Source organism: Engystomops pustulosus, chromosome 3 (assembly GCF_040894005.1).
Source record: "Engystomops pustulosus chromosome 3, aEngPut4.maternal, whole genome shotgun sequence".
NCBI classification, from domain to species: Eukaryota; Metazoa; Chordata; class Amphibia; order Anura; family Leptodactylidae; genus Engystomops; species Engystomops pustulosus.
The window spans coordinates 189,386,370-189,518,279 of NC_092413.1; the positions used below are offsets into that span (position 1 = coordinate 189,386,370).

The window sequence follows — 131,910 nt, forward strand, 5'->3', positions numbered from 1 at the left end:
CTGGGGGTAATACTAAGACTGGTGTGCAAAATGCCAATTTTAATAAATCCCCCTCTTTCCCTTGTATGTACAAGCTGCTGAGTGTGTCCCTTTAAGAAAGGACATTTTACAAGCATTGGGGCGATTTGCTGACTAGTAATATAAAGTATGTAAGGGACTAAACCCGTTTCTACCGAGACAAAAAGCAAATTTTATTTATTTTTTCTTTTATTTCACAACATATTAAAAAAATATATTTGGATAATTCTTTGTTATTTCATTAGAAGACTGAGCCTGTTAAATACAACAATACATACGGATTGTACCGGGGGTGACAGATACCACCTCCCCTTGCAATGGGATATGCTGCATCACACCCACCGCCAAAGTCATGTATGTGTATAGAGAGAGTAGAGCAGACGGGGCTCTGCAATCTATAGATGCCCCAGGGCCCCACATGACATGCAAGTCAAACACCACCACTGCTACTACTGGACTACAAAGATAGTGGGGACCAATAAACAGAACGGAACAGGAGAAGGGCAGCTCCGTTATACATGTAGTGTCTGGACTGTGTAACTACAGCTCAGACCTTATTTAAAGGGCACCTACCACCACGAATCTACCTATAAAGGTAGATCGGGTGGTAGGTGGATGTATGGGACGTGAGGATAGCCCTTTTTAGAGCTAATCCTCACGTCCCTGCTAGCCTAGCATAAACTTTATTGACCGAATATGTTAATTTAATTAAGCGGCTACCGGGGCGTGGAGTAGCCGGACACGAGGCTACACGGCGCGGCTACTCCACGCCCCAGTAGCTGCTTTCCCCCGCCTACCCTGTGATCTTCGGCGCGCAGCTCCTGGCAGCTGCGCGCCCTCGTCCGAGAAGCCGGAGTTCTGCGCATGCGCAGTAACTCCGGCCTCGTTCCCGAGATCGCGCATCCCATGTGACTTTGTGCTCTTGTACAGCTCCTCCCTCTCCCAATGATGTCAGCTCTCCAGGCTGTGAACTCTGAAGGAGGAGGGGGGAGCTGTACAGGAGCACAGATGTGAGGGATGAGAACTGAGGAGTCTGCAGCACAGACAAGACCAAATCCCAACCCCTGGGACTACACAGAGGATTCTGCCAAGGTACAAGGCACACCCAATTATATTGCAATGTAAATGCTTAGAAAAGGAAGCTTTACAATACAGGTGTAATGGGCTTCTGTAACCTGTCTTTAGTGAAAATGAGATCCCTGGTGACAGGTTCCCTTTAAAGGTAGGAATAAATAAGAAATGAAAAAGAAAAACGCAGTTCCTACAAAAAAAAGGGGGAGGTACAGCTGGAAAACACAAATACACTGCTGTATGGATGAGGGTTGGAGGGTTTTCGGGTCACATACGCTTTTACTTTTTTTTTAGTTTGGTTCATTGGCGTCTTCTGCTCTCAGGATGGATTCTGGGTCGGTGACAGATCAGGAATGTGAGCGAAGGCTTGCCTGTTACTGAGCAAAGATCAATAGGATAATCCCATCCAGGATTTTCTTATATCCAAGATGTGTTCTGTATTTGGGCTGACACAGGTAAACACAGCAATGCGTTATGAACATCCCCCGTAGATAATAAGATAACTGAATAAGGCTACATTCACACAAGCGTATGATTTCCCCAGTCCCGTATTTACGGGCCGTATATACGTGACGTTTTTCATCTGTATGCAGCATGTATGTAACCCGTATTTTATACATCCCCATAGACTTCTAGGGCATACGGCCCTGAAATACGGGAGAAAATAGGACATGCTCTATATTTTTATACGGCTAGTATACGTACGGTACGCTACAGTGTCAAAAACGGCAATATAAATGGTTGGACGTATTGTCCATTGAAATGAATGTGGCCGTATGTAACCCGTAAAAAAAAGGTATGGATACGGACGTTTTATACATCCGTGTGAATGTAGCCTCAGGAATTACTTTATGCAGTAAGGATCATCTACTACTAGTGCTGGATCCAAATACTATGATCTAAATTTTATTCTTGGGTTTTTACTGAGCCTAAGCCTGGTCTACACTTTAGTTCTTGGGACTGAACACTAACCTAACTTATCAGGATCGTCCCGCGCAGGACACGGGAACAGAGGAGGAGGACGAGGAGGAGCGGTATTGCATGTGCAGCTATAGTCCTAATGCTTGCAACTTATCTGTTAATTTGTAGATATGTGACAGGGTACTCTAGCTGGATGACCCCATTTAGGTAATGATTCTTGGCAGCACACCCATGATTTTGGGGAGGGCAGTATTGGAATGTAACATTGCACGAAATGATTTCAGATCTGTTTGTCATTTCCATTGTGTCTCATTAAAATAGGTTTTGGTAAAATTGCATTCTGATGGACTAGTCACAGTATATTATATCGTGGAGGAAGGGGCTGGCCCCAGGCCCCCAGACCAATCTGCTGTTTGGAGACAAAGATGTAACATTGTGCCCCTCTCCGGGAGCAGTCACTGCTTCTATTTTGGAGTCTCCATTAATATAAATATTTGGTCAACCCTAAATAATCCCAATTAATAAGGTGAACCCCATAAAATTCTGTATAAAGTCAGACCTTTGCCCCAGTACACAGAAACATGTGTTCATGTAGCCAAAAATATTTTGCCCCCCACCCCCTCTTCCATAATAACCTTGTGCACAGCAACGCAGTTTTCTTGGATCGGTGTGGAAGAAGAAGAAAACAGCTTGTCCTACTCCAACCCTTGTTTATGGACTGGGCCATCCCATAGAAGTCTATGTGTATGTACAAAATATGGATGGCACCCGGGTGGCACCTGTGCGCCATCCAAAATCTAGGGATTAGTTTCTATGCAACACAATCTTGTTAGGACAAACTAGTGACATTATTTGCCAGCCATAGGTCTGTTTTTGAGGATCCACAAAAATAAATGATGTACTGATGACACACAGAGCGTTTTTTGTTTTTTTTATGGCCTGGCAATAGATCACACGATCATACAACACATCTCTATGGTGTTTTAAAAAAAAAATATATATATATCTGCTTATTTCCAAAAACAGCGGCACACCTATACATGGTTTATACCGGAATAACAACTCAACTGCATGGAGATGAGTGGAGCCGAGTTGCAATACCGGCACAAACCATGGTCAGGGGTGGCGCTGTTTTTGGAAAAAAAGCAGACATTGTTTTTCAACTTTCAGCCAAGCCCCTTTAATCTGCATTAGCCAATGGTCACCCTCCTGTAGCATGACTGTGATTATGGCTGACCCATGGATCCGTCTGCTTAGTCTTTGCGTATACTCGTGATCATAGCATACATATAAAACACCTAGCACTATAGCTGGTTGAATACCTGTGAACAATACATACAAGTGACTGTAGGGTAAAAATTTTTTTAAAAAAGGAAAAATGTACAAGTGTACCGTAAAACTTCTGCAGTGAAAACGTTGTAGAAAAGAGTTATCCTTTATATACAAAGTGATCGGATGCATCAAAGTCACCATGCGCATACAGGAGGAGGCACCGTCTAGTGTTATAACTTATCTTTTCACCCTTTTACAAAGGAACAAAGCATCTTAAAGACGTCCAAACACATAACAATTATTAAAAAATAAAATAAAAAAGGTCCTATATATTAAAAAAAAAAAAGAACAAAAGGGGAGAGGGGGTTAAAATAAAATAAAAACGTCCAATATTTATAAAATACAAAAATGTCTTCATGGCATCGAGCGTCCTCCGTAGAAACAGAAAATATCTTGCAATGGAGAGCGGGTGGAGTTGTGTTCTTCGCTGTGGTGCTCAATCCACCGGCAGGAAAAAAAACCCCACGATCTAATAACTATAAAATACTTGATACAAAAGTATTTTACAAAAAAAAAAAGTTTAAAAAAAATGAAGATTAAACATAGTTATCCTAAGGCACTGTGCTGTGAGAGCGCTATACAGTCCATGCAGTGATATTCCGGATGAGGAATAGTTTCGGATCACACGTACGCCCCGAGTGCAGAGTGGAATTCGGTCAGACATTGTACCAATTGCTGGAACTTGGGCCTTTCCTCGGGGTCCAGAGCCCAGCAGCATGCCATGACTGCAAACCTGAAGAGAGCGGGAGGGAAACAAAGCCAAATTTATTACCCCTGATATAGGATCACAAGCAAAAAACATCTACTGTATATAAGGAGAACTGATATGCCTGGGATAGCTTGGGGGAGCGTTCACAATCACCAACGCCTCTTTATCATTTATTGGCTCTGTGATGGAGCTTCTGACGAATGGTGCTAGCTCAAACAGTTTGTGTGCCTCATATTCCAATTAGGTGCACAGTCATGTTGGCAGTTACTGACTGCGCACCTAATATATAAAGTAGCAAAATTAAAAGTATTGCTTCACTGAAATGGTCGGATGTAAAGAGTGTAGGTATGTAGGTATAAAGCCAGACAATGAAATAAATTTTATGTTTGGGTGGACAAGGGATGCCATATACCCCCACTCCCCCCCCCCCCAAAAAAAAAAGCCTTCCTCCAAAATATAAACATGCTAATATATGGGTTTAGGATATAACCAAAGAACTAAACATGTATTGGTGATACCTATTGTGTCAATATACATTTCTCTATATATGCTAGACTGGATATTTGGTATAACAGGCCTCGTGACCGTTCTATAGATACTTACAGCTCATCGGGGCAGTTGATCGGCTGAGCTATTCGGTAGCCATCCTTTAGGTAAGCAGCCATCTCAAATGGGTCAATATCAACATAAGGAGTCTGTCCTAAAGTCATCAGTTCCCATAGAGTTACTCCAAATGCCCACTGAAAGCAAGAACAATGAGACACTTGGTAAGTCACCACAAACCTTTACCAACCATCTCACCATTTGCAGTGGCCTGCAGCACAAATCATCACATAGAGAGAGGTATAAAGCTGTAACCTCATGAGAAGTACCAAGCACAGCTGCCCCTGCATACATATCTGTTAATGGACCAACTATATAAACAGGTGATGGTCAAAAGTAATGACAAAATGGATTACACAATGGGCGCTGACATAGTAGATCCCATCGGTATTACAATAGTCTATGCCCAGAGGTGGTCCCTGCCCACCAAGCAATTGTCCCGGATAACAATGTATAGAAGTCCACAGGGACCTGGTCATAGAAAAAGCCACAATGATAAATAATGGCGACCCCGCGTGCCCGGTCATTTCTACACTCTCGCTCTTCAATAGAAGGAAGTCTACGGCTGATATTCTGGGGACATTTCTCAGGTCTCGGATGTTGGTTTTCATATTTGATATAATGGAGTCAGATTAGTTAGAGAATACAACAATGCAACAATCCATATAAAATAGTGACAGAAATGAAAAGGACTATTGTGAGGGGGCCGGTGACGTCAGTGCACATTGATGGTGGACATGGCACTTCACAATCCTGGCCATGAAGCTGCAGAGCGTTACGCAAGGGAGATGACTTATCCCTGAGCCGCTCGGTGTAGGTGGAGGATGAAACCAGTAGCATCCAGTGAGTAACCCCGAGTAATAGTGGGACACATCTCCTAGAAATATCGGCTTCCAGATCATATCAGGTGAGACGAGGAAGTGGAAATGGGGAAGGGTGTGGACAGAAAACCCACAAAATTAGCAAAATAATTATCATTAACAATAATTAATGTTAATGGTGAGGCAGTCTACTATTGTGACATGTAGTTTCTCCCCATTAACCTCTTCCTGATCATCACAGACACGGTGGAGGCACATTTGCAGTGCAGTTTTCCTCTCCGGCTCCGCGTCTGAACATTAAACACACTTAATCTTGCCCTCGTTCCACCTTCTTCCTTTGAACAATGGTCGGAGGTGAATGAAACGTTGTCTACACACAGAAGCCTTTGTTCCCATCCCAAACAAGTGTCCTGCTTCCATCAAATAAACACTTACTAGAGCGTGGAAAAAGTGACTAGCCTCGAGATACACCCATAGGACTCGTGATGGATGGGTCTGCCCTCTCTTTACATACACGTCCATTGGCGGCAGCGAGATTATTCCATCTCACGTACATGTCCATGTTAGGATGTAAGAGCCTGCAAGCCTCTACGTATGGAATTACCTAATACATATATATTCTTCCAGTTCACGCTACGGATAAAACATTAAAAGATTCTGTACAAGGAGAAAACCCATGCATAGATGTATAGGGCACTCTGCCAAGATCTGTCCAGACATAAGTGCCACAACAGGACTGAAGATCTATGGCAGCCCTCGGCCCACCGAGGATCCATACGAAGTGTGATCACCATCAGAAGAGACTTGTTCTCCTTCTGTAAGCAAATGTCTGTGTGTTTCATATATATTATATAGGCTTTGGTTAGCACCTACAATACAGTATGTGAAGTATCAGGCAGGGGCCTAGTCTGTGAGGTCCTTAAAAGTACATATATAAGGACATATGAAGGACATTACCACCAGATTACCTAATTTGACTGCTCGACTCCGTCTAGGGGATTGGGGGGAGAGGGTGGTATAGGACTGTTTTTTTTTTTAAACACATTTTCTGGCTTCTTTAGACTTCCCTGGCTTTTAATTTTCCCCTACTTCCGCGACGGGGAAAGTTAATAAAGATGCCAGAAAACTTGTAAAAAAAAAAAAAAAAAGTCCCCCCATCCCCTAGACGGAACTAGCAGTCCAATTAGGACACTACCACCAGCAATCTGGTGTCCTTTAGCTTCCTATGCCACTCTTTAAAAGGGAACCGGTCATGGGAAATCAAGTCCAAAGTCACGACCAACCAGGATGGTGATAGTCTAAGGGAAATTGACAGTGTAATGAGCCTAAGGACTGTGTCGGAAAATTTGTAGCCTGTTCCGACTTTGTGGGAGGCGTGAGCACTCCTCAACCCTACAACAGAACAGCACAAATCAGGCAGAAATAGAATGTGCTCTATGCCACCCAGCTTGGTCATGGTTTGGTGAGACAAAGTGTACTCGACTCCATTGTACTATAAATACTAAGAAACAAATTTTCTGAAGATACCTACCACATCGCCAGCACTGGAGAACTCTTTGTTGACCAGACTCTCGAGAGACATCCAGCGTACCGGTCGGTTCTCATTGTCACCGAGACAATGGTAGTCCATAGGGAAAAGGTCTCGTGATAGAGCATTATCTGTAATCTTTACCTGGAGGGACTCGTCAATCCTAAAATACAAAAAACCCAACACGAGTATAAAAGGTTTGTCATTGGTTAATATGATAAACGTTCTCTAAAGATTTCCATTGGCTGAGAAGATCAGATTACAGTTTGCAAAATATGTGTGTGAAGAGGAGATGAACATACAATGCTGTAGGGTACGCTACACAATGTACACCATTTTAACAATCCCATAACGTCATCCCACTGGTTTGGAAAACAAGAGTGTATAACCAATGAAGTCATTTCTGAGAAGCGAAACACTTACACGCAGTTCCTAGCAGCAAGGTCTTTATGGATAACTTCTCGTCTGGCCAAGTAACTCATCCCGCAGGCTATCTGAATCGCCATGTGTACAAGGTCTTGCTGGGAGATGGCCTAAGGGAGAACATAAAAGCGGAATGTTGAAGACACCAGGATCTGACCATAAGAGAAGGAAGGCAAAGACAATCTCCTGACAGCACTAAGAATTACAGTACGATTGTGGACCAGCACAAGCCAGGTTCACACTCCAACCTGTAGCGTGTTGACTGGTTCGTCCAACCATGACGCTAGCCTAAAATATTATTATGTAATAAGGCATGATCCTGGCCTACACAAGGACCTCCAGAAAAGAAAACAGGTCTCCTCTCATCTGTTCCATCTTTGACCAACTAGAGCAATTGTGCTCAACCATAGTCTGGTCTACAATGCAGACAGCTTGTGCGAAGGCAGAACATGTCTACATACATATTTATATCTACCGTATCTTAATTTTAATGTAAGAGAAAACAGGATCCATAAAATAGTAAAGGGGGGGGGATCAATTTCAGTAACACATATCCTGCCTGTGCAGATCTATCCAGGGATGAGGTGAAGGTGCGTCATTCGGGTGTAGGGAGATTTTCTTACTCGCTCATGAAACGACAAATGTTCTCAGAGTTGTGGTGTGGAATCTGAGTGCACACTTCATAGGCCATGCACATACGACAGCCAAGGAAATAGACACCAACTTGTCCGCACTAGTAGGAATGTTTCCACGGGAGTGAACATGGAGAATAGTTGACATTGTTATTTTAGAGTAAGAGGTATCCAAATCCAAGAACTGCACAGCTAAACGGATCAGGAGGCGAGGCCAATGTTGTGATCGCTCTGCCTTCTTATAATACATGGCGAGATTATCCACGAGCTACAGTCCAATGTTATTTTAAGTACTTGCATCCGCTTTCAAAATGCTGCTGCCCCTCTTCAAACCTCCTTGGCCTCGGGGGTCTACCATCATGGCCACACCGGACAAAGGTGATAGGAGGAGACCGGAGGTCCCATCAGTCATATTTTTACTTATGATACATCGTAAGGCCTCATTTTTATTTTGTTTAAACGTTTTTTGCAGTACAATCTCTCCTTAGAAAACTTAAAAAAATAAAAAATAAAATAAAAAGCCTATACAGAGCATTGTCCACAGTAGATGGTAGTCTAGGTAAACAGCCAAAAATGTGCCAAGTCACATGGTGTCAGCCAACTATCGTTTTTGGCTAATACGGGTACTTTATGGATTTATATGGGTAAAACATGAGGCACATGACCCATTTGGGCAGTCAGAAAACGCCCACAAAATACACACGGCGTTGTGCACAAGGCCTATAGCCCTTGGTGTGGCGCTATGCCACCATCCACTCCATAGGTCTTTATGCTGTGACTGGCTGTAAGATAACAAGTCAGCTGTTGTGTCCTGTCTGCAGAAAGACTAAAGCGATTGGTAATTTAAACCCCATTTTAACAAGCCCTGCCCTCCCTCGTTTGGTCTCCAGCCAAATATGAAGACTGTAATTGGCGGAGATTGATAGCGTTTTTTCTCGCTGCAGGAGGTCTACAAGACCGCTCAAGTCAGGATCATGCAAGTTCAACGCTTACTAAGATAGGATCGCGTGAAGTTACAGGCCCAACGCCAAACTCCTATGACGAAACCAAATTTATTTTACCATCAGGTGCAGTGTAAATCGCCTTTGCCAACAACTTCTGCTTTATAAGGAGGATAAAAGTCGTTTAAGGAGCTCTCTGCCAAAATCTTTGCTTTCAAGTCTTCACGTGCATTAATGCACCCACATAATCTAATGCGTAGCATCCCGTAGTAACACATCAGGGGACACACTTCTCCGTGTCAGTCATTGTGATTGACTTGTCAAACAGGAATACTCTTCTCACCTAGGGTGACTCGAAAAGAAGCTAAAAAGTTACGTGGTGAACTTACAAGGAGTTCAAATTCTCATATGGGAAAATAGAGAGCCATGCCCTGTAGTGTGGGAAACAGCCTGGCACAATGCAACCATCGTACCCACCGGTAAACACACAATAGGTAATCTGTAGGGTAAATCGCTTCCTTCTACAATGGTGGATGGAGGGCAATGGGAACGATATCCGCCGTCCCGAATGAGCCAGACTTAGCGAGACGTCGCTACATAACATTATCCTAATGAAAACACACACACATTCCTCTGGTATCTCCCGAGACTGGAGCTCATATCCTCATTTTCACGTTTTCCTCTGTAAGCTGGCAACTTCACAGCTTTTCAAGATAACCGAGGGTCACGTTTGGGGTTCCTCCCTGTTTTTGGCCAGAACGGGACACTGGAAGCGTGTAGACATAATCTACAATGGGTGAAATCTAACACTCGAGCCTCAGCTCGTCATCACCGATGAAGTGTTACCCATAAAACCTATAAACCAGCAGTAACACAACTTGTACCCATTCTCCGATTATCCCTCCCGTGTTATTGTAAGGTCGTCTGGGTATATGCACCTCATGGTTTACATTCTTCAGCTTAATGTTAACAGAGCTGATGTAAAGATAACTGGATATGCATTAGTCACGGAGCGGAGATGAACGTTCTCCAGATCTTGGATCAGTTTTAAGAAATGGTCTAAAAAAAAATAAATAAATAAAAATCATCTCATCTCCAGAGGTATGCAAGAATGTGCAGAGAAAATGGAGAACACGAGACGGCTACACTGTACCCTCTCCTCTAATCTTATATGGAACATCAAGGCTACGCGTCTCATCAAAACCCCCACACGTGTGCGTGCTATACACCAACAGAGGCCGCCCTGACCGCTGTGCCCACCGATACCAAGCACATACCCTCCTCCATCACCACTGATTATAGGCCAGATCGGTCATCTGCCCCAAAACATTTGTTGTGGTGTACACGGCGTCCTAGGTCAGTTGGAGATAGAGAAGTGCTCGACGTGTCTCCAACTTTGTAAACCATTGTAAGAGGTCTGTAACTAAAGAGAAGCATTCTGAAAACTTTGCGGGCACAAAGGGCCTGCACTGCCCAAAGTTACTTAGTCACCTCTTAAAGGGGTTGGACATTGGAGAATCTACAATGAATCCTCGATATTTTACAAGAATGTTTCCTGCCACCACATTCATCACATTATCACCCTTTACAGTAAAGTGTGGGCAGAATGATTTGTCAACCCTGTCTTCATCTTCATTCAGTGTAATCAGCCCCCTGACATGCTGTGTAAGGGGTTAATCTGCGGGAATGGTGCCGTGACGTTTACACTTGCATAATCTGGGAAATCTGTCATACAAATAAAAGTGAAGGCCCACAGGGAGAAAACCTGTTCGGCTTTCCGGAGAGAGAGATCCATAGACTATAAATTCCTGCTCGGGCACGTACTGAACTTACTAATACACGAGCAAAGCTGCTGCTATCCAGCGTGCAGCATCATAACCTGACGGCTTCCTCACCGGAGCAGCGACTCACAAAGAGCCTCCACAACATGGCGTCCTATTAGTCTTTAATACCAATATTCATCACCGTTTAGCAGACCGAGCATAAAATCTTGCATATATTCCAGTCATTACAGAGCAGTCACAATTGCAAAACGTACTAAAATTTTTTATCTAACTCACCAACTCTGCAGTGTAGACTGAGGCAGAATGAGCAGAGGCGTCATTTGTTTAATGATATTGGAACAAGAAGCCAGGCGCACAAAATTTTTTTTTATTTTCTCAGAAATCAAAGGTGCGCCTTATATATGAACCATACTTACAGACAACAGCTGCCTTGAGCTGTGCACAGGTCTGCCACCTGCTGGTCATTCATCCTTATAATCAGGTGCGCCTTATATATGAACCGAGAGGTTTTAGCAGGCATTTATTTATTGATTGTGCGCCTTATAATCCGGTGCGCATTATAGTCCGAAAAATACTGTACTCTGTACTCCAACGCATACCCTGTCAAGTTATCAATTCCATGAAGACTCATGGCATCACATGGGCCCTAGAGACTGTAAAATTGCTGACTGCAGGAGGACACCGAAAAAAAACACTTCCTGTAAGATTTTGCTGTAATAAAGGTAATCGTTTTCAACTTGCTTTTATTAGTCCTTCGAGAGCTGGAGAAACATGATTAATAAAAAGTTTTACAACAGACAAAAGCCTTGAATTTAGGCTGGTCATAGAACCGGAGAGAATATAATCATGACGACAACAGGGGGGGGGACCAATTCTGTGTCCAGATGGAAAAGAACCTTACAGCGCACTATTAATCAAACATTTGAATATGGGATGTGTAGGTCACATGAAAAACAAATCAAAAGCACAATCAAATATATAAAAGCCATTAAAAAAAACCACTACAAATATACATACAAATGAACAAAAACGGACAGGCAATAAATTATATTGACGATAATAACTACGGTACATGTGGTATCACAATATATTAGCAACTCAGTACCTTCTTATGTGGTATAACTCTCTATACTCTTTATTTCTCGTTTCCAATGCCAGCGCTAGTCTACTATATGCAATATATTTAACACAGTTTTTATTTATTTACTACTTAGCCTGGTTTGATTGTGTTATACCACATGTAGTTATTCTCTCCAATGTATTATACATACACAGTACATTTGTAGAGCCCCTAGGGGGGGGGGGGGTGTTTATTGGCTTTTATATATGTGAGTTCGATAAGTGTGTTTTACATGCGATATACACATCCCACTTTCTTTTTGTTCACTTCTTTATTTGGATGAATTTTCTATCACAAACTAGACAACATTATTAATCAAACATTTATGATATATTGTAACTGCTCCATATGATGATGTGGGTGGTGAGGCACATGGTACGCAGGTCCAGTACATAAAAAAACATAAAAGACAAAAACAGTCAAGGGATAGAAGGGAAAGCGCCCGGGGAGTATTGGAGGAGAATCCAGTCACCTCTTACTCTCCTCTGTAGAGCAAACAGAAATATTCTATTGGTACCCTATGTATCCCTGGGTGAGCATGGCTATCGGGCATCAGAGAGGGAGGAGCGCCATGGCCCCAAATTTTTTTTCTAGTTTGTCAGTGGTGCCATCTAGCAGACTACTCAGACGATCGTTAATCATAATCCATGTGAGCTTCGTCGTCAGATACCCCATTGGTATGGTTGGATATTTCCACGCTGTAGCTGTCACTATCCCTGCCACCAAAAAAGCATATTGAATACATTTACATTTAACTTATGGCATTTCTGGAACAGTGTAGTTCAATAACGCTTAAAAGGTTCCCTAGGTGGGGTAACCCCTGTTATTTTGTGGACCCAGACTGTTAACAGAAGGTGGGCATGTTTTTGACAAGTCCACCACGTATGGAAGAATGTGCCATCCTGTCCACAGCCTCGGGAGCACGTGCCATCAGTACCACAACACATCTGTCGGAGTCTAGTCGGGACCATATACCTGCGTATGAGCACTTATGAATACCTCCATTTAGGAAATTCCAAATCCATCCCTAGGTCCTGCTCCCAACGCAGCATATAGGCTAATTTACCCAGGGGTGTTGTAAGATGAGAATATAGAAAGGAAATCTTCCCCTCTGTTGGTGTGCGACACATATACAGGCAGTCCCAGGGTTACGTACAAGATTGGTTCTGGAGGTTTGTTCTTAAGTTGAATTTGTATGCAAGTCAGAACTGTATATTTTATCATTGTAACCAGAGACAAATTTTTTTTGGTCTCTGTGACAACTGGATTTTAAAAATGTTGTGTTGTCATAAGAACCGGGATTAGCAATAAAGCTTCATTGCAGACGCCTGTGATAACTGTTATAGCTGTTTATTGTAGCCTAAGGCTAAATTACAATAAATTACCAACATCCAGAGGTCCGTTTGTAACTAGGGGTTGTATGCAAGTCGGGTGTTCTTATGTAGGGGACTGCCTGTATTCCAATGGGGTTAGTGCTGAGGTGTCCAAAGGTTTGGTCTTTGGAACACTCATTCCCTTCTACCCTCTGAGGAATACCATTATTCCTCTGTCCTCAATTTAAAAGTCCCTCATACCCAAATCCTTTATTCAGCCACATTATAACTCAGATTTTCACAACCCCGGAGAAAAGTTTGGGTTGCAGCAAGTGATAGAGGTGCTTGTGGCATATAATTTCAGGAGAGTATCCCCCTTAGACCGTGATGGCGAACCTTTTGGAGCTCGAGTGCCCAAACTTTAACCAAAAGCCACTTATTTATTGCAAAGTTCCAGCACAGCAATTTAAGCAGTAATTTATTTTCTCCTTGTTCTTTGACAACTTTCAACTGTTCAGCCTCCTAGGGACACCTTTCATTGTAGGAAGATTCTGTAGGAAGATTCTTTGAGTCCTGTCTGGTGAACTTCATGCTGGGGCGATGGCCTGGGTGCCCACAGAGAGGGCTCCGAGTGCCGCCTCTGGCACCTGTGCCATAGGTTTGCCACTACTGCCCTAGGGCCATCATTATTTGTAATAGTTTATTATGTATATAGTCAGGGAGGCTGGCCTATCAACTTCTTCATTTTAACTGTGTGACAGGAGCCTGTGAAACAGTCAGCAGCGATTCATTGGAGTGTGTCCTCCCGCTGTGGGGAGGACTTCATATGGGAAGCCTGACGGGTGGTCACCATGAGGTTACACAGAAGTCCAATGTGATGAAGTTATTAAACACACAGTGACTTCTGATACAAGGGACATGAACAAGCCAGGTGGATACAGCCATACTGCACAATAATACGGTACATTCCCTTTCATATATGGGATACTACAGTGAATTCCTTTCTGACTAGAAGATCCAGACCCTCAGGCAGGTTGATTTACAGTGAGCACAGGAAGCTCTCCATTTCCTGCACTTCTTGGTGGTGTTTACCTACATGGACCCCATAGCACTGGTGGACAATGCTCAGGAAACACGCTGTTTGTTTGTGCGCTGTATTGGGCATATAACATTCCCTTCTCAGAGCTTCACAGGACGGCGCTGTGACAGAATAACACTACAGCGCTTCCTAGAACTGAACATGACATAGCAAATAGCCCAAGCGCATTTATACCAGGCGCAGATTTCACAGTGTTATAAACAAGGTGCACAGGATAGGGACAATACAAGCAAAGGGGAGGGTCCAACTGCTGCCACGAAAACAGAACCACCGGCAATCTGAGGAACAAGGGTTCAAGGGCAGGCTGAGCATTTTTCAGCTCAGTTTATTAGTACGGGAGCGTTGGATGTTGCTTATTACAGCAGTCACCCTCTCCTATGCGAGTGCTGGAGATAGCTGAGCGCTCCCGACACTCCCACACTAATGAATGGGGAAGCAGCTTGTATGCTTGACCAGTTGCTCCACCGGTTACCTGGACTGCTGGGGGTCTTAGCAATAGGATCTTTACCAATTGTCCTATTTCTCCCTACCCTATGTCTAATTTGATGTAACTTGTTACTTCCACTGTAATAGGAGGGAGGTCTCTACTGGCTGAATAAAGCAGCTCTGCATGAGATGTCGCCACATTACTAGGATCTGAAATCCATTTATGATAGGAGAAGGGGTGTCCTCTGGGACCACCATGCTATTGAGAAGGAAGAGGCAGCAGAGAGGATTTGGTTCCCCCTGGCCAGAAGTGCAACATCATTGGCAGCATATTGTTTGTAGCATAATGATAACTAGGAAGACCAGGTGGTGCTATTAGCGTCAGTGGTTACCTGCGGGTTGTTGGCCTCCACCAGCTTACACTGCCGCAGGAACAGCTTCAGATTGCCCCAGTTCATAAAAGGCAGCAGCACCATTGGTTTTTCCCCCTCCTCTATGCAGACATGTCCGATGGGGAGGAGGTTCCTGAAAGAAAAACAGAAGTTGGCAATGTTAATAATCAGATATTTTAAAAGACGTCTTCCTAGTTAGCAAACCAATAACCCCTATTAAGAGTGGAAGGGGGTGTAACAGGGGCGCTCCATCCATATCCCTTGGGGCTGCATTCATCTGGTTGTATAGTATAATAATAGCACAATACACTACAATGGACATTCTGTTGTACGTCATATTATGCCTCTACGATGTTGTAGTCTTCCCATAGGAGGTTTATGTTGGGAGATCTTCCTGCAATCACTCAGAGGGTCACCTCCGCAGAGCATCGCACCGGTCCACCTACAACCCGTGGAGGCCGAGCAGGATGCTTACAACATCTGCAGCTGTGCGCAGCATTGCAACATGTCCTCTCCAGCCGGGGAAGAGAAATTGGCGTTCTTTCAAAATTGAAGGCAGGAACGCTGACATGAAACCTCTCCCCGCAGGGCACGAGTGAGTAAAACAATCAGATCACTATTAAATATCTCCTCGCTACACAGAAATGATTTTGAAATATGTGCCGACGTAGCGAAGTCGCCCGCGGCCACTAAAAGGATACAGCGCGTGCCTGAAAAACACAAGGACGGGGAAATAATGAACTGGAAGTGTCCAAGTGTATAACGCAAAGAAAACTGAGAACCATACAGGGACAAGCAGCAGACACGTGCTCCCTACTACCGCCATCTGTATCTCATTACACTACTGGTATCCGAGCTGCAGCAGGAGGAGAATCTGCCACTACTACACTTTCATCACAGAAGAGGATGCCAAGGCAGCAAGGCCATGTTCAGACCTTGTTTTTTGGACACGATAAGAGTATTCGCCAGCAAGCTCTTGTCATACATGCTAAACCTGTCCTTAAGCTTATACTGGCAGGTGGAGGCCTCTGAGGTCTGTTCAGTGTATGTCACATCTAGCAGGGAAGACTGGATAAAAATAAAGGCGACTTCATCACTGAATCCTGCTCAGCGGAGGCCATTAGAGGCTTTGGGGGACGGATGCCATTGCAAGGCAACCAACCCCGGCCTCCGCTGTGGGCGTTTCCCTGTTGATAGAACCATCTAAATATGGAAATCTACTTCACGCAGGAGACAACCAAACATAAGCCAGACCATCACTGGCTACGGATGTTCACTCCTCCAGCTTTACAAACTGCATGGCATATCTCAATGTATGAGTGCAATACACTGCTGCCCTCCTGCGGAAAAAAATGAGGTCTAAATTCAGCCTAAAGTGCACAATACCGTATAAATTTCCAATGTGCAGGTATTTCCCATGAATTTGATGCAGCTACATTGCAAGAGGCAACTGCATATTTTTTTCTGCTGTGTGTGGGTGCAATTTCACGTACTTTATTGCATCTAAACACTGCATAATATATGCTGATTATCACTAATGATAATAGCTCTTGCAATGAAGCCGGGTGACATTCAGGCAGCACATTAGAAGGCAAATTCATCTTTGGAAAGTCTGTGATACACGTGGGTCCCCATCTTATTTTGTTACCTCTCCTATGCATCCTGGGGACAGAGTGATGTGCATAGAAAATGCAACAGTCCAAAGAGCATCCATTCTATATAGACTGTAAAAGATGGATATAGGCCATGTGACATCTGTATTTTCTTCCTCTTTGTGACCTCACTGCTTGTGGTTGGTTATTGCACGTCCACGATTTACACTGTGGATTATCATCAATCCCAGCATTAACCACATAATAATTTCCATGACCTCACTTCTGTTTACTGCGGGTTGGGTTAGAAGTTCACAATAAACTACACTAAATGAAGGTAAACCTAGTAACCAGAATGACGATAGGTCTGCTCCTGGAAGGAATCGCTACACGTAGCTGGACCGCATGGAGGGAGATGACTATGTATACAATCTGTTCAGGTCTTCAGTTCTTAATCCTCCCGCTATTCCAGAAGTCTATGATCCGAGCAGATCCAAACATGCTGGAGCTCAGGCATCTTCACAGGGGAGATTATACCCGTGTATTATTCTTTGTAAAGTAGACTCACCTGGACTCAGCGGAGCAGCACATATGTGCACCTCTACCATAAGAGGAATTCATCATTTGTCCATCTACAAACATACCATGTTCTTTCACCATGAGCAGAGAAATAACCCTGTAGTCCCTGTACATTTGTAAAGTGTCTGGAAAAAGGTTTGTGGTTAACCCTGAGTGTGAATATCATCCAAATTTCTAAAAAAAAAATTGGACCTCAACACCCAAAGAGCTGCCCTGACAATCCATCTGGAAACAGCACAACCAGATTGTCATCAGTTCAGCCGAAATCCTGACTTACTGGGAAGCGTGACAGTTCCCAACCTCATAATCCTGCACAATTCCTAGGCTGTACCACAAAGCACATGAGCAGTTCTGAAATCAATGAGGCATGCAGAATTATGAATGCAGCTCTGGGTTATATTACAGGTTAGGATAGTATAGGTGTATATGTGCGAGGTATGGGTGCCCTATAACACTATATTCAAGGAAAACGCCACAAATGTGAAAGAACCCCAAGTATTCAAACAATTAGAAAACATCCGTGAGGCCGGAAACTCCCCACAATAAAGCTGATTTCTCTGAAATGGTAACAGGAGAACCATGGGTGTGAACTTCAAGGAATAAGGATGGTCGGCTACACACAGGACATGTATTATCTGCAGTGTAATGACTGAGACCTCGGATCCGGTTACACAACACATGAGTCACAGTAGTGCGAGGTGCCGGTACACACTACAGATCTGACAATATAACAAGTGTCATTATCCTGGACCAAGGCGACTAGGGAAACGGAGCTGTCACTTCAGTGACTTTCACACATGGGCTTTTCCAAAACTTAAGGACATGGGTGCTGACTTTGTAGAACAATCTCCACATAGTCGCATGGTAACTAGAACATCCTGTTCTATATCCAAATATCCTTTCTAGCAATATCCTCTCTGGTGTTACAACTTGCCCATTGACCTACAATAAATAGCCTCCAAAGTAATATGCAAATGAGTTGGAGAGAGTCAATTTAGCCCAAGACGAGTCGTGCTGATATTTTATACACTACCTGAGGAGGATGTTTGTTTAGCTGTGTAGAAGCTGCTGAGCGTCTCTACTGCATATGCTTGAGTAAAAGACAAATTTTCCAGTACAATTTTTGTACTGAAAAATCCCCGGTCAGCTTATAGTACAGTATTGGCTTCCTTTTCATGCAGCCCATGGAATCGGCCAGTATCTTGTCCAGATCCCACAAAGTGCACACAGTGCAGTGGATGAGAGTCCTTGTATTATATAGAAATATATCATGAACGGACATCCCGTCTGATGAACAGCAATTAGTATGTAAAGGGGCAGAGTTCAAAGATCTGACTATTATTATAGGGAATGCAGGTACGTGTTGCTGGCTACACATGACGGTGAGAGGGTAGAGGAGCGCTGGAGGGCAAGTATACAAGTTTATTTTTTTTATGAGGGTGGCTGCAGCACGGGGCATTTCATTAGTTGGGGGGTGGGGGTGAGCAATGCATTTACGACCCTAGACTTGTACTAGAGTCAATATGTTTTATACACTACCTGAGGGGGATAAACCAGGGACATTACTCATAGATCCAGGCACTGTGACTGTTGTAATCTTCTTATATTTGTTATCCATGGCCTCCTTCCTTCCTAAAATCAACTTTTAAAATTAAGCTAATTAAGCTATGCGCATTTGCATAATTATAAAAAGTTGATTTTTAGAAGGAAGGAGGCCATGGATAACAAACATAAGAAGATTATCACAGTCATGGGGCCTGGATCTATGAGAGTCTCTAGTTTATCATGCTTGATATTGATGGTAGAGGCCTGCCCTTATGATATGCCATCAATACCATAAATAAATATTTGCTGTAGGTATTTCGATTATAGACACTTACCTGTGATGCAAGCCCCTCAGCTTGCAGCTCTCTGTCAGCATCATTGTAATCTGAGATTCAGACGCTTGATCTAAAAAGCAAGAAATAGAAAGATCAGTTTAACAAGGCCAGGAGATTGTATCTCATCAAGTGTCTTTACTATGTGTATAGTAATGCAACCAGGAGGGCACAGGTAGCATGCCCACCCATCAAGCATGCTCCACCCAATAGTGAGAACAAGTCCCCTCCTCTCCAGATTGGTGGGGTTCTGTTCCCATCATCAGTGGGACCCTAGCATATGGACCCTCACCTATCTTTTGAACCTCCAAACTTTGCTGGGATCACTGGAAGTTAAAGGGGTTTGAACAGACTCTGCACTTGGTTGAAAAATATGTTTTAAACACAACTTTTTAACCCCTTATGACCACCAATACACCTCACTATTGCACATGTGTGACGTGAAGATTGTAATGAGCACAGTCCTTCATTACCCCCCAATCACCGGAAATTACCAATCAACATAAACCGAAACCAATGCAACAGCCAAAATATGGATGATTTTGGAGCAAGAGAAGGTGTCCGATATGTAGATTTGCTCATCCCCCTTTGATCCGCTCTGCAGGTGGTTCTTCACCTGGTAATGACTGAGCACAGAGCATAATGACAATGTCACCGTGATTCCCAATGTCACATGAAGGCTTAAAAAGACAAATATTTGGCGGACAGAAGTTTCCCTTTGATCTAATCTTGAAAGGAGAAGTACAAGACTGAGCAAGCAAGACCGCGGAGTCACTTCAGTAAGTCTCAAGTGAGCGTAGAAAGGGGACGTGACCGACTTTGTACCCAGGAAAGTTTACTTAAAGCCGGGATAGGGATCCTCAATACCTACATGAAAGTGGAGGAGCAGCCTCATTCCTTTTGGTAGACCGCACCCAAGATCCTCACTTATCCAAGTAGTGTGACTACAGACTAAATGACAGTACCGAGCATACCCACAGTGCAATGCAGGGAGCTCTGCTCAGTACAGAACGCAGTTTTGCTGGTTAGACTAAAGCAATCCAATGCTGATCACCGATCCCAAGCAAAAATGAAATTCTGGACCATCCCTTTAAGTATATGGAGATTTGAAGGGACAGAAGGTCTGCGTTGTAGCTTATACCAATGTATTATTCTACAGTGTAATATGGTCATGAGAGGTCATGACTCCTAGTTAGGCCCAGCATTGCATTGCAGTTTATGGTTAGTTTACGATTCTCACAAAGGAAATCTACCATCAATTTTAAGCATGATAAACCAGGGGGACTCATAGATCCAGGCACCATGACTGCGGCAATCTTCTTCCTTTTAAAATCATCTCTTACAATTATGATAATGAGCCAGAAGGGCTGTGGAGAGTGTTACCAGAGCCCCTCAATGGTGTAGCATCACAGGTTGTTACACGTTTCCCTCTCCAACTGTGTGAGCTTACATCAGTCAGAGGGAAGTGATGATGGAATAGGGGGAATGTCAGACCATCTAGTGTGAGCCTGTGAAGCTACAGCATGGAGAGGCTCTGGTAACACCCCCCTGCAGCCCCTCAACACATCAGCACAATTTTAAAGGGCGATTTTAGAAGGAAGGAGGCCATGGATACAGGCAGTCCCCGGGTTAAGTACAAGATGGGTTCTTTGAGTTTGTTCTTAAATTTGAATTTGTATGCAAGTCAGAACTGGCAGATTTTACAATTGTCACTCTCAAAAAATAATAATTTTGTTCCTGTGACAATTTGATATTCAAAGTTTTGTCATGCCATGTGAACAAGGATTATCAATAAAACTTAATTACAGACACCTTACATCTGATCATTGCAGCCTGGGACTGAAGTAACATCCAGAGGTCACAACGAGCAGAAAGGTCCTGCTGTAAGTGCCTCTGGTTTATCCATTTTATTATTCTCCAATTCCTTATAGACTCCAAGGGTTGTGCAGGTTTATTCTATATTCAGGCACAATGTGTAATGTTCCAGCAGAAGGGGGACAGGGGAGCGGAAAAAGTTTTATTTACCCTCCTGCCGCCTCCCTGGATTTCAGTCTGCTGCCTTCCTTCCACTGAAACATTATTGATAAGCAACAAAAAATCTGTCACCTCCAACACTTTGCCTTCCCATTGTTTCCTCGCAGTCAGTAGTGAAACGGCGAGATTTATTTTTGTTGGATTACGGAGCGGTGGATTGACATTCTGCGAGATTGTGTGAGGAAACACAAATCTTATCAGAGTGTACAGTCCCAGCATCCGTATTGTAAGCTCTTATCAATATTATTTCCTTCTTATTCTCCAGGCAGGCACAATGCGATATAACTCACTGCTCGGAGCAACTCTCGAAAATAAAGAAGTGTTCAGAGTATGAGAACACAACTACACAAGGACGGATATGTAAAAAAAAAATTATTATGCAATGAAGTTCTCATATTGAGACAAAGGGTCCTTATAGAACAAATAAAAAACCCTGCAAATCTCAATGTCTTATCTGCTGATCTAGAACACAGTCCTATGCGATACTGCGCAACAAAAGAACGGAAAGACCATCCTCAAAGGGGTGAAAATCAAAGGACACCATGCCCAGAACTGAAGCACTATGACGCGAATGGGAAAGCAGCAAAAGTTTTTAGGAGTAAGACTCATTGACTCTTTGAAAAGTTTAAGCCCAGGGTAAGAAGTGTTGTCATAGGGGCGGAGAAGAACTGTGTTTTATTCGTAAGCTTTCATTGTAGGGTCAAATGCCAGACAACTCCAACTCAATTTACACAAACAATATTTTTTATTTTTAAGAAAAGGTAACAAAATTGTGAAGTGTAAAGCCTACATTACCTGCCAGGACAGTCCTGTAAGATTTGATGTAAGGAAGATGTGAAATTTATGCCAAGAGGCTACTGGGCGAGCCTGGGTATGGATGTACTGATAATGTATGTATGTATGCATATTTACATACAGGTATCCATATAAATGAAATAGGGGAGAGAGATATGATGAGTGGATAGAAAATAAACAGGCCGCTATTAAGTCACATACCAGAAACATCAAGAGGGATCTACTCTCAAAAATCGAAGATTCGGAGATTATCCACAACATTTTCAGTTGTAAAATGTGTTGGCACATATAAAAGCATTTACCAGGGTAAGCAGAATACCCCAATAGGGTTACCAATGCTATTCTTATTCTGGGCAACATTCCCTTTCTTCCCAGAGGAGCTGTGGGTCACCTCTGTAGGACACAGTCTGTATCAAAACTGGATGACAGACTTCCAGGGAATGGGGGGTGCTCATTACTGTATGCCAGTGATGGCGAACCTTTTACAGACAGAGTGCCCAAACTACATCCAAAATCCACTTATTTACCTTGAAGTGCCAGCATGAAATTTTATACAGTAACTTAATGCTACCTGTTCTTCCACATCTTTCAATTGTATCGACCGTCTGAGGCTACCAATATAGTTGACAGAAGGAAGGCAAATTCAGACTATCATTGTAGCTTCTTTCCAGGGTCACTTTGTACATGAAGAAATGGTGGGTCCAGCAAGATGACCTCCAAAGATAATGCAGTTCTATCAACACCTTCTTACTTTCCACGCAGTTCCAAACAGCCAATAAAGTGTCACTTTAAAATAGCGCTGAGAGCAGCATCTCTTAAGTTCAGTGTTTGGTGAACTCTGTCCTTGGAGCCCTTTTTGCTGGCACTCAGGCCATTGTCCGAGTGCCACCTCTGGCACCCGTGCCATAGGTTCACCACCACTGCTGTATGCAATCCCCCTCTATGAACACCAATCCCAGGTCACTGATCAGATAACTTTGGTAGACCGCTTCAAATTAGTGACATGGAAGTGTTGTCCACAGAGCGGGCATGCATATACCTACAAGGGCATAACCCTTGACCCTTGGAGATCTACAAGACATGGGACGTCACATGAAGTTCCGAAAAAGTCTGCTGGTGACTCACACCTGCTCTGTGCATAAAGAAAAGTACAATGTGTTTTATTACTTTTATTATTAAAAGCACTTTATTTAATGTGGCCAACCCCTCTAAAGAAAATCTACCATCAAAATAATGCATGATAAACCAGGGACACTTACGGTGCCTGGATCTAGGAATAAGTGTCCCTGGTTTATCATGCATTATTTTGATGGTAGATTACACAGTCACGGTGCCTGGATCTATGAGTGACTGTGTTATCTTATATTTGTTATCCATGGCATCCTTTGTTCTAAAACTACATTTTTATTATGTTAATGAGACTGCCATACGGAGGGGCTCTTGTAATACCACCTGCAGTTTCACAGGCTGTTACACTCCAGCACCCGCTCTGCTCCCTCATCCCTTTGCCCCTCCCTCATGAAATCTCACTGCAGCAGAGGAAGTTTCAACACACAGTGGAAGAGGGAAGCGCTCCTGCACAGTGTAACATTCTGTGAATCTGCAACACAGAAGTGCTCTGGTTATGCTTGCCTCTCAGGGGGTTTCAGGCTCATTAGCATAGTTGAAAAAGTTGATCTTAGAAGGATGGAGGCCATGGATAACAAATATAAAATGATTACTACTGCCATGTGTAAGGGTCCTCGATTCACCCATGCTCGATTTTGATGGTAGATTTACTTTAATGAATCTCTGTCGATCATCCATCCTTTTGATGGATCGGGGGTTTAGTACACTCTCCTGCCAGCCATTTGAAGCGTTTGCAGAACTGTAGTGACTTTTGGGGAAATGGATTTACCTTTCTAAACCCCAAGAGCACTCAGCATGTGGTCTGTGGTGTCCGATTCTTTCCCCATCTATAACTACGTGTGATTTACTTGTATGTGAAGAATAAAGATTTATAACCCAGATATGAAAATCTTAACTCTGCACAATAAAAACCTCTGGAAAAACTAAATCTGATGTCCCTTTGGTTATTCCTGCTGAGCTCTGTAGTGGCCTATGCCAAGCAGATCCATGTCATGCTGACACGTCCCAGGCCCAGGACCTTCGGCTCTTCATAGTCTCTGCAATGAAAACATTGGCTCCGTCCCCGCTGCCAAAACAAGCGTAGAGTATTCTTCTTCTCAGTAATTCATTCAAAGTGAAGAAACCAAGAAAAGTAAATATGTCAGGACAAAACCATTGCCTCGGGCTTGTTTTCAAGTAAATTCTCTGTTTACAGAGGTTGGATTAGCCTCGTGCACTCAGCAGGCTTTTCAAGACAGGAGTTGTACAAAGTCTCGCTCCCCTCCCCCCCCCCCGAACATATTGGCCTAAACTTCTAACCAGAATGTCCACAGAAAAACTAATGTCCAAAGGCATGAGAGCCGCGTGATAAATGGCTGCATGTAACACAATCTTCTACTGTTTGTAACCATAGACACACATAGATCTTCTGTGTAGCCCAGACTACAAACCAAGAGTGTCCTGCTCTCAGGCTGCAAGCACCAAGCACAGGGTCTGTATGTGGCCGTGTGTTAACCGCAAGATCCCTGTGTACTGCAATCTTAAAGGGATTCTGCAGACATGATACCTGATCAGTCCATCAGGTATGGGGAAACAGAACAGCATGCTGGGTAACCCAGACAGAATGCCGATTCCTCGGACGGATCTAAAGGAAATCTACCATCAGAATCCATCATGATAAACCAGGGACACTTGCTTATAGATCCAGGCACCATGACTGTGGTGATCTTCTTATATTTCTTATCCATGCAGCCTCCCTTTGAAAATCAACTTTTAAAATGTTAATCAGCCTGAACAGCTGATCGGGTGTTAGAGCCCTTCTGTGTTGCAAATTCACCGGCTGTTAGACTATGCAGGAGCACCTCCCCTCCCACGGTGTGAGATTACATTAGGCAGAGGGGATTGGGGGGGGGGGGGGGGGGTTATGATAAAGGATAACAACCTGTGAATCTGCAGCACAGAGGGGCTCTGGTAAAACCTGTTGAGCCCTTCTAGCTCAGAGGGAGGGGTCAGAACATCTAACAGCCTTTGAAGTTACACTACAGGATGGGCTCTGGCAACACCCCTCAGGCTGATTAGCACAATTTTAAAAGTCGATTTTAAAAGGAAAGAGGCTGTGGATAAAATAAATATAAGAGGATTACCACAGGTGCCTGGAGCTGTGAGTAAGTGCCCAAGTTTTATCGCGATTGAATTTGAGGTCATATTTCAGTGCTGATTTAGGGAAGAAAAAAAAAAAAAACAGAAAACAAAAAGGTTTCAGGATACACAAAATCCACATTCCTACGCCTTGTAGATACAACTCACCTTTCACGGTTTTTACAAACATCGGCTTCTCTTTGCTTGGATCTTTGTCATCCAGCAAAATTCCATGGAATATTCGACCAAACGTCCCTGAGGGGTTAAAGAATTGAGAAAAAAAAAAAAAAAAAACAAATATTGAGAGTACTGCAATGTAAAAGGCTTTAAAGGACATCTACCACCATGATGAAGGATTGTAAACCAAGCACACTGGCATACTGATGTGCGCCCCCTTTGGCAGGATCTGCTCTTCTTTAAGCTTCATATGACCTTGTTTTAAAGAAAATAAAAAGGCTTTAAAATTATGCAAATGAACCTTAGGGGCTTTAGGCTCCAATATCACCTATAGAACCTGGAAACCATCAAGCTCATTTGCATAACTTAAAGCCTTTTTCTGTGAAAACCAGAGCATAAAAAGTCTAGAGCAGATCCTGCCAGAGGGAGCGCACACCATGGTATGGTTGGGTGATCTTACCTTACCAGGAATCTACAATGTGCCATTACTGTAATTATTCTGGGTAAAACATAATTACCAGGATGTTGATTTTCCCTTATCAGCAGGGTGGGTCCTGACCCATGAGCATTAAATTCTTATGAATTTAGTCAATGCTTTTCCAATAGTAAAAACAGAGGAAAAAGGATAATGCAGAGGAAATACCCTTAAGGTTTATAACAATTTAGTGTTCTGAGTGTAGTAGTGCCCAAGAAGAGATCATTTTTTCAAAAAGCAAATTTCATCTAAATTCCACTGTGAAAAAAAAAAGTAGTCAGCTCTGTGCAACAAATAACACAGCTGAGAAGACGAGGCTGACACTCACCTGCGTCAGCAGGCTACCTGAGAACAAGCCGAGACTCGGCCTCGCTTCATCACAGTTGTTAAGCGGTGTATGGTAATAGTAAAGAGCGCAGTATTACATGCATGCCGTGCATACTACACACAGGCCACGGGATCACAACACACGTCAGTCTACAGAACATAACACCGCTGCTAATGTGAATGGGGGGAGGGAGGGGAAACTGCCAGAAAAGGTCACTAAAAAGTTAAAAGGGGTTGTACCAACTTTACAAGCTGTTCCCCATCAATAAGGGGTCACTAATGTAGCAGCAGGATGCAATAGTCAATAACCTGCACTGCACATGGCCATCTCCAGCGCTACCATTAACAGACTATGTGAGCGCTGGAGATACCTCAACACTGTACTCAGCAATTTCCAAATGAATGGAGCTACAGGATGCATGCTCTACCTGCCTCACCATCCATCAGCAAGAAAGGAGCTCACATGTTATGTATCAGATTATTAGCCTCTATCCTGTGCACGCAAACTAGGTACAACCCCTGTAAAGGTGCTAAATGTGACACAACGAGGAGAATGGAGACCAAGCACCACTAGAAAACGCTAACAGATTTAGCACAAAGATCCTTCCAAAATTAACCAATTTATCAGCATGTAAAAGTGGCGTCTGCCCAGAAAACATTTCTCCAAGAGCCTGGCCGATCACAATATTATACATACTATACATGGAAAGGCGTCCTCCTCCTTCCTATCCCGCTGTCTGATCATAACCAGGGATGCGTTGTGTATTGTGGGGGATTAAGACAAAAATTATGATTTGATAAGGATCTGTGACTTGCCCACCCAGTAGTCGAGATGTTCTTTACACCAGTCAGTGTAATAAATTTGTACAAGGAGAAACCTAAAATTTGTGGAAATTTCATGATGGATAAGTCAGAATAGAGGAAACACATTCTAATTAAGTGAGAAGACTCCAGTCTAGATTACAAGTGGGTAAGCTGCTCAGTAGTGCCCTCTATAGGGATTCCTTGTCCGATCATGAAAGACGGTTAATGATACGGTCTAGGCGTCACCCCCTCCATGTTTAGAAGTGAGGGTCTAGAGGATAATACACAGCTGAAGGTAGTCTTCCCCTTAGATGTGGGTCACCACATGATCAGCCCTTGATGTATGTGTATATAACAAGTCCTTATGCCGACTTTACATACGGGAAAACAAAAATAGAGGACGTAATATTGTTGCCAAGTGAGCTGGGTTATCTTGCAGGCAATCCACACCGCCGTCAGAAAGACTGGAGCTTGACAAGTAACAATGGGAGAAGCATAGAAGTCACAGCCAAGCTTTGTAAGATAGTAGTTATACAGAGATAGCAGCCAGGAGAGATATCTGGAAAATGTGACTCTAGGACAATATTAGCCAGGGATAACAAATTTGATATTATACATTAGTAGACGGATACTATATAAGTGACCAAATATTTGGATATGTCTAATTGAGGACAAAGGAGGGCGCCCTGTAAAAGATCAGAAGGATACCTGATCACTTACTGATCATCTATACTAACCACAATCACCAGAAACTAAACTGGGTTTCTGAAAAATTGCTAATAAATCTTATTCATTGCACTGACCTCGTATTGATCTGAATACAAGGGTTTGTAGAACAATGGAAAGGTCTCTTTAATATTCTAAGCAGGAGACTGTACAATCCACGGCTGCCAAGTAAAACCTTCCTCTAATATGACTAATTATACGGAGGAAGTAAATCTTATCAGATCTCCATGTGTTATATGAATGTGTCTCCCGCTGCACGCGGAGCAGGACCCATGGCGGTCATTAATTTGTAGTAATTGTTATTATACCTCATTCCATGACCCACAAGCACAGAAAGGGGGAAACTGCAGAATACACAATGTGCAGTGGTATCAGGAAATTAGACAAAGGTAAAGGTAGACAAAGGTGAAGAGAAGAGACCTTCTGCCCAAAAGAAACTTGAAGCATCAGGCACAAGTCTGAGGCCGACTAGAGCGAAGTCCAGAAAAGAAGCATCAGTAAAAATGGGATTTAAACAGAAGCCAGTAGCCCAGGGGTTAATCTTTTTCAGTGGCGGAGGATTTCTGTAACCGAAAAAACTGTCTTTTTCCAGGTGGTACGTGGCGCAGGCATTTCTGCAGTGGATATTTCGCTGTACGTATAAGGATCATTACAATTATTTGTGGCCCATTGATTTGTGAGCCAATGACAAGGCAAAGGACTGCCCGAGCCACAAACATGGGTGAGGAATAAGCTCTGAGTAAAGCAGCAATGCCAGTCAGCTCTTACACAGAAGCCGTAGCGCAATAGACTGACCACACAGAAATTCTATATTCCTCCGCAGGATATGGCTCTTATCTCACCTTCCTGCAGGACGTCCTTCAGGGTCACCCTTTCTCTGGAGATGGCGATATCTTTAACCTTTGCCTTAGCCTCTTGTAAGGTGACACTTTTCAGGTCGTTCTTCTCAATCCGCAACGTTGGATAACCTGAGGAGCCAATGGAGCCAAACAAAAGCAATATGAATACCCTGGTAGTGATGATGGAAACAAGTACAGAAAATCACATGGATACATAGACGCTACAGATCCGAGAGGTCAGGTCAGGCCTGCACCATCACTGAACGGGGGAATATAAATTAATGCATATCACATAGATCAGAATATCTTGAAATATTAGATTTCATTTGTTAATAATGAATAATCTGACAGCTGTAACTGTCTTTAGGTTGCTACAATGTGTAACTTCTCCGCTACTCGCTAGTATCACACAGGTTTTCTAGAAACTCTCAGAAACGGCTTATCAGAATCTTCTCATAAGTGGCATCTGAAGAACATGGTGTCCTCATGTTAGCCTCCTATCACAGAGGTATGGCTGCAATGTAGAGTGCTGGCCGTCGTAATGGGCACGAAACCTGATAAGGCATATGAGTGACGTTACATCAGCCAAAGCCAGGAGGGTTTACTCAGCACTTAGTAGCTAAGAACCGTCCTGCAAGACTCTTGGTCTTTGCCTATAACTGCAGATAGACGTCTATGGAGTTTGTGCTTCCACCTTCTGAAGAGACCATTATATATCAGCACTCTACACACTTGGGGTGCAGGACAGGTATTGCACTACGTGTAGATAGACCATGGAGAAGCGATGTTATAGTAGTTATCTAGTAGTATGTTTTCATTAATAATCCTCACCTCAGCTCTCTGCATCACATACAATGGCTTGCAGTCTAGTCTTTTCAGAAAATTATAATATCATAATTTCTAATGAGGGCAACTCGCTATAAATTGGTTGGCATATTTTTGAGAGAGGTCTGTTTTGTTTGCTTTTTGCCAAAAATCCAATAATTGTGATCAATATGGGGGGGGGGGGGGGGAGAAGAAAAATTTGCTCAAAGCAATTGCCCCTGAACATCTTCAATAACCATGTCTAATGTTGTGCAATATGTTCAGCTGCATGTGAGTTGCGTTTAGGAACGCAATAAAAGCGCAGGAGTAAGGGGCTGCTCCTGATCGCAAGCTTATAAAGATATCTGATCGGGAATGGGAAGCAAGTGTTTTAGTGGTAGACAATGCAAAGCACTTGCTGCTGGTTTTCAGTCACACGCGTTTAGGTATAACCATATCTGCGATCAGGTGAAACTCCACCCCACTGTGCGTTTTTAAGTGCGTGTGACGCAGCCTCGAGTTGCAATCTGAAATTGTGTTCAACTGTTAATGAAGACTGCCACCTGCTGGTGAAAATAAATCACATAAAGCAGCATCTAGCTGCGTCAAAACAAGATTATAGTAACACATGCTGGGAATGTCTTATAAGCTATGACACAGAACTATGCAGCTAATTTAAGTGCTACAGTAATCATGTCTACGGGAGGTGAATACCTAATTTACATAGGATATAATTTCTTCTAAAAATAATTTAGTTTCCACAAATACACAGGAAATAGAAATAAAACACTGCATAACTGGTTTTCAAGATGGCGACCAATAGTAAAAAATAACAGAATGTGATATACTTACCGTTTAGATTCCGCGTCGTTCCTGCGCCGCTGGTACCGTGTTCTCCCGTTGCGTCTAGACCACCAGGGACAAAAATGTATTAACCTCCGAGCTACCGCAGCCCACAAGGGAAATCATTTACCCATTAGCCACATTCCCCATCGCCCCAGATTAACATCACTCAGTATGAGCAAACCTCAGCTACTGAACTACTTACTACGGTGTGAAACTGTTAAACAACAAACTAAGTTTTGAAGAGGACAAGTCTGATTTGTGGATAAACCCTTTTAAGCCCAGGATTACCAATTGGTAAGCAGGTTAAGCAGTTAAGCAGGCTCTCAGGCTATACTATGTGCACTGCTCACGCTGAACACAAGATTGTTAAATGAACTCTTACTGGTGACTGGGGTGGCGTTGTTCGGGGTGTCCGCTCGTAGATACTGCGTTGTCTGGGTTGAGGGCTGAGACAGTCCCTGGGAGCTGCCGCTGTCGCTCATACTGCAAGGAGAAAAACAAGCCAGTTACTTAGGAATAAAGTAAACTTTCACAACAAAAATGGTGCTCCAGTCTGAAATAGTGGGACAAACATTATCAAGTATGTATGTACTTATGTATGCATGCATAAATGACTACCCTCAATGGGGTTTCCAGTTCTAGGACACGAGCCAAGGGTCGGGGGCAGCGGGACTCGAGAGCGATATCCCATGTCTTGCTGGATTCTAGTGGATGGAGGGGACTGCAGGCAGATCTATGGGAGTGGACATGAATGAAAACATGGCCCCCTTAATACGACAATCCTATAGGATGTCACAGAAAGTCCCATATCCTGCTACCTGGGGGGGGGGGGGGGGGGGGGAGTTAATTGACCCACAGCTTCTGGCAGCAAACAATAACCAGATAAGTATTATATGGGTGACCAGCCGCTTTAAGGGATACTGTCAAGGCTGATGTTAGTGGGAGTTTTTAAAGTTTGATGACCTAATAAAGTTTAATGATTAACCTGCAATCACAAATTTACTTTACCAAAATCATTCCATTTCTATTCTTTTTAACAGATTTTAGCATAAGCCAGTGCTGCCACCTAGAGGACACAGTCTATAGCTTCCTGCGGAGGAACGTGCCCAATCTGAGCTGGGCAAAAAGGTCAGAATTATATCAGACTGACATCCGTTTTTCAAAGATTCTCTCAAAAAACAAAACACAGTCTGTGAGATACCCATGAAAAGGAACAGTGGGCAGTGAGCAATTCATAGTATCCAGTGCCCCATGTGCCGTGAGTGCAGAGTACATCTGCCCTTACCTGTCATCCAGTTCTACTCTCTTCATGCTGTGAAGATGCAGCACGGCCAGGATAATCGCCACCAGGAAAATCACTGCACAGCAGACCCCGACACTGATGTAGAAGACACGGGTGGAGGTGGTGGGGGCTACATTTACAGGGTCAACTGAAAGGAGCAAAAAAAAAAAATTATCTATAAGTCAAGAGGAAGGTAGAAAATATCCACATATGCAACGAATCCACATAACTCAGATACTCCAGCAGTCATTACAGGTGGTAACTTACAATGGATTCTTGTGCTGTTTCTGTCTAAAGATATCGGCGGTTTCACTTCTTGCTCAATCTCTGTGGGGAGAAGGAGGGACATTACTACAACATTATGAAAAAGTGTGAGTGATAGCTGCAATGCCCACCCCTACCGAATACAGACCCCAAATATGAGAGTGCAAGAATTAACCGTGTGCCCTTCTAAGCAATTTCCAACGCCCCTTACACTGAATGAGGTAACAGGACGCCTGGACCCATTAGTGAGAAGAGGACCCTCATTCTCTGGATTCTCAGTTTTATTTTTTTATCTCCAATCCCTCCCCCCCCCCCATCCATTGACTATCACATCTAGGAGTCAATGCCTTCTTTGTGCTGCCCTATTGAAGAAGAGGATATGATGACAGATTAAGTATAGCCGTGTTGGTTTTTTAAAGGACACCTGTCATCAGGTCTCTGTCACTTGTCCTGTCACCTCTACCTGTTGGAGCAGCTCACAAGGATCCCATCCCAGCCTTTATCTAGTTATTTCATACATTATTCATTGTCACCCCTGTTCCCCCTCCCCTCTCCTCCCCCTGCTCATGTCTGTGTGTAATGTACAGTAAAGCATTGCTAGTGTGTGTGCTGCATCTGCTGACATGCTGCATCCTCCTAATAAACAGGCGAGAGACACAGACATCAGCTACACATGAATCTGACATGTTCTGCTGTAACATGGAGCTGCTGTATCTCTCCTAAACACACACACATGCACACACAGGCTGCAGGGGGCGTGGCCACCAGCACCAGGAAGCACATCATTATACAGCCTGTCAGTCATGCACTGGGGGTGTGGCTGTGCCTCCCACTCATGAATAGAGTGGACAGCTTGAATATGCTAATGCTTCATTGGACATTTCACAGGTCATTTGCATACAGCTTTAGGACCTCATTGCTTAGGTCTACAGGCATGTAGAGGGACAATGAAGGGATAGAGGCAATGCTCTCTAATGGCAGTTTATGAAAATATATTTAGTTTAGGGGGGTTATTTTGCATGACGGGTTCTCTTTAAGTTTATGGTTTATTATGATTGAAGCAGGATTTCTGGGTAAAGATGAAAAAAAAAAAAAAAAAAGGCTTTTGAGAAAAGATGTCCTATATAAGCGCACACAATGACTGGTCAATGTGTATGTCAGGAGCAACCAGACTCTCACTACATGTCTTAAAGGGCATCTACCACCAGGATGAAGGAATGTATGCAAAAGAGCCATAGGTGTTAATGGAGCCTGGAGCCGCTCATTTGCATAATTCTTTCATTGGGGTGTTAAATGTCCTTTAAGAGTCCTGTCACATGCTTTTTATTTAAGAAATCCTGTGACTAATCCGGGTTTTACTAAATACAAATCATGACAAGAGACATAACCTGCTATTTCATCAAGTCTAAAAATAACATTTCCCATATCACCCTCTATGTGTCCATAGCCGTGGTGCCTGGAGCCCCACAGAGCCCCCCCATAGGAGGACACTTACTTCTGTAGCACATTTTCCTCCGCTTGAAATTCAGGACTGTGATGTTTTTGGCAGAGCTGATGGTTATGTTGAGCTGCATGATGAGTGTGACCTCCATGTCCATTTTCCCAGAGCAGAAAAGATCAACTCTGAAGACTGCCAAGAAAAATACAAGCGGAGACTGTGAATGTCAGGAGCGAAGGTCCCGTGCAGCGGGGCTCATGTACATGTGGAGAGAACAACACTGCAAACGCTTTACGATACCAAACCTGGCAACGCCTGGAGGGCCCACAGTGCAGCTCACTGCCACCTAAGAGACTGCATCTTACAATAGAAGAAAATATACTGCAGTACTATATATATATATATAGAGACTAGTAACACAGAAATCACATATATTCAAGACAACAGGATGAAAGCTCCTCACCCCTCCCCACTCCACTGAAAGCCAAGCAGACATGCCACAAATTTGCTAGAATAAAGGATATGTCCGATATTTTGCGGCTCAGTGAGACGCCATGTGGCTGGGTGCCATTGACTATATTGGCTGCGATTGGGCCGCATCATTTGTGCAGCTCACGGCCACAATTCTGGCTGTGTGAATAAGGCCTTAAAGTGAGATGAGCTGTATCCAGGGTGACGGATTGACATCATCCCGCTATGTAAGTGCAATTGATGTTATGTTGTTATTTGTGTACCACTATAAAAGTAATATGTTTTGGACTTAAACCCATATCAGAGGGTGTAAGAAATTGCGATTATTTCAGCGCTTCTATGCCAAAAACTGTCATGGAAGTGCTGATAAATCTCCCCCCAAATGTTTGCTCCTCTATCCCACTACATAAGTATAACATAGCATTGTTCAAGCCTTACAACAGATTGAACGAGATGGAAATGTCCTCTTTCTAAAAAAAGCTAGTTATGAATATGCAGCTGGTCTCAAATGTGTAATGTATTATGGGGTCTATTAGTACTGATCATCAAAATGTGCCACACAGCTGTTCTTATGAAGATCCCATGTTTAGAAGTAGTGGACTTTCTTCTACATAGGACTATTTACCTTAGAGATTCTGCTCAATGCAGGCTATTGATCAGTGTTCTGCTTTACCCACAGATCCCATAAGGTATTTTCGGATTGCACCAATATACCAAAGGCTTTTGAAGCAAAACTGGGAGTGGGGCGATCAATGCGAAACAAGTAGACTTGAATAAAAGGCCAAACAATCCATTTTTAGCATTTCTTTTTTGTTTAGATAATGTACATGGATTTTTATAATTTTACATTTAATATCAAACATTTACCCCCACAAATTGCTAAATTTAATGTAGAGGGGTGCTCATGACAAGCAGAGCATCGCAGGAACCACCACGTGCGGCCACAAGGGGATTAATATCATTTGGGTGCTTTGACAAAACTAATGCCATTCTAACCATCACAATTGTGTGTTATGTTACCTGGATATATAGCAATATGTGGCCACTCCATGTAATATTCTGTACATGATCATGTCAAACTCTGGTATAGGAATAGCGAGTAGGATTACTTTAGTCAGAGAATAATTCAGTAGTGTAATGATACATCCTCACCAGCAGGTGGTGCTGTGGTCCAGTACAAGCAGCAGAGGCTCCTTATACCCAGGACATGTGGATCCCATTATGAAGCACAATTTCCAGTCCCTGTCATTTCATTGTTAGCAGGGATTTTATAACACTGGTCATAGCGGGCAGGAAAAAAAGCTTTAAAGAGCAACCTACCTGACAAGGAAAGCGGGACATCCCCCTGCAATGAAATATTGGTCTGTGGTACGTCCATGGCCAGAGGATTGTCCACATTAAAGCCCAGTTTGTACTCAACCTGACAAAAAAAAAAAAAATGAAATAAAGTGTGAAGAATCAACATGCAACCTTTGTCCTAAGGAATACATTAACAGACTGGGGTAGGAGCTGTTTTACTCAGTTTTTGCCCGAATAAAACTCCCCAAGAGGGAGAGAGGGTGCGCCGGACCCATGGCCACACCTTCAGTGCGCCGGACCCATGGCCACACCTTCAGTGCGCCGGACCCATGGCCACACCTTCAGTGCGCCGGACCCATGGCCACACCTTCAGTGCGCCGGACCCATGGCCACACCTTCAGTGCGCCGGACCCATGGCCACACCTTCAGTGCGCCGGACCCATGGCCACACCTTCAGTGCGCCGGACCCATGGCCACACCTTCAGTGCGCCGGACCCATGGCCACACCTTCAGTGCGCCGGACCCATGGCCACACCTTCAGTGCGCCGGACCCATGGCCACACCTTCAGTGCGCCGGACCCATGGCCACACCTTCAGTGCGCCGGACCCATGGCCACACCTTCAGTGCGCCGGACCCATGGCCACACCTTCAGTGCGCCGGACCCATGGCCACACCTTCAGTGCGCCGGACCCATGGCCACACCTTCAGTGCGCCGGACCCATGGCCACACCTTCAGTGCGCCGGACCCATGGCCACACCTTCAGTGCGCCGGACCCATGGCCACACCTTCAGTGCGCCGGACCCATGGCCACACCTTCAGTGCGCCGGACCCATGGCCACACCTTCAGTGCGCCGGACCCATGGCCACACCTTCAGTGCGCCGGACCCATGGCCACACCTTCAGTGCGCCGGACCCATGGCCACACCTTCAGTGCGCCGGACCCATGGCCACACCTTCAGTGCGCCGGACCCATGGCCACACCTTCAGTGCGCCGGACCCATGGCCACACCTTCAGTGCGCCGGACCCATGGCCACACCTTCAGTGCGCCGGACCCATGGCCACACCTTCAGTGCGCCGGACCCATGGCCACACCTTCAGTGCGCCGGACCCATGGCCACACCTTCAGTGCGCCGGACCCATGGCCACACCTTCAGTGCGCCGGACCCATGGCCACACCTTCAGTGCGCCGGACCCATGGCCACACCTTCAGTGCGCCGGACCCATGGCCACACCTTCAGTGCGCCGGACCCATGGCCACACCTTCAGTGCGCCGGACCCATGGCCACACCTTCAGTGCGCCGGACCCATGGCCACACCTTCAGTGCGCCGGACCCATGGCCACACCTTCAGTGCGCCGGACCCATGGCCACACCTTCAGTGCGCCGGACCCATGGCCACACCTTCAGTGCGCCGGACCCATGGCCACACCTTCAGTGCGCCGGACCCATGGCCACACCTTCAGTGCGCCGGACCCATGGCCACACCTTCAGTGCGCCGGACCCATGGCCACACCTTCAGTGCGCCGGACCCATGGCCACACCTTCAGTGCGCCGGACCCATGGCCACACCTTCAGTGCGCCGGACCCATGGCCACACCTTCAGTGCGCCGGACCCATGGCCACACCTTCAGTGCGCCGGACCCATGGCCACACCTTCAGTGCGCCGGACCCATGGCCACACCTTCAGTGCGCCGGACCCATGGCCACACCTTCAGTGCGCCGGACCCATGGCCACACCTTCAGTGCGCCGGACCCATGGCCACACCTTCAGTGCGCCGGACCCATGGCCACACCTTCAGTGCGCCGGACCCATGGCCACACCTTCAGTGCGCCGGACCCATGGCCACACCTTCAGTGCGCCGGACCCATGGCCACACCTTCAGTGCGCCGGACCCATGGCCACACCTTCAGTGCGCCGGACCCATGGCCACACCTTCAGTGCGCCGGACCCATGGCCACACCTTCAGTGCGCCGGACCCATGGCCACACCTTCAGTGCGCCGGACCCATGGCCACACCTTCAGTGCGCCGGACCCATGGCCACACCTTCAGTGCGCCGGACCCATGGCCACACCTTCAGTGCGCCGGACCCATGGCCACACCTTCAGTGCGCCGGACCCATGGCCACACCTTCAGTGCGCCGGACCCATGGCCACACCTTCAGTGCGCCGGACCCATGGCCACACCTTCAGTGCGCCGGACCCATGGCCACACCTTCAGTGCGCCGGACCCATGGCCACACCTTCAGTGCGCCGGACCCATGGCCACACCTTCAGTGCGCCGGACCCATGGCCACACCTTCAGTGCGCCGGACCCATGGCCACACCTTCAGTGCGCCGGACCCATGGCCACACCTTCAGTGCGCCGGACCCATGGCCACACCTTCAGTGCGCCGGACCCATGGCCACACCTTCAGTGCGCCGGACCCATGGCCACACCTTCAGTGCGCCGGACCCATGGCCACACCTTCAGTGCGCCGGACCCATGGCCACACCTTCAGTGCGCCGGACCCATGGCCACACCTTCAGTGCGCCGGACCCATGGCCACACCTTCAGTGCGCCGGACCCATGGCCACACCTTCAGTGCGCCGGACCCATGGCCACACCTTCAGTGCGCCGGACCCATGGCCACACCTTCAGTGCGCCGGACCCATGGCCACACCTTCAGTGCGCCGGACCCATGGCCACACCTTCAGTGCGCCGGACCCATGGCCACACCTTCAGTGCGCCGGACCCATGGCCACACCTTCAGTGCGCCGGACCCATGGCCACACCTTCAGTGCGCCGGACCCATGGCCACACCTTCAGTGCGCCGGACCCATGGCCACACCTTCAGTGCGCCGGACCCATGGCCACACCTTCAGTGCGCCGGACCCATGGCCACACCTTCAGTGCGCCGGACCCATGGCCACACCTTCAGTGCGCCGGACCCATGGCCACACCTTCAGTGCGCCGGACCCATGGCCACACCTTCAGTGCGCCGGACCCATGGCCACACCTTCAGTGCGCCGGACCCATGGCCACACCTTCAGTGCGCCGGACCCATGGCCACACCTTCAGTGCGCCGGACCCATGGCCACACCTTCAGTGCGCCGGACCCATGGCCACACCTTCAGTGCGCCGGACCCATGGCCACACCTTCAGTGCGCCGGACCCATGGCCACACCTTCAGTGCGCCGGACCCATGGCCACACCTTCAGTGCGCCGGACCCATGGCCACACCTTCAGTGCGCCGGACCCATGGCCACACCTTCAGTGCGCCGGACCCATGGCCACACCTTCAGTGCGCCGGACCCATGGCCACACCTTCAGTGCGCCGGACCCATGGCCACACCTTCAGTGCGCCGGACCCATGGCCACACCTTCAGTGCGCCGGACCCATGGCCACACCTTCAGTGCGCCGGACCCATGGCCACACCTTCAGTGCGCCGGACCCATGGCCACACCTTCAGTGCGCCGGACCCATGGCCACACCTTCAGTGCGCCGGACCCATGGCCACACCTTCAGTGCGCCGGACCCATGGCCACACCTTCAGTGCGCCGGACCCATGGCCACACCTTCAGTGCGCCGGACCCATGGCCACACCTTCAGTGCGCCGGACCCATGGCCACACCTTCAGTGCGCCGGACCCATGGCCACACCTTCAGTGCGCCGGACCCATGGCCACACCTTCAGTGCGCCGGACCCATGGCCACACCTTCAGTGCGCCGGACCCATGGCCACACCTTCAGTGCGCCGGACCCATGGCCACACCTTCAATGCGCCGGACCCATGGCCACACCTTCAGTGCGCCGGACCCATGGCCACACCTTCAATGCGCCGGACCCATGGCCACACCTTCAATGCGCCAATATGATTATGTAAATAAAAAATTTGATGAACTCAAAAATACATGTATATTCTTGTGATGTAGTGGAGGTAACAGGAGTAAGACAGATGTGCAACTGAAGGTCCATTGGAAGGAAAAAAAAAAATTGCTACTTTGAAGCAATTCCATAAAAGGTGCAGCTCTCGGTCATGAGGTCAGGCTTTAAAAGCCTAGAACGCCCTGTACACTTCTGAATTGCCAGCCCCAGGATCCGGGGACATCAATCATAGTGATGGGGGATGATCCCAGGGGGTTAGCACATTATACAACCAATTGCACATCTCACTTCAAAGGATTTTCTGGATGATGCCACCACATTGGGCCATGCAAGGAACACCAAGTAGAAGAAGTTAATTCACATGATAAGGGAGGGGTTAAAGAATTTAGGCCCTAAAACTTGCTGACCGACAGGGAGCTTAGGGAGGAGACCCCCACAGATTACAAGAACAGGGATCAGAGGTTCCTCTGCCGGACCCTCGCTGCTCTTAGAGAGGAGAATGTCTGTCCTGCTCCACTCATCTCAGGGAACGACGAGGGGTCCAACTGGGATCACTCCTACCCGAGATCCGTGGGGGTCTCATCACTGAGATCCCCACCAATCAGCAAAGTTACGCCCTATCCACAGGATAGCCTAACTTGTTTGGTAGGAAAACCCCTTTAAGTGGTTTCTTTCTGCTCCCTTCCAGGGAGGAGATGAGACACTTGTATAAGATGATAGGTACAGGAATAATAATAGCAGTCGGAAGCACTATGGTTACTTAGGTATATACCTGCAATGTTACACAATAGACAGGCAGATTCCATTATAATAAAACATCACAGCTGAATAGAGACGTTGCTAGGCTCGTGCCACAAAACGCTATCATAGAGATATCACAGAGATACACCAGCCAGAAAAAAAGAAAACACATGAATGAGAGATCATAGCAAAAAGAAGTGTCAGCTGTCAAAACAAGACATCAACACATAAGGGAATGAGACTATGGAAATGTGCGGCACTGCCAGAAATATCCCCCAGCACAAAGCCCGAGCCACGGATGCTGCACCTCAATAGATACCGAGAGCGGAGCTGTCTAGACCTGCCATGTGTATGAGGAAGATACGTGTCTGAGCTCTCCCTACTGTCACCCAGTTATACTCTTATTTCTGGGAAGGTTTAGATACAACCAGCCACCAGGCTTTTTACTGTCCATTATGGTGCACATCACAGACCCCTTACTAGACTCCCCATTAGCACCAATGCTTTGATCAGGCACCTGTGTATCACAGGATGGAGATGCTGGATTGGCTATATACAGGTTATTTGGGGGGGGGGCACATTGATGGAAAGGGTAAGGCTCTGCACATGTAGCCTTGGAGGTACCTTAGATTTGGCGTGCCAGCTGAAGTGCAGGCTGCTGGTCTCGGTGGGTACGAGCAGGTTAAAGGACAGGGCATAGTGATTGACGATGTCGTTCCTGACGTAATAAAGCTCCGCGTCCAATCCTAAACAGGGAGAGAGAAAGCAAAGATTTAGTATTTATACACCAATGCACCAGAACATACTGTACATCTGCTCCATACGCTGAATCTATACTACAACATCCACACACTCTACGGTATAGGAAAACTATTATTATGGACAATGGTAAATCGTGGCCGCTTCATTTCAGAAACAGCGCCACCCCTCTCCTCAGGTATTACGTGGCATTGCAGTTCAGTGCCGTTCACTTTAATAGAGCACAGGCCATGAATAGCTGTGGTGCTGACTACTTTGGTAGAATTTATTTTTTTCTTTGTTTTAACCCTTTAAACAAGTCTTTCTGTCTGTCTGTTATGGTGCCCAGGGCACGCCAGATGCATAAATGTATAGATCTATTTATCTATCTATAGGTTAGTCTCTGGACTACTGGCAGGGCTTTATACAATGCCCTCAAACCCCTTCCCACGAGCCTCCGGGTAAGAATTAGTGATAGTCTCTACATAAGAATTTTCCAGACAATGAAGTGTATGAGGTCCCATCCCTCCGGTCCATGCACCCCCCCCTCTCCCCCCTGAACTCCCCAAATCCTTCAACAATCAATGAGGGAGGGAAATCCATTAACCCGGGGAACAATACAAACACTGGGGCCAATTAAAGAAAGTTCTTAATCCACTGGCATCAATACAACTCTGGAAGGGGAGGAGGGTACAGGGGGCATTGTGTGTGGGTATAACCCCAGTGCTGGGGGACATAGGAGGCCCCTCATTACTCCACATACAAGTCTCTCCTCCCTCACTGCGATCCTCCACAATCCATCATGTCAGATCTCTGAGGCTCATGATATCACTCCCTCATCTGACCCCAAGGAGAAGGTTAAACCAGTGTCTGGCCGTGCCGGTCCCCTCATATACACAAGCTCCAGTATGTAATACATATAGTGAATCTAAGCTGTACTGTTACTGGATAGGATTTATATCTATAGATAGGCTGTATCTATATCACATGAGACCGTGATACTGGGCTATGCACACACACACACAGCAAGTATTTATTTGCATTCCACATAGAAACATCCTGCCGCACACATAGTCCACTTAAAAAGAGACCCCCCTCACCAGATTTCATCCCATTAAAGAAAATCTATCATCAAAAGTAAGCATAATAAACCAGTGACACTTACTCAGACCCAAGCACCGTTACTGTGGTAATCTTATTTGTTTTATTCATGGCCTCCTTCCAAAAGCAACTTGAACAATTATGCTAATGAGCGCAAGGGGCTCTGGGGGTGTTATCCAAAAGAAAAAAAAAAAAAGTGTCAGATCGGCACTCACATCTGCTAAAAGGAATCTTCGTGCTTTATTTCATCATTTTAAAACAGGGTGCATAGTTCATAGGGTCCTACGCGTTTCGAACATTGTAAATGCTGTTCTTACGCATGGGGTGTTACTGGAGACCCTCTGTGCTGTAGATGCACAGGTTGTTACACTGAGCAGGAGCAACCCCTCGACTGTATGCTCACTGCTGCCGAGACTACAGGAAGTGCATAAGTAGAGACTAGCAGCTGCACAGTGTAACAGCCTGTGAATCTGAAGCACAGAGGGCTTCTGTAACACGCCCATAGCTTTTCGTTAGCACACTTTTAAAGTTGGTTTTTGCAAGAAAGGAGCCATGGATAACAAATATAAGATTACCACAGTCACGGTGCCTGGATCTATGAGCCAGTGTCCCCGATTTACCATGATGGATTTTAAACACGTGTGCTTGCCGCCTCAGACTCTCCCGGATATTCCACGCCGTGGTCCATCTGATTGGTAAAGGGATACGGAAGTTGTGCTGGAGGAGCTTCTAGCAGAGTTGGCAGGCCACCTCGGTCAGCCGGCAGCTCCCTGAGCACAGCTTCTGTGTCCCTGTAGGCAAATGGGGGCACAGATCAGACTGAACACAGTGCAGGACATCAAGAACTACGGAGGAGAAGAGTACACTTCCAAAATCCAAACAAGGAACTCAAAGTCCTCCTCGTAAACGAAAATCCATTTAAAGAAACTATTTTACACATTGTAGTAGATGAGCTTCGTACACCATAACATAGTGATATAAAGCTGCAAATATGGAAGGAAACACAGACATTCAGCCTATGCACGTACAAGAGATAACCTGGCAGTGTGCCCAGCAACCCACAAGCCTACATCAGCTCATGTTATATACACAGCGGAGACAAGTGCCTGGGGAAAGGGGTTACCCATGACTTACCACCGCGCTAAATAATATTCCCACCACACGATACATAGCCATATCTCCTTCTCATCAGCGCTATTCCTTCCCACTGCCCCATACACACGTATGCTCGGACCGGCCAGGCATGCATGTGTTTTCAATATAGGAGTGAGAAGTTAAACCAGTTAATATCCTGAATATTTGCAGTCATCAGGCCAAATGCTGGAGACGATACAATACTTTCCTACAACAAATGGAAACGAGAAACACAGCAGCGAGTGCTTTTCATTATGGACCCGACTAAACAAATTAGGCTAAAACAAGGGGAGAACGTGCTGAAGAGATTAAGGCGAAATCTGTTTCCTGAATTAGGCTGAACGAGATGCATTTCATTGCAGGAAGCCCCTGACCAGTGCCGCCCCCACCAGGGCACCGCCACATTCCTAATCCGCACACGCTCCACACTTCCTGCACCCCATGGAAGCAGCGCTCACATGGGCCGCAGCTTCCCTCTAGATTTATAGTGTTAGGACAATGCGGGGATTACATGCCTCGGCCTGGGAAAGGGCTGTTTGGATTAGCAGGGGTCAGCTAGGGATGAACTGTTAATAGCCTGACCTCTGTGTAGTCCTCAGCCTCTTCCTCTGCTCCTAGGATCTCACTTGGAACGTGAGGATAAGGAGCAGAGGGATTTATCTATACATCCACTACTGACCTCATCCGAACACAGCTCTATGCACGCAATCGGGGGATGGATGCAATTTACAGGATGGCAAATCTGATCAACCAAATCATATACCAAACTCCTGTCTAGTCTTCCTACAGATTAGTGATGGGTCAAAGGCCGGCTCTTGTTCGTGAATGACCTGAGACGGCACACCAAACTCCGCCCCTAGGCGGCTCACCACACCCCCTTTAACCCTGATAATAATCGGGTTAAAAGTGGAGTCGTGCGGGGTACCTGACTGGCTGCGGCTCCCTATTATATATTTAACAGGGAGCCGTAACAGCCGGCTCTTCTTAGGGAGCGCAGCCAGCTCACTAAGAGCTGGAATTCCCATCACTACTACAGATACATCCACTTCTGCTCATTTTTGCAATAAAAAAAATTAAAGGGCTTTTCCCACAAAGGCAAGTTAGGCCCTAACCTGCTGATCAGTGGGGGTACCATTGCCGAGACGCCCGCAAATCGAAAGATGGGTACGACCGACGCCTCGCCACTCCTCAGACTAATGGAGCAGATGGCTGCGCATGACCGTTCTGCTCCATTAATCTCTATGGAGCAGACAGACCCCGCATTATCGCGATCAGCAAGTTAGGCCATTTCCCGTGGATAGTTCCTAACTTTTCTTTGTCAGAAAACCCTTTAAGGCAGAACCATGTGTAGTCCTACTCTGAAGTCATTTGCCTACCATCTAACGAACCATAAATATGTTAGGGGGGCTGTTAACATTATGATTTGATAATACAAGGATTATTTTTGGTAAATATTAGGGAAAAAAAAAAAAAAAAAAAAAAGTACTGGAGATCTGTGTAACCAGACCTTCATATCTTTAGTAAGTAGCAGCAGGACTGTGAAAAGCCAATTTTTAATCCAGGTTTGGGCTCTGGGTGGGTCTTTCAGTGCGAATAGCTTTTGCTTACAATGAAAAGTTCCACAGCCCCGCCCTTCTGCTCTGAGTGACTGCTGTAAGTATCCAACCAAAATCCTTCTCGTAGCAGAGGGGAGGGACTGTTGAGCACTACAGTGCAAAAAGCCAAAGTTCTTTAGGATGAAAGACCCGCCCATAGCCCCTGCAAGAGCTGCAGAGCCGGATTATAACTTCACTTATCACAGTACCATCACTATCAACATCATACAGAAAGGTATGACTACACAGATCTCCACTGTCAGCAGCTTCCTAGGGTCAAAACTGCTGACAGATTCTCTAGCTAAACACCTCCACCCTATGCTTGGAGAGACTTGGTTTCCAAAAAGACTAATACAGGGGATAATCCGCAGACTCTTACATACAGAGATAGTCTGGGTTTCCTGACTGGGTACATTAAACCTTATGTTTCCATAGTCAGACTATGTCCTGCCTAGTTCTTAAACAAAATGTCCTTTAAAAACCACTATACTCTTCTCTACTGGTGACAACCTCGCTTATAATGAAATAATTTACCTTACAATAACAGATCACGGGCTAGTCTTATGGGTTCTGCATCGGGCCCAGAAAAGTCCAAACATAAAATGTGGCCAAACTGTGATGGGACAATGTCAAACCCCTACACGTAGCTTTATACACCACAACACCCCCATAAACAGTCTGACTGCCTTATTTAGACAGAAGAGACGCTGTGGGAGTGCTGTGTACTGCTGACTGGAGACAACCCGCTTCCACACGGATCACACACACAAGTGATCCTCCAGACAAGTTATATCAGGTCAGGAATACCAGACAAGCCAATTACCCTATGGAGAAATGGGAATCTTGTGTCATCCGGCAGCACAGGATGGACATCTGTTTAATCGGGGGTGAAAGCCCTGTATACATCATGCTGAGTAAGGCTCTGCTCTTCCTGGGGGCAGGAGACACAATCCTATGTATAGGATAACAAACCACAAGAGCAGGTACCAAGCATGTGAGAACCTTCCCCTCTGGGTGCCCCCCAATAATCAGAGCAATAACCTGCACAGCAGGGTCTCAATGTACGGCTTGTATATTCTCCTGCTTCTATGACAAAATCCTAATGTCTCGGGTAACCTAAAATATTTATCCGAAATACAGGGATGTAATAAGATAGAGTCCTGAGCTCGCTCCTCTGTTATTCCTCCTAGAAACCTGGGTGGTACTAGCTCTGACAATGTGCAATCATTGCTGCTAGGTGGAGAGTAAGCACCCAATGAATTCAGAAATATCAGAATAATTTAGTTGATTTTAGAAGGAATTAAGCCATGGATAACAGATATAAGAAGATTACTACAGTCACGGTGTCTGGACCTATGAGTAAGTGTCCATGCTTTATATTGCTTGTTTCTCATGGAAGGGAAAGTTAATTCCTTATTCCACAGGGATTTGATGGGGGTGAAGAGTTAATGTAAAATATGGGAAAGATCCTCATTTCCACCCAACAAGCTGGACTCCAAGTTCCATTTATTCTTCATGTCTAGACGCCACCAAGGAGATGTGCCTGCGGTGGAGGGAAGGCGCTGCGGCATTGCTCCAGCATTTGGTTTAGATGAAGCCCCCATGACCGCGTCTCTCCCACCCAGGAGAATTTTGGCTTCCGTCAATGAGGAGAGCAGGTTGTCAGATAAGGTCTCCATGTGGAGCACATTAAAGTCTTCCCTCGGCCGCTCTCATTTCCTCAAACACATGCACTTTCCAGCAAAGTGATTTTCTCCATAAGGTTAAGGCGACAGCAGCAGCAGGACCATAACCAGCCACCAGCACCGATGCCAAGTCCAGATTACACCGCTGCCTGCATACTGATGTACCGGGGCCTAGAGCGCTAGGCTGAGCGCTGACTGTACCCAGCAAAGCCTTAAAGGGAACCAGTCACCACATTTGCACATATGCAGCCAGTGACAGCTTCCTATAGAGCTCTATTCACTGACTGACACCCTTCTTTTAAATAAAAATTGTTTCGCTTACATCCACATATAATCACCTTTCATCTTCTATTACCTGGCATCAGGGGGAGAGTGTCCTGCTCATTCCGGGAATCCCATCAAATGCCTCCATACTGGTCACAGTTCATGTCATGTGACCAGAGTGACATCATTTCAGGTCCTGTAGCTTCTTTATAATTGCAAACTGTACCCCAAGTATGTATCTGATCACATGAAGTGACAGCAGCCTCCATGGACTTCTACTCCTTCCCAGTCTTGCATATTTAAAGAAAACCTATGTACAGTGTTCAAAAACGAAAAAAAAAAAAAAAAAAAAAAAAAAAAAAACACTGACAGAAAACATAATTTTTTCCATCCTAATCTGTTTTGTTTTTATTTCATTTTAAATCCAACAAAAAAAATAAAATAAAAACAAGTAGTAAAAACTAACTGCACATTAAAGCTTTTCTTTTCCCCTTATATTTCCTTTAGAGATGTCACACTCATTTCAATGGGACCGCCCACAAAAACGCGTTTTTCTTGAGGTGACCTGTAGAAGCGGGTCATATTCCTGCCTGTGCCTTTCCAAAGAAGTCTATGGGAAAGTAAAAAATACTACGGTGACACAGGTGTTATCCGTCTGTATTTTCGGATTAGTTAAAAGGTAACTCAATCATATGACCCTTCAAGAGGTTGGGACACCATTAAGCCTTACTTTTGCAAAAAATGGAGGACATAAAGGTAAGCAATGAATTACACAGGGACCGTAGACGAAGAGAAGCGCACACACACACGTGCAGAGTCTTATAGCAATGGACAATGAGGAGATTTCAGCTGTAGATCTGCAATCGATATATCCTAGACATAATTTCTTTCTGCAAATCTGAGCCACATACAGGGTTCTCCTAGGTCAGATTTCGGATAAAGATGGGTTGGTATAAAAGTAATAGGTCTTTTAAAAGGCTCCCCTTTATAAAAACAGACAGATTAACCTTTTAATTTCACGGCTGCCATATGGATAGATATATATATATATATATATATATATATATATATATATATATATATATATATTGCAAGTACATACACGTGATGACAGGGTCAGTCTTTAAATTGTCAGATCTCCTGCACTTTGACCCCCAGAAACACAATTCTGGTGTCCTTATAAAAAGAGAATTCACCTTTAATAGCATATCAGGATTATTTCCAGGTGACACAGAACAACTGTCAAAGGGAACCTATCAGCAGAAATATACCTAATAAACCACTACCAGTATGATGTTGAGCAGCGGAACCAGGGTGGGGGGGCATTATCCAGAAAATCAACTTTCAAGTGAGTGCAAGTTTGTTGTATAATGTCAAGGAGGCAGAGATTTTAACACAGAATTAGTCTCAGAACGCAAACCCCCCCCCCCCCCCCAACATATTGTAATTGATAGTCCAAAAAGAAGACTGTTGCATGTTGTAAGTCACGGGAGGAGGTGTGCAGAGGAGGGAAGAGAGACTACTGTTAAACTCTCCGCCTCCTTGACTACAACCAATTTACATTTCACTTCAACGTTGATTTTCTGGGTGATGGAACCATGCTGGGCTATGAACAGAAACATGATCTGTAAGATGTAAAGCTGCTAGACAACATACTGGTAGGAGATTTTTAGGCCAGTTTCTGATAAAAAGGTTCCCTTTAAATTTGCAGTAACAAATGTGATTTTTGATTGACGACTGTAAATCCAAAAAAATATATTACATTATTTTTCACCAAGAAACACAATCCTGATGTGTTAAAGGGAAGATTCTACTCCTTAATACAACACCAAAATGTGACCGTTTGAAGTGGCCCCTTCCCCCTACATTACCTGCAGCTCCTTCTGCTGACAGAGAAACTTTCTAACATATTTTGGAACATGACCTGGACCAACATGACCTGGACCTTCAGGCACCAATGACCCTCAGTCACAAATTGGTTAAGTACATAAGGGGGGGGGGGGGTGGTTATATTATAAAGCCACACTATAGATTTATAATCCTTTACCAGTGCGGCAGCGCCACCATTACACTGATGCTATTTCCTCTACCTTACAGGCATCCGTCAGTGGATATCTCCTTCAGTGTGCAATCTGTGTCTGATGAAGGTCATGCAAAACCAAAAAATGTATTTCCTGGATTAAACTCCATGTTGAAGCCACAAATTGAACCTAACTAATAAAAGAAAATAGCAAGTGTCCAGTGCCAAGTATTTACTTTCTAACATATATAACCCAGTCATGTACACAGGTCCTAAGGATCCAGTTCCTTTTGGAGTGTTTTTGGTGGTGGCTTCTTTGACTCTTCCTATGACAAGTGGAACTGGAAGTAGATATATTATAAAGGAGTAAATGTACAGAGCCGTGGATCCTTTACCTGTGTCTTGTAGTCTTTATGTAGAGGACTGCTGAGGGGTCAGATGTGATCTAGCAGTTGACCCTGCATGTGTCGCCCAAAGAGACAACATTGGGCTATTCCTGGATGTCTGACCTTCAGGTCAAGTGACACGACTGCAACTTGTGTGGTCAGGTTCATCAGCCCAGGGGAAATGTGTGATACTTACAGTGACTTTTTTTTAAAATTTAATCTGAAAAAAAATCGCCTGCAAATCTCATAGACCAGTGATGGCGAACCTTTTGGAGAGTGCCCAAAGTACAACCAAAACCCACTTATATGTCACAAAGTGTCAACATGACAATGTAAGCAGTAACTTATTGATCCCTGCTGTATCACAGGTTTAAATCGTTTTAGTGTCCTGAGTTCACTAATACAATAGAAAGATGATGGAGAACTTGGATTCAGGGTGCCCTGAAGAGGAATAATCAGGGTTCCCAGAGCAGGCGCTCCAACAAAAATCCCTGTCCACACTTTCTTGTTCCTCTTGTAGTCCTGGCAGCCAAGTATGTTGCTGAGCATGGCACATCCTGGGCTGTATTGGACCACAGGAGGAAGCCCTGAGTCGTGTCTGGCAAACTCTGTGTTGGGGTTAAGGCCTGGGTGCCCACTGTTCAGATTATTCCATCGTGGCGAGAATTGGAATGAATGTTTTCATCTGCAGTGGATACAATGTGGATTTATAAATAATGCCGATAAAATCCAGATTAAAAGCAGATTATTCTGCTCCAACCCGTTCGGATCTTGCGTGCAGTTTTTTTTTTCCGTTGGTCTATCATCTGCTTGTATCTCTCTATGTGCACTCTATACTGTACAATGCTGTCATATAATATTGCATCCATACAGCCGTGTACAGATCAGCAGACACTTGTCTCTGGAGAATGTCTCGCTCAGCCCAGTAATATTACATGTCACAGACAGATGGGAGATCTCAGCAGCCTCACAAATACTTTCCTACAGCGCTACGTACATATTCAGACTCTCTCCAGGAACAAACATCAGCTTATAAGTGCAAGGTACGTGCCGATACACCGCGCTGCTAGAGGAAGGGCTGTGCGGGGAACAGGATGAAAAAAAAAATGAGCCCCAAAATCCACAAGTTGTAATTTATTTTTGTCCCTGGAGACTATAGGCTTCATATAGGGGAAAACATGCAGACAAAACAAGCCACAACTCAACACGAGGAGGCCCGGCTGATCAGCCAAGGGCAGGCATCTCCAGGAGGTCACAGCAGATGACGTCCACACACAGATGGTGGATTCCTCCGGCAGACATTGCTGCTCTCTGCTCCAGGACGATTCGCGTGGCCATTCCACCCTGTGTCCTGTTTCATGACTCCAGTTCAGAAAATGGTTCCCTGAGCATGCATATATATGATACAATGAGTCCCTGCTTTCCCCACTTATCAGGATTACAGCGTCAGTGCTGCTTATCAGGGGGAAGCAGGGACTCCTTTTATCATGTATCCCTATGATACTCGGAGAAGCATCTCCTGTATCACGGACAGTCCTTGAAACTAGACAGGGAACGTTCTGATTAAAGGTCCAACCATGGCTGTGCAAATCAACTTGTAAAATTATGCTAATGAACCAGAAGGGCTTTTGGCTTCTGTTAAATGGTTTTTTGAATGCCTCAGCACTTCCCTACTTTCCCACTGTGTGTTGTTGCTGTGAGATTACATCTAGCTAGAGATTACATAGCCAGCAGCCCCCCGTCCCCCCAGGACATACCCAGCAGCATCCGACCCCCCCCCCCCCCCCCCCGCCCACAGTACATAGCCAGCAGTCCCCTGCACAGCCACAAAACAAAAAAACACCTCACCTCTAAGATGGCCCCTGCAGGTACTCTTCCGCATTCAGCTCCGGCTTCCCACGCAGGCCCGTTGCAAGCGGCTGACGTCATGGTGTGTGCAGCAGGACCACGCAGGGAGCGGAAGATGGAGCCGAAGACTGGAGAGGACCTGCAGGGGGCGTCTGAAAGGGGAGTACAGAGGGTTTTTTTTTAAATAGATGCGGGTATAAGCCGAGTTAGGGGTTTTCAGCATTTAACAGGATCAGCTCTTATTTTAGCTCCTCATGCAGTCCAATTTACAACAAAAAAATCATGCACATGAGCCCAAGGAACACTGGGCTCCAAAGCGCCCCAGGCTCATTTGCATACTTTTTAAAGTCTGTTTTATGAAAACAAGGGCATGAGGAGCTTGGTTTATTTTATTTTTTTTTAGTAGGTTAATCTGGCAAGTATGAACACCGTCCTACAATGCAGATTACAGAAGAACATTTCACATCTTCTCAGGAGTACAGAATAAGGCTATATTCACACTGCCGTTGCCCGCCCGTACCGTACCGGGCAACGGCAGTGTACGGGGAGAGGAGGTGAGCGCAGCTCACCCCCGCCCCTCTCCATAGCAACCTATGGCGCACGGCGCCGTATTACGAGAAAAGATAGGACATGTCCTATCTTTTTCCCGGGTACGGAACGGTACGGTGCCGCACGTCTGCTGCACCGTACCGCTCCCGTAGGGTGCCGTGCGCCCATAGGAGTGTATGGGGGACGTATATTGGCCGTATATACGTCGGCCGTATATACGTCCTCCATACGTTCGTGTGAATGTAGCCTAAGATTTGTCGCTTGTAATAGGACGTCCACGTGACCTCCAATGTCTCTCCATATGACCCATATTTGTCATTTCTAATGATAAATACATTTTACACAACTCTAGTTCCACCTCCTCCTATAAAGAAAGAAATCACAAGTCACTGCCAATGTATGAGGGATCCACAAGTAGACTACCAAAGCCTACTACCAATTACACAGCGACTGCACCACGGGATCCACCAGCTGACTGCTAGAGATATATTACAGCCTGAAGTCAGTTTTATTACCGGAAACCACAAAATCCCCTCTCAGTCCTTTCTAAACAAAGGCATTTCTGAGATTTTGTCAGTTTACGTTACAGGTTTCCAGATGGAATCGGATGTGCTACCCCGGCCGCCTATCTGAAGAGCGATCTGCTGTTATTAAACCTTGACACAGTGTTTGCTGTGTGATTTACTGACGCGTGCATCACGAGAGAAAGAAAGAAAATTTCTCATGGGTACCGAAGAGTTTTTATTTAACCTTTTCTGCTGACAAGAGTCTAGCATGTCATAGGACTTGTCCCCTGGATGGATACAAGGGCTGGGGCTACACAGTGACTGACAAATGTTGATGTGTTGTCCTGCAACGTCGCCATCAAATGCTCAATAACTGTTAAAACAAACTTTGCATAAAGGAAACTTAGTAAAATTATCTCATCAAAGCAAAAGAACCTCTTCCCCCAATCAGGCTCATCTCATTCTGCCGCCTCACTTCAGGACCTTAGGGAGCTGTTGTCTTGCTAGCAAGATGGAATTGAGCAGAGATTATACGGCTCTAGGTAAGACCGGAGCAGCGAGTCACAGCAATGAAATCTCCTCCCACCAGATAAAAGTGCACTGCAAATTCACAGACTGCAGAGAAACAATGATTACAAGATAGTATACAAGGCTGGCAAAAGACGCGGGGCCATCAATTCCAACTTTTAAGAAGTAAAACAAATGTTTTTACCCCATAACACGCTATATTTTTGCTCTCGGGTAAAGGCATCCAGACAAATTACCGTAGTTATTCTTCAGAAATAGCACTGACTACTGATTTCTTCAAGAAAACACATTAAAGGAAATCTACCATCAAAATCCATCATGATAAACCAGGGATAATTCCTCCTAGATCCAGGCCGTGTGACTGAGGTAATCTTTATACATTTGTTATCCATGGCCTCCTTCCAAAAACAACTTTGAAAATAATGATAAGCCAGTGCTCTTTGCTGTAGCTTCACAGGCTGTTACACTGATACCAACCTTCCTCTCCCTCAATGGCTCTCTCAGCACTTATACCTTGCCCAAAACTGATGTAACCTCACACAGTGGGAGGGGGGGGGGGGGGGGGGGGGAGTAAGGGGAAGAGTGTAAGATACAGCATAGAGGGGTCTAGTAACACCCCCACCAGCTCATTACCATACATTATAAAAGTAGGATTTTATAAGGAAGACGACTTCCATGGATAACAAATATAAGAAGATTGCCACAGTCACGGTGTCCCTTGATGGATTTTGATGGTAGATTTCCAATAAATTAAAGTGGTTCGGCCTCTCACAATGAGGGGTCTCCACGGACATGGGATGTCACGTCTGTTTTCCAGAAGATTTCCCTTCTTGTGTTGCCCCATGGTCCGGGGAGGCTTCTTATTGGACAAATTGGGTTTCCTAAGCCCCTGGAACTTCTGGTTGGACAAGGGCTTGAAAATAGGACAACATTATGTGAAGCAGAGACCTAAATTCTACACTGTACACTTTTATGCCAAAGAGGCTGTGCCGCTTGTCTTTTTTTTTGCTGTAATCCAAAAAAAATAAAAAACATAATAGTCCTTCTTTAGGCCATAAGGACACAATGCTGGCATTCAGACTAGTGTCTCCAGCTGAACGCCGGGTATTGTTTTATCACTTGTCTCAGCCCATATATCTCACAATAACCTAGGATAGAAACACTGATTTACTCCCTGAAGGCTCTAGGTCTTACTAGCGGCTCCTCATGTGATATATGGTCACTACACAAAATTCCACAATGTGTGGGGAGGAGGACGAAACGCTAAAATACCTACAGGAGAAACCCTAAATCTGTGTGTCACAAAGATAAATCCCACAAAGATAATACGGGGAGTGAGAGGGGGAAACGGTACACCAGCCAAAAATCTTCGTTAACCCCAGTGTTTTGTCTACAACTTCCCATCACTAGGAAACACGGACAATGTGATCAGGGAATATAAGCGTATATATTAACACAAGCAGTCACATATAATGAAGGGATAGCTGCTCAGCCCCACATACACAAGGGAAGCAGGAATGTCCGCTCCCCTTCTCCCAGCACTGGGGGCAGTAATAAGATCCGCCCATGTGAAAACACATCATGTGTGATACTAAATGATCATCCGGAGACAAAGGGAGAGCGCCAGAGGCATGAAAGTGAGCGCACAGGCCTCCCACATACAAGTTACAGTGCACCCGCTACACCAACACTTAATGGGTTAACAATGGGGAGAACTGACAGACACCACGGGTAGCGCCTTGTATCTCAGGCAGTAAAAACTAAGCGATAAAGGCCGGCCAAACACAGATAGTTGTCAGAAATTTTGGATTGAAGTCTAGGATTACACAAGTTAAAGGGAACCTGTCAGAGTAGAGTCACATTTTGCCTTTATGAGTTTAGAGGGTTCAGAGTGGCTTGTCATTTCACATGTTTGGTTCTATAGCACCTAGAAACAGCCTGCTGGTGTCATATTAAAGAAATGAATCTCACCTTTCAGATCAGAATTATAGTTCGAAATGCTACAGAAATGGAGCCACAGGCAATTAAAAGAAAATAAATTAGGAATTGGATTTTATCTGCAGGTCGCATTTCCATCTAGGTCTCAAACTGCTTCTAGGTACTATACGACCAAACCTCCGGCAACCTCTAAAATGGACTTGTCCAAGGTAAAATATTAAACTTTTGTGCTCATTTTCACAAGACTAAAGGTAAACGACCAAGATTACACATAAAGGGGATTCTATAAAAGGACATATTGTACCCTACCTGAGGGAGGCTGGTAGTTTAATGCTAGTTGACAGTTTACCTAATCAAACACGCCTTAACTATTTGCATTTGGAGAAGATCTAGATCAACGGCATAAACAACTGGACTGACCTGGAAGCAATTTCAGACGGACCAATTTTGTGTGTGAATCACAGCAATCTCTGATGCATGGGCACTGTCCCATATACTTTCACCGCGGGACAGTAACACCTCAGTCATACTAGGAATCATCATCTAGGAGCACTATTACACAGAGATCAGTTCATCAAAGCAGCAGCCACTTATGTATACATATCACCCAACTAAGGCTAGACACCCTATGCACCCTACAGTGAGAGGCTTCTATAAAACAGATGCAGGAGCTTGCACATAGTCTAGGTCCACCACTCATAGGCGGAAAACAGAGCTCATGCTTTCATAGAGGTCAAGAAACAAAGGGCAGGGGTTGTGTAGGTCACTCCCGAGCATGCAGGGGAGCAAAACTGACAATATCTAGTATGGCCCCTGTAGAAAGGTTCTGGGCTCATTGGCAGTCTAAATGTTTTTATTTCAAAGTGATCTTATAAAAGAAAGAAAAACAAAACACACTGCAAAAAATCTGACCCCCTTCACAAAAACCAAGAGTAGGGTACCCCCAGCCAAGCAATGTAATGTAACAAGATTCCCCATTACAAGACATAGATCTGAAGGGAAAATAGCCGAATATTTATGGAAACAATATTAAAATTACATTTAAAAAAAGTAATAGTCAAGAACAGAAAACATTGTGGCGATGCAGAAATACACAACATTGTTGTTCTGAAAGCCGGAGGACACAAAACCATCGCCCCAAAAGCCGAAAAACAGATTTGTTCCTTGTCCATAATGATCCTATATTTAGACAAGATCTCTCATATGTCAGAGAATAGGCCCCTCCCTGCATCCCCAGAAATATGTGGTGACAGAGACGAGGGCAGGAGCCTGTGTGTATACAGGACGGCTCTCCGCCTCTCCGGTTTCAGTCTTATAGTCCAAGACGTCTAACAAATGTTTCTTCAGAGCAGGAAGCGATCAAATTGCTATTAAATGATTCACTGAAGAGGAGCCAATCAGAGGCGATGGCAGCCGCCGGCGCCCCCATATGGTTCACATTAGTAGTGCCCACATTTATAGTTATTGTACAGCCCTGCTCGTGAAGCTATAGAGCCGTATCTGACTATCCATAGTACAAGGAAACATCCTTCAGACGATGGCCACCAGTACGACCTCCGAGGCGCTCAAAATATTGTGGACAAGCACGTACGTGGAGGCCTCCCATCCACAAGAGGCGCTGTGCCCTGGCCTGGGGAAGATCCCTCTATAATCTACAGAAAAGATCAGGGTTTTGTTTATCTTTACAAGACAATCCCTTTAATAAAAATTAAATTGGACAAAACGTCTAACCTCTTATACCCCCCATACATAGGGCCGTAGTTCACGCTTGTTCTTCCATTCATCGTTCATGCTTTCAAACCTTATATCATATGTATACTTGGTCTCTGACTTTGAAGGTGTCATGTCGTTACAGTAGTTTGGGTTTTTAGGTTAGAGTCTGGACACAAATTTCTGGGGACCCTCCTTGGACAATGTGTGACATCACTTTCATTTTCCAGGGGATTTATTTCCTTTGCTATTCCAAAGTCATAGGAAGCCACCCATTGGTTATAGTGGATCCCATAGAACTTCCAGCCAGGCACAGACTAGAAAACCAAAAGTACAGGGGCACTAAAGGAAGCACAGCGAAGAGAGTATGCTCCCACCCTGGACCATTAAGCGATTTAAAGCTGACTAATAGGATGACTGACCCAACGGCCCTGACGTTCTTGTAGCTCCCCAAGTTTTTAGGAGATGGGTCCCGCAATCGCAAGGAAGCCAAGAGAAAGGAAAGCCATAAAAAAAAGTAATAAAAGTCATAATATATGTCTATGGCTCAGGATATCAAAATAATCACCAGGCTGATGGATGCCAGCGACATGGAAAGACCCGGAGAAGTCACAGTAAGGAATATGTCTCCGAATCTCGTGTCTCGTCTATACGGGGAGGCCGCGGAGGGTTTACAATCCTGTCACCCTGCCAACATTCAGCTTTTGATAGAAAACATTACTGAAGACAAGTGCGGATACACTCTTATACGGATCAGCGGTGTAATACAACCACTAGACTGCAGACATCCCCCGCCTTGAGAGGCAAGGAATGAGGAATCAAGAGGATTTAGCATATCTTGCAATGCAGACTGTACCAGGGGAACCAAGATCAGATTAAACTAGCTGTCCCCTCAGGTAGGTGATAAAAATGTCATTTAGAGAATTCCCTCTTATGTGAAATCACACTCGGTTTGATATTAATAATTAAAAAAAAAAAAAATCATATGAAGAGTCACGTGGAAATGAGAAGTAGAGTCATATTTTGCTTAAAAATGAGTCAAGTTTAGAGGCTGCCGTCACCCCCATCTTCAGTTCTATAGTACCAGGAAACAGGCTCCCGGTAACGTTTATAATAAGAGACTTATTTTTAAGATCATATCTTTGAGGCTTGTTGATATATAATCCACAGAACCAGAGATACAGGCAACAGATATCAGTTGGAAATGTATCTTGGGTTCTTATGCAATGTGAAAGATGGGATTCTTATCTTAAGTACCTAGAAACATGCTTCTTATATTTCAGAACCAAAAAAAGGAGCATCTGAAGTAATGCTCCCCCTTCTGCCTTTATCTTAGGAAAATAATATGACTCTCAGCACATTTTTCACATGACTTTGGAGAAGATTTTTTTTTTTTTTTTTTTAAATGGGTATAAGGATGAGATTGTGCACTAAAGGGGTTTTCCCACAAACAAAAGTCAGGCCCTTTCCTCTGAATAGGGCATAGCTTGCTGATCAGTGGGGGTCTCAAGGCGGAGACCCCACAGATCACGAAAACGAGAGGTCTGTCGGACCCCTTGTCAGACTAAAGGAGCAGAGGGCCGAGCAGCATAGAGATTAATGGAGCAGAAGGGTCATGAGCGTATGCTCCATTAGTCTGACAGAGCGACGAGGGGTCCGCTAGAGATACGTGGGACCCCTTGTTTTCGTGATCTGTGCGGGTCTTACCAACAAGACCCCCACTGATCAGCAAGTTAGGCCCTATCCTGTGGATAGAGCCTATCTTTTGTTTGTGGGAAAACCCCTTTAATGACGGGAATTCTGGAAAGAATATCTCACACCCCGTCTGAGGGGCAAAATAGTTCAATGGCAAAAATCTGGTGACAGGTGCCCTTTTATCAAACTGTTAGAGAAATAGTCCATTGTACTCCAGCAGTGGAAATATATTCTCTGGAAAGATAAGTCACACTTCACCATTTGGCCATCAGACAGACTAATCTTCGGAGGATGCCAGGAATACGTGCCAACTATACAGTCTTCAGGAGGAGGAGGAACCGTCTGTGGATATTGTACATAATTCTGGCCCAGCTCCTTGGTTCCAGTGAAATAAATCTTATTTGTTACACTATATAATATCTAAGGAATAAGAGCCTCAAGCTTCCACAATAATCCTGGAATAGACAGGCCGTACTACACGACACTGGCTGACCTTACCAGGGCTGGTCACAGCAACCACCTACGGCTCATCATTAATGTTTCTTATCCCAGCATTTCTACATCTGGTAGTGCTGTACCACATATATCGCTCATCTACTGCCCGGACAGTGCCGTATGATGAGGTAGAAGTCCTATACCTGCGGAGGTACCTCATCGTAAAGCAAAACTGACTATTAACAAGATGTTATGAATCAGTATTGCAGATAATAGCGAACTCTGTAATATACTTTATTAAAGAGTCTGTTCCTTCTGTTTACCACCATTCTTCCTTATATAACCCCTTAATCCATTATGACGTACATGTACATCATAATGCTGTTAAGGATGTACGAAGAGGGGCTGAACAGCGAACACCCACCGCTCACAGTGCCGATCGCTGGTGTTGTAGTCGCTGGATAGTCGCTCCCTGTGACATCGGAGAAAGAATCTGTTCCCATGACAGCCTGGAGTCTGGATGAGGTTCTAGAACCTGTCATTTGGCAGGATGTGTAACAGCATGAATTGTAGCCTTAGGTTTAGGGGGTGTTCATCACTCAGTATCTGCAGTGATCAGCTGGTACAGACATTGTTAGGCCGTGTTCACATGTGGCGTTCATGCCACGTTTTCAGACGCATTGAAGTGGGAAAAACGCATGCTTCTATAAAATGCAGCACAAACGCCACATGTGAATGCAGCCTTACTGCCCTGTGTACATTCATTTGCATGTGGCCCAAGTTGCAGATTAACCCCCTCCCCTTCCTCACCTCTGTTCTGGAAGACAGAGGGCCAAGATCTTTCCTAGGTGTGTATTCTGTTACAACTTAATGTCCTTTTACTTTGTATATAAAATGGTCTGTTTGTGAAAGGCCACAAAACACGCCTACAGTCATGGTCCTAAATCTAATGGAAATCCTTTCAGAGATTGCTATAGCTTCAAGTAGATGAGGAGGAAAGGTCAGAAGGGGACTACATCTGGAATTTGGACTGAGCAGGTTATATTTAGGAGACAAAAAGGAAACCAATCCATGGCTCATTTTGTTAGGTTTCTGTCCCCGGGTCTGGACTGGTGAGGAGAACAGTACACGGCTCTGTACGCTGTGTATAACACATGTTAGTCAACACTGAGCAATGTGCTGCAGGAAAAACGCCGTCTACAAGGGTCTTGTGGTTAACCAGATACTCGGGGAGGTTTCAATGCTCTTTGAAGTTCGAATGCCAAGTTCACAATAAAACTCAGACATGGAGCTGGAGAGTGTTCAGAATCACACTTGGTATAAAGAAATACTAAAAGAAAAGAAACAAAATCCTTTCTTTCCCCCCTAAAATCCCCAAACATACTTCCTGCATTATCCCTTCACTGAACCATGGGTGGGGGGTGCAACAAAGGAAGTCAAATGACTGGAGGCTGGAGTAATCACATTAGTGAGGGTCTACTACAGAACATGTGAGCCAGCGGCCCCCCTATTATGCAATATCCTATGGAGATGGCAGCACAGCCGGGCCATGAGACAAGCCCTGCATACAACCTACATACTGGAAGGTTGTGCAAAGGTTATCAGGACCTGAAGGATCAGGAAGCAAGACCTCAAGAGACCATACTCACAGAAAACCTGAGATTAAACCTGAGATACATAGCTAAGGGCATGTGAACAGGAAACGTTTCCACTGAACCTTTCCACATAGACCAATCACTAAACGTATCTCATCTATGGGGCTGCAGAACATACAGTGAAGGGAGTGTGGGTCAGGCCTGTGCATCAGCACTGCAACCACAGGAGGACTTACAGGTCCCCATTCTAAGGCTCCCGGGGTCCCAGTAGGAAAACCTCTCACACTTGTTTCACTTTTGGATAACGGGTAAGTTTAAAATGTGGGTCAACTCCATGAAGTATTAAATCTATTATATATATAAAAAATGTATTTAACCCCAATAGACCCTAACCCCCGCCCATCGTGACATCCCATAGTGATGGGGCCCATCAACCCTTACCCCCCCCCCCTCCTCCCATACAGTGACATCCTAGGTGGGGAAATATTATTCCTGCAGAAAAGGAGACATGGGGCTCCAGGCAGTCGCAATGGCTATGGACACACAGAAGCGAGAGATGGCAGTGTCACGCCTAACCTGGGAAACGTAGGCCCTCCACTGGTCAGCAATCCTATAGACCTGTGGTACTCACATAGGTCAATGATTATTGTCCTGTCATTATAGGACAGATCACATAACATGAGCCAGAATCCGTGCAGGACCAGTATAAGTGGTGAGTAGATAAATAAAATATAAATAAATATCCCCTTTACTATTAGCAGTGATGCTGGGGCTGTAATAGATCCGGCAGACACTCCGGACAGTAATTTGGCAAGTGGACAGAAGTGAAACAGACAAGGTTTTAATCAGTCTAAAACACAATCCTGAGGGCGGTAGAATAACAGCAGACTGGATCGCAGCTCACAGGTCCTGACAAGCGGCCCGATCACCTTTCTCATGGAGGAAAATAATTTGTTATCTTCACTGAAAGCTGTTAAAACGTTACATTCAAGGGTGAGAGAGATCTGTAAGGTGCAGGTCAGTGGTCCACCCATCGGGCATGCTGGGAGTTGTAGTACGACAGCTGCCGTCCTCATGCCACTGATTATTTTGTATGGGTGAGTCAGCTCATGACGCGCTGCCCTGGAAAACCAACTACATGTGTAACCTCACCTAAAGAAACATCTCCTTCCTCTACCCCGAGGCGTCCCATCGCCATTCTTCTCCCTTATTGTTTACGAAGCAAACTCCATAAATCTTACAAGTCAATTATGTCAGAACAGATGAGCTACTTCAAGCTCGCCGAGTAAACACGCCCCGGCCATTAACACGTCCCGCAATACGCTGGAAAAGTGCTCAACAATGGAGAGGGATTATATACAATGTGCACAGATTACACGCTGGAATCCAGGAGGTCATTTTATTACAAGAATAATCTCATATCTTGAAAACATCTTTAAGATTATTGTAATAGACATCAGATAGTATATCAGATCTGGGTCCTGACCAGTCACAACAAGTTATCCTCTATCCACAGTAGAGGGGATTACTTGCAGACCACTGGGGAACCCATTCGCAAGACCCTCACCGATCACAATAATAGGTACCCCAAATGAGCAGAGCAGCTTCTCACACATGCATTGGCTGCTCTATTCATGTCACTGATGTATAGTACTCCCGATACTTCGGTCAGTGCCATAGACAATACATGGAGCAGGGGTGTGCATGTCCAACCTTCTGCACCATTCCTTTAGGGTACAAGAGACCCCATGTTTTTGTGTTCTGAGGGGTCCCACTGGTGATCAGCAAGTTATCCTGTATCAGGGACAATCCCTTTTTATATGGAACAAATACTCATTTGGCACATGCACACTTGGCTCGGCTGAGTGTGCCTGTTTATAAAAAGAAGATGGAAATAAACCAACATCGGACACCTCAGGCTGCAGTGGACCTATTGATATCAAAGTTCCTAATTTGACTAAAGGAGAACCAGGTCCGTCCCCATGTATGTAGGGGCTATGCCACAGGCGTCGGCTGGTTCGGCCAACACTTAGCCAAAATATATGGACGTCACTTTCCCTTCAAAGGACTCATTAGCTGAAAACAAAATCCTGGCTGGTAGTAGCTGGTGACTCCTGTTTCATTGTAGGACTAAGGCCCAATGACAATTGAGGATATTATAATCATAATTTTACAAAAAAAAGTTATTAACAATTTTGCACAAACATGGTCAGCTTCACGTTGTTGTAGTCCAGGAAAGTTATGTAGTCTGGTAGTATGACAGCTGGGGGTTAGACAAGATTTACCAAGAGGTATATAAGTATCTATCCGCACACACATGGAGTAACGAAACACATAGGGACTTGTTCCACTCAACGCCCAACACAAGTTTCACACATTGGCGCAATATCAGACAAAGTGGGAAACACAAACAAGCCTTTCTTCCCACAGTACACGGTATGTAATGAAGATGACGCAAATACCATAAAGCAACCAACAACAGGACAGCTGTCAGGAGACTACAACTCCCAGCAGACAAGTAAACTGTGATGAAAGCATAAATGTACACAGGAATCTCCCTATAACACACATACAGCCATTCTCCTGTAAGGAAACAGAGCGGGGACATTTTCAGTGGTATCCAATATGTGTGTAGGGTAGAAATGGTGGGGAGGGGGGTAGAAATTACCCAAACTGGATCTAGAAGCGTCAACGCAGGAACTATTCATGGTCTCCATTGAAGAGAAGTATCAACTTGAACATAGAAAAATACTGGACCCCCTGTACTTGAGGCAGCGGACATTCATTCCAGGGAATACAACAGCAACACCATCTGACAGGCTCCTGGATGGTACTACACAGGGGCATTACCAGGGCCCCTCCATGCTGCAGCATCACAAGCTGTTACATTGTGCTGCAGCATGCCTACTCCTCCCCCCCCCCCCCCCTCCAATCCCTCTGACCCTTCCTCCTGCTGTAATCACATACAGTAAGGGGGAACGCTACTGTACAGTATAAACGCCTGTGAAGATACAGAATATAGAGATTCCAGGAATGCCCCCCAGAGATTTTCACTTTGATGAAAAACCTGACATTAGAAATTTGCACCTCACCTTTAGCTTACCTTCACCAAACTAGTATGCCCCTTACTCAGACACAGCATATGGGGTGAGCAGATAGCCTGACCAGATGACGTACTTCAGTTATCAAATGTGACTTTTTAAAAAAAAAGTTGCAAAAATTCTTGTAGGCTCTACACAAAAGGGGAGCGGCTGGTTCCAACAGAGACCCCTGTGCCCTCCCTGGATCAGAGACCCCCAGTACTTGGGGATACTGAATGAAGCTCCAATGCACATGAATGAGCAGGTTGCACTCATTACTATCGGGTTGCCACATGCCCCATTCTGTCCAGAGGCTACGAGTGCCCGTGATGAGATCAGATAAATCTGGCGTTAATTAGAGCAAAGCTGAATTTATACATTATCTCAGGATACATTTTTTGGCTTGTTTGGTGAAGAAAATATGGTTCACAATAATATAGGAGGCAGCGTACAGTACAGGGCATGAATCTACAGAGAGGATCCCTTTAATCAGTGTGCATCTGTCAGGGGATAAATCTCATTATGTCTGGATACAAGGAAGGTCCTTCCACCCTATATAGTCATAACTTACCATGTGATCAGCAACTCGGGTCCATAGAAAACCATATGAAATGTTTCCTAGTAAAACATACAAATCTTGCCAACATATGTGTTTACAGAGTCATAATTGACCCTGTCCAGACATGACCGGGCTAAGTTATGTCATCATGTAGTGCGAGTGTATATAACCAGCTGCACTAGGATCCTTCCAGCCCCTGGGAGCGTCTGTGTAAACACAACCGAATTATCCTTACATCAGGCTCTCAAAATGCTCCTCGGGGGCCATCAGCCTTAAAAGTCAACCAGTACATCTTATCAAGCCTGCATAGGAAAACATGGACGCTCCCTTCTGGAAACAGCGCCACACTTGACCATGGTTTGTGCCAGTATTGCAGATCAGTTGTGTAGAAATGATTAGAGGTACCACGTTGGCTTAGTGGTTAGCATTACAGCCTTGCAGCGCTGGGGAACTGGGTTCAAGCCCAGGGTGAACATCTGCAAAGAGTTTGTATGTTCTCTCCGTGTTTGTGTGGGTTTCCTCTGGGTCCTCCGGTTTCCTCCCACATTCCAAAACATACTGGTAGGTTGATTAGATTGTGAGCCCCATGGGGAGAGGGACTGATTTGGCAAGCTCTGTGCAGTGCTGCACTATATAAATAAAGGCATTATTAATAGAGCCGGGGTTGCAATACCACGCACTACCGGTGGTCAGGAAAGGAGCAGTTTTAGTAAAACTTTCTTCCAACCTCTTTAAGCAGGCCATTTAAGAAAGAGTGCCTTAGATTTTCCACCTTAATAGCAACAAAATTTTTTTTTACATACATTGATTTTCTGTGCAGTATTTCAAGCCACAACAAGGGAAAAGCCTGCAGATATCAGCATCTGCCATGTATAGAATAAAATCTGTAGCAGGCAGAGGCACTGTACATAGTGAGCTATTCATCTTTATTGAAAACAAAGTAGGAGACTAATCTATAAAATCGCTTACATGACGAACACATTTAGGGGCTGTTGGTCATACAGCAGCTTTTATAAAGGTTGCGGTGGTGGAGTCACACTCATAACTGCTTTATGACTCCATAGATTCCCGAATATCACGCTACACCCAGGTATAGGGCTAGGGAGCCCATCCCCTCTCTGACAAGTCACATACAAAAAAACAGCAACCTGGAAAACCCTACATGAAGGGAACCTAAAATCTCTGCAGGCATAACTCCAATCGGGTGAGCATGCCATAGCACAGGTATAGACTCTTCCTCTATGCCCACAAGGTCAGAAGTAAACATGGAATTGGAAGAAGCTGCTTTGTATTCTTAACAGGTTCTTGCTCCTGTCTTAACACAGTCACCAAATAGGGACCAATGGAGAACCCATGGACAATGGGAATGAGAACGGAACCGGTGTGGGGAGTATCGCATTATATTACCTACAAGAAAATCCCATGTATTCATGTTTATGTGTTGGCTTGTGGTGAAGCTGCCAGCTCTGCCATGTCAACATCATTTGATTTTAATAAATAATATTTCAATAATGAGGCTGTAAGTAGCCGAGTTTGTTATCACAGCAGACCCAGACCACATGACGATCTGAAAAACCTAACATCAGACAACACACTAAACACATTACCCAATTGCTTATTCACACAACTAGCCGTGTGCAGTCCAAGACACGCCAGAAGTGCATGCATTACATGTTAGGGCTCCTAATAACAGATACGCAGGATGATTTTGGACTATGAGTAAAGTAGAAAATCAAGTTACTGAAAAAGTATTTCATTTTTGCAGATATTTTCAGTATTTAAAGTAGAAAGCAAGAGGCCTGGAAAGAAGAAGCAGCCCCAAATAAGTAACGACAGATCCCGGCACACAACACATCACCTATCATATGGGCATCATAGCAGAGCATGGAAGATGCATCAAGGTAAAAACAACAAACAAAAAATATATGGCTACAGAGTTCAAGCAGGAGTAACAAAAACATCCTATACATCTCATCCATTGCTGGTCTAGACCTCCGCACCACGATATGTCCATATCACTGGCCTCAGCAGCAAAGATAAATGAGGCCGATGACTGGTTGCAGAAGAGATGTAAACAAGTCCTGCTGGGGAATACCTGCACAGCAGCACATGGTGGAGGCGAGTTTGGTTATTGTAACTCTGGATTTTGTTGTTCAGCAATCCAAAATAAACAAATATATTTTTATACAGATGATATATATAGTCTCACACAAACCAGAGAACAACCACAGCAAACACTTCCTCAGACCGTTGAAATAAACTCTGTCACCTCCGTGGAGGCAGCAGAACGGTGACCTGCTGCTAACGTGAAGTCATATACTACAACGTCCATATTCTTACACACAAAGTCATCAGCACATAGATTGCAAGCTCTTGTGAGCAGGGTCCTCGTTACCATTGTTTCATCTGACCTGGTCATGATGCCTGTATTCTCTATATGTTTCCCATGATCTGTAAAGTGCTGCAGAATATGATGGCATTATACTATATAATTGTTATGAACACCTGGTTTACACTTCTTGGGGGGGAGCGGGGTCACACGGAGCTGGAACCTCACTGCAGGGAGTTCGTGCCTTCGTGAAGCACCAAAGTGGATGGTTGTGAACGAGCGCTGACCTCACAGCCATCAAAAGTGCCCTCATAGAAATAGATTAAAATCTTAGCTTCTCATACACAAAGATAAAGCATGTCACAAGAAAGAGTCATCAAATCAACATTCATCGCATCCCTCACAATACTGAGAGCCATAAACCCAAACCTCCTGGAAGTCCACGTAGAGGAGCCCTGGATGGGCATGAACACGGCCAATACGGGACTGATGGACCGAACCCACACAGTTCTAACAGGCCCATAGAGACTTAGGGGGAGCAACACAGTACAGTAAAAGTAACGGGCGCTTGGGACCCCCGATGTAGTGATACGGAGATGCTGCCCATGATTAATATTACATAGCACTCCTAGAAGTGCTTGTGCTGCTTTAAAGAGGTTCCCCTACACCCAGAGCCACAGGACAGATAGACATCCCCCTAATCCAAAACATGGTAGCCCAGTCCAAACATCTGTGACAGATACCACCAGCACATTAACCCCTGACACTACCCGTCCAATCCAGTCACTGTCAGGACACGCTGGGAGTTGTGGTTCAGTGAGTACCCGTCATAGATGTCACCTTTAAGAGACAGTCACCCTTAATAATGAGACGCAGCCTCCGGTGACATTACTATCAGACAAGCACACAGTGCAGGTGTTCCGGTACAGTGTATCAGTGGTGCCCCAGCACAGCAGGACAATGGCCGCGGCTCTCCCCCTCCCCCGCCCGGACACACTCACCGATCAGCCGCCGCACCTCGTCCTCGCTCATGTACACGTTCAGGCCGGGCTCCGCGGCGCCTCCAGGCCCAGACTGCGCCTCACTGACCCCCAGGAGAACCGCGAGCAGCAGCAGCAGGGAGCCACACCACAGCCCGGGGCCCGGCTGCCTCCCCCACCTCCAGCCCGGGGGGTCCGGGGCCCCGGGCAGCATGTCTCTCACAGGCCGTGCTGAGAGGAAGGGGCGCCCCGGACCATCCCTGTACACGCCGCCTGCACCGCCGCCGATAACGCCACAGCGCGGACACAACACACGACCCTGGCGCGCTCGGACGCCTTCACGGAGGATACAATCCACTAGACGCATGCGCAGTCTGTCCTCAACATTGTAATCTTTTTGCCTCTTCCCGGCCGCCGTCCTCTCCTGCGGCTCCAGCGTGCCCTCTTCAGGATTATTTTACTATAGCGGCGCGGGTTTTTTTTCTTTAAAGAAACTTTATTGACAATCCCTAAATATAAACAAAACAATGTAAATAATATAGTTTATCCATTAACTTTAGTTTTGTCAAAATTTAATTTAAGTTGACAATAATAAAAGTGAAGAGGACGCAGACAATTTTGGTGTTCAGGAGGCAGTGACTTTTTCTACATAAAGTTTTAAAAACCGGCATTATTTTATTTTTCCATGTATGTAGATGGCTCAAAGTTTGTGTTTTGCAAGACAAGTTGTAGTTTTGGGTTATGTCCATTTGGAATACCTACAACTTATTGACAGAATTTTGATAACTCTTACTACAGAAGGTGAAAAACTACCTGCATACCTAGCAACTGCCACTTGTCCCACCGCCAAACATAGTATAATATTGTCCTTAATGCCCATTCCTGTGGCCAATGCCCCCTAAGGACCGATATAATACTGCCTACTGCAAGTCAGCAACATATAATACCGCTCTTTAATTTTATCCTCCCTTTACCTTTGTGGTCTCCTGTCCTCATCTCGTCCATTTTTGCCCACTGTCCTCTATTCTCCTCATTTTGTGGCCTCATCTCAAGTGCCCGTGACAGCACTGGGCATACCTGCGCAAGTACCAGGGCTGCTGGAGGTAGAGGGGGCTCATAAAGCTGTATTTTAAAGGACGAGGGAGGCTGTATCCAATGAATCCATAGGGTCTGAGAGGGGCTTATATAAAATAACAATGATGGGAGCTTTTGCTATGATAAACTAGGGAATATTTTTTGGAACAGGAGACTGTTTTAATTTTTGAATTTTTAATGCCGCCAAGTAAGTTCACTGCAAAGGGGCCTACAGAGTCTTTGTCTCCCAGGGGTCTACTAAGACCTGAAGCCGACCCTGCTCATCTCGTCCATATTGTGGCCTTCTGTCCTCCATACTCCTCATATTGTGCCCCCCCATCCTCCATATATTGTGGCCTCCTGTCCTCCATGATCCCTCTCATACTGTGGCCTCCTATACTCCATGGTCCCTTTCATAGTGTGGCCTCCCACTCTCCTCTATCCCTCTCATATAGTGGCCACCTGTCCTCTATCCCTCTCATATTGTGGCCTCCTGTTCTCCATTGTCCCTCATATTGTCATCTTCCTAAAGAGCAGAGTTGATGTGTGGCAGTAGCAGGAGCTGACCACCCCTGCATTGCAGCTGTAATGGCGAGACATCTCTACTGCCCGGGATGGCGGGACAGCACCTAAAAACTGGGACTGTCCTGCTGAATCCTGGACGGTTGGGAGCTATGAAACTGTTGCTGTCATCTTAATAAATAGTGGGTGAGATTTATCAGAAGTGCATGAGAGCCAAGACTGTTCTTGTTGCTGATGGCAACTAATCCGAAATAAGCTTTCACTTTTCCCACTGCAGTTTGAAAATTAAAGCAGCACTCTGATTAGTTGCCAATTGCAACTTGAACTATTTTGCTCTCAGACAGTTCTGATAAATCTCCCCCAATGTGTGAATCTGTGGTTTAGTATTATTTGGATGATACTGAATTTATAATTTGTTTTTCTAGTACTGTACAATGAAAACAATGGTGGTAGCGTGGGGGGATATCAAAACTCTGATGGGTCTGTTGTGTGCTTTTTTTGCACAAAAATGCACACATCAGACCCCTTTGAATTGTGATAAATTCAAATTTTAAAAAAATCAATCAATAAAGTCATAACTTTTCTATTTTTCCACTGACTAAGGCTGCATTCACACACATGTATTCATACACTTCTATGGGCTCACGGCCCTGTACGGGAGCAGTATGGTGCAGCACACGTGCGGCGGGCTCACGGCAGTGTACATGTAGCCTAAGCTGTACTTTTCATTGGTACCATTGGGTGGTAAGATTTTGAGTTTTATTTATTTTTCATTGTTAGTAGTTTGCAAATTTACAGTTGTACATTGCAGTGTGTCTAAAGGCTGATAAGATATGACTTCAAAGTCTGGTTTGTTTTTATTCCATCTCTGACACAATTACTGATGTATAGAATACAAGGGTTTTGGTTTGGTTTTATGTGAAATCTCACCCATTTACCTATAAAAAATGAAACACAGAGTCATATTAAAGATAAGAATTGTATCTTTCAGATGCCATCTTGTGGTTCTGTGTGGCCCGCTTATACAGGCCCATAGTTTAATGGGGTAAAATCTAGTGAAAGGTTCTCTTCAAATACGGTTCCTAGTTGGTTGGAGTTGATGAAGATCTCCTATAAAAAAAATAGAGGGACCACAAAGGAATATCCCATGATTTGGACACAAACCAATCACATTATCAAAGAATATCCCTTGTGTTTGGGCCGAACAAAGACAACAGGCCCCCAGCTGCAAAGGATCTTCCAGTTTATGTTGCACATTTGCTGATGGGACACGAACTTGCTCATTATAGCCTCTTTCCTTTGACCCTATTCACCAGTTGTTTCCATGTTTACAAGCACTGAAAGGAAATCTACCATGTGTTTTCATGCATTGTGAACCAAACATACTCTGAGATTACTGTAGCGACACTGATGCAGAAACATATCTTGTTTTATCCCTAATCCGAGTGGTTTTGCTAAAAAACTATTATAAAATTCAGGACCTTGGGAAAGCAGGGTGCCGTACATAAATACATTACTTCCACATACACAGAGCTTCCTGAACTGCCAGACAGGACTAATCAACCAGAGCTGGATAACTGATATGTTTTTCCAATATGGATGTCTATTGGAGTATCCCGTTCATCTGTGAAACAAGATCCAGCACCATCCGATCCCTGACTCTTATATTTTTTTCTCTTTCCACTGAGCTGGATAACTCACACAAAGCAGCTGGGGGATGGTGCAGCGATTGATTACTTCTGCTTGTCATGGACAACACAGTGATGATATATTTATGGCTTATGCTGGGCAGGACAAGAAAAAGCCTCATTATCATAATTTTATAATTGTTTTTTCAGCAAAACCACTCAGTTCAGGGATTAAAAAAGATATGTGCCTGCATCATTGTAGCTACAGCAGTTTTAAGGTATGCAAATAGTAGATTTCCTGTGGGTGGTTCCCCCATGAAAATGATCAATTGCATTTTCATGTATAATATACATTGATAGATGTGGGTCCTTCTTCTGGGTTCTCTGCCTATTTCTAAGGTGAGAACCTGTCCCACAGATCACTCTGTCTTTACTCAGACTATTAATGGTGGTTCAGTAACAGAAATAGACAACCATCTGGGCTACATTGCTTTTGTAACTTCTATTGAAATGAACTGGAGTTACAGAAACAGTGTAGAACATTGGGCTACAATGTTTACGCAGCTCACACGTTACAGTAACAACACAGCTCGCAGTTCAACATTGTTTCCATAACTCCACAATAAGTTCCCTTCAATGGAATCTGTGCCTGCTAAATGTTAGGCATCACAGGTTTATTGAGATGGCCATGTGTGGTCCATGAAATTGTATTCGGATTTCGGATTGTCTCCTGGATCCCGGACGCAGCACATGTTAGGTTGCCAGTTTGGGATCATATTATCATTTCAGGATATAATTAGGTTGAGGTGCACTCGGAGCTCCTCGCTGTTGATGTTCATGAATACTGGAGGCCAAAGACATAACTTGACGTTGCTGGACCCCAATGCAACACAATCCAGAAACCATTTATACTGTGAGTAATTAACCAGCTTGGGGCCCCCGCATTGGAATATGTGCCTTAGAAGATAGTGTGCCATTATTTTTCAATATCCTGGATGTAGAAATGTGTTTCTTCAGGCTAACAAATATTTGTACATCACAACAGCACCTCTAAACGAGGGCAGGACATGTGAGGTGTGGGTCAGGAATGGACACTATTCACAATTATGCTTCGCTATTCAGGGTCTGCATGGATGATTATCACAGCTCATCTCTTCTTTAAAAGGGTTGTCCAGGATCAGAGAAAAAAATGATACATTACTGGTGGGAGTACTACAACAATAAACATCTTATAGTGACCTCTTTCTCCATGCTCCCGTTATCCTGTGGTGATGGCCATTACTGTTTGTATACAGAGGCTGGCTGCTACAGCAGGAGATTCAGGCTGCAGCGGACGTGCACGTGCACTATCAATGTCACATCACTGTCAGAAAACAGCAGCCAAGCATTATATTCCTCTGGTAGACTATTAAGAATTGCACTGTGATGTCCAAAAGAACATTAATATGTCTGCTCGTTGTGCTTTTCCTGGTGTACCAATGCTGTGTCCTTAAACGGAATCTACCATTTGTTTTCATGTATTGTGACCCAAACATACCATGAGAATGCTGTATTGACACTGATACAGAAACATATCTTGTTGAATCCCTGATCTGAGGGGTTTTGCTCAAAAAATAGTCATAAAATTCAGGACCTTGGGAAAGGTCGGGTTGGGTTGCATGCAGTCTGCCGTTCATTACATTACACGAATATTCCTGAACTGTCCAGACAGGACTAATCAACCTGAGTTGGATGACTCATATACAGCAGCTGGGGTTAGTGCAGCCATTGATTACTTCTGCCTGTCAGGGTGAACACAGTAATTACATCATTCTCTGGTGCAGTGCAGAAACAGGGCCTCATTGTCATTATTTATAATTGTTTTTTCAGCAAAACCACTCAGTACAGGAATTAAACAAGATATGTTTCTGAATCAGTGTAGCTACAGCATTCTCAAGGTATGTTTGGTTCACCATGCAGGAAATCAAATGGTAGGTTTACTTTAATTCCTGGAGGACTGCTATTTCCACCTGGAGCACTATTCACTGGATAAACAGGAGATTTGTCTTATGAGTAGCACGGGGTGACACTAGGAGAAGAGATAAGTATTTAAGATGAAATAGTATTGCTCCAGGTTCTGAGGACACATTTGGGTGCACCAACTGCCTCATTAGCATACAGATTAAAATGAAAATATCTAGAAAACTGCTGGATAGAAATAATAAAAGTATTTTGGAAATCACTGTGCATTTCACAGTGTCATACTTACAGCAGATTATAACACTTAGTGAAGGTGGTAGGATCCCTTTAAAGAGAACCCATCATGCAAAATAACCCCCCTAAACTAAATATATTTTCATAAACTGCCATTAGAGAGCATTGCCTCTATCCCTTTATTGTCCCTCTACATGCCTGTAAACCTAAGCAATGAGGTCCTAAAGCTGTATGCAAATGACCTGTGAAATGTCCAATGAAGCTGTCCACTCTATTCATGAGTGGGAGGCACAGCCACACCCCCAGTGCATGACTGACAGCCTGTATAATGATGTGAGCCTGTATAATGATGCGCTTCCTGGTGCTGGTGGCCACGCCCCCTGCAGCCTGTGTGTGTGTATAGGAGAGATACAGCAGCTCCAGGCAGCCATGTTACAGCAGAACATGTCAGATTCATGTGTAGCTGATGTCTGTGTCTCTTACATGTATATTAGGAGGATGCAGCATGTCAGCAGATGCAGTACACACACTAGCCATGCTTTACTATACATTACAGACAGACATGAGCAGGGGGAGGAGAGGGGAGGGGTAACAGGGGTGACATCACTGCCTCTGACCATGTGACCAGCCTCATTTACTTGATAAAAAATATGTGATTTTACAATGAATAATGTATGAAGTGACTAGATAAAGGCTGGGATGGGATCCTTGTGAGCTGCTCCAACAGGTAGAGGTGACAGGACTAGTGACACAGACCTGATGACAGGTGTCCTTTAAGCTACTGTATGAGCTTAATTGCGCTGATTTGATTGTGCAACATCCTGCACCCGGTCCTAGCCCTTTTTGGGGCCAGGTCCCAGAATGCCGGAGTGGCTGGTGGTTGCGGCCTAGGCACGCTAGTGTCACGGATGTTGGTATGGGGACCGGAGGGCTGTCCTACAGCCTGGCAGTCTCCAGCAGGTGGTGTGTGCAAGAAATATGGAGGGAGAGACTGATGTACTGGTTCTCCCTGGGGCAACCCCTGAGTGTCTGTAGGATTAGTCCCTGGGTAATGGATGGGGGGCCCGTGGTGGTAGACAGCCGTATCCAGGGATCAGATGGAGGCAACGTTGTGCAAATCAACTCACGGTTCTTTATTGAACAGGTAGCAGCCAACGGGCCTAAACGGTCAACAGCGGATTCTGGTACTGGAGTGGTTGTAGAGAGGGTCCTCAGAAATAGGGCACCAGCCTGGTAGAAGATGCAGGCTGGGAGAATTGAGATGGAGCTGTGTCCAACCTATGTAAGCTGAAGCTCTGGTTAGAGTCTCCGGACTCTGATCCTGGTTTAGGTTAAATGTAAGCTCTAAAGGTGTGCTGCACACTGTCTCTCTCTTCACTCTGTCTCTGTAGATTGGACTGTTGCTCTGTGGAAAGACCATGACGTCTCGAGCAAGTGCTCTTCAAGGCAGCTGGTGATAAAGAGACCTGTGCTCCCACTGCACAGGGGTTTTATACTCCCCCTGGTCAGGTGGTAGCACCTCTCCAATCACACTCCAGTTTACAATACAGCCAACTCATTTGTCAATAATTTATACCAATTTAACTATTGCCTGTTCAGGCAGAGGCTACAGCTGCAGATTACCTGAGATCTCCCTGCATTATCCCTTGGGTGAGTTGCGCAGGCTCACCAGATGGATCCTGACAGATAGAGGGCCCTATTCACAACTATCCTTTGCCTAAACATTGGCAGAGGTATTGCAATTGTTCCACTAAAGGCTTTTTTGTACGGCTATATGGGTCTTCTAGTTCTAATTTGCGCTGATGCTATAAATTCAGTCTCACCATGAGGCCTGTGTCACATATTGAAATGATCTTCTGATGGTACCACCGTGAGGCTGGAAGTCACAGTATAGTAAATGATGATGCTTTGAGTTTGGGTCAGAGAAAAGTCCAGAAATACTGTATGTCCGACACTTAAACTGTGTTTCCAGCACTAAACATGATTGTGTGCATGAGCCCGAAAGTCATATTTTACACTTAAAATACCCGGAGAAACCCTTTAAAGTAGTTTTACCATTACGTTTATAGAAAGTAGTTTGGGTATGTTGCAATGGATAAGAATCTGACTTTTGGGTCCTCACTGAATCTGACCATTTTTTGCCCAATGCATTATATATGGTGGAGCTGTGGTTTGCACAGTTCCTCTCCACCAGGGGCGTAACTACAGCGGTAGCAGCCATAGCAGCCGCTATGGGGCCCGCAGTGTCAGGGGGCCCCGTCATCCGACCTGACACTATAAGGAATGGAGAATGTGCACCATTATATCTATGTTGTACTGCACATTGTCCAGCATAATATGTAGATAACATATATAGTGATATCTGTGATGTGTATATGGTGTCTGTATACACTGTATGTGAGTATGTTGCATATGGCACTGTATGTGTGTGTATATGCACGTGAGTGTATTTATATGTGATTGTAACTCGCATGTGTGAGTATACTAATTTGTATATTTTTTAAGTGGGAAGGGGGCCCCATGTAGTAGCCTGCTAGGGGGAACTGTCTCTCCTAGTTACGCCACTACCCTCCATCTTATTATGTGGGAGTGAAGGTGAATGGCAGACTAGTGAGTCTGCTGTGTCTCCCTTGTCCTGCCGAATTATGCAGCTGTAGTAGGCCGCAGATAAATCTAAAGAAAAAATCCATCTCCTCCAAATTCCTTTGTGACTCCTCATTGCATTGTAGGTGGGATATTTGACAAGGCTCATAGTTGTGCGGCTGAGGCCTGTGACTGCGCTGCTGTTACTAGAGCGTCATCTAGTGGTGAGTACAAGTAATGAGAAAGGGAAACCTTGAACTCCAACAGCTCCACAATTATTGGATAAAAATTTTTATATTTGACATACTGTATCTCCATCGGGTCTATATTTATTTATGTGGCTAATGTATATTATGTGCTGAACTCGCACCCCCTAACATGGCATTCAAACGGCCGAAATAAAACCAAATCATAACTTGATTTTGGATACGGAACTAATGTAAGTTTATAAAATGGGCAAAAAAACTCATATCAAGTATTTTACTGTAAAGTAATGTGAGACTGTGATGAGATGTGTCAGGACTGTTGGGTGGTAGGACCCCTTTCAGAGTTCAGGTACAGGAGATGTAATGTAGTATGTGCAAGACCCATATTGCATAAGTAATCAGACCTAAAGAACAAATTTTGGAAAGGTCCTAAGTTCCCCTGTTGCAGTGGACTAGACAACAAAAAAGAGAGGTCCATAGCCTGGAAAGATTGAGTCACTGGTGGATAATGGAGGTAGCCTGTTATGTAGAAGGGCGCCGGAGAGGACTAGCTCCATGAACTCTTTAGAAATAGTCTTTGATGAAAGTTTACTGTGTTGCACGAGGCTGAACCTCCCCAATATGGTAAACCAACTAAGAATGGCTATAACTCCCTTAGGTCATTAGATGGCACTAGATTATTGACTGATCTAAGTCTTAGAAACCACAAACCTAATACACCCTGAGATTACCATTCGCCTGTCAGGTTCTCCAACGCATGGGCAGAGGAGTGTTTGCGAACGAGGCCCTTTATCTGCAGCTCCCCAGCAGGTGAGCCTGAGCAACTCACCTTAGGGATCATGTAGTTATTATTAGCCATCAGCAGCTGTAGATACTGCCAGGCAAGGGTTAAGTTAAGTGAATTGACAACCAATTGTATTCCTTTATGTACACTGGAGTGTGATTGGAGAGTGAGCCACCACCTGACCAGGGTTTAATAAAACCCCTGGACAGGGACGGGCTAGGTCTCTTGAGTTCCAGAAACCGTTGAGAGCACAAGCTCTTACCACTGGTCTCTTAGGCCTCAGCTCTTACTATAGAGCACATCCTGTCACAGATGTGTCTGTGCACCATCAGCACTAACACTTAGCCACACCCAGGATAAAAGCTGCAGCTTCCACAACTGTACACAGCTCCATCCCAGCCTGCATCTACTACCAGGCTGGTGAACCAACTCCTGAGGACCACTCTCCATGACCACTCCAGTAATCCGGACTATCCAACAATCTGGCATTGCCCTACTGAGAACCAGTACATCAGCCTCTCCCTCCATATTTCTTGCACACACCACCTGCTGGAGACCTGCCAGGCTGTAGGACAGCCCTCCGGTCCCCATACCAAGCACCGTCATCACAGCGTACTAAGGCCGCAACCATCAGCCAATCCGGGATTCTGGGCCCCGGCTGCCTCCAGGCCCCAAGGAAAAGGTTAGGCCCCGGTGGGGGATGTTGCATATTTAAGGGAAAAAAAATGCTTTTAGAATTCATCACATTTCAGCCATGGTTGGGATTACAATCGCCCAGTCTCCATCACTATATGCACCATCAATATGCAAATAAGTTTTGAAGGATGGGATAAGGAAAACATTCCCTCTTAGCTAGCTTGTGAGGAAGCTCCCTTAACATCAAGCAAGACTTCCAAGAACCCTGTGGCTTTAAACCAAACAAGCATATCTATTCCAGAAGGAACAGAATCCCAACTGTAGACAGCGCTGTTTTGTCGTGATTGCGTCTCTTTAGTTTGGCTGAGTGAGAGACTTTTGACGAGGGTCAGAGAGTTTGGCAATTAACCGAAAGAAGTGTGCCGTAATATTATGGTGCAAGTCTGGTGTGGGTGCACAGAGAGAGCTCACGAGCTGCTAGCACCGATCGCAGGTGTTATCCTGTCAATCGCCGCGGGCAAAGCTTAAAAAATATGGCGGTGCATGGGTGCCACCATCTTGGTGATGATCGTCGCTCCTTGGTGATGTCATCAGGAGCTGTAATTGATCCCTATGGCAGCCTTGGGTCTTTGGAAGACCTGTCTCGTTTTAACCCATTCAATTTGCACATTGTAATGAATGAGGAGGAAAATCCCCATATACTGCCATACTGTAGTATTTCAGTACAGGCAGTCCCTGGGTTACGTACAGGATAGGTTCTGTAGGTTTGTTCTCAAGTTGAGTTTGTATGTAACTCAGAACTGTATACTTCATAATTGTAACCCCAGCAAAAAATGTTTTGTGACAATTGGATTTTAAAAATGTTGGGTTGTCATAAGAACCAGGATTAACAATAAAGCTTCATTACAGACGCCTGTGACAACTGTTATTGCTGTTTATTGTAGCCTAAGGCTAAAGTACAGTAAATTACCAATATACAGAGGTCCGTTTGTAACTAGGGGTCGTCTGTAAGTCAGGTGTTCTTAAGTAGGGGACCGCCTGTATATGGTAGTATCAACAAGACAACCTAGGGAATCTGAAAAATATTTTATTATATAAAAATAAATAAAAGGAAAAAAAGGATAATAAAAAAATAAAAATTCAAATCAACCCCCTTTCCCTAGAACTGATATAAACAGGGGCGCACCCCCTGCGACCCCGACCGGGCCCTTAAGAGGAGAGAGGCCCGCAGCTGTCACCATTTATATCTGCTCTGAGCATCCAGCAGTCAGCCGCGGGCCCCTGATGCAGCGCACGGTTGCTGCATAAGCTGGTTTCTTACAGGCAGGGAGGGATTTAATGGAACGCAGTAACTTGCTGTGTGCCCGGAGTGTGCAGCCTCTCTCTGTCTTCCTCCTGGCTCCTGGCCCTCCTGCTTTACAGGAAATGGTAGACGTACGGGATGGAGAAGGGAGGAGGGTGCTGGGACATAGAGAGGAGGGGTGCAGGGACGGAGAAAGGAGGAGGGTGCTGGGACATAGAGAGGAGGGTGCAGGGACGGAGAGGGGAGGAGGCTGCAAAGACACTGGGCTTCCCGGTGCTCTCCAGCTGCTCCTCCTCTAATGGTGTCGCCTGTCCCCTGCTGAAGTTCTGTCAGACATGTAGGTATGTGAATTATTAATGTAAGGTCTATATATTGTATTTGCATGTGTATTTTGTAGTGTATATATTGTATTAGTACTGCATATGTTTATATCTAAATTGTGTGTATTTCATATATTGATGTGTATATTCACGTGTTTTATATGTTCATGTGTATAATGTGTCTGCTGTATGAGTTCATGGATGTGTTCATGTATGTGGATATACATATGCAACATCCCCCACCGTGGCCTGGCCTTTTCTTGGGGCCCGGAGGCAGCAGGGGCCTAGAATACCGGAGTGGCTGTCAATTGCTGCCTGGGGTACGCTGATGTCACGGTACTTGGTATGGGGACCGGAGGACTGACCTACAGCCTGGCAGGTCTCCAGCGGGTGGTGTGTGCAGGAAATATGGAGGGAGAGGCTGATGCACTGGTTTCTCCCTGGGGCGACCCCTGATGTATCTGTAGGATGAATCCCTGGGTAATAGATGGGGAAGCCCGTGTGGTAAGCAGCCATATCCAGAGATCAGACGGTGGCAACGTTGTGCAAATCAACTTACAGTTGCTTATTGAACAGCCAGAATTGGATTACTGGAGTGGTCATGGAGAGGGGTCCGCAGGAATGATGCACCAGCTTGGTAGTAGATGCAGGTTGGGATAGTTGAGGTGGAGCTGTGTCAAAATTGTGGCCGCTGCAGCTCTGGTCTAGAGTCTCCTGACTTGCCCTGTGTGTCAGGCAGTAGGCCTGAAGCACAATCAGTTCTTGGGATTAGTATCTGTGGCAGCACTGAAGGTGTGCTGCTCACACTGTCTCTCTCTGCACTCTGACTCTACAATCTGGGCTGGGACCATGTGGTAAGACCATGTGCTTCCACCCAGCAGGGGTTTTATACTCCCCCTGATCAGGTGGTAGCACCTCTCCAATCACACCCCAGCTAACAATACAGCCACATCATTGGATACTTCCTTACACCAACTTAACTGTTACCTTTCCTGGCAGTATCTACAGCTGCAATTACATAATACTCAAGAATTTTCCTAGAGAGATGGTCAATCTCCCTAACAGCTCCCGAACTGAGGAGGGCGCTGTTCTCAACTACCAGCCTGACTATACTATTCTTCTCATTACACATACCCGGATCCCAACTGCTGCAGCAATAGTTTTATTATTCAATGTAAAAGTCCCATCTAGGTGGATCCAGAGAATCCAGGCTCTAAATAGCAGCCGTCCATGAAAATGACTATGTGGTATAATTTAGGTAAAATAATAAAATATTACTGGAAGATTCCTACAAATAATAATTTCACATCTATGAATAAGTGGTCCCTCCGCCATCAATGATACCGGAAATTGCTCTGAGTCTCACCGGTGTCTGTCATCACTCTGCAATTCCAACAGATTGAAGACCACCGACGGTTTATTTTTTAAATTATATCCAAATCAATATTATTACTATAGAGACAGATTTATTTTGTATAATTTCTGTATAATTTCTTATAACATTGCTCATAAGGTGAAGCTATAGGCGGATTATATTGTGATCACAGTTGTCATTACATTCACGGAAAGTAGATGTAATTTGGTTAGGAGGGTCTAAAGAATTGAATAAAAGACAAAATACATAGAATACAGGTTAAACTGTCCAATGGAGTCAGGAAATTTGTAAAACCTCCTAAATACACACAAAAAATGTTAAAAGGACCCAAAATCATGTATACTCAGTGGGGCAGATTTACTAACCTGGTCCCGTCGCGATCTCACGGTGCGTTGTCCGATGAGGATTCGGGTCCGGCGCGATTCACTAAGATTGTGCGCCAAAGTTCCTGAAGGTGTCGCTGCTGCGCCGTGGTCCAACGGAGTTCACCTTCTTCTTCCTGGTGCATGTGAGTGCTGATCTTGTGACACAATTCGTTTTTTAAATTCTGGGGTTTTTCCGAATCTATCGAGTTGCCCGACGGCCATTCCCCCCGATTTCTGTCCTGTGAAAGCCGCCGCTGATGCACCATAATCCGATCGTGTGCGCAAAAAACCCGGTGCAATTCAGCGCAAAACGGAAATATTCGGGAAACCCGACAAAAGTGCGGCGTTCAGGCCCTTAGTAAATGAGCCTCAGTACCACATTAGATGGAGGTTAGTACCTACCTGGACTAATAAAACAGTGAAATTATACAGCAGCAACCCAGGCCCCGCAAATAATCTCTTTTTTGGTCATTATGAAGACCCACAGCAATAGTTTAGTAATAGAAGTATATGTAGGCCCCATAAAATAAGGACCATGAGTACAAGGGCATACAAGTTCCCCCAGGTGGTCCATGTCCAAATGCGTAGCCGCAGGACCATTCACACCTAAGGATCTTCTGGAAAGTTTCTGTACTCCCAGGTTTCAATAGAATGTAAATGGAGGGAGACTATAGAAAGGGGTCATTAACTAGATGGTGGGGAGCTGCAGTGGTGGGGGATTAGTGGTGGATTTAGGGATTGGTCAAGTCCAGGGCTGATACATCCCATGTCCCTCATTCATCATCCCAAAAGTTGAGAGGTGTGCTGGAGACAGGTGTGTCGGACCCTCACAAATCACAAGAACAGGGTTCAGCTTAATTATGTGACAATCAAAGATGGCCTGTCACTAAATTGGATATAATAATTATACTTTTATTTATATAGCGCACACAGATTACCCAGCGCTACACAGAGTTTTGCAAATCAGTCCCTGTCCCCAATGGGGCTCACTAATCAACCTACCAGGATGTTTTGTAGTGTTGGAGAAAACTGGAGGACCCGGAGGAAACCCAAGCAAACACGGAGAGAACATACAAACTCTTTGCAGATGTTGACCTGGATGGGACTTGAACCCAGGACCCCAGCGCTGCAAGGCTGTAGTGCTAACCACTGAGCCACCATGCTGGCTATCACTGCCAGAGAATGAATAAAATGGAAGCCTCCTTCTGCAACCTGCCGCTGCATTCAAAGAGGGAAAAAGGACCCTCGTCCCTATACAGTGACCTGTACATAGAGCGTGCCATTCAAACTTGGTCAACAACTTTTAGCAAAAGAATGTGGTCAGGGACAGAGCGGGTCACAGAGGACATCACATTAACCATCTAAAACAAGCAAAGGTCTGGGAGACAAACAAACAGCAGTTCTATCCAGATTATAGATTAAGAAACCTGCAGCAGGCGATTGCAGATTCAGTTTATACATTATATATATACACAAGATATACATTTTGTAATGACAAAAACGGAAACTGATTTTCATAAACTCTCACCAATGATTATACAGAAATTAAAGGACATCTGCCACCAGGATGAAGGATTGTAAAGCAAGCACACTGATGTGCTGGCAGGATCTGCTCTTCTTTTAGCTTCTTATGCCCTGTTTTTTTTAAAAGGCTTTTACAATGATGTAAATGAGCCTGAGGGGCTCTGGGCTTCATAGGTGTTTACGGAGCCTGGAACACCTGAGGCTCATTTGAATATTTAAAGCCTTTTAAAGGGCATGTAAAGCTGAAAGATGATTAAGCTCCAGAGGGGGCACATATCTGTATATCAGTGTGTTTGGTTTACAATCCTTCATTCTGGTGGTAGATGTCTTTTAGAGGTGTCATCAAAAAAGAGTTTGAAATTCCCTAGCAAACATGTCCATATCACCACCAACTACATTTGTGCAGGGGATAGATGTACAAAAGATGCAGACATTTCTCCTAAGCCCCACCTTTTTCCCTGTCCCTTACTCCATTCCCACACAGTATGAATCCCCTATTAGAGCCCCCAATCTACCCTGAACATTATGGCCCCACAGCTCCCTGTCACATAGTGGCTCCTTCATATTGTACCCAGCTTCCCCTCATATTGTGCCCCCCAGATATACTTCACTTTGCGGCCCCCTCATATTGTGCCCCCTAGATATACTTTATTTTGTGGTCCTCTCATATTGTGTCTCCCAGGTATACTTCACTTTGTAGCCCCCTTATATTGTGCCTACCTTGTAGGAAGTCCGAGGAGGGGGGAGAGGAGACCGGCACCAGACAGGCCCAACATCGGCCCTATTGTGCTCCCACCTCCCGATATTGTGCCCCCTAATATTTCTACCCCCTCAGAAACCCATCATATTTTGTTCCCCAGATTCCCATTATTGCTCTGTGCCGCTCTGAATCCAGCAGTTGGGATGACATCATATCATCTCTATGCAACTTTATTGGTCTCATGAGGCTTGTGTTACTATCACTAAAATATATATATAATTTACCTGTTTTATGATTCCAGTAAACATTGCTTATTTCCTGCAGTGCTTGTTTACAGAGACTACAATTCCCATAAAGCCTTGCAAGTGAAGCCATGTGTAGCAAACCCCTTCTTCTTCTTCTCAGCTCTTTCGCCTCTTCTCCAGTGTCAGCAGCAAGTCTTATACTCCCCACATCACACTCATGGCCTGTGTGGTTTCCCAGCTAGTTCATCCCCCTGTTGGTCAGCACAGTATCCTTTCCTCTTCTCCCCTTTGTACCAGCACTAGTTGTTCATCTTCTCTCCTGCTACTAAGCTACAATACCAAGCACAACCCCTGTATTATGTATGGCAGAGTACTTAAAAGTTTGATGCAATAGAAAATGATACTCTTTTAATATCAGATAACACAATGGGGCACATTTACTTACCCGTCCCGTTGACGCCGCCGATCCGGAATGTCCGACGAGGATTCGGAGCTGCCGCGATTCACTAAGATCATGCACCCGATATCCTTCATGTGTTGCTTCCCCGCTGAGGTCCGCCGGAGTTCACCTTCTTCTTCCCGGTGCATGTAAGTGCTGATCTTGCGACACACTTTGGTTTTTAAATTCCGTGGTTTGTCCGAATCAGTCGGGTTGTCGAACGCCCCTCCCCCCAATTTGTGTCGAATGCAAGCTGGCACCGATGCGACACAATCCGATCGAGTGCGCCAAAAACCCGGGGCAATTCAGGGCATAACGGAAAAAATTTGTGAAACCTGACGGAAATACTTCCGACGGACCCTTAGTAAAGGTGCCCCAATATTTGTGTCCGATTGCTCATGGTCTGACCCCTGTCTGTCGGATTTTACTGTTTTGGCATTCCCATAGAGGTGAATGGATCAGTTGTAATGTGGCAATGGCTAGAGATCAGTTCTTGTGATTGCTGGGGATCTGGCTGCTCTATAACCTTGGGGAATGACATACAATAATAATAAATCTTTATATAGCACCCACGTTTTCTGCAGCGCTGTATATGTGGTACATATGATATATACATAAAATAAGATAACACACAGCAATAACATGCTCAGATGATACAATACAAATGTGGGTCCTTACAAATCTTTGAGAATAATTGTTATTTTTGAGAAATATGTGGCGTTGTGAAAGCTGAAGTATTTTGGTCAGTGTTTTGCATCAGTATTTGTAGGCAAAAAACAGAAAATGAAAAGTATAAAGGAAAGAGATGAACTGACCAAAAATACCGCTGAATGAGGTGTGAACTGCTACTAAGCACAACTGTAGTTTTGCAACATTCCACTAGGAGGCAGTGTTGTACTGGTTGATCATTTTAATTTTCTTTGCAAACCAATAGGAATATTTTGGTGATGAGCTGGAAGACTGAGAGCAGCCAGAACAATACACGGGACGATAAAGAGTTAATGAAAGCAACAAACAACTAAAAATACCTGTATAATTATCCAATGAGATGTGAAGTGCAGGTGGGAAGCGTTTAATTCTGGCTAAGTAATCTTTACATGTCAAATGACTGAAGGAATCATTTAGGATAATAGATTTCAATGTCAGTAACAAAGGGCCCATTTCTTTGTGTTTACATTGCAGGAAACATGTGCAACCGGGAAATAAATACATCCATGATGAAAGGATCCATGATCACACGATGCAAATCAACAGGGTAAGGCCCAGCGCACGCGTGTCAGCTTCATGCTCTATGGGATGGACATTTCTGACATCCATTATTCCCAACACACAAAAGGGGGGCTCATTTACTTACCCGATCCGTCGAGTTCACGAAAGTGCATTGTCCGCCGATAATGCACTGTGCCGCGATTCACTAAGATCGTGTGCCTGATATCCTGCATCTATCGCTTCCCCCCTCAGGTCCGCCCGAGTTCACCTTCTTCTTCCTGGTGCATGTAAGTGCATTGTCTTGCGACACAATGTGAAAGTTAAATCCCGCACTCAGTCCGAATCAGTCGGATTGTCCGTCGGCCACACCCCCCGATGAAAGCCAGCGCAGCTGCCCCAAAATCCGATCATGTGTGACACAACCCCCAATCCCGAAAACAACGGAAAAACCGTCGAAAGTGCATCCGCGGACCCTTAGTAAATAAGCCCCAGTGTCTGTATATAGATGGCGGCTGTATTCTATGACATGAGATCCTGACATTTTTACTGGTGTCACATAATGGAATATTACTAGCATGTTTTACAAAATTACAATTATGGGATTTCTGACCTGTGGGACCCCTTAAAAATTCCAAAAATAAAAAAAAAATTTGCAGGTAACTGCAATACTGCTTGATTTGGCTATTGTCTCTTCAATTTACTCACAACAGACAACCACTTTAAGAGAAGAAAAGCTAAAGCCGAAGTAATAATAATTCTTTATTTATAAAGCGCGCACAGATTCCCTACTGCTGCCACTGCAAAGACAATTGCAACGCCCCTGCCAATGCATAGGCTAGATGGTTGTTACGAATAGCGCCCACTCCTTGTCAGGATCTATCTGGTGGGACAGCGCAACTCATCCAAAAGCTACAGCTGGGTCAACTTAGGTCCAGTTCACACTTGCATTTTTCACGTGCGTGTTCTGCGGGTGCTTTTGATTCCCAGAACTTTTTTTTAACACACGTTTAAATCTCAGCATTTTTGCAAGTCACGTGTGTGAAATACGCACCATACAAGTCTATGGAGATGCATCAAAAACGCATCGAACTCTGAGACACATGCAAGTCTCATGCAAGTGTTTTTCACGCATCAATTGCCGTAAAAAACCTAGAGCTCAGTCCTGAGTCCTTTCTACGCACAGATAACGCACATTGAAAAGCGCATTGAAAACACAGAAAAACATTCATGAAAAGCTGAGACACTGAACAAACTCTGAGTGAAAACTGAATGAACTCTGAAGAAAAATGTAAGTTTTTCACTCACCAAACCCTGATCGCACCCTGATCAGACTCTGACGTGATCTGCAACGCAAGTGTGAAAGCGGCCTTAGTAATTGCAGCTTGAAGCCACTGCTTGGTAAGGCAAGAGTTAACAGGTAAAATTTTATAACCATTAATACTCCTTGTATCATTGTAAAGCAAGCTGGAAGCTGGTTGGATGGTGCTGCCACCTGACCAGCAGGTATAAGAACCCCTGGTGGGCAGGAGCATGTGGTCTGACCTCATGGTCAGACAGTTTTTGGATTCTGGTCAGCAGAGTAAGAAGCAGGTCCAGAGTGCAGCTCCTGCAGAGCTCCAGACACACTACAAGGAAGCAGAAGTTCTTCAGGCCACTGCCTGACACCCTTAGGGCAAGTCAGGAGACTAAGATCCAGAGCAGAGGTCCCCATCTTGACTCAGCTCCATCTTTACCAGCCCAGCCTGAGGTTACTACCAGGCTGCAAGCAGCTCTTCCTACAGACCAGCTATATCCTACCAGCTTTCCAGCCTGTTGAATCTGCTGCTACTGTTTGGCCGATGCCTTCTGTTTGGAGTTAAATAAAGAACTGTGAGTTGATTTGCATAACGTTGCCTCAGTGTAATCCCTGGATTAGGCTGCATCACCACCACGGGCCCCCCAACCTCCATCATCCAGGGACTCCTACATACACCTCAGGGCCCAAGGCCGCACTAGCCAGCCACTCAGGTATTCGGGGCCCCGGCTGCCTCCAGGCCCCAAGAAAAGTCTAGGCCCTGGTGGGGGAAGTTGCACAATGAAACTATAGTTCTGTCCCCGTTCGCTGTATTAGTTCAACTTTTAAGAGTGGTACAGTAGTTACGGACCGATCACCAGCCTGATATCACCATCTTATTTTGAGGGGTTGTACCAACTTACCCTGTGGATATCCTATCCTACCCTGTGAATAGGGGATAGCAAAATAATCGGTAGGGGTCTGACTGCTGGGACCCCAATAATCACAAGAATGTGACCCACAGCAATCCAAAACTAATAACTAATGGGTTGAGCAACAGGTCAAGCATTCATCCTGCCTCTCCATTGTATTCTATCGGAGCGGTCGGAGATTGCCTAGCACAACGCTCAGCTATCTCCAGCAATAGAAAAGAAGACGGCAGCACATAATAATAATAAATCACAGGGATGGATATTGTATTCCAACCAAATGCAAACCAGCTATCTCCAGCAATTCCAGCTGCTGTCAATGTGAGTACTGGTCCTGTAATTTAGAAAAATCATATACTATTGAATGGAGTAGCTGGACACAGGCTCAACCTGCTCACCCATTAGGGAGAATTGACCACTGGGGGTCCCCTTCTTGTGATTGGTGGATGTCAAGCAATCTGACCCTTACCAATCCTCATGCTACTCCCCATCCTGTGAATAGGGGATAACTGGAGATAGGGCATCAACATTAATAAACCCAAAAACCAACAATCCAAAATTCTAAGTGAGAAAGTGAAAGTTTAGGGAGAATGCTGGGATGTGTTGGCACGTCATGAAGTACATGGAAGTTGCACAGAGACCTGAAGGATCTCCCTTCGCCTTCCATATTCTTATCCCTACCCACTTCCTAAATGTCTGGCAACCGCTCTCGGTGATTCCATTCCGTAACAGCAGCAATCCCAAAGAGCGATTAGCCCTCAAGAGCCCACACCATTTAAAGGGGTTGTCAACTTTCAGCAGATAATTAATATTGTTAATGTAATGAAAAGTTATACAATTCTCCAACACACTTTCAGTAACAATTCTTCACGTTTTTCTAGATCTCTGCTTGCTGTCGTTCAACAGGAAGCTTCGTTGTTTACTTCTTTTGGATAAAAACTGGCCCCTGGTCATGTGATGTCACACAGGTGCACGGCTCGTTATGACACACAGCGCTGATTACTCTCTGTGATACTAACGAGCCGTGCACCTACGTGACGTCACATGACCGGGGAGCTGTGCGTAAACAATGAATCTTCCTGTTGAATGAGCAAGCAGAGATCTACAAAACTGAGAAAGACTGATACAGAAAGTATATTGGAAAATTGTATAACTTTAATTACGCAAACCATATCAATGGTTTGCTGAAAGTGGACAACCCCTTTAACAACAGAATTATGCCTGTGATGAGCATAACTTTATATGGAGCAGATTTTCACCCTCTATCATGTGAAAAACATTACTGCCTTATAAGCGCCGTCCTTCCTTTGTCTTCCTGTCTACATATCATGTGACATTACGGTACATTAATATGGCATATGTGGAACAGGCTATGATTGGGGTCAGACAGGGAACAGGACGGGTCTATAGAAACCTAAAAAATGAACATCCATAATCCACAGTAATGAGGCGCTGGAACGTTGTAATATTTTTTTCCGTCTCTCTTACACATATCATGGACAACCCTGCTCGAATAGTGTTCCCCCATAAGGATTTTTACATCCAAATTTCCAAGTGGGAGTATTGTGTAGCTCCAGCCCATGGAGCAGATCTAGGGAGCCATAAAGGATCCTGTGATACTTTCCAGAGAGGCTGCTTCTCCTCTTTGTGGTTAGTTTTTGGCTCTGCGTTGTACGCTGAAATGGGTTGCTCAACCTCAGACTTAAATGCCTGCTATTAACAAGGTAATGGTAGTCTTTGGCTTCCGCCTTGGCACACTTGGCACAGGTTTGCCCATGGCACTAATAAAACTATATATTTAGGGCTCTGCACTAGAATGTACCAACATTCTGTATTTTGTAACTTGCGTGGGTTGTGGTTTGGCACCAGAAGGCTTCACTTACTGTATCTCCTTCTGCTAATGGATGAGGAATAATTCCCAGAGATGGTGAAAGAAGATGTGACAATAATTCCACTGTTCTGCCATGTGCCCAGTGCTATAGATTGTTCCCTGCTATCAGGTAATTGGACTAGTGACCATTACTTTGGCTTCAGATCTGAAATCATTGCAGAAAGATCTGTATTGAATTGGATGGACCTAATGTGTATGAGGATGTAGCTACTTTTATACTGGATATTGGATCCTAATAAGACTGATCCACTGGTGGAACCACCTCCGAAGCAGACATAATGGCCCAGATTTATCAATAGACTAGTGCACAGCTTTCCCTTTGTTTTCAAGGGAAATAAGCCACAACTTGATGGCGCATTCACACGATGCATCGCTTTGCGTTTTTCGATGTGTTTTTGATGCATTACAAAGGCTTCAACCTTGATCACATGCTTAAAGGGGTTTTCCCATCTGGGCATTCACATTTAATTAAATTCATTTGCCATATGTAAACATTTCAATTGGATGTTATTAAAAAAATGTTCCTGTGTGAAGATAATTTCTCATAAATGTAGTCATGTTGTCCCTTAGAAACGAGATAGCTTCCTTGGATACGACCACGTCACACTCTGGCAGCAGTGGTCAGACATGCACTATTGAGTCCTGCCGGACCACCAGGATTCAGCAATCATTACTACAGGACGGCTGTGGGACCTGCAGTAACTCCCGGACATTTCATATACAAAAACTCTTTGTTTCTTTGGGCAATAACTCCAGCAGAGGTGGCCGTATCCAAGGAGTAAGTAAGGGACCATATGACTACAATTATGATAAATTATCTTAACACAGGAACATTTTTTTCTAATAACAACTAATTGAAGAAATGTTTATGTATGGCAGATTAATGACATGAATGTGAATGCCTAGATGAGAATACCCCTTTAAGTAACAATGCGTTTTAAAAAATGCAATGGAAACGCAATGTTACCTCAGTATGTTATCCAGGCTGAAGCCTTTGGAACGCAGGAGGTGGCGCGTTTTTAGAAGAAAGCAGCCATGTTTTTCAAACTACGGAAAAAAACTTTAAGGGTGCAGTCACACATTTTAATGCAAGACACCGGGTTCTGGTTACCAATCGCATGCGATTCCACAGAAACACATACACGATAGGGCCAAGGCCTGTACCCTAGGGCTGAATTTGTAAACGTGTACGTGTTTGTACGTATGAGCTCACCCTAACAATGGGAGATTCAATTTGGGAGATTTAGGTGACCATTTAATATGTGCAGGGCCTTCTACCTCTTCCCTGATGGCAAATCTTCCTGGTCTCAGGAATAACCCGATGCCAGCAAAGCCTCTGACCATTTATAACACATGAAATTCTGTCTAAACTGATGCATAGAACTGGGCAACTTAGGAAAACAGCGCAGTTCACACTTGTGTTTAGCCCTCCATTAGTATCTTCTGTCTCCAAAATAATAATAACAAGGTCCCAATAACGTAACCCTTAAAATATCCATTGATTACAATGTACTTCCAGCGGCTTCTGTTAGTGTATGTTTGCACCACTTCCATTATATGAAACTGAAAATAGCGCCGCAGCTTCCATGCAATTTTTCGCTCAAATAACAGAAGTGGTGAAGCTGATACCAACGGTTTTACTATAGGACATACACACAGGGGCACATTTACTATAACCATTGCACCACTTTTCTGTTTTGTGTGCTTGCACAGGTATTTAAGAAGTGTCTGGTCGCACACGAGCCTTTAGTGTTGTGACTGCACTATTCTTCACGCAACACAAATTTCTGCACTGGAAGGGGACATTCCGGTGCACAGTCAGACCATGCCCCAGATTTAACATGCAAAGTCTGACAGAAGTGTGTCACACGCCTCATGTTAAAGGTGCACCAAAAACAAAAAAGTTGGTGTGCCACAAATCCTGATTCTGCACACTATACAGCCAAACTGCACATATTTTGCACTTTGGACTGTTTTTGCTAAATGTGGCCCACAGTCTATGGGCCACATTTACTAAGAACAGTGCAAACTGCACTAAACGCAGTTTCCTTTTGTTTAGTGCAGAGGGCGCCACATTCAGGATTTTTGTGCATGTTCTTCATGAATCTGGTGCCCCCTGCACTGTTCCGACAGAGTGCATCAACTTTTTTGGTGCGCCTTTGACATGGCACAATTCTGTCTTTGCGTGTTAAATCTGGCGCGCGGTCTGACTGAGCACCGGAACACCCCCTAATTTGTGTCACATGGTGCCCAGTGCAGGGGCACGTGCGACACAATTGTGGTGCAGACACTTCTTACATACCTGTGCAATCAATTTGCATCTAGGAGAATGTGCAAAGTCTGACAGAAAACTGGTGCAAAGACCTTAGTAAATGTGTCCCAATGAGTTTTATATTTCGGAGGAATGTCTTCTTCTATCCGGCGTCTTTTCCCTCCGTCTTCCCCTCTCCTCAGCCCTCTCTCCAATCCCCCGGCATCGCTCACTCCTCTCCTCTGCTGAAATCCCTTCCTACCATTGCGTTATATAAGCTTTGGAAGTTTTTAAATCATTGCCGTGGAAACCCTCAAATGTTTTCACTGTGTAATCCCAAATATGAGCGAGGCGGGAGGCGAGGGGGGGGGGGATTGTAATGGGAGAGAGGAAATTCTAAGAAAATGAAATAAGACAGGAAGAGAAAAACATTGAGCAGCCAGATGACTGGAAAATAAGTTCCAGCTTTCTCCGCGGGTTCATTATATAGGGATTTGCCTCCCTGCAGCTCACAACAGTTTCTGCTTCTCAAGTCTTCGTTGTAACTTCTCCGTTTATGAGGAAAACCTCTTACCCCAAATGATAACGATACATGAGGTTCCCTTAAAAGTGCCATAAAACTCCTGCAGCCGTTTATTATACAGCCTGCCCTCGTAACATGCAAATCCTTGAAATTCACCTCAATATACAAGCCTACAGATGGCTTCTTCTTCTCATGCCAAGAAGAATTGGCACAACCTTCCATACCCTGTGTGTCCAACATTGTCACCATGTGATAAATGATCCATAGAGCTACATGTTCCGCACCCCAGGATATCAGATCCTGCCCTATGGGCTCACAATCTAAAGCTTTAATACAAGACACACATGTAGTCCAGGGCCTGAGCAGCCAATTGACCTAGCATTAAATTTTATGATTTTAGGAAGTGCTTGTAGGAAGCCCACGCAAATACAAGAATAACATACAAATTCCTTACAATGAACTTTGGTTACCAAAAGCATATGCTGAGGAAATGCAAGTAGATTTAGAGAAGTAAACGCGTGGAGGTGCACAGCTCTGTAACATGGATCCTATCTGCAAAGGACCATCTAGAATACTGGGGTCTTCTTATAGTGCAGAGAGACCTTTGGGTCCCCTAGGCACCAGCTACTTCTGTACTTCCATAACACAGGGGCAGAGTCACCCCATAAATGCACACCTCAATTTTGTGGGGCTCTATGGTATAGCTCAATGTAGTCTAAAAAGAGATCTACCCACCCTGCTTGTCTTGTACCCCAAAGAGAGAAGATATTTGCAACAATATTAATGGTCTGTGGTTGAACTGCCCAAGGGGGGTCTTTTGATTACAGGGACTTCACATAGACATGGCATTGACTTCTTTGGGATTTATTGGATGGTTTACAGGATGATGCATCCTGGAAGTGCTGTTCATCATGTAGTAGTTAAAGTGGTTAAAAACAAAGCTGCACCCCAAAGCAGCTCCGCACTTGGCCATGGTTCATGTGTGTGGCGCTGCAGCTTAAGTCCATTTATTTCTTTACAGGTGAGCTGGAAAACCAACACAAACCAGGGTCAGGTGTTGCACTGTTGGAAAAAAGCAGCCCTGAGTTTCAAACATCACTGTGTATGCCCGCCCGGCTGTAGGCTCACCCCTCTCCATAAAGCAGCGCAAGACCAGCGCCATAACACAGAGAAATATAGGACATGTCTTATATTTCTCCATGCACGGTCACGGTGTGGTGAGGCAACATGTGCTCACCTCAACGCGGCCAGGTGCCATAGACGTGTGTTCACAAATGGTACGGCCACATTTCGTTCCCCATTACATTCCTGAGAATGTACCCTAAGGGGCCTCACTGCACCGTGACCGTGCATGGAGAAATATAGGACGTGTCCTATATTTGGCCATGTTTTTGCGCTGCTCCTGTGCTGCTTTATGGAGTGGGGAGGGGTGAGCAGTGCTCATCCCTCCTCCTCTCCAGCGCACTGACGTGTGCCCACTTGGCCTATGGCCGGGAGGAAACATGTGCGTGTGAATATACCATAAGTGCAACTCTTGGTCAGACCTCCAGCAACTCCTAACTAGTTGAAAGGGATTAATTCCTTTAATGATAAAACCCATATGTAATCTGCTCTATAATCCATCAGACTATATAAAACAATCTGTTGTCCATTCTCTATGGCCAAACTATAGACCCCAGCAGACCCCCTGTTTGCCTATAGTTTTCTGAAAGGGGGGGGGGGCAGCAAATTGTTTCAGGTGCTCTTATCATCTTCCTTCAAGCAATATAATTTCTGAAAAGTGAGAACTTCTAATTAATCACAGATATTTGTTTCCTTAGGCTAAGACCACACAGTCTGAGGGCCACACATGCTCAGATCTTAGCCCACCTGCGTGCTTATACACTTCTCATACATAAATGTGTACATGACATTGTAAGATTAGTGCCAAACATGGTTCCTCCAATATGGAACCAGGTCATTCACTCACAAAGTGCAATGTTTGTAATAGATGTCTACGGGAGGTGTCATGTAGATGGATGCTGTAGCAGAAGAAGAAGATATCTGTCTAGCATTCCAGTCTACTGCCTATGGTGGTATGTGATGGAGTCACCTTACACTCGTTTTTATGTTATCTATTATAGACTTACTTTCATGCACTTTTGGCCAATGTTGTGTATAAGGAAATGCATTACCCTTAATTATTACGAAGACATGACCAATGGACACCTCAACAAAAAGAAATGGCCACCTTGACTGTGGTTTAACCTTAAAGGGGTATAAAGTTCAGCAACTTAAGAGATTGACCAATGTGTTTATGATCTGATATTTTCCTCCTAAGTTTTCCATCGTGAATCAGGTAATAGCCGATCAAAGATGAGACTTTGGAAGAACTCAAAAAAACAATACTAACAATGTAAAATTGGAAAGGTCAGCATCAGACAAGCCAAGATCTACAAAGCAAAAGTCTAAATACGGGAACAGAAAATAAATACCACACATAGCTCACACTGTTAGCGGTATAATAAGGCCGGTGGCAGAAGGTCAAATACTGCACATAGTGTTCTGAGAGGGAAGCAAGGTCCTTGGACTGGACACCTCCGGCTATGTTGACTAAAGAGATATGTTAGGTCAAGGTACTGCTCACATGCATTCATAATCACAACTGCATAGACAGCATGGGTAGCCGAGGGCGTCATTTGTCAATGTGAATAATTTTATCTTAAAAGTAAGCAATGCTTGCAATATATAGACAGTCAGGCGTATATACCCTGTAGCAAAGGACTAGGTGGAATGAGGGGAATTCTTGAACAATCATATCAATCATAGTTATGTAGTATTGTAATGTTCAGTGTCATATTAATGCAATACTACATAACTATGGTGGATATGATATGAGTCCTGTACACATCACATGACGTACAAAGCTGAAGGCCAAGCTATGGGCTGGTAGAACATACAAAGTGAGTCAAAAGTCCTCCGACATCTATTATTTCAGAAACTAAAGGGAAAATGACATATCTGAATATACCCAAAGGAATGGGTGAGAAGGCTATCTGTTTCCACCATATTGGAACATGGGCAAGTTTTGTTCAATGGGTTGGTGGTTATGTAGGATATCAAACAAGACAAGATTGCCGCTATCAGATTTGCAATATCTTGTGTGGTTCACAAGTTGTCCACACAGATTGTTGCAACAACAACCAGGAACGCTCCCTGTGATGCACAGCTATTTGGCGTATTGTCTTAAGTCCTGAACACTGGATCCAATCGTTATGAACCTGCATGAGAATCTATGGAGAACCATAAGAGATATTGGAAATTTGATTGATGCAATCGACATCTTAGACAATTCTAGTCTACTTTGATATCATATCATATCTACATGACCACCTTTCCAATGGATAAACTTGCCCTTGATCCAATAAGGGGGTTTTCAAAATGGCGGCCATGTTGCAGACATACTGTAAAAGATATAGTATTCCCCATTACGTATTTTAGCTATGTCCCTTTCCCTTTCATTTCTGAAATAATAGTTCTGGGAAACTTTGGCTCACCCTGTACTACTTTGTACCTATGGTATATTGAGTCCAGGTTTACACGTTGTATATGCTCAATGGTTTAGTTACAAAATTGTATGGTACCAGCATAGTGAATAACAGTTTTCAAATCTCATCCTTATGCAACATAAAATGAACCTAAACTAACTTCAGGTCATTATATAGGGAGGTTTGGGGCACAAAACCACCAATCCATTACGACCTATGGGTGGTTTAGTGTCCCAAATTGCCCTGACAGTTTCCCTTTAAGTTTGTAGCAACAACTAATTTGCATATCACTTTACACTGCGGGTTTGGAAGGCGAAGGGGTGCTAGCCAACGTGAATTATCGGTGCGCTGGCCCTTTAAATCTTACAGAGACGGCGTGCGCCCCCTAGGTGATGGGAACGCGTTTGGAGGACTGCAGGGAGCGAGGAGACCGCCACTGGAGTCGGGAGAGGTGAGTCAAGGTGCAGGCAGGCTTCGGGGGCACAGTAAGGCACACGGGTGCGACTGCGACCTGGGATATGGGTCGCAGGGGCACATGTGACCGTGACAACAACATCTGCACAACTAATATTTTAATAAGTGCCAGTGGATTTATTAGGTGATTAAGGTTCTTTCTTTATTTCATGCAATTTCTTTGCTTTAACTTGGTTCATTTATTTGTGGTCTTGGAAAACCCCTGGAATATGGAAAATCCCTGGAATATGGAACACCCCTGAAATACTCTACAAGACTACAGATACCAGCAAATTAGTATTTTCTAGTAACAGTCACATGATGACCATAGCCCATGTGACAAGAGGCAGGACAAAAATTTGGGACAGAATATTTAGGAATCCATTTTAATCGTGTTGACCTATGCAAATGAGATGGTGTCACAATGCAATGGACTGTTGACTACAAAGACTATAATAAATCTATCCCTACAATTTACAGGTAGTAATTGGCATGCCAGGGAGAGGCCGGATTCTCCACTGTGTTAAAAGTTCACAACCGTGGATGATGAAGTAACAAAGTTATCATGACATAAGAGGAGACATAGTGTTACCAAGCCGTGTCTTATTACATAAGGTATACAGCAGGAGCCACCTCCCAATCCTAATAACTGCTTGGATTCCAGGCTACTCGGGAAATACGCCCAAGCTTGTTAATGTACTTTACATGAAATTTTCCCACACCTCCGGAATGCACTAGCGATGAGCAACGACATGCAAAGTGGAGCAGTAAAGTCCACGGCCGCTTCCCACATATACACTTACTGCTTATGGATTGTGAAAGCAACACCTCTGGTCCTACATAATCGTAATGGTATTTATATGTGCTTTTATATCACTGAGTTCCTATTGAGTTGTGTCTGAGTAACACTTAGATCAGAGGAGTAGCTCCAAGCTGCTGAGTTGCAAATAAAAGTCTGTACCCACAAGTTCCCCTACAGATATAATGTATGGATCATAGTATTGATCTCCTCTTATGGTGGAGACACCTTATGGTCCTCCGATGGCTCCTGTGTGGGATGTAACATCACCTTCTGCAACCTCTAAAGTTATGCCCAATGCCCATTGAGGCGGATGGTATTTTATGCATCCATCCTAATGGACCAACAAATGACTGAATCGGACAGGGGCAAAAGATGCGTCATACAATTCTTCAGATCCCTTCAGAACCCCTGCATCTCTAATTATTTACATATTTATTATGTTAATGTGTTCCCAAAATATTTCTAGGCAAGAATATTTGGCCAATGCGGTGCCATACATAGGCATCACAGTGCAGCACATATTGGGGAGGTTACTAATGCAAATGTGCCATCATTTTTTGTAATATGTGAAAAACATTGCATATATGTCGTGAACCCGTGTTTTGGATATGTTTTTTTCCAAGAAGGCATAGAATTGGTTTGTCTCTCAATCCTATACTGTATTGTATATATATGACCTTTCAATTGGACTATTGCTCCTATCTCGTATGTATAAGATACCCTATCTTGTCTATATGGACATAGTAGTACTTCTCCAATACTGCATATAATGGTATTGCACAGTACTACTACACTTATCCTGTATATATGACAAAACACAGTACTACTGCTTGTATATATGGCTATAGCACAGTACTACTACTCTTATTCTGTATATATGGCTATAGCACAGTACTACTACTCTTATTCTGTATATATGGCTATAGCGCAGTACTACTACTCTTATCCTGTATATATGGCTATAGTACGGTATTACTACTCTTTGCTGCATATATGGCTATAGTACAGTACTACTGCCCTTTTCTGTATATATGGCTATAGTGCAGTACTACTACTCTTATCCTGTATATATGGCTTTAGTACAGTATTACTACTCTTATGCTGCATATATGTCTATAGTACAGTACTACTGCCCTATCCTGTATATATGACTATAGCACAGTACTACTACACTTATCCTGTATATATGGCTATAGCACAGTTCTACTACACTTATCCTGTATATATGGCTATAGCGCAGTATTACTACTCTTATCCTATATACATGGCTATAGTACAGTATTACTACTCTTTTCCTGTACTACTACTCTTATCCTATATATATGGCTATAGTACAGTATTACTACTCTTTTCCTGTACTACTACTCTTATCCTATATATATGGCTATAGTACAGTATTACTACTCTTTTCCTGTACTACTACTCTTATCCTATATATATGGCTATAGTACAGTATTACTACTCTTTTCCTGTATATATGGGTATAGCACACTTCTACTACTACTCTTATCATGTATGTATGAAAAGAGCACAACCCTACTATTCCTTTGCTGCATATATATATGGAGAGAAAACACATACTACTCTTCCTGTCCTGTGTATATATGAGAACAGCACAGTACTATTACTCCTATCCTGTATAAATGAGTATAGCACATTACTAATGCTCTTATCTTGTATATATGGGTATAGCACAGCACTAATACTCTTACTGTACATATATGAGCACAGTACAGTACTATTACTCATATCCTGCACACCTCCGGAAAACACAGTACTATTACTCCTATCTAGCAAATGTGGGCACAGTCCCACTAAGTCTTACCTTTTACATATGGGCACAGGATACCGAATCCTAACTCACATAAGTGGGCACCGCACCGTGCTACAATTTCTATCTCGCAAATATGTGCACAGTCCTTCATGCCATAACTCTGCATAAATGGGCACAGCACAATACTACTACTCCTATCATGTATGTATGGGCACAGCACAGTACTACTTCTCCTATCCTGGATGAATGGGCACACCACAGTACTACTACTCCTACCCTGTATATATGAGTACAGCACAGTACTACTACTCCTATCCTGTATATATGAGAACAGCACAGTACCACTACTCCTATCCTGTATATATGAGCACAGCACAGTACCACTACTCCTATCCTGTATATATGAGAACAGCACAGTACCACTACTCCTATCCTGTATATATGAGCACAGCACAGTACCACTACTCCTATCCTGTATATATGAGCACAGCACAGTACCACTACTCCTATCCTGTATATATGAGAACAGCACAGTACCACTACTCCTATCCTGTATATATGAGCACAGCACAGTACCACTACTCCTATCCTGTATATATGAGCACAGCACAGTACCACTACTCCTATCCTGTATATATGAGAACAGCACAGTACCACTACTCCTATCCTGTATATATGAGCACAGCACAGTACCACTACTCCTATCCTGTATATATGGACACTGTACTACTCCTGTATATATATATATGGGAATACTACTACTCCTATCCTATATATATGGGCACAGTACTACTACCCCTATCCGGCATATATTGGCAGAGCACAGTACACCTACCCTCATTTTTTATATATAGGACCTTGTTAAGACAATAAAAATGCCAGGCTGACACACACAGAGGACATCTCTTTTGTATCTCCATCCCTGGCAGCAACCTTCTGCTTGTAGCCTGTTTTTTGTTAGCTATTTCCCTTGTCCTTTCTTTGAAAGGGAAGGTAGCATGGCCCCCACGCAGTGTTTTATCCAGTGGCCTCCACAAAGCCTTGTATGGGGGCCTCCTGGAATAGCTGGGCTCTGTGAATAGGTTAACATACTTGCTCTGCTATCATGTTTGCAGAAGCAATAAAAGAATCCAGTAAAGGAATGTTTTGTATTTTAACAATGTCCCAGGCCGGCCTAATAAAGCCCAGCCCAGCCCAAAGCAGAAATACCTGCGGCTGGACTCAGCACCTTCATCATAGCGCTCAGTCCAGATCCATTCCTGCATAGCAATCCAGGTCAACGTGTTCACCAAGCCGGGTGATTATACTGTTATTAATGGTAGTGGGAAGTGCCGGAAATATCCATGGAATGTTTGGTCTCATTAATCCTAACAATACTTTACTAATCGTATGCGAGGGAGAGAACAATCCGTCACATCAAGGAGATGTTTGAGTCTGACAGGTAATGGAGAGATTCCACGGGATTAATACCAGTAACCTATTAATGATCTCTCAGCAATGATATGGGATGTCATAACTATACAACATATACCATGCACAGATTGTTTTTTTTTTTTTTGGTTTCGGATTATGCAACGGTTAATCCTAAAATGTAAACCAGATTATATAAAACTATGAATAGGATCATGGATAAAATTCCTATGCGTACAGATGCTATACCCACGTCATGTGCACCGTCCAGTATATGAGCCATAGGAGGCACCTGGATGGTGAATGGACCCTCTGAGGAGCTTATTGGTAGCCTGCAGATTGTAGGTTATCAGTAATAGGGGGATAGTAGAGGCTGCTGGTTTTAACCTCACATGTCTGTAATCATGGGGGCACATACATATACAGAATGATGGGATATTTTTCCATATATACGGCACAGTAATACATTGGAGGGGATTTACTAATTCTGGCGCAAGCACGACTGTCGGCATCGGAGATCAGTCTCTGGAAAGCACAGCCCGATGTATTAAAGTGGCGCACGGCTGTAAGTAAATAATGGGTAGACGGTAATAATCAGTCGTGCACCATAAAAATGCCGACAAATGTGCGCCAAAATCTTACATGGACTGCGCTTTAATTTTGCTCTCCATTCTGACCATTTTTCCCTGGTCTATTGTGCGCCAAAAATTGCGCCTAAAAATGCCGACAAAATCGACATGTGACAGATAATGTGGAAAAGTTAGCCCACGCCCACTTGCGGCAAAAAAAGACAGAGAAATTGGGATAGTCAGAAACAACTGTTCTTTCTGGCGCAAACTTATTATAAATAATCTGCAACAATTCTGCACCAAAAAAACCGTTCCCAACAATTTTTTGCCGCAAATACGATACAAGTACATGTCCCTCAATGAATCAATAGACACTTTGGGGGAAATTCATTTGAAAACTCCTTCTCCCCGCCAGTTTTGCTGTTTTCTGGACCCGTGCACCACTTTGGGTGAAGGGTGGGGCATGAACGCACAGCCTGACAGATTTACTATAGTTTCCGCCAGTTCAGACCTTGTACATAGGGCCGAACTAGCCAAGTTTGTGCCTCTATTTACGAGTGCCTCTTCAAGACTGACAGTCAACCCGCTGGTTTTTATGAATTCCTCCCTTAGGTTCTACTAAAATAGATCTTATCTAGTGACTTTCTATTCTGGCTCATGGGTTTTCTTCTAAGACTTGGTTGGATTTTTGGAATAAGTTAAAAAAAAAAATCATTATATAATAAAACATAAATAAATAAAATTAAAGTCCCCAAATCACCCCAGTTACATTTAAAAACCAAATAAAGTATATGAGACACAACAAATATACATATTTAGTATCACTGTGCCCGTATCAATCTGTACAATAAACCTAAATCAATATTGAACAAGCACGGTGAACGGCATTAAAAAAAAAAACACAAAAAACTTATTTTCATCCAATACCCTTACAAAAAATGTTCAAAAAATAAGTTATGTGTCCCAAAATAATACGACAGAAAAGAGCAACCCTTTTTGCAAAAAATAAGCCCTCGAGCAGCTCTGAAAATGTGTTGATCCTAAAACAAATATTGGAGATTTTCTTCAATATTGGTTTTAAAAACGATATAAATTAGGTATCACCCAAATCGTAGTGAACCTTGAAATAGTTAATAAAATCTCATGAATAAGCTATAGATGTACAAAATGAATTATCTATACATTGTATCTCACCCCACAAATAATAAGCCTCATATGTTCTCATTACCAAATAATTAAAAATTTTATAGCCTGTGCAGTGTGACAATACAAATCTGCTGTGAATGGCGCTGCTTCTGTTCCATACCCGGCCGTGTGCCCATACAGCAGGTTACCACCACATACGGGGTATCCGTACTCTTAGGAGAAATTGGGCATCAAACTAAAATAGCATTTTATCATTTAGTTCATTATGAAAGGGTAATTTTGGCCTGTATAAATGTATTTCGAAAAAAAATTCTAAACTTTCTAACTGGCAAGTTCATATTGTTTTAACCTCTGTGAAACACTTAAAGGGTTAACAGACTTCATAAGTGTTGTTTTACATACATGAAGGGGTGCAGGGTCCATGTGTATAGTGCCTAGTATATTTAGGCCTCTCAAATTCACTTGAAAGCTAAGTTGTCCCTCAAAATGTGAGTCTTGGGGATTTTCATAAAAATTAGAAAAATCGTACCTAAGTTTTTAAACCTCATAACATAAGAAACCAAGTCATCATAAAGCGGACATTCCAGTTATGTTAATTATCAAGCTATGTGGGTGGTCTAACTAAATACCTAGAATGCAGAATATTTGAAACTTAGAAAATTAAGATATTTTTTTGCAAACTGTATTTTTTTCAGAGCAAAACGCAAAACATGTGTCCCGAAAAAACTATTTCAAAATCACCTGGATATGTTAAAGCGTTCCGAAGTTATAACCAATTATCATGACACATGGCAGATTCTAAAAATCAAGTCTGGTCATTAAACGCACGCTTGTTACCTGCAGGGGGTGATTGAGCCATTTACAGCTTCTTCCACAGCCTGAGCGCCCCCTGGCTCCTCCGCTACCTAATTTATGCACGCCCCCTGCTTCATTGTCATGCATCCCTCCTGCCGCTCACTGTGGCCAAACACACGGTAACATCACCCGGCTGTCTGGCAGCGGAGAGCGCAGGGAGGGGTTCATAACATTGAAGCGGGGGCATTTATAAATTAGGCAGCGGTGGAAACTGGAGGCTCTTGGGAGACAGGAGCCTGAGCGCCTTTGGCTCATTTGCATATTTTTACAACCTTATTTTCTGGCTCTGACAGAGGCTGTGGAAGAAGCTGAAAACAGCTCAATCATCCTCTGCAGGTAGCTATAGTGAGTGACTTTTACATGTCATTTTGCCACTTCCATTGTCTTTAAAGAGTAACCATAAAGGTTTTTTTTTCCACAAATCAATAGCTCTTTGCTAGTTTCTTTGCTATCCCCCTCAGATTACCTCAGTGCTGCAATGGCTGCTTCCTCTCCATGTGTTGATAAGCCTTATGATTCCGTAGCTTGTTTACACTTTATTTCTCTGACGGTTTCATGGGGGGGGGGGGACTCACTGCTCACAGGGGAGGAGGTCATGTGACAGTGAATGTAGCAGAGCTGGATGTGTCCTGCACAGAATAGTGAGGTACAAGATCTCCCTTGTTCCCTATCACTTCCTCCATCCCAGTCTGTGATTCTACAGAACTTTCTCTGTCTCTCTCTCTGCACCTCATGCTGCTCCCCTTCCCCCATCTTGTCATCGGCAGTATCAGCTCTGTGTAGAAAAACTATTAACCCTTAGTACTCACACACACAGGCACAGACTTCATGTACTTATGATTTCTAACACTTATTACACGTTTCCTGCTCCTCCATGTGATGGAAGCTGCCAGACTGTCACAATATACGTCCTGTATGTGCAGTGTTCAGTAGATTTACTTGTGGGAAACTAAATGGATTTACTGCTAAATTACTTTGAGAGAGAACACAAGGCATCATGCGATCTGTGGGCAAGCTAACTGGCCTCAGCTTGACAGACATAGACAGACATTAGTATCTGCCCACTTCACCTCTGGTGATAAAGATTTTTGTCAAACACTTTCAAAACAGAGAATGCCATAACTTTGGAAAGAAAAGGGCGAGCAGCACAAAGTAGGGATTGTTCTGTTTGTTTTCAAAGGGGGAAATCACATATTATAATTTTGTAAAATCACTATAGCTTTACAGTTATGCTTTAACTCTTTGCAGTCATTAGTAAATGTCACTACTGGTGCAGTTAGAATTTTTCTCACTTTTCCTGAGCAATGAGTGCTACTAGTTGGGGCACCCAATATTCTAATTAGATTATTTACTGCCAGGTGGGAGTTCCTGGGATGAGGTAGACAGCTTTGCACCACCCAATTGATGGTATAAGGGATACATTGCATGTTGGGGACCAAAATTAAAGGTACTGAATGCTCTGGAATGATGGGGCTAGAAAAATCAATTCCACTGCATTGGAGTCAGGGGAACAACACCTATTGTTGGAGATTATGCAGATAGTTAGAGATGTTGAAGTCACTGTACCCCAGTACAGAATGTGATTTCTTCTAACCTGGGACCTATAAATAGTCTGATAAATACACAGAGAGCTATCCTGATGACTATCCTCTGGCTCTATGTCCCGTACAGATACTGGAGTCATGCAAGCAGAATTAGGTCAACTGTCAATCGAAACATTGTTGAGATGCTCCGGAGCTGAATTTCTGGAATTTGGCCAAATTATTTACAAGCATCTGGAAAGAATCATGGCTTTCACTGTAAGATGCTGGGGCTACTTTTTTCAGCAATGAGATGGTTTTATAGTTTTAACATCCAGGGTAGAAAGCAAAGTACAAAATATTCAAATCTAAACCACAGATATAGTAAGTATAAACAACTTGTTACACTAGGTGCTGAACACCTAAATGTGCCCTAAACTGTATACATTATTCAACTCACTGCAATGTATAAGTGCATCTGAAGTCAATTCCCACCATAGATTTTTGGAGTATACGTAAATGATATTATGTTTTCCCATCTTGTATGTTATTTATCCAAGGATATGTCTTGAATACATGACTGTTGTGAGACTACCAGCCTCTAGACTATCTATCTGGAGAATGGGGTCCGCTAATCCCCTTCGCATAGCCATGCTGAATATAGAATTGCCGCGAATGTACATCCCCTCTCCTTTCAAATCTATCATAGACCTAACTATTTGAGTTGCTCCCATATATCTGAATGGAGAGAGACTGCATTGAGCATGGCAAAGTCTCCATTCAGCCCGGCCCAGGAAAGGGATTTTCAGGATAGGCACATCGCAGAGGTCATAGATATACAAGAAACCCCTTTAAGTTTTGGGTTAACCTGAGGATGCCTAAACAGTGTGTTGTTGACTTGGGTCAGGAAGTAAGAGTTCTCCTTACAAAAAGTTGGGCATTTAAGGCCCCCTTGTAGGCGTGTGGAGACTTATAGCCATTGACACTCCACTAGGGGATTCTGGGAAAATATGCAAATAGGTTTTCCAGGATGGGATAAGGAAAATCACGCCTCTTTTAGATACCTTGTAAGGCAGCTCCCTTGAAATCAAGCATGACTTTCAGGAAGCCCAAAGACATGATGCAGGATTAAGACCATATCAGTAAATCTATATGTTTTCCTTTTCCCATCCTGGAAAACCTATTTGCATATTTTCCCAGAATCCCCTAGTGGTGCGTCAATCACTATAAATCTCCACACGCCTACAAGGCGGCCTTAATTGGTGCTTTCCATAAGGAGAAATCTTACTTCCTGACCCAAGTCAACAAACTGTTTAGGAATTCTGGGAAAATATGCAAATAGGTTCCATAAGATGCATCATCAATCAGTTTTGTGCATAAAACTATTGACAGCCATTTAGTTATTGATCATAATGACAGCTCTTAGGACATCACATCTCCTGCGCTGCACAGCTGATCTATATACTACATGAAGAGAATACCATACACGTCAGACATCCTCTGGACTGCAGGGATTATTTGTGCTCTATCTAGAATTACTACTTAGGACAATAAGGGTTAGTATTATTGTACATACCGTACATCCATATAATGACTTGTACTAGGTCAGTGTTATTACCACATGTCATATCTTATGTACACCCATGTGTCATAATCGCCTAATGGTGCTTCCTATACATTGCATTATATGGCTAATAGCCACGTGTCTTCTCTAATGTCTTACTATAAACACATTCCTATCATAAACCAGCAGAAACATAACCACCTTCATCCCCCTGCAATACTAGGGGTGTTATCTCTACACAACCCTAACCAGCAGGGCAAGATTTGATAAACCTATATAGATCACTTGCCAGTAGGTAAGCAAGATTTTTATAAAGGCGCTATTATTTAACAATATTATAGCGCTAATATTGGATCATTGTGTTAGCATTTTATAGGCATTGTACAGTAATGCATTGCTGGAGATGAGTGGAGACAATGGACCAGAGCTGCCATAATTCTCACAACCATACATAAAAAAGTGCATAAGGATATAATCTACGCCGACCGTGTAGTGAATCCGCACAAGCAACATAAAACTGGAGAGACCTTACACCCAAACCCGACACTATCCATTTCCTCCCACCTGCTATCCCTGACAGCACTTAGCGTGTACCCTCAGCCTCGCCAACCCCGTACCACTGTATACCCCTGACATTGGCTGAACTCTCCTGGATGAGTGATAGATGCTTCTTCTCAACTGACTTCCTTCAAGTCAGCTGCTCCTCCTGGAACGTCTGAGCAAGTAACATTTCAAGCAGTCCACAGTAACTGGTCTCAACTGGACATGAAATGTTCTTCATTCTGTTCTCTCCGAGTACCATGGAAATCTTCAATGTAACAAGAACACCCTGTATGGTCACTTCACACTGTCAGTATGTGATCAGTATTTCACATCAGTATTTGAAAGCCAAAAACAGAAGTGGACCTACACATGGGAAGGATATGATGGAAAAATCTGCACCTCTTCCATGTTTCAGGACCACTTCTGGTTTTGGTTCACATACAGTGATGCAATATACTGGACAAATACTGACCATGTGAAAGAGGCTTGTTGACATAGACATAAGGGAGAGAGCACAGAGATTATTCTCAAAGTCAGGGCAGCTTCAAACTTGATGTGTAGGTTCCATGAACCATGAATGGTGCAGGGTTCAGCTTCACTGGCAAAACTCTCTCCTGAAGATGGACTGCAGGCAACATATTGAGATATGATGCACAAAGGTTCGGTTTCCCTAATTAACGTGTTGGCTCTACTGCATATCGGGGCAGCAGAAACTCTGTGTATCATATATCAATATCCTGCTTGAAGTCCACCAGGAGTGAGGTTGGTCCATGAAGCAGGACCCTGCATGGGCTGGTTCATGAACCAAACTCAACAAGAGTTTGGAAAGGTTTGTACATTTCATAACACCATTTGCAAAAGTAAAAATTCAGCGCAAAAGATTTTCTCTACCGCCCAAGAAACTTTCCAAAAACTGGCCTCAGACAGATTCAACATCATTTAGTTATCTGTATTCTAGGGTGGATTTCAAGGTGCACCCACGGCTAGAGGCTGTAGTTTAAGACAAGGTATGAACATCATCGCGAATAAGATATAATAATTAATCCCCCCAATGTCTAAATTGCAATCTTTTCATTAAATTAGATGCTCTAATAGACAAGGTATCATCAGAAGAACATTCAGATATGGTTAAGGTGGAGATGACAATGTCACTAATTCAAATCCTGGAGCATTACATAAGAAGGTGAGTAAAGGTTTCCATAGGAATGTAGGTCATTCTCGAGTTAGATCATAGGACAATTCATGAAGGCAACTGTATAATAGAATTCGGAGTTAGGAGGTGCAATGTCAGAGCCTCCCTTGTCATCCTGAGTCACCTATCTCTAATGTCTGTCTATCTCTCCATTCCAGATGTAGATCATGTGAGTCATTCTAGAACATATTACAATGAAAGTATTAAGGGAATGTGGACGGACTAAGTCAATCCATAATTATTGCCTTATGGAGAACTAGTATTTAGATGCCATACATAGACATAACAAGTGAGATATACTATTTCATGATAGAAGGCTATGAAGACTGTAAAGATGGTGGCATCTCCATTGGACAGAAGGAGGAACCAAATCGGTGTCATAATATCTGGATATTAATATTCATTTGTAAATGTTTAAGGTTGAAATTACATGTTTGTAGTCTTGTACATAGTGTACGATCGTATAATGACTGGTACCAGGTCAGTGCTATTAATACCTGGCATATCTTATCCATGTGTCATCTAATGGTGCACTGTACGGTCACTGGTCATCTGTGCTCTTCAATGGTTTTCATATGAGTTGAGCAGTCAGCGTATCTGTCTTGGGACACACAGATCAGTATTCTTGACTGGCTTCATATAGTTTAGACAATTAGAACAAAACAAATTTCCCAAAATTTTCTCCAAGCCAAATGGACATCAGTGCATATCCCAAAGAAGTGCAGAAACAATGTCTTGTACAGTAATAGTAGTATAGGTAGTCCCTGGGTTAAGTACATGTTAGGTTCCATAGGTTTCTTCTTAGGTTCAATTTGTATTTAAGTCGAAACTATATATTTTATCATTGTAGATCCAGACCAAATTTTTTTTTGCACCAGTGACAATTGAAATTTCAATATTTTTTGCTGTAATGGGACCAATGATTATCAATAAAGCTTCATTACAGACACCTTACAGGGGATCATTGTAGCCTGGGACTATAGTAACATCCAGAGACTTCTTTAACTAGGGGTCGTCTGTAAGTCGGATGTCCTTAAATAGAGAACCGCCTGTAGTGGCATCAATCAAGAACGGTGGCACTGAAATCTGAGGTGGACCACCATCTAATATATAAGGGGGTGTACTGTTTTGCCACTCATGGGAGATGTTGAAGGAATAAAGCAATTATAGGGCAATGTCAATCCCCTCTACCCATGCAGAACACCTGAACACCCCACTAAGCTGAGCATGCATGAATCTCTGGATGTCAAAAAATTAGATATCGGTTAATGTATTGCTTGGCTCAAGTATTAAATTTTTGGTCTCATTAATATATGGCAAACAAGTAGAATGGGCTTATAATGATTGTTATGATTTTGTACAGTAGATACATTTATTATAGAAGGCTGAAGTACCAGGTTATTTGTGAATGTAATATCTAACCATCTATAGATGCTTATTATACTTAGCTACAGCTATCAAGGCTTCTCCCTTGTATTAGTAAGGACTTGTAACTCCATATCTTGTGTGACTGGTAGTAGCGTCTATAAATATGTCTACGCTGGTTGTGGTCTGTGGCGGATGAGGATTTATGGTCAGCTGTGAGATGTTTGCAGATGTCATAGAGACACTCAAGGAGCATTGGGAGATGGAAATTGGTAAAAGTGAAAGTTGGAGCAGGAGCTCAGAGCAGATCCCAGTCCTTGTTTTTAGAGAATTTGATGATCTACGGAATAAATATTTCTACGGAAAAAGTGACGAGCTCTGTACATTTCACTTTCCATCAATCTTTGGCTGAAATCAACAACAAAAAAAAGAAAGTATCAAGGAAGGACTTCTACTTCTTACTGCTGGATCTGCTTCTGGCTTTGGCATAGTCCATTGTTATAAAAGATGAATAAGTATTTCCAGTCTTGGGCTATTGTGGGGGTGACGGCTCTTACAGAAGAGATCCAAATGATGTATGGATATTTCCTTGCAGGCAAAGCTTGATGAGGACAAGGTATGGGAGAAAATGACCTCCTATAAGACAGACTAGATACCAGGACATCATAGAACGCTAATAGCTCTCCCTGCTCTATAACATGCTACCTGGAGATAAGACTCTATAGACATTGGGGCACATTTACTAAGGCCCTAGTGCCAGTTTTTGTCACTGAAATAGACGCTCAGTCAGACCAAGTAGCTCATTTATCATGCAAAGTCAGACAAAAGTGCATCTCACACCCCAGGTTAAAGGTGCTCCAAAAAAGTTTATGCACTTTTTTTAGTAAATGTGCATAGGACACTATGGGGCACATTTACTAAGGGTCCACAGCCGCGAATCCGTCGGGTTTTTCCCGAATATTTCCAGTTTGCGCTGTATTTCACGGGATTGTGGCGCACACGATCGATTTTTGGCGCAATCGCGCCGACTTTCACGCGACAGAAATCGGGGGGCGTGGCCACCGGACAACCCGAAGGATTCGGAAAAACTGCGGAATTTAAAAAGCCAATTGTGTCGCAAGATCAAGCACTCACATGCACCAGAAAAAAGCAGGTGAACTTCGGCGGACCTCGGGGCAGCAGCGACACCTGGTGAATATCGGCGCACGGACCTTAGTGAATCCCGGCAGAACCCGAATCAGCGGCGCAGAACCCGCCGCTGGATCGCGACTGGACCGGGTAAGTAAATGTGCCCCATTATACAATCTGCTCAGCTCTTACTGCTCTATAACATGCTGACTGGAGATAGGACACTATATACAATCTGCTCATCTCCTCCTGCTCTATAACATGCTGACTGGAGATAGGACACTATATACAATCTGCTCATCTCCTCCTGCTCTATAACATGCTGACTGGAGATAGGACACTATATACAATCTGCTCAGCTCTTGCTGCTCTATAACATTCTGACTGCAAATAGGACACTATGAAAAATCTGCCCAGCTCCTGCTGCTCTATAACATGCTGCCTGCAGATAGGACACTATGTACAATCTGCTTAGCTCCTCTTGCTCTATAACACTCTGTCTGCAGAACAGATTTGCTCATTGTAAAACCTTGGGGCTTATTTACTAAGGGCCTGCGGCCTCACTTTCGACTGATTTTTTCAATGTTTTTGGGATTTGCACAGTTGTGACAGGTATTTAATTGGGGATTGTGTTGCACACAATGGGATTGTGGCGTGGCTGCACTGGCTTTCTTTCGACAGAAATTGGGGGGCGAGGCCTTGGATGATTCGACTAATTCGGACTGATCCCGCGATTTAACTATCAAATTGTGTTGCAAGCCCAAGCACTTACATGCACCAGGAAGAAGATGGTGAACTCTGTCGGACCTAAGTGGGGAAGCAACACATGCAGGATATCGGGCGCCACGATCTTAGTCAGACCGCGGCACAGTGCATTCCGGTCAGGCCTCTTGCACACTAGCGTTGCGTTTCACGTCAGGGTGCAATGCGTGAAAAACTGACGTTTTTGGCTGCGTTTTTGTTCCATTTTTCCTTGGAGTAATTAGCGTTTTTGCGTTTTTCACGCGCGTTTTGTTAGCGTTTTTTTTGCGTTTTCGGCGCATTTTTCACGTGCGAGTCAATGGGGGAATCGAGCATTTTTCAAAGGGACCATGGATTGGGATTAAAATGGGTTATTTAATTAAAAAATAAGGCCTCTTGCACACTAGCGTTGCGTTTCACGTCAGGGTGCAATGCGTGAAAAACTGACGTTTTTGCTGCGTTTTTGTTTCATTTTTGTTCGCGTTTTTTTGCGTTTTCGGTGCGTTTTTCACGCGCGTTTTTTTAAGTCAATGGGACTTTTTCAAAGGGACCAAGGTTCGGGAATAAAATGTTTTATTTAATTGAAAAATAATGTCTTCTGATAAGTTGCAAACATCTGCGATCTATTCTTCACTGTTCCGCGCGCGTATATTATCTCCCGACAAGTTAGCAGATGTGAAGAACATTGAAGAATAGAATAAAACCAGTGAACACAGTGAAAACAGTGACCACAGGATCATTTAAGAGAAAAACACAGTGCAGAACACAGTGCAGAATAGATTACAGATGTTCGGCACATCTGCTTACTTGTCGGGAGATACGCGCGGAGCGCTGCGAACAAAATAGCATGTGAAGAACAATATATATGTGTGAAGAAGACATTGCAGATGTATGGAAACATCTGCAATGTGTTCTTTACACACATATATATTGTTCTTCACATGCTATTTTGTTCGAACCGCTCCGCGCGTATCTCCCGACAAGTAAGCAGATGTGCCGAACATCTGTAATCTATTCTGCACTGTGTTCTGCACTGTGTTTTTCTCTTAAATGATCCTGTGGTCACTGTTTTCACTGTGTTCACTGGTTTTATTCTATTCTTCACTGTTCTTCATTGTGTTTTTTTAATTAAATGATCGTTCGCGAGCAGGGGAAATACTGTTATACTGGTCACCTAGCAACCCTTACGTTTAAAACGCATTGCACTCGCATTGCACTTGCAATGATTGCGAGTGCAATGCGTTCTTGATGCATCTCCATAGACTTGAATGGGGCGTGAAAATTGCGCGTGACTCGCAAAAATAGAGCATGCTGCGATTTTGACGCGTGTGCAAACGAACGCAAGCACGCGCGTTGAAAACCACGCAAATGGAGAAAGACCCATTGAATACAATGGGACAGAGTGCAATGCGAGTTCTGAGCGTCAAATGCACGCGCAGAACTCGCGCGTGAAAAACGCCAGTGGAGAAGGGGCCTCAGACAATGCACATTCGGGGAACACGTCGGTACGGGTAAGTAAATGTGCCCCATTATCTTTTTTATTGTGTACACCACATCTTTAGCTCAAATCACTTAATCAAATATATGCAAAGAAGTCCATGTGATTCCAGCCAGAGAAGTGCAGTGACTTCTATCAGGCTATATTTGTATTTAGACTTGTGGCTTGTGTAGTCGGACAGACCCACCAAATAATTCTCATTTCTCCTTATCCTTCCCACTGTCCTTGTTCTTTGAGTGACTCCTATGTGAGTGTCTACTGGTGGGAGTATTGCAGAGGTTATGTTTATAGAAGTGCAGATGAGGCAACTGTGTATGAAGGGTCACAGTCTAACAACAGGACAAGAGATATTATACTCATTATTCCAGCGCTGGAATGTCAGATAATACAAGATATAGGACACTGCTTCTCTTGGTCAGAAACTTTCAAGGTCGTTAAGGTTATGGGAAAGAATAGTAGAGATTCGCCCAAAGAAGGAACAAAGAATATCTGGCCTTTTTTGAATTCTGGGAAGAGGAACGAAAAAAAAAAAATAGCCACAAGTATGTGAAATATGTGAGGGGAAGAGAGAACTGTTTACTGTTTATATGCAAAGAATCCTGAGCTGGAAAGAGAAGAGGAAGAAGGAATGATGTGATTGTGACACCAGCGAGAACTCTGCGTTACATGTGTTGTGCAACCATTAAGTGTATGCCCAGCATGTCCTCCTAAATGCCAGGTACAGGCACATTTATACCTCACACAGCATGCCCTGGCAGTGCCTATCATTCATACAGACTAGGGTAGAGGTCCTACATTCACCTTCTATGGGCCTACAGACAATTACACATGATCCTTTTGGAGTTTTATCTTTTATAAGACTAAGTTCACATGCAGAATATACGTTACAGAATTATCTGTGATTGTCATCGAATTAGGGCTATATTCACATTGCTCTTTTTTGTACAAGATCAGTATAAATGCCAGGAAAGCTCCTGTTGTATGCACTCAGCGCACAGTAAATATATACAGGCCAATGGAGGCAACCTTTTCCCATACTTTTGGAAGCAGAGAGATATGTGTTACCAACCTGCTTCCTCCTGCAGAGCTACGTATATGCTAAGCAGAAGCCATAATAACCTACGTCAGACGGATGCAAAGTATTGCATCTATCACCTGCCTCTGCTGAGTGTACACTCACAGAGGTCCCCATAGATGTCACTGTCCATATAAGGATTGAGGGTAATACCCTGGACATAAGCAGAAACCAATGACTGGCTGCTGCCAATGTTTCCTCCTCCTTCTGGTTTCAGGGTGGAACAGTGCGATACGTCCTCCAGTCCTGAAACCGGAAGGAGGAGGGAACATTGACAGCAGCCAGTGATACTTTGTATACTGTTGGAAGTAGCAAGCTATGTGTTTTTCTATCCTTCCTCCTCCTGCAAAGTGACCTATACCCTCAGCAGAGGCAATAATAACCTATGGTTGATGGATGCAAATTATTGCATCCGTACCTCTAGAGAGGTCCCCAGAGATGTCACTGTCCACATAAGGACAGCAACATCATTGAGGGTAACACCCTGAACGTAAGCAGAAGCCAATCACTGGCTGCTGCCAGTGTTCTCTCCACTTCCCACTTTCAGGATCGAACAGTAGGATACGTCTTGGCCCTCCATTATAAAAGTAAGTCAGGAATCCTCTCAGTGGGGGATATTTATCAGGACCTCTGCGCACCGCCAGTGGCGGAGAGGCCCTGAAATAATTGCAAATGCCAGCTAATTGCTAGCTTTTGCCCCGATCCGCCACCTTCACGCCAGTGGGGCGTGAAGGGGTGGGGGGCGCGGCCAGACGAGCGGAGGGCTGCTGCCGGCGACTTTTCAGCGGCGGGGCGCCAGCATATGATAAATATCCCCCAGTGTATCCTTAGGCTAAGTCCATGCACATTCTGTAGTTGTAGAAACATCTATGTTTGTATGGATTGAACTTTCTTGCTGTATTTCTACAAAAAGGGACCCCATTTTCTTGCCACCCATGTCCACATCAGCAATAGTAATAGTTTTAATAATAATCCTTGCTTTTTAATGCAGTTCATAAAAGTGAGGCGTCGGGAAGTACCCAAACTCTGTAGTGAGATGCACCTCCTAGCATCCCCTAGCATAGTGCGGTGCATGCGCCGCTTGACCTGGAGACCGGTTGGCTGGCTCCACTTCATCTGTGCATGTCCACAAGAAGATGCTGACCATGCAGGCGCTGGAATTGCCTGACATGGTCAGTGACAAGAGGAGCAAAGGGACGGAACCAGGATTGAATCTGAATGATGACGAGCCGACACTGGACACTTCAGAAGAGGAGACAAAGTAAACTTTGATGTATAAGTTTAAAAAGTTTATGAACTGCCTTAAAAAGCAAGGATTTTTATAAAAACTGTTTGGGATAGGGCCTACTATTGCTCATGCGGACGGGGGGGGGTGCTGAAAATGGGGTTCATGGTGACAAGTCCCCTTTAAGATTGGGTTTCCCGTTGTGTAGAGCCATTATGAAGTATTGGACCTAAATAGGGACAGTCGACTGTGTGGGGTGACAATGGGGGGGGGGGGGGTGCTTTATATGGTGTAGGGATAGATTGGGGTGTTTTGCACCATGTCACGTTAGGATGCAATATTTGTGTGTTGCAATTTTTTCTGTAGCACTATTAGTACAGTATTAGGGAAAACAGCTGGGTGACACTGTTAGGGGTCCAAGATGGTGGGGGTGATGGATAGTGAAGAAAACATGACTTTATGGCCAATGCCAGAGGGACAAAGTGTGGCTGGAAGAAGAGACGAGATGGTTTGGCACTAACTACTACAGTCAGAGGATGCTTCATCTACAGTTACTGGATGTAATAGGTATTGATTTTTCATGTATTTTCTGTAACTGCATATGATCAGGACTGTGAGCAAAATTATCAAAATGGCAGAATTAACCAAGTTTCTGCCAATTTTGTTCCTTTTCCTGGATTTCAGTGGAATTGAACCTAGCAGGCAGCCTAGGAATACTGCTTAAGGTCTTGCAGAGGTACAGCCAGGTCCTCTGTGCCATACCTCAGGTCCTCTGTGCCATACATCAGGTCCTATGTGCCATACCACAGGTCCTATGTGCCATACCTCAGGTCCTATGTGCCATACCTCAGGTCCTCTGTGCCATACCTCAGGTCCTCAGTATTATACATGACACTTGGTAGTTGGAGGGCCATATAAAGGTAAAGTTATGCTTAAAGTATTGTGCTCCTTTACCAAACATCCAAATATAGGAATATAGAAATATGAGTAATAGATCAGGTATGGTGGTCAGACATCCATAGGAACAGTCAAGCTTACTAACTCCGCTTCTCGACACATACGTCTCTAAATGTGACATAAACAGGATTTCACAGGAAACTGGTACGAGTTCACTTTAGTCCACAACTGACCTTCCTATGGAACAACATTATTATAAACACAGAAGAACTGGGTGTAAAATAACATTACATTAGTCTTGTTACTGATGACATTCACAGAACATTCGCTGACTCCAATACATGATATACTTCTACAAACAAACACTAGGATATAGACTGATAAAGCAAGAAATGTGAAATCACTCCACAAAATACATGTTGTTCTCCGTAACATAAGCCTGATAACACTGTGGTGGCATAGAGCGCTGTACGCACAGTCAGCACTAATCATTCCTATTGTATCAAGTCCTTTACTTGAATAAATAAATAGATAATTATTATTCCATATAATAAATATATTATTATACTTAGAATCATAAATATGAGGGGTGCTCATGTGGAAGGCACCCATCAGTCTTGCATTGTCTGATAAGACTGTATGAGATTCCTGACTCTGTCCCAGTCTACACAGAAAAGCTGGAAGAAATAACCTGGCTTCTGTGTGTAAAATTTTGAATTTTTTAAAATAAACATGCTGTACATTTGATAAACACTACTGAAAACTAAAAAGCAACATTGAGCAATGCACATCTGATTTTTCAAATATGTAATAATAATCATTGTCGCAATAATAATAATATTAAATAAATTTGTGACCAGGCTGGGATTTAAACCAAGAATCTTCACACTCCACCTGCTGTAGAGATATAGAGCCTCTATACACTACACTATAGGCTTAGTGGTTATTTATTAAGTGGATTTTTTGTAACTAAGAGCTGTTAAGTGTGACGGCCCGCCGCGCGATTTCTGTTGCCTAGAAGCCGGCACCGCTGCGCCAAATCCCGAAAACCATGAACAGTCCGATGGAAATGCGATCCCCGGACCCTTAGAAATAAGCCCCATTATTAGAGATGAGCGAGTATACTTAAATAAACACAGTGGAGACCGGTTGGCTGGTACTATGGTAAAGCGGGCATACATCATGTGAATGTAGCCTAAAACTGTATTGGTGTCCTCAAGATGCCTATATGATTGAAAGCTGTGGCAGAGCAGGAAGTAGTAAGTTGCTAATTAAATTGCTGTGTCAGTGATAAATAATTGGGTTTTTCGTTGCAGTTTGGGCACTCGGACACTAAAAGGTTTACCATCACTGCTCTAGTTTTTATTAGCTATAGGACTTCCAAATTCCAAAGAAAATAACTTTATAAAAATGTGAGCCGGAGGAGCTCATGCTGACGTCACTAATAATGCACGCCCTCAGCCATCTAATATTCACCCCCTATGCCCTGCTAGCTATTCACAGACAGCGTGTGAAGTAAGCCGGCTGTCTGCAAATGTTGTGCATGCGCAACAACACCATTCCTTGCACAACCACATTGTAACCTGCATGCTGCGTGAAGAACAGTGTTCCCGCGCATGCGCGAGATTTGCAGACAGCCAGCTGACTTCACCTGCTGTCTGCAAAGAGTGGCCGAAACAGAGGGGTGCAAATTGATTGGCGGGGTGCATGCACAATTAGCCATGAGGTGCTTAGGTGCCTTCGCTTCTTAGGCTCATTTACATATTTTTATAAAGTTATTTTCTTTGAAATTTTGGTGTCCTTTAAAAAAGGGCCAATAATCAGAAAGAAAATGCTGAATGTTATATCATATTTAGTCAACACCTCATTACGATGTTGATTCAATTCAATCCAATTGTTGAAAAGATGAACCCTGAAGTTTATATGCGCATAAGCTCCTACAAGCCAATGGGGCAGTGACCTACATAAAGGTTAACACCCCCTTTAGCTAGTATGAGACAATTCACATGTAAACTTTCCCAGAACCAATTTTTGGATATGAATTTTAAAAAAGAGAGAGAAATTGTATATTTTCTTTACTTTTGCAAAATGAATAAGAACCACCCAAAAATATTCTCAAACAATTTTCCATTTGGCCCTTTAACTCTTTCAGTGCCTGGTAATCAGCTGTTTTTCTTCTTATCATTTTAGCGTGTAGTAAAAAATAAAAAAATAAAAATCCTGAAGGAATTTACACTTGGACATGCACCAGCCTTCCCTTCAGCCCTTCCCAATTTATGAGTCTGGGGATATCTTTAGGATAAGGACACAGAGGCAAATAAATCCTGCACCATATCTTTGTGAGACATGAGGATTCAGGAGGAATTTAAGGCTGAAAGACAGAACTCCAGAGAATGCGAAAGCCAGACAGCCAGGCGAGGAGGCAAAAATATTAACCTCTTATCTGACACAAGTTGTGGCTGAGCTGAGCTTTTACAGCCCTCACTGGAGGGGGCACATTTTCTGTAGCACAAAGATTACCATTCCCACTACAACACTTTGCATGTAAAATTAGACATGGCAGGGAGAAAATTAAAAAAATGAAATAAAAAATGAATTAAAACATCCTTAAACATTAAAATGGCTTCCTCTACCAATGGCCCTCCCCCAATCTCTTTAGGACATATTTCTGGCTAAGCCATGACTGATGGCGGTCATCTGACTGATGTAGCAAATCAGTGTCCAGAATTGGTGATATCACCTGACTCAGTCCTGTGACCTCTGACATAACCGATTGGTCATAGAGGTCATGTGATCATCCATACTTCTGGGCAATTCAGGATGTACAGATAGAGACCAAGGGATGCGCTGATGTACATTTTATTTTGTAAAATTTCCCCTGCCTTTTGGTCAAAGAAGATTTCCAATGACCCTTGATTTAGAATATTCTGTTGGAGAATCATATTAGCTATAAGGTGCCAACGTTTGTTTGTTTTTTAAGTGCACCGGGCTCATGGTGCATTGTACCTCCCTGCGAAGAACGCCATAGTAGGTGTGGAGAAATGTAATAGTCCAGTTATTATTTCTACCCATTATACAGTTTCAGGGAAATTTCCAATGTAATCCATACGCTAATGAGGCAGTTGATGCACCCAGCTCATATCCTTGGAACACAGGGCACCCCTCTCCTTGCCTAAATTACTTCTCTCTTCTTCCAGTGTCACCCTGTGCCGCTCACAAGACAAAACTCCTGCTTATCTGATGGAGAGGGTAGTGACTCAGGTAGGAATAGCAGTGTTCTAGGTGCTGAGAAGACAACGGGGCAGATTTATCAAGCTGTCTGAAAGCCAGAATATTTCTAGTTGCCCATGGCAACTAATCACAGCTTGGCTTTAAAATATTCATGAGCACTGGTAAAATGAAAGCTGAGCTGTGATTGGTTGCCAATCACAGCAACTAGAAATAATAGTAATTTTTTATTTATATAGTGTACACAGATTACGGAGCACTGCACAAAGCTTGCCAAATTGGTCCCTGTCCCCACGGGGCTCACAATCTAATCATCCTACCAGTATGTTTTGGAGTGTGGGAGGAAACTGGAGGACCTGGAGGAAACCCACGCAAACATGAAGAGAACATACAAACTGGATGTTGACCTGGGTGGGTGACTTTCAGACAGCTTGATAAATCTGCCCCAACCTGTCTAATTAGCATATGAATTACATTGGGAATATCTTAGAAATGGAATAATGGACGGAAATAATAGAGATATTTTTGAAATCATAGTGCATTTTTCTACAATATTCTAATGGAGATTATAACACTTGGGTAGGTGGAAGACTCCCTTTAATACTTTGTAAAAATGTATGATGGTTCAATACCTGAGATCTTTTCTAACTTGTTCTAAAGGCTGTAATTATATATATATGTGTGTGTAATTATTCATATATACATATATATTCATATATATATATGTAATTATACATTTGTAAATGTAATTATTATAATTTGTAGTATACTACGGTTATTCCAACTACAGCTCTGCATAAGGGTCTATACTGATGGTTGCCCACCACAGCTGAGAGTCCTGCAGCCATGTTACTAAATTAACTTTTTCCTATTCATTACATATCCTATTTATGAGCAGTAGTAATGTCGGCTGCACATGTTTCATGCATCATACGCTATTTCTAGTAGATATCCTCAGACATTTTAATGGTTTTGGCTGTGGCTCGGAGCTGGTTAAAGTTCAACCTCTGTAGACGATGTAAAGAATGAGATGGATGGGGGAGGTGGAGAATTATTTATGGAATTCAATGCTTAATGAATCACGTTGTTGGGATCACATGTCTCCCTTCATTCTCGCCTCGCTGTATTTTTTGTCTTCTGATTTTAACTATCAGTAGTAGGAATTAGCTGTGGCGGTTTTAGATAATACAGGCCCTTTGTGAATGCTAGTACGGGCCCCTATCTAGTGCCAACTGTTATGTACCGAAAAAAAACATTATACAGGTGGTCCCCCACTTAAGAACACTCGACTTACAGACAACCCCTAGTTAAAGACGGACCCCTCTGCCCACTGTGACCTCTGGTGAAACTCTCTGGATGTTACTATAGTCCCAGATTGCAATAATCATCTGTAAGGTGTCTGTAATGAAGCTTTATTGATAATCCTTGGTCCCATTGCAGCAAAAAATTTTGAAACTCCAATTGTCACTGGGACAAAATTTTTTTTTTGTCTGAATCTACAATTGAAAAAAATATACAGTTCCGACTTACATACAAATTAAACTTAAGAACAAACCTATGGAAACTATCTTGTACTTAATCCGGGGACTGCCTGTACATGTGATATTGTAAATGCAATATCTATAGATATTAAAGGGATATTGACGTCTGATCTATTGAAGGAAAGACTAATGGTACCGTATTTTTCAAACTATAAGGCGCACAAATAATCCTTTGATTTTCTCAGAAATTAAAGGTGCACCTTATAGTCCAGTGCGCCTTATATGTGAACTGTACTTACAGACAATAGCTGCCTTGAACTGTGCACAGGTCTGCCACCTGCTGGTCATTCATCCTTATAATCAGGTGCGCCTTATAGTCCAGTGCGCCTTATATATGAACCTAGACATTTAAGCAGGCATTGATTGATGGTGCGCCTTATAGTCTGAAAAATATGGTAACTAAGTGTGTACTTTATAGCTCCTATTCAGTGTAATGGAAGGTCATCATCCTCGCACCTCGCAGTTGGGTACCAAAGGGATTGGGCAAACAAATTTATTCTCGTGATATAGATTATTTTAGTTAAAAATTTGATAGGATCCAAAAAATAAAAGTAAAATTGCATTGCCTTTTTACATTTTTTTTGGGTGGGACAAAGAGGTTTACATTTTCGTGGGTATTTGGGTGTCAACCCTCTATGTGTCAGCCAGAAGGATAGCAGAGCCATACAATGGGACCTTTCATTTCTATGACCCTCAGTCTACAATTTCTCCCTGCGGATATTGTGATGATCACTTCTTAAAATACATTAATCAGGGTTTTGATGATTTCTTGGAAAAACACGGCTCTTAACAGATCAACAAAATGAGGAGATATAGTAAATTGACCTTGATAGACTTTGTTCCGCTGTATTATATAACTATGTTTTTCAGACATCTTATGTGTGCCAAGGCAGATTACACATGACCTGGTGCTCTTCTATTAGTATTTATCAAGCCAAGTTTTAGGCTAGTTATAAAAGTACAGAGATGTAGGGGCAGGGGCGGCACCGGCACTGGGCATACCCGGGCAAGAGCTGCTGGGGGCCCACATATGGAATCCATAGGAGCGAGGGGGGCTGTATCTAATGAATCCATATGGGGTGAGGGGACTGTATATAAAATGAACATGAGTGGGCTGTTTGGGATGATAAACTAGGGAATAGGGGACTGTTTTAGTTTCTTAATTTTTAATGACACCACTGCAAGGGGGCCCACTGAGGCTCTGACGCCAAGGGGCCTACTGAAACCTGGAGCTGACCCTTAGTAGGGGCTAAAACCAGATGGTGATGGCCTTCTCTTCTGCCCCTCAATCTACAAGAATGTGGGCACTGAATAGAAACTGCCTCAGATTGTTTTGAAATATGTACACTATGGGCCACATTTATCACTTTTGTGCGCCTAAATGTAGTAGTTGCGCCTAAATTCTGGCGCACTGTTTTGCCAGAATTATCACCATCTGTGATAAGGTAATTTCCTGCCTCTTATTAATCACTTTACTTTAACACAGTTTAGGCGCGATTTTGGCGCAGTTTAGGCGCAATGTTAGATTCGTGCACTTACATGTGATCCTGCTACAAGCTCCTCTCTGCTTCTCCCACAGCCCAGAAGGAAGATAACACTCACAGCAGCACCCAGGTGTGTGACACCCTGCACCCAGTGACCTCCTCAGCAGTGGCTTCTCCTGGAGGGGATCCCCCAGTGCTGGTCTCCTGCTGCACCCCTGTAATTCTGTACAGTATCCCCCTCAGACAGACTGGGGATACTGTGCAGAATTACACAGGGGACACTTGTCTGTAGTATCTGCAACATTCTGCACACTTCTGCAAACATTCTGCAAAGTTCTGTCCTGTCTTGCTGTGAGCTGAGGATTCTGCAGAATATTTTGTAAATAGAAGGTGATGAACTGTAAATAGAGTCTGCAGCTCCTGTCTGCAGTGTATCTAATGTATCTATTATATGTTCTAGTGTCTGGCTGAGCTTTGCTGCTATAAATGAGCTCTTCTGCAAAGGGGCTCAGTGCTTTCTTCTCAGTTAACGCCACCTTCGGGCTGGAGTGTTTTTGTGCCTAAATTAAAACCTTGCAAGTGATGAATATCATTAGGCGCAGCCAAACATCTGGATTGGTAAGATAGATGAGGGAAAGCTGGTTATTTTTGCTGCGCGGCTAGTTTGGCATTTAGTCGCAAAAATGTCGCAAAAACGGTGCGCCTGAATGAAAAGGCGCAAAAACAACAGAAAAAACGAGTGATACATGTGGCCCAATGTATTTAATTTGATTAACCTATCACAATACAATAATAAACAACAGTAAAAAGACAGTAATTAAAAAAAACAATATGTAGCGCAGAGGAATCTTGTTGCAAGAATGTTTTTGTAAATATTCTCTTGATGTAGATGAGTAAAATTATTGCTTGTTCTCCAGTTAGTAGTTTGTGGTCTTGAATTTATGTTCATACACAAGAGGAGATACAGAAAAACATAAAAAATAAAAATAAAAATATAGAAATTTGTGTTAAAAGAGAAAAAGAAATATAAAATTACACTTTTAGATCATGCACAATGTGTAAGATCTGTATATATTATATAAAACATATATACTTTGGTTTGTGACCAAGGGGTAAGATAATCCAGGAGGTTTATGCTTTCAGGTCATAGGGCCCTATGCCTGCATCATGTGCTTATGCAAAAAATGGGAAAAGATAAAAATGAGATAGATAGAGAAATATTTGAACAGCTTCAATTTTTATATTATGCAAATGTGTAATATGCCACCCGGCACTCACAGTTAGTTGGTATTCGGCTGGATTAACAGTGTTCTACCTTTGCAGGGCTATGTTCTTTCCCCGTGGCTCCTTCTTTTTGAGTCCTCAGTTGAGCCTGTTGTTTCCCGTTAGTTTCCCGATAGTTATAGTTGGGCAATTCCCATTAACTGTTACCAATGTTATGTTCCATCAGCCATTGTCAGCAAAATGTGACCTAATAAACCACTGCCAGTATGTTGTATCTCATTAAAGGGTTATTCCCACAAAGACAAGTTTCTTAAATGTACTCAGGAAAGCAAAATAACAAATAACAATTCTGTAATTCAATGTTATTAACAAAAATACAGCATTTCACAGATATAAGTCCGATCTGTCTCTATCAGTCCTGGTACACAATTTCAGTTGCCCCTAGAAACAACCCTAGGGGCAACTGACTTTACGGTTGGGGATGCCATCTTGAATTTCGGTGTGATATCGTGCTGCTGAGTTTCTGTCTCTCTGCTGTGTGCCTGTAGTCCCCCCCCCTGCAGTCCAGGACGGACCTCACAGACACTTACTGACTCACTTCCTGCCAGCACATCCTGAGCAGAGAAAAGATGCAAACTACAAGCAGATATGTGATCCAGGGGAAGGGGGAGGCAGGCACATATCTGTGAGAACAGAGATGTAGCAGACCTGACAGTGTAAAAGTCTGTCAGCCTCTGTGTAAAAAGCATTTCATGCATCTCTCATCCGTCTCATCTCTCTATGTGTCAGTTTGTAAGTACAATGTCAGAAGCCAGATGAAAGTGTATATACACCTGTACCCTGATAATCTAACCACATTGTCACCCCACAGAACTAGATGGAGCATAATGGGGCTCATTTACTAAGGGTCCGCGGAGCGCATTTTCGTCGGGTTTCCCGACGATTTCTGTTTTGCACAACATTTAACATTTAGAGTTGTGTTGCAAGACATGCACTTACAAGCGCCGGGAAGAAGAAGGTGAACTCCGGCGGACCTCGGCGGGGAAGCCTTCGGATGCAGGAACTCGGGCACACGCTCTTCATGAATCGAGCCGAACTTCATCCTTCATCCTAGGGAGTGATAGGAGCTAAAACAGCAATAAAACTAACTAACATTGTAAAGTAAGGGGTTAAAATGATCTTTATTGTGTTAACATCACTAGGGGATTGAGATGTGAGAATTTTCTTTTGTGCAAAAACCCCTTTAAAGGACATCTTTCTCCAGGATGAAGGATTGTAAACTAAGCACACTGACATACTGGTGTGCCCCTCTGTCAGGTTCTGCTCTTCTTTTAGCTTCTAAGGACCTTGTATTACAAATAGAAGGTTTACAAAATTATGCAAATGAACCTGAGGGGCTCTGGGCTATAAAGATGTCAATGGAGCCTGAAAGCCCCCAGGCTCATTTGAGTAATTTTTAAGACCTTTCGTTCTTGAAAACAAGGGCATAAAAAGCTTCAAGAAGATTCGATCCTGCAAGAAGGTGCACACACCAGTATCTCAGCGTACTGATCTTCGATATGACACCAGAAGCATGTTTCTAGGTACTATAGAGTCCAAGTTAGGGACTTTTGAAGTAACAGTTCCCCTCCAGCCCCTAAACATGACTCATCTCAGGAAAATGTGACTCTTTTCAGATCACTGAATGTATATAAGTAAACAAAAGAGTTTTAAAATATAAGAGGGAACACTAGAATGGATATTTCATACCCTACATGAGGATGCTGCTAGTTTAGTAGTATGAAACCTGGTGATTGCCCCCCTATAAGGTTGCCATGACTTTATAGCTTAAATGATGGTCATGACTAAGTTCCATATGAATTGCTATTTTAATGACCCAAACTAGTCGGAATATAGATCCTTATGATGTCATTCCTTGGGTATTTACACCCATCGTTAGAACTGTACTTGTCTTCATAGAGGGATTCCAAAATGTGGCCGCCTCATGGTCATCGGAATGTTACAAATACCAGATCTACATGACAAGGGAAACCACAGAGAACATAACTTTTCATAAGAAGATACCCTTGTAAGAGCAAAAACCATTGTCCTCCCGCGCTCGCAGCCCTCTTTCCCCCGTACAAATGTATCCTTTTCATTACCTGGTGGAGGAATGTTCATGTGTTACTGGTCTTCTATAGCTCACGGCCTCCGCTATGTCACCACTAACAATGCTGTAAATTTACCTTCAAGGAATTTTAAAGATCTGCCTTTTGTTAGGAAAGCATTTGACCTCCACAAACAACGGTAACCAGTAAAGCAAAAATAAACGTCAAGGTGTAACATTTGTCTTACATGTAACGTACATTGAGTGCATAAGTAATAGTGTAATACTGCAATTAGTTATGTCATGGATAAGATATGTCATGTACTATTGGATACCATAGAGGTAATGCGTTGTTCTATTGTGAGATACCTCCATATTCACATGGAGTCACCATTCAGTACCTAACTGGGTGCCTACAGCTCTTACTCTAATACAGCCACAGCCACATCATTTGATCGATGATCAGTGGTGAAGAAATTAATCCAGACCCACTGGGTAGGTGATATTTGAGTGGTAGGAGTGCTCGGACACCAACCAAATGATAAGAATGGGTTGGGTGCGCAGTTGTTGGAATGGACTGGAGATCATGCATGCGTATCCAACAAGTGCCCCAGTTTATTTTCGAAAAATCACATATCTGAATACCCCGGCAGGTAATGGAGTAGGTGGGCCTATCTCTTAGGCTATGTCAGGAACATGTGAATACCAAAGGGAGTATACAGAACATATCCAAATGGACTGGTGGTGATACATGCATGCTACTCCAAGAAGTTCACTGGTTTGTTTCAGAAACTAAAGAAAAATTACATATCTAAATACTGCGGTAGGTAATAGGTGAGGTCGGGCTATGTTTTAGGCTATGTCTGGAATATGTGAATACCAAAGGGAGTATATAGAGCATATCCAGATAGACTGGTGGTGATGCATAAATGCTACTCCAAGAAGTTCACTGGTTTGTTTCAGAAACTAAAGAAAAATTACATATCTAAATACTGCGGTAGGTAATAGGTGCGGTGGGCCTATCTTTTAGGCTATGTCTGGAATATGTGAATACCAAAGGGTGTATACAGAGCATATCCAAATGACTAGAAACACGAATTACACCAAATTATTATTAAAAATGTAGTAAAATTAAAAAGGCTTTATTAGACCTCATGATCAAATCATTAAAACTTTAAAAACATTTCTAAAATCACACAGTACAAAAATGTGTGGTGGTGGACAAGTCCTTCATAACCAGATATAGTGACCCAGTGACACAAAAACATACAATACTACAGACTGCTCCATACTATAATGCCGGTAGGAATGAGGGACAAAATGTTGTGGCCACCATCTGAGTTGATGCTGCTTGATCTAATCATTATGTACCTGCAGAAATTGTAGATCTGATGGTGCAGATTGATTTCTGAGACAAGTCTGGGTATTTTTTTGCTTTATGACCATTTTCACATCTGGAAAGTCACTCTTGATCCAAGATGGTGGACAAAAAGATAGCATCCAGATAGTTTCCAGATTTGTCATTGGACTTTTGACTACATCTTCACTGTACATTTGTCTCCGTGTAGAATCTAGAGTCCACCATACGCTATACTCAGCCCTTGCTATCAGGCCCAAAGAAGAGATTTGACCACCATTCAAGAAAGGCAAGGTGATAACAAATCCAAGTTTTTGCATAGGTGGAGGTCCAACACACTGTAAATTGATGGACATTTCAAGAAACCCTTTACAATGTAGATTGTGGTCAGAGCGTGCCTTTGGACTGTTTTTCATGTTCTATGCACCATTGTCCTCCCGCTCTCTCAGGCCTCTTTCCCTCGTATGAATGTCTTCTATTCTTTACCTGGTGGTGGAATGTTACTGGTCTTCTATAGCTCGGGGCCTCCGCTATGTCACCGCTAACAATGCTGCAAAATTACTTTCAATAAATTCTAAAGGACTGCCCTTTGCTAGGAAAGCATTTGACCTCCACAAACAACAGTAACCAGTAAAGCAAAAATAAATGGCAAACCGTAACATTTGTGCTGCACTTTTGTTGTTGTTGCGAGCGTGAATAGCGGTGGATAATAGCGCAATACCACAGTTAGGTCATTTGCAACATGCAATTGATGCTTTGTAAAAAATATAGAAGCATCTTCTTTAACAAAACCGTTAATATTTGCTTGCAATCTTAGGCAACCGGGAAGGCTCCATTGGGCATCGCTGGTGTCCATCATATGAAGGACCTGGCACTGTCATTATTTCTATCATTGTGCTCCTAATTTTTAACAACCCGAGCCAACCTGAGTCATTTTAATTTACCGTATATAGAAGCATCTTCAACAAAACCGTTAATAATTCAGGCAACTAGGGAGTGTTTAAATTCCCTACAGCACCCCCACAGGGGATGTGAAGAATTACACAGTGGACATTAATGATAAATAAGTTGTGTAATGTGTAGATGCTTCCCTTACATTCTTATATGCAACCTCTTATGCTGCAAAGGTCAAGGGAGATACTATCAGACATATTCCACTGGAAACCAGGATAGCCAAAAAAGCATGTTGGATGTTGAGTATTAGTCTGATATTCCAGGGTAGGGCAATCCAGAGTAATGGTGCAGCTCGGGAGAAGTCCTGGAGATGGAGGTGGGAGGTTTGAATTAAGACTATGAAAAGCTCAGGAGCCAGTACATCAAGGACAATAGCAGTGTAATATATGGTTAAAAAAGATAATGCTATTGTCTTGTAAGTTGATTCCAGCTCCAACAGGGACCTATGACCTTTGCTCTTCATGTTTCTGATATAGGAAAAGTGGATGATATTTATCAGGGCTCCCGCTCCAGTTTTTTGGTGTAAAAGCCATTAAATAATTGCATTTACAGAGAGGTGTGAAGGGGACATGCCTGGTGGTGGAGTGGGGCCATGCAGGGCCTACCCTATGTACTAGCTCTAGCCTTTGCCCAGTCAGGCCAGGTTAAAGCTCAATTCTACACCAGGCCGTATCTGCCATAGAATTGAAGATGGGCGCTTACGCCCCCTGGATATATCAGGAGGCCAGAGCATCAAGAAGATATATATGGTGTGTAGGAGGGATGGGGAACATCAAACACTGGTGCACCATGCACCAGTGTATGATAAATAACCCCTGCCCCTGTCGTGATGACAGAAACATTGCAATATTTTATTGAAAAATACTACTAGTTTCAGGAAATGCTTTGATCCTCAGGCCTGGGATCTGGGATGCTTGGCCTACATCTTTCTTAGGAAATTCTGTCACCCAATCTGTGTCTGTAATACCCCTAACCAGAGTAATGGCCAGAATAAAGGTTCCGAAACAAGAAGGCCGAAATGAATTGCATGGATTCCTGCGTCCACTAATAATATTATATATTATCATCAGATTGAAGGTTTGTCTGAATAATTAGGTTTCGTTAAAGATTTATTTGAGACAATGGGGCACATTTACTAAGGGTCCGAACACTGCATTCTCATTGGGTTTCGCAATTTTTTTCAGATTTGCCCTGAATTACCCCGGGTTTTTGGCGCACACTATCGGATTGTGGCGCATCAGCACCGGCTTGCATGCGACACAAATCGGTGGGTGTGGACATCGGACAACCTGAATAATTCGGACAAACCGCAGAATTTCAAAAACCAAATTGTGTCGCAAGATCAGCACTCACATGCACCGGGAAGAAGAAGGTGAACTCCGTCGGACCTCAGCGGGGGAACCGACACATGCAGGATATCGGACACACGATCTTAGTGAATCACGGCAGACCCGAATCCTCGTCGGACATTCCGGATCGGCAGCATCAACGGGACGGGTAAGTAATTGTGCCCCAATAATTCAGACCTCACTGATCCTGTGACGCTCCTTTTCCGATGCTTTCCCAGTCCCCGGTTCAGTCTACTTTCTGGTCTTTTATCACACACAAGATGACCATAAAGTAACATTGTTTGACCCCCTGAGGAAGCGTGGGCGAAACGCGCGTTGGGGTGTCTGGGAGCTTTCTCTACCTACACTACATTATGGGTAAGACACTGGTCTTTTACTTAAAAGCTTCACCAAAATGAAAATGTTATACAGGCGGTCCCCTACTTAAGGACACCCGACTTACAGACAACCCATAGTTACAGACGGACCCCTCTGCCCACTGTGACCTCTGGTGAAGCTCTCTGGATGCTTTACTATAGTCCCAGACTGCAATAATCAGCTGTAAGATGTCTGTAATGAAGCTTTATTGATAATTCTTGGTCCAATTACACCAAAAATTTTGAAACTCCAATTGTCACTGGGGCAAAAGAAAAAAAATTGTCTAAAACTTCCATTATAAAATATACAGTTTCGACTTACATACAAATTCAACTTAAGAACAAACCTCCAGACCCTATCTTGTATGTAACCCGGGGACTGCCTGTACCTAAGTAGATGCTGTTTAGGCACATATGCACTTTACTTCTCTTACTGGGGAAATAAGTAACAACTGTGATTGTTTTATGGTAAACATACCCTTTTGTTAGTGAGGTGGGCAGCATACCCAGACCAATTTTTTGGATATCCTCCATTTAACATCCATTGTAATTGTAATTTTAATATATTAATGAAATAAAAAACTATATGTAATTTTATTGGAGAATTGTTTGACTCCTTATTTTTCTTGTGGTATGTAATGTATTTGGGAGTAAATTCCGTAATTTAAGGGTGGAGGGCTGGATGCCCGGTCCCATTATGTAGCAAAATGAAGATGTGGTTTCTAACATTGTTTGAGGTTGGACACCAATGAGGCGAGTAATAGACCCAAAGTAAAGAGGGACCTTATAGTAGAGTCTAATGGGGACTTGCCGTTTGCATGGGGAGTGCTGGGAAACTGGTAAAAACATGATGTTCTTTCACCACAATCTAAAACTTGCAGAAACAAAAATATAATTATCTGGACAACCCCTGTAATGGGTGAAAAATTGTTTGTTTGCTCTATCATCTACCTGATGGTGCGATTGTGGATAAAATCCCTGGAATGTTTAGTTAGTTTGGGGTTTGGTATTTTAATTGCGTTAACTGTGGAATGTAGACAAACAAGGGGAATAAATACCTGCGCGGCTATAAAGATAAAGCCTTCCTTATTTCACCACCTGCTCTGCTGCTGTGGACTCTCCATGGCGTTTACTGCAGTGACAAAATCCCCATTCTCCTTTTATTGTCATATAAAGGTGTGAGTGGTGCAGGAGGAATGCAGCGCTACATGACACAATCCCCTACTAACATGGCAGCATGATCCTAAATACATGTTACTTCATAACACTTCTACCCCATGTGCACGGAGGAAGGATTCGGAGATCCGAGCACATGCTCCGCTTAGGTTTACATTTATTAACAAGTATACATTCATTGTTTCATAGTATCATAGTATATAAGGCTGGAAGGAGACGCAAGTCCATCAAGTCCAACCTTTATGAATTAACTAAATATTTTATCCCCATAACCCGTGATATTTTTTCTCTCCAGAAAGTCATCCAGGCCTCTCTTGAACATGTACATAGAGTCGGCCATAACAACCTCCTGCGGCAGAGAGTTCCACAGTCTCACTGCTCTTACAGTAAAGAACCTTTGTCTATGGTGATGGTAGAATCGCCTCTCCTCTAGGCGTAGAGGATGCCCCCTTGTCCTGGTCACAGGCCGAGGTATAAAAAGATCTTTGGAGAGATCCTTGTACTGTCCGTTCAGGTATTTGTACATTGTAATGAGGTCTCCCCTCAGTCGTCTTTTTTCTAAACTGAATAATCCCAAATTTTGTAATCTGTCATTGTATTCTTATCCCCCCATTCCCCTAATAATCCTGGTTGCTCTCCTCTGCACCCGTTCCAGCTCTACTATATCCTTTTTATACACTGGTGCCCAAAACTGTACACAGTACACAGTTTACAAAACTTTGGGAGTTTTCTTGACACTCCCCATTAATTGGATGCTTTGAGAAGAAGTGTAATACAATACTTACAGTAGTTTATAAGATCCTACCCCATCCAAGTATCACTTATACCTCCATAGAAATTGTGCCAATGACCGCTGGATGCTACTTTACAGAGAATAACACTGGCATATTGAGCCTGGAGATTTGCAGTTAAAGGAAACCTACCATTTCAGATCGTCGGTGTAAGCTGTATGTACCAAGCACCAGCTCAGGGTGAGCTGGTGCCGGTGCTTAGTTTCGTTAGTGTTAAAACCGCGGTATCGCGGTTTTAACACTTTTTAAACTTTATAGCAGAAGCCGCTGCCTTTATGCTATAAAGTTTAAAAAGTGTTAAAACCGCGATACCGCGGTTTTAACACTAACGAAACTAAGCACCGGCACCAGCTCACCCTGAGCTGGTGCTCGGTGTTTACAGCTTAAACCTACCATTTGAAATGGTAGGTTTCCTTTAAAGGACATCTACCAACAGATTACAACTCAGCTCCCCGTCCCGTCCCTGGGTGCACTGATCTTCTTTTATTATAACTTGCAATGGCCGCATTTAGGAGAAATTTTACTTTATAAGATATGCAAATGAGCAAGTTGCACCACCGAGGTGTACAAGCTGCTATTATCACATCGCTGTAATTACTCTCTGTGGGGGAGATTTATCAGAAATGGAAACCAATCAAAGCCTAGCTTTAATTTTACAAACAGCAGTGGAAAAATGAAAGCTGAGCTCTGATTGGTTACCATGGACAACTAGAACAGTTCTCTGCTCCGACAATTTTGATAAATCTCTCCCTGTGAGTATAACATCTCGTGCACTTGTGTGTCCATCATCAGGAACCGATTTCTATCCACTGGAAGTAATCATAGAAGTTTTCTATAGCAGGACAGCAAGCAGAGATCTAGAAAACCATGAGGAATTGATACAGAAAGTATATTGGAAAATTGTTTAACTTTTCCTTAAACAACCCATATCACTTATTGCTAAAAGTGGACAACCCCTTTAAGACTTCACTATTGTGAGCGCAAAAATGTAAAGAGAAATTCATTATGCTTTTTGATCTATAAAAAAGATTATTATCATAGTTGGAAGGGAAGGGTGTTCTTGATGGTAATAGTAGCGTCTCCCGTTTGGGCACATATTTGCAGGCACCAGACTGGAGGGGTGTGGAATGTGGAGAAGTGAGAACAAGATATGCATTTGCTCGGTGCTGGGAGCCACAGTGGATATTCCTGGAAGATTTTCCCAAAGAAAACACTGGAGAATTTGATGGTAAAACAAAAATACATAGCAGGGACACCATTACATTGTAGTAAATACGGTCTATTTTCTGGAAAGATAAGTTATGGTTCCACAATGCCACCGGACATCTACAGGAAGATATAGGGGGTCATTTATTATGGCCTTTCAAACAAGAGACTGGCGGTGTTTATTTTTGTTCCTTTCTGCACCTCTTGCGCCTGCATTTATGAAGTGTTGGCGCCACAATATTAGTGTTTCCTGACACTCTCGACTTATCTATTTTGAGGTTTTACTGGAATCGTTTAAAAGTGAACATACAGTAATCTATCTTCAAAGAAGTTACTTGGACGCACGGTGCCCATCTGAGAAGAAAACACAGAAAGCGAAGCAAGTGTGAGCCTGGTGGTCTCCTTACGGTTCAGAGCTAGTGATGCAATTTTACATATAGCAAAAAAATATATAAAGGAAGCTCACCTCTGTGGGCTGCACATCTTGGAAAGCGAAAAACAGTTCCGGGTATACACTCAGATATTAAGTTGTTCCTCAGTGGAGGGAACCAAGAGGGTCAGTGGAATGTATATGTGCACCCTAGGTCAGAGTGTAGAAAAAGAAGGAGGAAGGAACAAGGTGTTGTGACTCCAGGCATAGGAGATATAGGTCAAAAAATAGCTATAGCTCTCCCTGTTAATGCCCTAGGTAGAGATCTAGAACACCCTGTAAACCTAACCTCGGGGTTGTGGCCCTAATTGACCACGAGCCCCGACCGGAACCTTACCCTAGATAACTGGCCCTGTAAATGGACCTAGTCTTAGAGATAACGTCCCAGTCAATAAAGCGTCTCTAAGGACGAGTAATACAAAGTGTGTCATAAGGGTAATTGCGTAACCAAATCCCGACAGGGCCTGTTTCACCCTTTAGGGCTCATCAGGGGATAATGCGGTCCGCGTGTGGAAAAAACCCTAATAGAGAAAAAACCACAGGGTATAATTTGATACCTCAAGTGACATATAAAAGGTCTCTAATGTGTCTATAGACATAGAGTGTAAGTAATGTGCTCTTACCTTGCACTGCTTAGATAAATGGTGCTGGGGTAATGCTGGCTCCCTTACTCACTAGGCATAGTGTGTACATATAACCGTGACCATCCTAGTGAGGAAGAGGTGATAAAGAAAGTGAATCTGCAGCAAAAACAATTATCAGGGAGATGTGGGCATATGGGTACAAATGTGTACTGACCCCACTAGATGAAAGTCTTACCTGAGGGAGATAGCTGAGACAGTGGACAGGTGCTGCGGGGGTGCCTGTGCGCAAAGCCCCGTACGCAGCGGATGACCAGTGGGCACTAACTGATCTGGCGTGCGGCTTGCAATTTATGCGCTTCACATGTGGTGTTGGTACCACCCCCTAACACTCGGCGTCTGCTCGACCGCCACCCTCATTGGTGGAGCGGTGCGGCCGGTAGCGGGCGCGCGGTGTGCGCATGCGCCAGAAAAGAGCGGAGAGGGCAGGGAAACGGCGCCCTTCCGCAGTGGCCCGCCCAGAGGACCGAGCGCGCATGTCAAAAGACATTGCTCACGAGGTCTCCCGGGCGAGCCGGCGGCGCATGCGCAGAGACGT

The 131,910-nt window shown here is 43.9% G+C and overlaps 1 protein-coding gene and 1 long non-coding RNA gene across 4 annotated transcripts; both read right to left on the reverse strand.

Moving 5' to 3' along the window:
• Positions 1 to 828: 828 nt before the first annotated feature.
• RYK (receptor like tyrosine kinase) lies at positions 829 to 66,709 on the reverse strand. 3 transcript variants are annotated; one of them, XM_072143426.1, is made up of 16 exons: positions 66,314 to 66,709; positions 40,242 to 40,363; positions 35,030 to 35,129; positions 33,296 to 33,430; positions 31,804 to 31,863; positions 31,540 to 31,684; positions 30,637 to 30,737; positions 30,261 to 30,314; positions 28,608 to 28,733; positions 25,425 to 25,511; positions 19,185 to 19,254; positions 15,134 to 15,266; positions 7,427 to 7,536; positions 7,007 to 7,166; positions 4,655 to 4,791; positions 830 to 4,075 (listed from the first exon to the last, which is right to left on the reverse strand). In XM_072143426.1, the coding sequence occupies exons 1-16, from the start codon at positions 66,657 to 66,659 to the stop codon at positions 3,964 to 3,966; spliced, it is 1,998 nt and encodes a 665-aa protein (XP_071999527.1). In that variant the 5' UTR covers positions 66,660 to 66,709; the 3' UTR covers positions 830 to 3,963. The 3 variants fall into 3 exon arrangements, with proteins under 3 accessions (XP_071999529.1, XP_071999528.1, XP_071999527.1); XM_072143428.1 differs by lacking the exon at positions 30,261 to 30,314 and having other exon boundaries at positions 829 to 4,075; XM_072143427.1 differs by lacking the exon at positions 30,261 to 30,314 and having other exon boundaries at positions 829 to 4,075; positions 28,608 to 28,741; positions 30,636 to 30,737.
• Positions 66,710 to 130,379: 63,670 nt separating this feature from the next.
• LOC140120671 (uncharacterized) lies at positions 130,380 to 131,630 on the reverse strand. The gene is made up of 3 exons (XR_011853937.1): positions 131,551 to 131,630; positions 131,355 to 131,439; positions 130,380 to 130,655 (listed from the first exon to the last, which is right to left on the reverse strand). It is a non-coding gene; the product is annotated as an uncharacterized lncRNA (long non-coding RNA).
• Between the last annotated feature and the right edge of the window lie 280 nt (positions 131,631 to 131,910).

Excerpts from the sequence above, each read along its gene's own strand:
- RYK (XM_072143426.1), bottom strand. The coding sequence starts at position 66,659 with ATGCGTCTAGTGGATTGTATCCTCCGTGAAGGCGTCCGAGCGCGCCAG. Across the intron at positions 28,734-30,260 it reads AACGACGCGGAATCTAAACG|GTTATCCAACGTTGCGGATT; the intron begins GTAAGTATATCA and ends TTGGCTCCTCAG. Across the intron at positions 19,255-25,424 it reads GTTTGTAAAAACCGTGAAAG|ATCAAGCGTCTGAATCTCAG; the intron begins GTGAGTTGTATC and ends CTTGCTTTTTAG.